The 122,727-nt window shown below is 46.4% G+C and overlaps 1 protein-coding gene across 2 annotated transcripts; it reads left to right on the top strand.

Moving 5' to 3' along the window:
- Nucleotides 1–67,836: 67,836 nt before the first annotated feature.
- Nucleotides 67,837–122,399, top strand: TCEA1 (transcription elongation factor A1). 2 transcript variants are annotated; one of them, XM_073583818.1, is made up of 10 exons: nt 67,837–68,368; nt 75,061–75,123; nt 81,096–81,201; nt 83,762–83,849; nt 85,921–86,069; nt 86,148–86,204; nt 100,498–100,652; nt 114,785–114,931; nt 116,073–116,144; nt 121,800–122,399. In XM_073583818.1, the coding sequence occupies exons 1-10, from the start codon at nt 68,294–68,296 to the stop codon at nt 121,806–121,808; spliced, it is 921 nt and encodes a 306-aa protein (XP_073439919.1). In that variant the 5' UTR covers nt 67,837–68,293; the 3' UTR covers nt 121,809–122,399. The 2 variants fall into 2 exon arrangements, with proteins under 2 accessions (XP_073439919.1, XP_073439918.1); XM_073583817.1 differs by having other exon boundaries at nt 67,842–68,368; nt 85,918–86,069.
- Nucleotides 122,400–122,727: the final 328 nt, after the last annotated feature.

Genomic DNA, 122,727 nt, shown 5'->3' with positions numbered 1-122,727 from the left:
CAATAGTAAAAGATAGAATGTTAAAATGCTAAAAAAAATAAAAAAATCGGGGTATATTTACCCTCCGGCGTCCCACGCTGCCATCCCGGGCCACAGCGTTCCCAGTAATTCCTTGCGAGACCTGTGATGACGTAGTCTCGCGTTGCTATAGCGATCTCGCGAGACCACGTCATTACAGGGCCTAGCCGCAAGGCATTACTGGGAACGCTTAGGCCGGGAATGCAGTGCGGGACACCGGAAGGTAAATATACCCCGATTTTTTTTTTTTTATTTTTTTTTTATTTTTTTATTCTTTTTTTTTTTACAGGGGTATGGTACCCAGGGCCTGGAGGACAGTCTCCTCTCCTCCACACCGTGGGTACCAACCGCACATGAGACGCTTAACTTCCCGCATGGTGGGCATAGCCACATGCGGGAAGTCAGCGATTCTCATGCATTCCTATGGGTGCGGAATCGCGGCAATTCTTTGCGATTCCGCACAAAAGAATGAGCATGCTGCGATTTTTTTTTCCGCGATGCGATTCCGCCGCGGAAAAAAGCGCAGCATTAGCACAGCATGTGCAGAATGCCATAGGAATGAATGGGGGGCGTTCTGTACACGATTTTTAAACGTTTTCGCGGCAAAAACGCTTAAAAATCGCTACGTGGGCACACAGCCTTAAAGGGGTTTTCCCACTAACAAATGTAAATTTTAATCAATAGATCTTGGAATTATAATAATTTTCACAATTGGGTGTGTTTAAATAAAATATTCCTGTGCTGAGATAATCTTATAAATGTGCCCCTGCTGTGTACTGTGTAATGGCTGTGTCTGACCGTATAGGAACATGGTCTGATCATACCACATCTCCTGGGGAGGGGGTGGGGGGTCAAAAGAGTATACAGACAGGACAGCACAGGATCAGAGCGGATTCTTTTTTGTGAGGTAAAACATTTCCCTGCCTGTTTTAAAACAACGTTTTTACCCTTCGCCACGACAGCACCCACTGGAGGTATCGGATCCGCCCCATTTGGAACAGTAAACCCTACAAAAAGATAAAAGGGGGCGGTCTGCCTTTCCTCCTCAGTTTTGGTTTCCTGTTCCCAGGGAACCTCAGGATGATCCTTCAGGAAGAACGTACCTGGGCCAGATGCATGCCGTCTGCGCAGTGTCCTTGAGAACGGCAGGGGCTGCGGTCTGGAAGCCACATCGGGGGAGACTCCGTTAGACGGCTCCCCCCTCGTCTGACAACGGGAGGTGATGACCGGGTCCGGGAGGGGCCGCCTGGTCTCACCTAGGAGCGCGCCAGGTGGCACCAAGCGCGCAGGAGCCGCCGCTGGGGGGTGCAGTAAGTGCGCCAGTGACGTGAAGAAAAAAAAAAGCAGCGGTGGCGGCAGCATGGGGAGAGGCGCGGGCCGCATACCAGAGCGGCGGCGCGGTAGCCGGCCGGCGCAGAGGCTCCTAGGCCCCGGAAGTATTGAGTGAACTTCCGGGGCAGGATGGCTGAGCAGTGCGACGGCGCATGCGCGGGAACCCGGGGAGGAGGAGCGACTTCCGGGACAGAAGAAGAAAAAAAAAAGAGGGGAAGATATCTATTTAAACAAGCGCCGCAGTTCAGCAGCAGGAAGCCATGTCGTCCCCAGCGGAAGTGCATGCTCCAGCAGGAGACTCTGCGGGGGGCAGATCCTCCAGGGACCGCGCTACCAGGACAGACGCCGCCCACAGGAGCGAGGTGGGAGAGTCAAGACCTATGACAGGATCTCAGCCATCCGATCCGGTAATAAAATGCTTCACTGGGTGAGTGTGCAATGAGAATACTCTGCCTATTAAGCTGACCTCTCCTCCCCCCCCCCCCTCCTTTCGCCATATCTCCTCTCTTCCAGGTGAAGAAAAAACAGAAATCCAAACACAAGGAATGCGCTTTATGCGCTGAGCCTCTCCCTGACTCCTACCCCAAAAAGCTCTGTAAACAATGCACCAGAGAGACTAGACAAGGTTCGGCAGTATCGTCAAAGGACATTCGGGCCATAATTAGGGAGGAAATACAGGCTATCATCCGTGCCAGTACTCCCTCAGAAACTAGGAGCTAAAAACAAGTGACCCTCAGCTCAGAATCAGAGGAAGAACAAGGGGAAATCTCTGATTCCTCACTCACGTCATCGTCATCATCATCAGACATTGAGGGACGTTCATGTTTTCCCCTAGATAGTGTGGATAACTTGGTCAAATCCGTGAGGAACACTATGGGGTGTGAGGAGACAAGGGGTGTCCAAACCACACAAGAAATAATGTTTGCGGGGTTGGCGGAGAAAGAAAAGGAGAATGTTTCTAGTAATACCGGCAGTTAAGGCCCTAATAGAGAGTGGGAAAAACACGATCAAAGAAGTTTTCTCCCATCGGCCTCAAAGAGGAAATATCCATTTAGTGATGACGAGCTATTGAAATGGACCAAAGTTCCAAAGGTTGATGCTGTAGTAGCCTCTACCTCGAAGCAGTCTACTATTCCGGTAGAGGACGCAGGCTTATTGGCGGACCCGCTAGACCGTAAAGTGGAGTCATCATTAAAAAGGTCTTGGGAGTCTACCACAGTCATTTTTAAGCCAGCAGTAGCCAGCACATGCACCGCCAGGTCTATGCTCGTATGGTTGGACCAATTGGATCAACAAATCGAGCAGAAGGTGTCTAGGGAAAAACTACGGGCCACTATTCCATTAATTAGAGGGGCGACAGCCTTCATGGTCGATGCATCGGCAGACACTCTGCGGCTGGCAGCGAGATCGGCTGGTCTTGTAAACAATGCCAGGCGGGCACTATGGATGAAGAGCTGGAAGGGGGACGCGCAATCAAAATCTAAGATTTGCGCAACCCCATGCGAGGGTGAGTTTCTCTTTGGGAAAGCCCTAGATGATATACTCGCCAAAGCGAAAGAAAGGAAGAAGGCCTTCCCTGATTCTTCTATCCCTTTCTACAGGAGAACCTTTAAAAGGCGACAGTTTTGAAGAAGGAGACAAGCGGATAGATCAAATAGATGGCCCACCAAGGAAGAAAAGCAGAAGGGTAGCATGTTTAGGGGGTTCAACATTCCGAAAGGAGAATAAATACTGAACAATCAGTCCCCCCCAGTAGGGGGTAGATTAAAAAATTTTTCTTCAAAATGGGAACAAATAACTTCGAGTCCATGGATTCTAAGTATAATTAAAGAGGGAATGAAAATAGAATTCCTTCAAATCCCTTATGATTTCTTTATCATAACCCGCCTTAACTCTATAGTTCAACAAGAGGCCCTCGAAGTAGAAATTCTTAGCCTACTATCCAAGGGGGTTTTAGTAGAAGTCCCAGAGGGACAGGAAGGTAGAGGATTCTACTCTCCTTTATTTTAATTTCCAAACCAGATGGTACGTTTAGGACAATTATTAATTTGAGGAAGCTTAATACGTTTATAAAAAATTATAAATTTAAGATGGAATCAATCAGGTCCACCATAAAGCTTCTCTTTCCGAACTGCGGGGATTGACTTGAAGGATGTTTACTATCAACTTCCTATTCATGATAGATACCAAAGGTACCTAAGAGTCACGGTGGTATTCGAAGGCAAGACCCGTCATTTCCAGTATACGGCCATGCCTTTCGGCCTATCTACGGCGCCGAGAATCTTCACCAAAGTGATGGCAGAGGTGATGGCCTATCTCCGTCAGAAAGACACTCTAATCTTACCTTACCTAGATGACTTCCTAATTATCTGGAACTGTCACCCTGTGTACTAGACGTGTGGCTGACGCGATCTCATCTTTGCAGGATCTAGGCTGGATCATCAACTTCCAGAAGTCCAGACTCGTTCCGCATTCCATTCAGATGTTCTTAGGGTTCCAGTTAGACTCCCCAACCCAGAGATGTCTACTCCCTCAGGTAAAGATTACACTCACAGAAGAGAAGGTGGAGGCAGCCATAAGTAGACCACGCAGGTCTCTGAGAGGGACAATGTCACTATTGGGGTCGCTTAATTCTTGTGCCCCGGCAGTCTGGTGGGCCCAGTATCACATCCGCACACTGCAGCATCAGATCCTCCAAGAGAACAGGCGACATGGCGGTCACCTCGAGAGCAAGATAACCTTATCACAAGAAGTCTTGACTTCTCTAGAATGGTGGCGAAATGATAACCTTCTGTCCTCAGGAGTTCCATGGGTTATAGTACCATCCTGTATCCTAACCACCGACGCTAGCCCCCACAGCTGGGCAGCCCATATGGGGAATAGCTTTTGTCAAGGAAGGTGGAATAGAGATGAAAAGGGCTACTCGTCTAATTTAAAGGAATTAACGGCGGTATATTATGCTCTACACCATTTTCTTCCACAGCTCCAACAGAAGCATGTCAGGATCTTGTCGGACAACACCACTACAATGGCCTACATAAACAGACAGGGAGGTACTCGATCAGAGACTCTGATGTCTTCTGCGGCAAGAACCTTAAACTTAGCCGAAAATTATTTGTTGTCTCTCTCGGCCCTTCATATCAGGGGAGAGGACAACCAAGAGGCAGACTTCTTAAGCCGACACACACTTCGGCAAGGGGAGTGGTGCCTCAATCGCCGAGTCTTCAAGTACATAGTAGCTCTATGGGGGTGACCTCAGGTGAACCTCTTTGCCACGAAAGAGAACAGACAGATAAAAGTGTTTGCTTCCCTGTCTCCGTCAGATCATCCAGACATACTGGATGCCCTCCAGGCCTCATGGAAATTCAACCTGGCACGATAATTCTCCTGCCACAGGTCATTCAGAAAATCAGAGAGGACAAGGCGAGCGTAATTTTGATAGCACCATTCTGGCCCAAGAGACCGTGGTTCTCATGGCTACGAATCATGTCGGTGACAGATCCTTGGGTCCTCCCTTCGATTTCCAGACTACTCTCCCAAGGCCCTTTTTTTCACACCCAAGTGGACAGCTTACACTTGACGGCGTGGAATTTGAAAGGCAGCTACTAAGATCAAGAGGGTTTTCTGAAACACTAATTGCTACGCTTCTACAGAGCAGGAAGCAGTCCACTACCCAGATTTATACAAGGATATTGAAAAAATTCCTGCAGTATCATACAGCGCCTCATACTACAGAGGTTCCGATAGTTCCTATCTTGGAATTTCTACAGAAAGGGAAGGAATTGGGCCTGGCAGTAAACACACTGAAAGTCCAAGTGTCCGCATTAGGGGCACTGTACGGCCATAATATAGCAGGAAATAAGTGGATCTCACGATTTATTACGGCTTGCGAACGGATAGCTCCAGTTCACATACCTGCAATCCCTGCATGGGACTTAAATCTGGTCTTAAGGGCATGTCACACTAAGAGATATCAAAACAACTGAACTAGAAGTGGCCGCGCTTAAACGCTGTGTGATGGATTAATGAAACAAACTGAAAGTGAAACTAAACAGTACTCACTATTGTCAAGACCGGCTGAAGCTAATCGTATTGTTCTTTGAATCAGGAAAAAAAACTGTAGACTCAAGCAGAACCAAGGAGCGTCCTCCCGTTTGTAAAAAGACACAGCTCCCCGCAAAGGAGCACGTCCCCCTGAGCGGCAGACAGCCTAAGAGATATCGCTAGCAATATCGCTATAACTAGTGACGTTATAGCGATATTGCTAGCGATATCTCTGTGTCTGATACTTACCAGCGACCGGCTCCCCCGCTGCTTATCGCTGATCGCGCGAGAACGTTCAGGACTGTTTCTCGTCGTCAGCTTCCTGTGGCGCTTCCTGCTGTGAGGACGAGCGACGCGTGGAGCCGGGCGGGAGGACGCAGGATCGCCTGGTGTGACAGGTAAGTAGCGATCCCCGTCCCCAGCGATGTCGCTAGTGAGATCTGCCTATGTGGCAGCTCACTAGCGACCACTTAGCGATGTACCAGCGATCCTGACCGCGTCATATCGCTGGTCGGGATCGCTGGTACATCGCTAAGTGTGACAGTACCTTTAGACACCCTGATCGAAGAACCCTTCGAGCCGATAGACACGATATCCCTGAAGTGTTTCACTCAAGACGGCCCTCTTAGTAGCACTAACATCCGCTAGGAGAGTGAGTGATATCCAAGCGCTATCCATAGACCCACCCTTTTTTCAGATATACCAGGATAGGTTGATATTAAAACCAGACCCCTCTTACCTGCCCAAGGTATCAACAAAGTTCCATAGATCTCAAGAGATACTTCTCCCTACCTTCTTTGGAGATCCCTCCACTGTGGAGGAGCGGAAATTCCACACCTTGGATGTTAGAAGAACTGTCCTAAAATATATTGAAAGGTCCAGGAGCTGGAGGCAGTGTAGGGCTCTGTTCATATCTTTTCAGGGCTGTAAAAAAGGGTACGGAGTCACGAAGAGCACCATTTCCCGATGGATCAGGGATGCCATTCGCTTAGCTTACTCCGCAAAAAATGAAAATCCTCCGGAGAGCATCAGAGCACATTCCACCAGAGCAGTGGCAACCTCCTGGGCCGAGAGGGGAGACGTTCCAATTGAAACAATATGTAAGGCAGCAATTTGGTCATCCCCTTTTACCTTCTATAATCACTATAGACTTGACCGTTCATCAACTTCTGACCTAAGCTTTGGCAGGACTGTCCTTGGCACAGTGGTACCACCCAGGTGATGGTCTCTGGAATCTCTCCAGTGGGTGCTGTCGTGGCGAAGGGTAAAAAGCCGGATTACTTACCGGTAATGCTTTTTTAAGTCCACGACAGCACCCGCTCACTTCCCTCCCTGCTAAGATATCAATAGAAAAGGTGTAACTATTAAAGATGAAAAAGTAAAGTTTAAGAGATGCAAATACATTGCCTAACCCTTGGCGGTCGTCCTGGTACTCTGAAATGCAAAACTGAGGAAAGGCGGACCGCCCCCTTTTATCTTTCTGTAGGGTTTCCTGTTCCAAATGGGTCGGATCCGATACCTCCAGAGGGTGCTGTCGTGGACTCATTAAAAGAGCATTACCGGTAAGTAATCCGGCTTTTACCTCACAGAAAGAATCAGCTGCGATCCCATGCTGTAATGTCTGTTACGCTCTTGCCCCCCCCCCCCCAAATCCCAGGAGCTGGGGTATAATGAGACCATGTTACTGTATGGTCAGATTCATTACACAGTACACAGCGGGGGCATATTTAGAAGATTATCTCAGCACAGGAACATTTTATTTAAACACATTATTTTGGTGAATAAAAAAAACTGCAGAAACCCGACGTGTGAACATACCCTTAAAGTGGAACTCTGAGCGTTTTTTTTTTTTTATTTCTAAAACTGAGCTCTTGGGGTCATGTAACATACCAGACTGCTTTTATTTCTTTCTGGCCATTCACCAAGTGCAAGTTTTACAGGTGTCCAGTCTTCACCCACTTGATAGGAATAAGCAGTTGTTCATGTGTTTCCTGGAGGATCCACAGAGGATCTGCACAATGCAGAGCTCTAGTAATGCGATTCTAGAATTGTTGTTTTACTGATGAAGTGAAGCATTTTACAAAACAGATATATCATGAAAAGCTTACATGTCCTCTTCCCATTCCATGACGTACTATTGCATCATGGAGCTGGTGATGGGGCTGAGCCCGTGTGCTGATGCCACAATTACTGCCATGTAATTACTTAAATGCCGCTATCAATTTCTTGCATCACTGGGTGTCAATGAGTTCCTATAGCAGCAGGGGGTCTGCTTACATCCCCCTTTGCTGCTGTCTTGGTGCAAATGTAATTTTTACATTATGCTCCAAAACTCGTATACTGCTGTGTATATAGTACAATCAAATGATCACAGGTTCAAGATACCACCGGGGTGAGGATTAGAAAATGTAAGCATTTATCACTCCCCATGTTCCCATCCAAAAATGAAAGAAATTCATTAAAGAAAATGTAAGCCTATTCGGTACAACCAGGTCTATAAAATGAGGTACGCCGTTAAGGTCCAAACATAGTTAGGTCCATATATATTTGGACAGAGACAAAATTTTTCTAATTTTGGTTCTAGACATTACCACAATGAATTTTAAACAAAACAATTCAGATGCAGTTGAAGTTCAGACTTTCAGCTTTCATTTGAGGGTATCCACATTAAAATTGGATGAAGGGTTTAGGAGTTTCAGCTCCTTAACATGGGCCACCCTGTTTTTAAAGGGACGAAAAGTAATTGGACAATTGACTCCAAGGCGATTTCATGGACAGGTGTGGGCAATCCCTTTATGTCATTCTAAATTAAGCAGATAAAAGGCATGGAGTTGATTTGAGGTGTGGTGCTTGCATTTGGAAGGTTTTGCTGTGAAGGAAATATGCGGTCAAAGGAGCTCTCCATGCAGGTGAAACAAGCCATCCTTAAGCTGCAAAAACAGAAAAAATCCATCTGAGAAATTGCTACAACATTAGGAGTGGCAAAATCTACAGTTTGGTACATCCTGAGAAAGAAAGAAAGCACTGGTGAACTTATCAATGCAAAAAGACCTGGGCGCCCACGGAAGACAATAGTGGTGGATGATAGCAGAATAGTCTCCATGGTGAAGAGAAACCCCTTCACAACAGCCAACCAAGTGAACAACACTCTCCAGGAGGTAGGCGTATCAATATCCAAATCTACCATAAAGAGAAGACTGCATGAAAGTAAATACAGAGGGTTCACTGCACAGTGCAAGCCACTCATAAGCATCAAGAATCAAAAGGCTAGACTGGACTTTGCTACAAAACATCTAAAAAAGCCAGCACAGTTCTGGAAGAACATTCTTTGGACAGATGAAACCAAGATCAACCTCTACCAGAATGATGGAAAGAGAAAAGTATGGCGAAGGCGTGGTACAGCTCATGATCCAAAGCATACCACATCATCTGTAAAACACGGCGGAGGCAGTGTGATGGCTTGGGCATGCATGGCTGCCAGTGGTACTGGGTCACTAGTGTTTATTGATGATTTGACACAGGACAGAAGCAGCCGAGTGAATTCTGAGGTATTCAGAGAGAGCTATACTGTGTGCTCAGATCCAGCCAAATGCAGCCAAACTGATTGGTCGTCGTTTCATACTACAGATGGACAATGACCCAAAACATAAAGCCAAAGCAACCCAGGAGTTTATTAAAGCAAAGAAGTGGAATATTCTTGAATGGCCAAGTCAGTCACCTGATCTCAACCCAATTGAGCATGCATTTCACTTGTTAAAGACTAAACTTCAGACAGAAAGGGCCACAAACAAACAGCAACTGAAAACCACCGCAGTGAAGGCCTGGCAGAGCATCAAAAAGGAGGAAGCACAGCGTCTGGTGATGTCCATGAGTTCAAGACTTCAGGCAGTCATTGCCAACAAAGGGTTTTCAACCAAGTACTAGAAATGAACATTTTATTTACAATTATTTAATCTGTCCAATTACTCTTGTCCCTTTAAAAACAGGGTGGCCCATGTTAAGGAGCTGAAACTCCTAAACCCTTCATCCAATTTTAATGTGGATACCCTCAAATGAAAGCTGAAAGTCTGAACTTCAACGGCATCTGAATTGTTTTGTTTAAAATTCATTGTGGTAATGTCTAGAACCAAAATTAGAAAATGTTGTCTGTCGAAATATATATGGACCTAACTGTACGAGTTGTTTATTGATTCATAGTGATGATGGTATAACTGTGAGTCAATAAACAACTCATCTGTTTGGGCTTTGGAGTGCTGCCTCAATTTTTCTGGATGATAGATGGCTAGATAGATGCCATTGGAAGTTGCGCAGACCAAAATAGGACATCTCCCACTTTTTTGTAAATTGTTAGTCAGCAAACAAAAAAAACTGACGTGAAAAAAGCCACAGGATGAATTGAGTCAGTGTGCCATCAGAGAAAACACTAACCGCACATTAACGGCAAAAAAAGGGCCAAAAATCAAGTTTTACAGGCGCATAGATGCTAGTATGATTGCTGCTGTAAAGCACCACTCCGTTTTTTTTTTTTTTGTTTTTTTTTGTTTTTTGCAGCGCTGGAGCGGTGCTTTTTACTTAAGATCCCTGCCCCTGCTGCTACTGTCGGTCACCTGCAGTTTTTGACCTGAGGAGGTCACTTTTCAATACAGGTCGATGAGAGTCTCTTTCTGACCTCGTTCTGGCTCTCAGACTTGCTTTGAGCCCTTGTGATGTAACTTCTGAAGATGCCAGAGGGTGCGTATAAGACCAGGGGCAGGAACCTTACATTAGAAGCACCACTTTAGTGCGGAAAAAAACAGCTGGAGTGGAGCTTTAATTGGAGAAGTGGACCTTCTGCTGCAAAACGACAAATTCATCTATTATGTCAAAAAGACACGTGATCACATCAATCATTAGCTTTGACATTTGTCAAACATATAGAGTACTCGGACCCCCCCCAGAGGTGACTCTGACGTCTCTTACAATCCACAATTCCTATTTTTCTTTTTTTTTCTGCAAATTCCAGGTATCTAAATTCCATGCCACAGGGTTTCTGGTTTATGCTACAGAAGTACAGTCCCTTCATTCTGGAAATTAGTGGTCTTATAGATGCCCCCGACTACTTCCATTTTCAGCCATTTATCTTGCATTGCATCAGATAGCTTTATGTAAAGTTCCCATCAGTGTGACTGGTTTTCCTTTGTGCAGTTACTAATGCTGGTTCTCATCTGTTCCCTTTCCAGGCTGCTGCTAATAGTGCCAACAAAGAAGTGTCTGTCCTCCAGTGCCACGGGGAAAGTGACCCGCTAGTTCCTATTATGTTTGGTTCTATGACTTCAGAGAAACTCCGATCTATAATGAGCCCAGCAAATGTCAGTTTCAAGACCTACCCAGGGTTGGCCCACAGCTCATGTAACCAGGTGGATAATCGCTTCACTTTCTAAATGATTAAGCTATAACGTATCATTGATCTATAATTTGGGGGTTGTTTAGCCGATAATATAATAATAATTTTATTATTATTCATTCCAAGTCTTTTTGTAAAAAAACAGAGATGAGCTGAAGTATCAGTTCTTTTACTTATATTTATTTTAATGCCATTCTAACCTCTTTAGAAATATAAAATATCAGATGAACAAGCCCTTTTAAGCCAAGTTTACTCATTTGTATATATGTATGGTTTTTTAGAAGTAGTAATGCAGGGTTACCCATATAAGTAAACTGATAACAGGATTTTGTAAATGGGTAAAATTGCTTGTAAAATAAGCAGCAACTTTGCAAATTACCCCCTAATTTAAAAATTCTCAAGAACAGAAGGATTTTTAATGTTGTAGTGTGGCCTAGTTTACCGGCCACCCTGCAGTCCAAGCCTGACTTTAGTAGGCAAGGATCCCTGGATCTGGCCACCTTCTGGCCCCCTGGGCTTCTCCCATCCTGCATAACCCAAGTTTCTTCTTATAGCAGTCTGAGAGCACAGTTCGGACCAGTGGGGTGACCATGCCACTAGTCTGAACTGTCGATCTTCAGGAGCACACAACCCATGGATAAGAATGAAGCCTTGAGGCAAAGGAGCAGTGAACTTCTGAAGGAAATAAGTTGAGACAACCCCAGCAGTGGAGAAGGAGCTGTGGCCAGCAGAGGACAGGCAGTTTGTCTGAGCTTCTCTACTCTCTCTTCAGTCTGTCCCTACAGAGCAGTGTGGTTCAAGTTGCAACAGCTGACAATAAGCTCCGGCTGTTGCTACTTAAAGCAACAGAGCCAGAAGTTGGGGTGAATGTAGGATCTACAGTTACCTACATGCTGCAAGTTCTTTAATACCCTTTTACTACCTCTACAGATAACCGACTAAAGCAAGTGCTCAGCATGTCACAAAACATACAACACCAATACCTGCCTTTAAGGGAAAAAAAGGCAACATTTTCATGCCTAGATACCTGTGGCATTAAATGAAAAGTAGAGACTTTGAAAAAGTCCAATTTTAGATAGTTATAATGAGAATCTCATGTTATTACCCTCTTTAATGTAAGATGTAAGCGGGTTTATCACCAAATCAAAGGTCATAAATCAATTCTGAGGAGAAGTCGCTTTGGGTATAGGCCTGTCATCTGAGGAACTGACGTCAGTCCCGATAGTGACACTACCTATGTAACAACATCAGTGTCAATAGGAGCAGCCGCGATATCAGACTTTTAATATTCGGCTGATGGTGCTCAGTACCATGTAAGATCTTCAGAGTAGAGTGAATGTATACGACAGAAAATAAAGCCCCACTGCAGTGATTTTTTTTTTTTTTTTTTCTTTCTTCATCTGCACTTTTGTTAGGCATCATGTGTGTAAGGGCCATGAAGGTAGTAACATATTTCTCCTTGGTGTCAGCAGCACTCCAACACCACATCTGTTACCTACTGGATCACTGTGCAAATCAGTTGTAACTCTAAGGCTATGTGCACACGCTGCGGATTCACCAATGGATTTTTCCGTGCGGATCCGCAGGTAAAACCGCAGGTAAATTGACCTGCGGATTGGCCAGTGGTTTTCCCCTGCGGTTTGACACCTGGACAATGGAATAGGTGGCATGTCAATTCTTTCTGCGGATTTAAAACCGCAGCTTTTCCGCAGTGAAAAAACCGCAGCATGTGCACTGCGGATTGTAAATCCCATAGGCCTACATTGTACTGTACACTGTCTGCAGAACTTCTGCGGATCCGCAGAGGCCAAATCCACTGCGGATCTGCAGCAGAATCCGCAGCATGTGCACATACCCTTAAAATGTAAGTGTATGAGACTCAGAACCAGGCTCTCTATCTCATAGACTTACATGTAGGAAATTCAGAAAGTAACCTCCGCTCCACACGGCAAACAGTGATTTGGTGGGTAACAAATAGTCATGTAGTGCCGCAACAGACCGCAGCAAAGCTGATGCCAAGAGAAAACTGCCACCAGTGAGCATGTTACTACCCTCATGGCGCTTACATACATGATACCATATAAAGAGGAAAAATCCCTGGAGTTGAGCTTTAAATTCACTTTACTTGGTGCAAATAGAGAGACAGGTGAAAGCAGGTGAGGAGCAGACAGCCAGTACAGCGTCTCCACACAGTCAAGACTGCATGAAACTGAATCACGTGAATGTAACCTTCCACACACCCTGGGGACCGATGGAAGGTAACTGTCCTTACACCCAGTTGGTGACTGACGGAAGGTAACTGTCCACACTCCCAGCTGGTGACCGACGGAAGATAACTGTCCACACACCCAGCTGGTGACCGACGGAAGATAACTGTCCACACACCCAGCTGGTGACCGACGGAAGATAACTGTCCACACACCCAGCTGGTGACCGACGGAAGGTAACTGTCCACACGCCCAGCTGGTGACCGACGGAAGGTAACTGTCCACACGCCCAGCTGGTGACCGACGGAAGGTAACTGTCCACACGCCCAGCTGGTGACCGACGGAAGGTAACTGTCCACACACCCAGCTGGTGACCGACGGAAGGTAACTGTCCACACACCCAGCTGGTGACCGACGGAAGGTAACTGTCCACACACCCAGCTGGTGACCGACGGAAGGTAACTGTCCACACACCCAGCTGGTGACCGACGGAAGGTAACTGTCCACACACCCAGCTGGTGACCGACGGAAGGTAACTGTCCACACACCCAGCTGGTGACTGACGGAAGGCAACTGTCCACAAGCCAGGTTTGGCTTACTGACTCCGCAGCCTTGCCTTTAATTAACACATGCTCCCAAAGGCGTCCAGACCTTTAAATGGTGGTTGTAAAGAAGCTGAAGTGCTGACTTATTCTTTGAGGGGGTTGTTCGGCATCGCTCTCTTCCACAGTGTCTGGTGAGCGGTTCTGATGACATTGTCTCTTGATATACCTGCTGAGGCATGTGCACAAGTTCCTAAATATCGTGTACCCATCCTATTCATTGGAGTAGGGCGCTTACCCAGGTCCTGGCAGGTGGTGCAGATGGGCAAAGTCATTGAAATGGCTCACCTACTAAATGCAAACCTGAGCGGTAGCGGAAAACCTCACTTCCTATTTGTTGCATTAAGCACGTTCACACGTTGAGTTTTTTACATCAGTATCTGTACGCTAAAACTAGGGGTGGTGCAATCAGAGGAAAAGTATAATAGAAACACGTCACCACTTCTGTATTTATCACCCACTCCTGGTTTTGGCTTACAAATACTGATGTAAAATACTGACTGTGTGAACGTGGCCTTAATCATAGTCTCATGTCATGTTGTCGGGATTACCAAATCTTTAGTGACTTGTTGTTTTGTTTTTTTAAATATGCTACTACATGTAAATAATCGTCTATCTTTCCTTTTGAGGCATTTTGTACTAATACATACATTGTTTTTGTTTTTTCGTCATTAGGAAATGACCGACATCAAGCAATTTATTGAGAAGCAGTTACCTCCCTGTTAACTGAGAATGCCTTCTGGAATAATTCACCAGCAGAAGTCACTATGCTCTTTTTACTATTAAAAGTATATAAAAAAAATTTCCCAAGCTGCACAGTCACAATTGGATCAGCGGAAGCAACCCAATCATTAAAGGGAATCTGTCACCTCATTTTTGGCCTATAAGATGTTGCCACTGCCATCAGGGACTTATCTACAGCATTCTGTAATGCTGTAGATAAGCCCCCGATGTAACCTGAAAGATAAGAAAAACGATTTATATTATACTCACACCGGAGGGGCGCGGTTCGGGGCGGTGGGTGTCGCAGTCCGGCGCCTCCCATCTTCTAGCGATGACGTCCTCCTTCTGCCGCGGCTCCTGCGCAGGGGTACTATTTCTCTAGCAACCTTCCATGACCGCATAGGAGGTTGTCTCCACGCCCTAACGGGGGACAGGAAGTACGAGAGGTTAAAAGGTCCCACCCACCTCCTTCTCACCAGTGTCTTTCCTGTCCCCCAGGGGGCATGGAGAGGTTCGGTATGCTGTGTGGCCGGCTGCTGCAGCGTACCTGGGATCCTAAGCCGGGCAGTGGTGGTCGGTGGCGCTGCCTCCCCTCCTCCAGACTGCTTCCGTCTTCGTTGAATTCGGGACCGTTCCTGGCCCACCCGCGCTCTCCCAGGGGGAGTAAAGCGGGCCAGTGATCCCCGACCGGAGGCCTCCTGCAGTTCTCCGGTCTCTCCTCCTCCTGTTGCGCGCTGTGCGGTGACCCGGAAGTGACATCTCGCGCGGTCACTTCCGGGGTATGTCTGACGACTTCCTATCATGGCGGCCCCCATTCAGCTGCCGGCGCGTGGAGCTCGCCAGCACCAGCTGTGCCTGCTCCAGGGAGGAGGAGGGGGAAAAATGAGAAACTGCGCTGAGGGCGGGGTTAACCCCTTATTAACCCGCCGGAAGACGCTGACAGGTAAGACTAAATCCCCTGTCAGCATGGACGGTTCTTCCTGCCCTGCGTCTGCAGACCCCAGCGCTGCCACAGTGAGTGTTACCTGGGGTGGGTCCTAGTGGTGCGGTCCTGGGATAGAGGTCCTCAAAATGCTTCTCCCCCTTTTTTTTAGGGAGAAAAGTCTGCCCACAAAAGCACCAATACCACCAGCAAGTCAGCCAAATGTGCCATATGCAGTTCAAAACTTCCCTCAAATTGGGTGAAAAAACTGTGTCACGCTTGCACGGACAGGGTGGTCAGGGCTGAGCACCCGTCACTAATTGACGAAATCCGCAGCCTGGTTACTCATCAGGTCCAGACCTCTTTGGCTGCCCTGTCTCACCCACCACCTCCTCCTCCGATTGTAGGCTCCCCATCCCCCAAAAAAACGGAAAATACAGATAGAGGACTCGGAATCCGAATCAGAGAGGTCATATAATTCAGGCTCCGAGAGTTGGGAACAACCGGGAACTTCTAAATCAGCCGGAACTAGGAGATACCTCCTTTCTACGGAATATGTGGAGGAGCTGGTCAGTGCTGTGCGGGCCACCATGGGCCTAGAGGACGAACCAGTTACTCAGTCAGCACAGGATCGCATGTTCGGAGGATTTGAGGGACCCAGGCAAACAGGTTTCCCAGTTCATAAGAGCATAGTAGACATGATCTCTCAAGAATGGGAGTACCCAGAGAAGCGCTACTCAGCCCCGTCGGAGCTCAGGCATAGATTCCCCCTGGAAGGAGAGGAGTTTAATTGGGACATCCAGAAGGTTCATGTCCAGGTGGCGAGAGTGGTGAAAAAAACGGTCCATCCATTTGATGACGTGTCCCAGCTTAGAGACCCGATGGACCGTAAGGCAGAAAGCCTCCTAAGAAAAGCCTGGGAAACTTCTGCCTTCTCCCTAAAATCAGGAATAGCGTCCACATGTGTCTCTAGGTCTCTCTTCCAATGGATAGAGGAACTAGAGTCATATTTCCCGGGGAACCTCAAGAGGTGACCTCCTTAACTCCCTTCCCATACTACAGAGGGCTACAGGCTTCTTGGCCGATGCATCAATGGAGATGATCCTCACCTCTGCCAGAGCCATGGTCCAGTCCAATTCTGCAAGACTGGTCCTTTGGCTTAAAACGTGGAGCGGGGATGTGACTTCTAAGGTTAAACTCTGCTCCTTACCCTTCAAGGGTGAACATGTCTTTGGCCCAGCCTTAGATGAAATTCTTGAAAAGGCCACAGATAAGAAGGTGCTTCCTGAGCAGAGGACCACAAAAAAGCGGCTTTTTCGAGCCCCCCAGAATCAGCCATCCCAGCCGAGAGGCAAAGGAAAGACTGGAAGATGGAGTTATGCTAAGGGGAGAGGCAGGAACATCCTGGTCCCCCAGCAGCAACAGCCACAAGAAAAGCAATGACTCGACCCTGGTGGGGGGAAGGCTTTCGAGGTTTATTCACTCTTGGCAGATGATTTCCAAGAGCCCCTGGGTCCTCAGCGTGATCAGGGAGGGCCTGCTGCTAGAACTCGAATCCTTCCCTCCGCGGGGTATAAGAGTTACCTCCCTACCACCTTGGGAGTCCCCAGTATTAAAACTGGCAACCAGCTTCAATCAAACGCCATCTGTCCGGTCCCTGTGGAGGAACGGGGAAGAGGGCATTATTCCAGACTGTTCCTAGTGAGAAAACCCACAGGAGAGGCAAGAATAATATTAAATCTGAAGGGCCTCAACCGACACATCGTATATCACAGATTCAAGATGGAGTCGGTGAAGACCGCCATTCCTCTGAAAGGGCCGTCTCACTTCATGGCAACCATAGACTTAAAGGATGCTTATTTTCACATCCCCATACATCCTTCTCACAGGAAGTATCTGAGGTTTGTGATCCGCCAGGGTACAGAAGTCAGGCACTATCAGTACAACGTGCTTCCCTTTGGAATATCCTCTGCCCCTCGAGTATTTTCCAAGGTTATGGCAGAAGCTGTGTCCCACATCAGAAGGCAGGGCATATGCATTGTGCCCTACCTGGACGACCTGCTGATAATAGGAGCCTCCTACCAGATCCTGGAAAGATAGGTGACTCAAACCCTGAGTATTCTTCAATCATTGGGGTGGATCCAGAATATAAAAAAGTCACAGATCCAGCCCTCCCAGGAGATAAAATTATTAGGAGTCCTCCTAGATTCAAGACAACAAATGACCTTCCTCCCAGAGGAACATCAGAGGTCCATAATATCAAGGCTCTCAGCTTTCAGGGAACAAAGGTCCCCAACCCTCAGGTCAGCCATATCTATACTAAGGTCAATGACCTCCTGCATCCAGTGAGTGCCTTGGGCACAGGCCCACTCCAGAATACTCCAGTCCCACATCTTGGGGAGCTGGAACGGGGATCATGCCTGAACAAAAGAGTCCAGACCCCAGGAAAGGTGAAAGCTTCACTAGCATGGTGGATGGACCGCAAGAATCTGTGCAAGGGAATCAACTGGTCCTAGATTCCCCTGTTCACGGTAACATCAGATGCCAGCAAAAAAGGCTGGGGAGCTGTGGTGTCCCGACAACCATTCCAGGGGTTGTGGAGCCAGAAAATGAGTGCAAAATCCTCAAACTTCAGGGAGCTGAAGGCTGTGGAGGAAGCTCTTCTGGCAGCAAGACACCTAGTCCAGGGCCATCATATCAGTCTATTCGGACAATGTAGCAACAGTGGCTCATCTCAGACACCAGGGCGGCACGAGATCCAGCAGCCTAGAGGGCCTTTCTGGTCGAATATTTTGCTGGGCCGAAAGACACCTCCGTTCTCTAACGGCAGTCCACCTAAAGGGTACCTCCAACCTTCAAGCATATTTCTTGAGCAGAAAATACATCCAGCCTGGAGAATGGAGCCTAAACCAAAGAGTCTTTCAGAGGCTGGTCAACAGGTGGGGTCTTCCAGAGGTGGATCTACTGGCCTCAAGAGAAAATGCCCGAATGAGAGACTACTTCTCCCTGAACCCCAGAGACAGATCCCTGGGGGTAGATGCCTTCGCCCACAGGTGGAGATGTCGTCTGGCGTATGCATTCCTGCCAGTTCCAATCCTTGCCGCAACCCTGAGGAAAATACGGGAGGATCAGACCCAAACCATCCTAGTAGCCCCGCTATGGCCAGAGAGGAGCTGGTACTCTAATTATGGAGCTACAGGTAGACGGGCCATTCCACCTACGCCTGGAAGATTACCTTCTCTTGCAGGGCCCTCTACATCACCCAAATCTCCGGGGAATGAAGTTAGCGGCCTGGTTACTGAGATCCAGATCCTGAGGGCCAGGGGGCTATCAGAAGCAGTAATAAAGACCATCCAGAAATCTCGGAAACCGGTCACCATTGCTATTTATAACAAAATATGGAAAACATTTTCCTCATGGTGTCTGCCAGATTTGCCTGACCCAGAAAACCCTAACATTTCCTGTATCCTGGATTTCCTACAGAGGGGGCTTGAGCTAGGTCTAAAACCCAGCACGCTTAAAGTTCAGATATCAGCATTAAGCTCCATGTTCGACTGTGACTTGGCCAACCACAGGTGGATAAAAATATTCATCACGTCAGCCACTAGGCTACATCCAAAAAGGCTAGTCGCCATTCCACCTTGGGACTTGAATGTGGTACTTACGGGACTCGCTCAATCACCCTTCTCAGCTGCTCTCCTGTAAAGTGGCCTTCCTTATAGCGATAACCTCGGCAAGGCGAATAGGAGAGCTCCAAGCTCTCTCAATCAGGGATCCCTACCTAACCATTAGGGACGATTCCATAGTTCTTTACCTTGATCCATCGTTCCTACCAAAGGTTGTGTCTGATTTCCATAGATCGCAGGAAATCCTTCTTCCCTCGTTTTGTCAAAACCCAGCGAACCCTAATGAAAGGGTGTTTCATACACTGGACGTGAGGCGCATAATTCTCTACTACTTAGAGTGTACCAAACCCTATAGAATTGATCACAACCTATTTATCCATACTTCTGGTCCAAACAAGGGAAAGAAGGTAGCAAAAAACACCATTGACAATTGGATTAAGAAAGCCATCTCCGAAGCATACCTGGCGCAGAACATCGCTCCCCCTATGGGGATCAAGGCGCATTCAACACTATCTACCTCTACGTCAGGGGCCAAGAGGGCAGGCGCATCTTCGGAGCAGATTTGTAAGGCAGTAACCTGGTCCTCCTTACATACTTTCACTAAACACTACAGGTTGGACCTTGTGTCCAACAGGGATCTAGCCTTTGGCCGGAAAGTTCTTCAGGCCATTGTCCCGTCTCTCCCCCCCCAGTGCAGTATAGGTTATGCCTCCTATGCTGTCGTGGAAGGTTGCTAGAGAAAATAGAATTAGACTTACCGGTAATTCGGTTTCTAGAAACCTTCCACGACACCACTATTTCCCTCCCTGCATTCTTGGACAAAATTCTGAGAATCTTAAGGTAACCGGTGCTATGGTAAATCAGTTATAAGTCACTGGTGAGAGGGAGGTGGGTGGGACCTTTTAACCTCTCGTACTTCCTGTCCCCCATTAGGGCGTGGAGACAACCTCCTATGCTGTCGTGGAAGGTTTCTAGAAACCGAATTACCGGTAAGTCTAATTCTATTATCTGCCCTTTTGAGGGCAGAATAAAGTACTGCAGTGCGCAGGCGTCAGACCTCTCTGACCTTTCCCGGCGCCTGCGCAATGTAGTACTTTACTCTGCCCTCAACAGGGCAGATATAGTAGGCCTGCGCAGGAACCGCGGCAGAAGTAAGAAGGACGTCATCGCTAGAAGATGGGAGGCGTCGGACTGGACCGGATCCCTGGGTGAGTATAATCTAACTCGTTTTTCTTATCTTTCAGGTTACATCGGGGGCTTATCTACAGCATTACAGAATGCTGTAGATAAGCCCATGATGGCGGTGGCTGCATCTCATAGGCCAAAAACGAGGTGACAGATTCCCTTTAAGGGGGTCTGTCAATGGTTTTGACCCCACAAAACTGCTGAAAGTGCTTAAAAGGTTACAGGGAAACCCGAGTTTAGTTCTTTGTAGGAACATGACCAAGAAATCAATTTTTAATTGTCAAGTGTCCAATGAGCAATCATTAATGGTGAAGTGTGCTGGGCCTGCTGCAGAAAAACTTCTCGAATTCCCCCCTCTGCTGCTGAGTGACGGCTGTCGCGCCCATCCATGAGACCGTTATACATGTCTTTGAAAAGCAGTGGGGAAGGAAGAGCTGGCAGCGGTGAACCCAGGACTAGGGATGAGCGGATCCATGGAAGTTCGAGTCTGGTCGAATTTAACTCCAAAGTTCATTTGGGTACCAGAACTGTACCTGAACTTTAACCAGAACCTGAACCCCATAGATGTTAGTAGAGACCCGTGAACTTTGGTGCTGTAAAATGGTGTCTCTCTTGCCCCCAAACTGCAAACACTGTAACAGACTTCCAGGAGAAGTCCATGTTTGGAGTTCATCCCCGAACACTAGGTGTCTGGTACAAAACCCCGAACTTTACAGTTGGGGTTCGCTCATCTCTACCCTGGACATGTCGCTGTTGAGCCCCGCAGACTCTTGGCATTGCTCTGCGGGATAGAAAAACACCACATTGTTTTGGAGAGATGATAACAATGCATTTTTTACCGTTTCATGATTCTTCACCTGTCTTGTGTTTACGTTGGCCCGTTTTGCTTTTAGGTTTAGTTGTTTTGTGTCTTACATGCATTTTCTTTGGAAGCCTTGAAAGGATTGTCCACCTTTTTGGGCTCTTTGTTTCCCTGCACATTCATCTTTGATGTGGTCATTAACCAGCTGAGGGGAGCTCAGACAGGAAAAAAAACAGATAAAAGGATTTCAAATTTTCCCACCAGAAACTGGATCCTCATATAACTTATTTTGCAGCCATCAATAGACCTGAGGCTAGAGAAGACGAACGGTGTGAAAATTAATGAAACCTGTATGGAAATATAAATTTTAGCCCAACATGGATGTAATTAAGGAAAAACTGTCCCCAATAGATGTGTTCAGTGTGAGTCCGAACTACTGTCTGCTTCCATGTAAGGGGGTTGGTTGATTTTTGTTTAAAAAAAAAAAAAAAAAAATCCCCTAGACCCTGCAGTTCCCAGACCCTGTAGGAGGGTGATGGCTATGTTACTATAGCAGTGTAAGGGCTATATAAGTAGTGTAATGTGGTCACATCACACAATCGCCATCTCTACCTGTATACAGTATGCTACTAGCTGTCTCCATTTTATTACATTTACAGTCCAGAACTTTTTATTAGGATTTTTTTTTTTTGCTAGAACAGTCATATGTAGCTGTTGATATCTTAGGACCTGCATCGTAGTTCATCTGTATGACGTGTGCTGGCTCCTTATATTTCATGTAAGGACATGAAGCTATAACTGCGGCGTGAGCTCCAGGACTACGGCGGACTCTGATATAGACCTGGTCCTTCAGATCTTGGCTGCAGAGTTCTCACACAAAGTACCAGAAGGGTTTAGCTGTTAGAGGACCATCATGTCGTATACAGCGTCGGACTGGAGTAGCTGGGGCTCACCATGCATAAGTGGTTCTAACAGCAGAGTTTATCTCCCATCTTGTCGAGCCGATAATCGGGGAATGAGCTCTCATAGAAATGATTGTTCCCAACTATCGACTTGTCCAAAAAATCCAGTAATTGCTTGACAAATCATCAAAACGCTCATTTGTTGGGTGCAATGATTTTATAGCTTACTTTAAAATCCTCATTCTCGGCAGCATATAATTTTGTGTAAACAGTAAGTGAATTGCTGTGAAGCAGTGCCTGCCATGGCCGATCGGAGGATCCTCCGGTCCTCTGGTGGGACAGTCCAATGCTATACACCATTCCAGTTGTCTGTATAGGCTTCACAGTGTGTGGGGTTGGGATTAAATTAGTGCAGATAAAGTACATTGATTTCATGTATTAGACGTCCTCAGCAGTTCTAGACTAAGCCATATGTTTTATCTCTCTGATCGCCAGGATTTTTCTTCCTTTCAGTATTTAATGTGAAAGCATACGGCGTCTATATGTTATCAGACTGCAGTTGTTTATGGTACATGATACGATGGAAATTATTTCTTTGTATGAGACGATTTTTTCTGATGGAAGACTGGGTAATCCTTCATGAATACAATGGACGCAAATGTGGATCGGGTGCGGTGATTCTGATCATGTTAGGAATATGTGATAAATTGCAATCTTGTTTTCTAAAATAAATGTGACCCGAATATTCTAGGGCTTTTATATGATCAACCTAATTGTGAGAATAAATAACTCTTAAATTAAATCTGTCTTCATTTCTGACCTTATCTGCTTAATTGTCTTTTGTCTTCTCAATCCAGTGGATCCAGTATCCAAGAATCCCCAGTGACCCTGTGAATCTGCAGCACCACCCCTCACTGTGCCGCCAGCTCATTTCATTTAACCCCTTAATGACTAGGGTGATTTTTTTTTTTTTTAAATCTGACCAGTAGAGTTGAGCGAAACGGGTCGGTCAAATTCATAAGTCGCCAACTTTCGCTAAAGTCGGGTTTCATGAAACGAAACCCGACCAGAGTGCCAAAGTCGCGTTTCAAATAATGCTTCCAGCGCCCTTTCCGCGAGCCAATGATGGAGGACGCACACTGTGGGCAACACGATGACATGGGCAGCGGTCACCACCATCTTTGAGAAGGGCATGCAAGTGATTGCCTTGCTTTGTGTGGCGTCAAAGGGGCTATAAAAGGGCGTGCACGCCGACCGCCATCTTACTTCTGCCGATCTTAGCATAGGGAGAGGTTGCTGCTGCTGATTCTGAATAAGGGAGAGCGTTAGGCAGGGAAGAAAAAAAAAACTGCTTCTGCTGGTAGCTATTTTCACTGTACAACACAACAGTTTGTGTGCAGTGATAGGGGAGGATATATTTTTGTGCATCAGCTCTGTTGGTTATTAGGCTATGTGCACACGCTGTGGATTCACCTGCGGGTTTTTCTGCGCCAATCCGCAGGTAAAACCGCGGGTAAAGTGACCTGCGGTTTTCCTGCGGATTAGCCTGCGGTTTTGCCCTGCGGTTTCACACATCTATGTTAAAGGTGTGAAACCGCTGCGGAATCCGCCCAAACAATTGACATGCTGTGGTTTGAAAACCGCGTGGAAAAAAACGCAGCGTGAGCACAGCGGTTTTGAAATGCCATAGGATAACATGGTACTGTACCATGTCTGCGGAACTGCTGTGTTTCCGCAGGGCCAAAACCGCTGCGGAAACGCAGCAGAATCCACAATGTGTGCACATAGCCTCAGGCTGCCTTATAAGGCCCCCTGATAACTGCATTGCTGTTTGCACACTGCTGTGCAAACTGCTTTTTTAAAAGCAAAAATACTTTTCTTCCTCTTTTCTGCACAGTTACCAAGCGTTCATTTTTCCACACTTTTGTGTGCAGCAGTCCTGCTTATCAGGCTGCCTGCTGCCATACTGGGACTGAGAACATCATTGTCAGCCTCCTAAAATCTCTAGGGAGATTCAAATTCTCTCCAATGCTATATACACCTTGTACCTTGTCATACACCAGCCTATTTCAGCCTGTTAAATTGAGGTATAATCTATAGTGGGTCTGAGATAATAGTTCAGCCTCCTAAAATCTCTAGGGAGATTCAAATTCTCCCCAATACTATATACACCTTGTACCTTGTTTTACAGTACCATATAGCTGGTGGTATTTTGGGTACATTTTCCCAAAAATTAGGAAGTATGGTGGAAGAGGCCATGGAAGTGGGCAGGGCTTGCCAGCTGGTACTGATGGGGGTGGTGGTGCATCTGCTGGTAGTGGCAAAAGCACAATAGCACCTAAGGAGGTGTTGAGCCTGTGTCATCGTCTGGCTCCCTTTTCTGGGAGTAGGTAAACCGCTTTTAAAGCCGGAGCTTCAGGAACAAGTTTTGGCTTACATTGCTGACACAGCCTCCAGCTCTCTCGTCTCCTCTTCTGATGTTTCAAAAAATAAAAGCACTGAGTCGTCAGTGGAGGCTCCTGGTCAGGAACAACACCTTTCCTTGTGTACACCCCTACCAAAAGTGAAGGATGTGGCAGGCCACACTACAGATTACTCCATGGAGCTCTTTTCCCATACCATGCCTGGGTTATCAAGTCAAATCGTGAATTCCCCAGTCCAAGATGAATCTGACATGGAGTGCACTGATGCACAGCCACTGCTAGATTTTTCTGCTGGTACATTCACTCAGAGCACTACATTGTCCTCGCAGTGTACTGAGCCAGAATCTGACCCTGATAAAACTCAGGTGCCCCTTCCCGCAAACTATACCACCTTACACGGTGACACAGAGGAAGGTGCACATGAAATTGAAGAGGTGATGGATGACCCAATTGTTGACCCAGATTGGCATCCATTGGGGGAAGAGGGTGCCGCTGCCAATAGCTCAGAAGAGGAGGATCTGCAGCAGGCATCGACATCGCAACAGCTGTTATCTGGCATGACAGTAGCAGTCCAAAAACGTGTTGCAGAAACCAAAAGAGTTGCAGGACAGCTAGGCCAGACGGTCAAATTAGCACAGCGTGCAAGGCCTCAAAATGTCTTCCATAGTAGGAAGAGTGCAGTGTGGCACTTTTTTGAACAAAATCCTAATGATCAAGCAAAAGTTATCTGTAAGAAGTGCGCAAAGACCTTTAGCCGAGGGAAAAATCTGAGAAATTTGAATACCAGTTGCATGCTTAGACATTTAACCACCATGCACTTGCAAGCGTGGATGGACTAACAAACCTCACATACCACATGTGCACCTGCTCCGAATGAAGGTACTCAGCAATGCTACATCGTTTCCCCCACTGTAAGCCCACCGGTTAGCACACCACCAGCAGCAAATGTTGAGGTGTCGTCGCAAGGCCAAAGCAGTCAGGGAATCAGAATGTTATTGCTACGAAAGACTGAATCTAGGCCATCAGCAAGACCACCAACACCATCACCAACCCTCAGTCCGCCATGTCCACCGCTAGTTCCACCATATGCAGCTCTCGAGTCCAGCTCGCCTTACCAGAGACTGAGTAGCACAAGAATTACTCATCCTCTCATCTGCGTACACTGTGTTTGAACGCCCACATTGCCAAACTAATCTCGCTAGAGATGATGCCCTACCGGTTGGTTGAAAACGAAGCTTTCCACGAGCTCATGGCCTACGCAGTACCACGCTATGACCTACCCAGTCGGCACTTTTTCTCGAAAAGCCATCCCAGCTCTCCACCTGCATGTGAAAGACCACATTGTCCATGCACTCAAGCAATCAGTGAGTGGGAAGTTGCACCTCACAACAGATGCATGGTCCAGTAGGCATGGTCAGGGCCGTTACGTGTCCATCACTGCACACTGGGTTAATGTGGTGGATGCAGGGTCCACAGGGGACAGCGGTGGTGGGACATTGCTGCCTAGCCCACGGTATAGGAAACAGTTGGCTGTAGGCGTTCAACCCTCCTCCTCCAGAAGCGAAAGCTTGTCCACAGAGCGCAGTCGCACGAGCACTCCATCCGCGGTTTCCAGTGTTGCACACGAGGGTATCCCACTATCGAACAGCTAGTGGTAAGTGGGTCGCCCTCCCAGGGCTGTGGGGTACTCGGGGTCGGGCCCGATGAGCTTCAATGGGAGATGTCATGGCAGCTGGGACCCGGCCCGTGGCCCTGGGCACCCATTGTAAAAGGGGTTGTTGCAGTGTGCTTATGGTGATGAAAGTTTATAAGTGATTCGTGACGCCACCTGTGGTGTTCGGCAATGAAGATGTAAGCCGACGCTGCAGACAGATCCTCTGGGACAGATGGTGTGGTGCAGCAGGGATGTTATAGCCCTCCACAAGCAGGGCTGTAGTCCCAGGGCAGTGTAGTTGAAGTGACACGTAGATGGTGTAGTGTCAGGCGCAAGGGCTGTAGCAGTGCTGGGCAGGTAGGCACAGGAATAAGTGGAGGACACCAGGGCATGTAGCTCCAAAGCTTTACTCAGTCTGTTGCAGATACAGGTGCCCGCATCCGGGCCATGTCCTCCGGGGCAGGAGCTCATCCAACTTCCAGGCAAGATGAAGTACTCCTTTCCAACACTCCGCCAACATATGTGCCTTTTCTGAACGTCTCCTCTTATAGCGCCTTTGAATGAAGTACTCTTAGTACTGAGTTACACTAGAGTTCCTCCTGTCAGATGTTCCTATGAACTCTACTTGAACGGCAGACAGCTGTAGCCTGCTTCGGGGACTCCTTGCTACTAAGTCCCGGCTCACTATTATGTTGCTGTTGTGCCCCCAAGTCTTGTGTGAGAATAAAGTGGTCACTACTTCTATTCCTCCGGTGTCTGCTGCAGGACCATTAGTATCCATACAACCTCGGGGACCGGGCCCCGGCCTTGCACTTAGAACTTGAAAAGGGTTCTCCTCCAACCCTGGTCCTTGTTCTCTTATTCTCCTTACGTTCTGTGCTAATCCTTCCCAATGGAGAATCAAGCTTCCTTTCTCTGTCTCTTTCCTGTGCCAGCAGAACCAGATCACTGTGGCCTGCTGCAGCACTTCCTTCTTCCATCCCTCTCCCGAGGATCTTCTCTGTCTCACACTCTGTCCTTCTACATCCTCACTCACTGACTGAATGAATGACTGACTGACTCAACTCTTCCCACTCTTTTGTGTAAACTAAACTCCACCCACCTCCCAGCACGTTTCGTGTTCCAAGCAGGGAGCCACCAAGGGGAGCTATGCTACACTCCAAGCAGGGAGCCGCCGAAGGTGCTTTGCTACACTACTTTGTGATGTTGGAGCGTGGTCAGGTGTCTCCACCTTACCTGGATGGTGGGGTACCACACCACAGGAGAAGGTGCAGTACCTCTGTGGCGACTGAACCTTCAGGGGCACCACATAAGCGTCAGCAGGCTGTGTTGAAGATGATGTGTTTGGGTGACAACAGACACACCGCGGAGGTACTGGCCGACTACTTGCAGCGACAAACTGAGTCATGGCTGGGCAGTCTACATCTTGAGGCAGGCAAGGTAGTTAATGATAACAGCCGGAATTTTGAGGCAGCCATAGCCCTTTCAAAACTCAGACACATACCTTGCCTGGCTCACACCTTGAACCTGGTGGTGCAGTGCTTCCTCAATAATCATCTGGAGTTAACAGCCCTGCTCCATAAGGTGCGAAGACTGTGCTCACACATCCACCGGTCGCCCGTACACTCCAGTCGTATGCAGAAGCTGCAGCGATTGCTCCACCTTCCCAGGCACCGCCTAATTATCGACGTTGCAACAAGGTGGAACTCCACCCTGCACATGGTTGAGATGCTTTGCGAACAGAGGCAGGCTGTAATGCATTTGTGGGAGGCTACACAGGCAGGCAGTTTTAGGGCAGACATGGAGTTGTCAGGTGTGCAGTGGTCGAAGCTGAAAGACCTCTGTAAAGTCCTTCAGTGTTTTGAGGAATGCGCACGGCTGGTAGGCGCAGACGACGCCATCATAAGCATGAGCATCCCACTTATGCGTCTGCTCATGCAAACTTTGACGCACATTAAGGAGCAGGCGTCTGCAGCCGAGGAGAAAGAGGAGGAGGGAAGCCTTGATGACAGTCAGCCATTGTCTGCTCAGGGAACTCTCCTGGACGAGGTGGAGGAAGAAGAGGAAGAGAAGGAGGAGGATGGGGATGATGATTTAGGGGAGAAGGATGCTTTTCAGGGGGCAAGAGAAAATGTTGGGGTGGCAAGGTCAGGTACCGGGTATGTGCGTGACTGGAGGGATGTGGATTTGCCAGAAAGTGCTCCTCCACCCAGCACTCGCAGTGCATCATTGACACCTGGAACATTGGCCCACATGTGTGATTATGCCTTGCAGATCCTAAAAAGGGACCCCCGCATTGCCAAAATGATGAACGATGACGACTACTGGTTGGCCAGCATCCTGGATCCACGCTATAAAGGAAGATTCCAAAACATCGTGCCACAGAAGAACCTAGAGCTAATATTGGCTAACAAACAAGCAACTCTGGTAAACCATTTGTTTGAGGCATTTCCAGCACACAGCAGCGGTGATGGTTCTCCCACGAGCAGTAGGGGGCAACATGGAAGAGGTGTTCGTGGTGCACACATCCGAAGTGGCGTTGGAGACTGGTTTCATGACCATGTTGTGGACTGATTATTCAAGTACCGCTCACATGACTGGTAATACTGCATCAATTGAAAGTGACAGGAGACAGCAGTTGTCAACTATGGTTACAAACTACTTCTCCTCCCATGTCGATGTTCTCCCTCACAGGTCATTCCCCTTTGACTATTGGGCCTGTAAACTGGACACCTGGCCTGAATTGGCACAATATGCCTTACAGGAGCTCGCTTGCCCTGCTGCTAGTGTGCTATCCGAAAGAGTCTTCAGTGCCGCTGGATCAATCCTGACAGAAAAAAGGACCTGTCTGTAGACCCAAAATGTTGATGATCTAACCTTCATTAAAATGAACCATGCATGGGTTTCAAAGGATTTTGTCTCACCTTCCCCTGATGACACATGGGTTGCCAGAAAATGGCTCGCTTTTGTCCTCGTCTTCCTCGGACTTCTCCCGAGCTCCACTTTGCAGCTGCTGAATGTCCAACATCAATGTATGCCATTTTTTCAACCTCCCTAACTGGGCTGCCTCCCCCCCAGGGCTGGGGTCACCACCTGGCGCACGCACCCGTACGAGTGCCGCTGCCCTGGACAGGTGGGTGGGCCCACTCTTGGGCGACGGCACTAGCACAGGGTCCCTCATAGTACAATCAAGTGTCTCTGACGGTGGGGGTGCACACACGCCATCAGACACACCGGCGTACTATGAGGGGCCCTGTGCCAGTACCGCCGCCCACGAGTGGGCCCCCCCTGCTTGCTCAGGGCCCCAGCACTTGCAATACTTACCTCTCCCTGTTCCACCGCTATGTAGTCTGGGCTGTTAAATCCTTCACTGGGACTGCCACTATAAATTTGGTGAACTGATAGATGATGGTTAAGACATAGCTATGCCCTGTCCTGCTGGGCTCTATCTTCAGATGATCAATGGCTTCTATTTGTTATGGACGTCTATTCACAATGAGATGCAGTGGTGGTTTATCATCAGCCTTCACAGTTTTCCTACTCACAGACGTGTGACATTCCTGCTCACATTTTTAAATGTTTCCTCTCATGCCAATCCAATAGAATCGCCTACGGCCTGTGGCTTCTGTCTTTTGCACTCCAAAGTTACCTGACAGATCATGATAGGCAGTGAGGACCATGTCTACATCTCTCCCTGTGATCACAATTTGATGGAGATGAGTAACGGTGATGGGATCCACGGTACAGCGATACAGCAACCCTTTCTTCACAAAGAACTGTTTTTGCTGTCTCCACAGACAAAGTAACTGAGGGTCAACATCGCCTCTGAGAATTCTCCCGGGAGTTTTTCCCGTGATTAGTCATTCCAAAATTTCTGCAATCACTCGACTTTCCGTCTGTACTTTTATCCATCTCGTTTCCTCTTGCTGAGAGTCTGGACTGTCTTACTGAGACTGAAATATATATGTAGATTTAAAAATACCCCGACAGTGTATACTGGTGTACGCTTCGAATGCATTACCCTTTTTCTACTTGTTAGATTCTTGTGTAATCCATACTCAGGCTGTGAGTGTCTTTGTCGGACTCCGGAAATGTACACGAAGATTTTTAACGTTTAAACTATGCTATATATACCTGTTATCCGGTGATACTGTACCCTTTCTCAACTTTCTACAATCTTGTCGAATCCATACTGGGCCTGAGACCATCTGAATCTGCCTCCTGATATACAGACATAGATTTTTAATGTATAAACTATGCTATATATACCTGTTATCCGGTGATACTGTACCCTTTCTCAACTTTCTACAATCTTGTCGAATCCATACTGGGCCTGAGACCATCTGAGTCTGCCTCCTGATTAGAGATGAGTGTTATTCGAGTCGAACTGTTCGTCAAGTTCAAATTCGAGCTGTTTTGGGTGGTGTTCGAGCCGTTCGTCGATCTCGAACTTTGCTTAAAATTCGGCTGTTTGAGGTTCCGTTCGAGAACGGTTCGTTCTCCAAAAGCGTAACTTTATTTTCACATTAATAATGGTTTTCAATGTTAATAGACAGTTTCATGGCATAGTAGCGGTGTCTGGTAGCCAGCGGTGTAGTACACCTGTCAAGGAGCTACACCATGTGTGTTTCTAATAATTTTTTACCGCATCTTGTCCAGAAAATCCTTTTGGGCCTTGTAGCACTGTCTGCTACTCAGCAGAGGAGCCCACCCGTGAACCTAGCTATGCCGCCTGTTTATGAAAGAACCAGTTTTTGACTGCATTTAGCCCAGTTAATACTTTGGGCCTAGTAACTGTGTCTGCTACTCAGCAGAGGAGCCCACCCGTGAACCAAACTGTGCCGCCTGTTTATGTAAGAACCATTTTTTAACTCCATTTAGCCCAGTGAATACTTTGGGCCTAGTACCTATGTGTACAGCTCAGCAGAGGAGCCCACCCGTGAACCTAGCTATGCCGCCTGTTTATGTAAGCACTGTCTGCTACTCAGCAGAGTTGCCCACCCGTGAACCAAGCTATGCCGCCTGTTTATGTAAGAACTGTGTGCTACTCAGCAGAGGAGCCCAGCTGTTAAGCAAGCTACAGCACCTGTGGTTTGGACACTTAATTTTTTCACCTTCTTTCTGGAATGGCGGTTAGGCCTAATTCCGGAATTCCGATTGACCTGCACTTAGTGGGAAATCCTCGTTCGCGGGGAAGAATTGGAATCCCAGATCCCCATCACTAACGGGGTTCAGCGGGTTATCCGCCCCTGTAAGCAACACACACTGGTCCTTTCAGTGTAGCGCGCGTGCAGCCCCGGACATGTAAGGGCATGACAGACCTGTTATTGCCCGATCTCGCGTGCCAGAGCCTCGTGTGTCCCTCTAGTAAGCATGACGCGGACCGCGGGGGCATGCCGGAGTCTCGTTCGTTGACGGAATTAAGCTGACAAATCGCTCGCACAACTAAAAACGGCCATGCACCACCACCCACAGAATCGAGAAAGCTTGCAATCTGTCCATCCTTCCCGTGGCTGACATGGTTGAGGTTGCCCGTGTGGAGTCCAATTAAGCCGCAGGCTCCACTCCTGGTGGTGCCCTTCTGAACATTCCTTTAAGGTTCAGCTTTGCAACCATACTGCCCCCGGAAACCAAACCACTTTGCCTTCATGGATGCTGTTCGGAGGGTCGTGGGAATAACGCCGCCCGATCGGCAGTTGGCATAATTTATGGTGGGAAGTCCGACGGAATATGATCGTCTTCGATTTTAGAATTTTTTTTATTTCAGATTTTTATTCCAGCCTTTCTTGACTTTATAAGGGCAAGACATGCCTATATCTGTGTCTCCTCCTCCTCCTCCTCTTACTCCTTTCCTATATGTAGTTTCCCTTTTCCATGTTATTTGCGTCTTCTGAGCATTTTGTCTGCTTTGGGACACCTTTTAAGGTGTTTTGAATGTGTTTTCTATGTGTTTGCATGTTTGTCTTTGCCTGCTATTGTTTTCATTGGGGTTCGACGGTGTTCGTTGAACGTTCGATGAACATTCGACGAACTTGCCTTCTGTTCGATGAACCGAACCGAACTCGAACACTAGCGGGGTGGCTCAACACTACTCCTGATATATAGACGTACATTTTTAATGTTTAAACTATGCTATATATACCTGGTATCTGGTGATACTGTACCCTTTCTGCCAGAAAGTCCTCCTCCACCCACCACTCTAAGTGTATCATTGACACCTGGAACATTGGCCCACATGTGATTATTTCTTGCGGATCTTCTTTTTATATTGTGGTGTGATCCATCCTGAGCGTGTGAGAGTCTGTGGGTTACTCCTGCAATTTATATGTAGATTTAAAAATTACCCCAACACTGTATACAGCTCTACGCTTGTGATACATTACCCATTTACTGCTTATATATTCTGGTCTAATCCAAACTGACCAAGTGAGAGTCTGTTTCTGACTCTGGAAATAAATACTGAGATTGCCAATGACCCCTACACTATATACAGCTGTACGCTTCAGATCCATTACCGTTTTACGGCTTTTTATATTGTGTTGTAATTCATACTGAGCCTGAGCGGGTCTGTGTCTACATCATGAAATATATAAGGAGATTTAGAATGTTTAAACTATACTATATATACCTGCTATCTGATGATACTGTACCCTTTTTCTGCTTTTTATATTCTTGTCTAATCCATACTGAGCCTGTGAGCGTCTCTGTGTGACTCATGAAATATATACGGAGATTTACAATTATCCTTTGACTGTATACAGCTGTACGCTTCTGATACAGTACCATATATCTGATGTTATTTTGGGTACATTTTCTCCAAAATTTGGAAGTATGGTGGAAGAGGCCGCGGACGTGGGCGTGGGGGGGCCAGCTGGTACTGATGGTGGTGGTGCATCTGCTGGTAGTGGCAAAAAGCACAATAGCAGCTAAGGCAGGAGGTGTTGAGCCTGCGTCATCGTCTGGCTCCGGAAGGCTACCTTTTCTGGGAGTAGGTTAACCGCTTTTAAAGCCGGAGCATCAGGAACTGGTTTTGGCTTACATTGCCGAAACAGACTCCAGCTAATATGCCCTCCTCTTCTGAAGTTTCAAAAAATGCAAGCACTGAGTCATCAAGTGCTGGCTCCTGGTCAGGAAGAACCCCTTTCCTTGTGTCCTTCACCCCCACCAAAAGTGAATGATGCAGCAGGCCACACTTCACATTAGTCCATGTACCTCTTTCTCACATACCATGCCTGGATTATCAAGTCAAATCGTGAATTCCCCAGTCCAAGATGAATCTGACATGGAGTGTGGGTCGCTAGCCAGGGCAGTGGGGTTAATCGGTACCGGGCCGGTGTCTCAGAGGGATGTGTCACGGTGGTGGTGACCCGGTCCGTGGCCCTGGGCGTCCATGCAAAGGGTTGAATAACGTTTATAGGTGAATGATACGTGACGCCACCTGTGGTTTCTGATCAGATTGACCAGCGCTGCAGTGTAGCTTCTCTGGGACAGATGTTGTGGTGCAGCTAAAATGTAGAAGCCCTGCACAGGTAGGGCCGTAGTCGCAGGGCAGATGAAAGAGTTGGTAGGTGGTGTGCAGTGCAGGATGTAGCAGAGCCGTGCGCCAGGCGCAGGAGAAAGATGACAGACCTAGTTGTGCAGTTCCTTTACCTGTACTTGGTAAGTGCCGTCCAGGACCCAGCGTACAGATTGAGGAGTTGGTCAGCCTGGAAGCAAATTAGGAATTCTCTCTCTGCAGAAAGTAGGTAGTGTGGCCTCCGTTCTAGCGCTTATCTGAGGTACTCGCAGTACTGAGTTCACTAAAGTTCCCCCTGTTGACTCTCTTTTGGAACTTTCTCATATGGCAGGCAGCCGTAGCCTTTTACTTCTGGCTCACACACATCGTTGCTGTGGCCTCCGAGCCTTAGTTGGGAACAGAGCATTTACAGCTGCTACTTCCTCAGGTTTCTGCTGCAGGACCGTCAGTGTCCCTACAAACTCGAAGACCGGAATCCGGACTATGCGCGCCAGCTAGGAGTAGCCTTAACTCTGCTCATCCTCCAGCTCCCCTTCTCACGTCCACACACTTCTCCTTCCCTTCACAGACTGCCCTAACTTCCCTCCTCCCGACCACAGAGAGCAGCTCCTCGGCAGTCAGGTTTAGAGCTCTCCCTGCTGGCCTGGAGTGGGAACTGTGTTGTATGTTGATTTAACTGCTAGAGAGATCCTTCCTTGCTCCCAAGCATGACATCACACTCCCTAGGAGGAAGGTAATGCCACTGTGGCGACCGTACTCCTGGGGGCACCACAAGTGCACTGATGCCCAGCCACTGCTAGATGATTCTGTTGGTACATTGACCCAGACCACTACATTCCCCTCGAACTCTACACAGCCAGAATCTGACCCTGATGAAACTCAGGTTCCCCTTCCCGCATACTATACCACCTTACACGGTGACAAAGAGGAAGGTGCAGATGAAAGTGCAGGTTCCTTGGGCAGGTGGGGGGGCATACTCATGGGCGACGACACTGGCACAGGGCCACTCATAGTACGTAAAAGTGTCTCTGCCGGTGGGAGGGCCCACTCGTCATCAGACACACCACCGTGCTATGAGGGGCCCTGCGCCAGTGCCAGCGCCAATGAGTGGGCCCCCCTGCTTGCTCAGGATCACAGCACTTGCAAAGTTGAAATACTTACCTCTCCCTGCTCCACCGCCGTGACGTCTTCCGTGTTTCCTGACAGTGACATTCTGGTCAGATAGCGCGATGACATCACGTCTGTACGCCCTCTGCCTAAACAATCCAAGTGCAGAGAGATGGAAGATGGGGACGACAAGGAGTCCAGAGTACAGGGATTCCCTAGCGAGGAGACTTATTTAATTGTTTTAAAGGTTGGTAGCAATGTTTGGGGAGCACTATACTCTGGAGAATGATATATGGGGCCCACCATACACTGGAGCATTCCAAAGGTGGACATCAGACACTGGAGCAGCATTTTCAGGGCCCATTATACACTGGAGCATTAGAAATGGGGCCCATTATATATGGAGCATTATTTGGGCCCATAAGACACTGGAGCATCATCCATGGGGCCCATCATATACTGGAGCATTGTGAATGGGGCAGATTATATATGGAGTATTATTTGGACCAATCGTACACTAGAGCATCATCCGTGAGGCCCATCATATGCTGGAGCTTTCCAAATGGGGGACATCAGTCACTGGAGCAGCATTTACAGGGCCCATTATACACTGGAGCATTAGAAATGGGGCCCATTATATATGGAGCATTATTTGGGCCTATAAGACAGTGGAGCTTCATCCATGGGGACCAACATAGTGGGGAAAAAAAGTATTTAGTCAGTCAGCAATAGTGCAAGTTCCACCACTTAAAAAGATGAGAGGCGTCTGTAATTTACATCATAGGTAGACCTCAACTATGGGAGACAAACTGAGAAAAAAAAATCCAGAAAATCACATTGTCTGTTTTTTTTTCATTTTATTTGCATATTATGGTGGAAAATAAGTATTTGGTCAGAAACAAAATTTCATCTCAATACTTTGTGATATATCCTTTGTTGGCAATGACAGAGGTCAAACGTTTTCTGTAAGTCTTCCCAAGGTTGCCACACACTGTTGTTGGTATGTTGGCCCATTCCTCCATGCAGATCTCCTCTAGAGCAGTGATGTTTTTGGCTTTTCGCTTGGCAACACGGACTTTCAACTCCCTCCAAAGGTTTTCTATAGGGTTGAGATCTGGAGACTGGCTAGGCCACTCCAGGACCTTGAAATGCTTCTTACGAAGCCACTCCTTTGTTGCCCTGGCGGTGTGCTTTGGATCATTGTCATGTTGAAAGACCCAGCCACGTTTCATCTTCAATGCCCTTGCTGATGGAAGGAGGTTTGCACTCAAAATCTCACGATACATGGCCCCATTCATTCTTTCATGTACCCGGATCAGTCGTCCTGGCCCCTTTGCAGAGAAACAGCCCCAAAGCATGATGTTTCCACCACCATGCTTTACAGTAGGTATGGTGTTTGATGGATGCAACTCAGTATTCTTTTTCCTCCAAACACGACAAGTTGTGTTTCTACCAAACAGTTCCAGTTTGGTTTCATCAGACCATAGGACATTCTCCCAAAACTCCTCTGGATCATCCAAATGCTCTCTAGCAAACTACAGACGGGCCCGGACATGTACAGGCTTAAGCAGTGGGGCACGTCTGGCACTGCAGGATCTGAGTCCATGGTGGCGTAGTGTGTTACTTATGGTAGGCCTTGTTACATTGGTCCCAGCTCTCTGCAGTTCATTCACTAGGTCCCCCCGCGTGGTTCTGGGATTTTTGCTCACCGTTCTTGTGATCATTCTGACCCCACGGGGTGGGATTTTGCGTGGAGCACCAGATCGAGGGAGATTATCAGTGGTCTTGTATGTCTTCCATTTTCTAATTATTGCTCCCACAGTTGATTTCTTCACTCCAAGCTGGTTGGCTATTGCAGATTCAGTCTTCCCAGCCTGGTGCAGGGCTACAATTTTGTTTCTGGTGTCCTTTGACAGCTCTTTGGTCTTCACCATAGTGGAGTTTGGAGTCAGACTGTTTGAGGATGTGCACAGGTGTCTTTTTATACTGATAACAAGTTTAAACAGGTGCCATTACTACAGGTAATGAGTGGAGGAAAAAGGAGACTCTTAAAGAAGAAGTTACAGGTCTGTGAGAGCCAGAAATCTTGATTGCTTGTTTCTGACCAAATACTTATTTTCCACCATAATATGCAAATAAAATGAAAAAAAAACAGACAATGTGATTTTCTGGATTTTTTTTTCTCAGTTTGTCTCCCATAGTTGAGGTCTACCTATGATGTAAATTACAGACGCCTCTCATCTTTTTAAGTGGTGGAACTTGCACTATTGCTGACTGACTAAATACTTTTTTTCCCCACTGTATACTGTAGCATTATGTGGAGCTCATCATATACTGTATCGAACATTATATGGGACCAATGATTCTGCATGAAGAAATATATGGGCCTCATTACTCTGTATGGCGCACTATGCGGTGGCCATAATACTGTATGGAGTAATATACTTTACGTTTTTGGAGCTATTGGAGAATTTAAAATGGATATCAGTCATGTGATGTAAGAAGTGAAGTATTTTTCATTGTACTATACCGCTATTTCTCTGCCATATCAGAGGATCATGAATTGTGGCATGTGTTAAAGGAGCCCAGTGACACTCTTTGGCCCTGGGCCCACGAAAATCTGGAGCCAGCCCTACCCCCCCACAACTTTAGCCAAATAACCCCAGTTTTCAATGCGTAACTATTATTATAAAGTAAATTAAGGTTGACAAGCTTAAGTAATAAGAATTGATGTTTTTGGCATTAAAATGGGCACTGTAGGTGTGTTTCCTCTCCTCCACTCCCTGCCGACTTTTCTTCCCCATTGACTTGCATTGGGTTTCGTGTTTGAGTCAGCCTTCGACTTTTCACGATAATCGGCCGATTGCGTTCGACCCGACTTTTGCGAAAGTCGGGTTTCATGAAACCTGACTCGACCCGAAAAAAGGCAAAATCGCTCATCTCTACTGACCAGCGTCACTTTGTGACAATAACTCTGGAATGTTTAAATATATTCCAGTGATTTTGAGGTTTTTTTGTTTTTTTTTCATGGCACATATTTTATGATAATTGTAAATTTAGGTCGATAAGTTTTTTTTTTTATTTTATTTTTTGTTATATTCAATTTCTAAAAATACCTAAAACTTGCAATTTTCAAACTTTATTACCGTTGAATGAGCGTGCTCTGATAAGGTGTTATCCGAGCGTGCTTGGGTGCTAATAGAGTATCTTAAGCGTGCTTAAATAATATGTTCGCGAATACTATGAGTCCCCGTGGCTGCATGTCTCATGGCTGTTGTACAGTTGCAACACATGCAGGGATTGTCTGCTAGGCCGCGAGACATGCGGGGATTGCCTGGTTGTTAGGCTGTGAGACATGCGGGGATTGCCTGGTTGTTAGGCCACGAGACATGCGAGGATTGCCTGGTTGTTAGGACGCGAGACATGCAGCTGTGGAGACTCAAACATAAAATTCAAGCATGCCGATGATACTCTTGGCACACAAGCATGCTCGCTCATCACTAATGATTATCCCTTTAATCACACCACAGAAAAACATTAACAACCCTTCCCTCACGTCTGCCTTACATCAGGACCATTTGAGAAATGTTCATTTATTTTGTTACAATTTTAGAAGGTTTAAGTTGTAGCAGTAATCATTTTTTTCAAGGAAATGTTCATTTATTTTTTTATGGACATATTCAGTTTTGAAGTGACTTTGAGGGTCCTACATATTGGAAACCCCCAAAAGTGACACCACAAAAATACAGCACCCCTCAACATATTCAAAACTGCTGTCAGATTATTAACCCTTGAAATGCATTTCAGGAATGAAAACATTTTTACCACCTAACTTCCGAACTGGCCGCTATAACAGGCAGACTCCAAGGCCGTTATTTGGCCATGAATTTCCATGGCAAACATCAGTACCACACAGTCCTAATATCAGGGTTCCCATGGAGTTAGAGGAAGCTGTAGTCCATATCGACAGCAGCATCTAAAGGGTTAAACGGCCATGGTCGGTGCCAACGATTGTGGCTGATGCAGCAGGGTGTCAGCTATACTGGACCGCCGATAGCTGCTGGATTGTCATTTTTCTGCGGATGCTATTCTCTTACATCTCAGGTCAGTAAAAAAAAACTTATTTGTGGTCACTAAGGAGTTAAATGTCACTTTGCAGCAGCTGGTGGCCGAGAATGACCAGAGGGAGAAATTGCTGCCCACAGCAAGCCGGCAGTGACAACCATAGAGGTCTGCTGGAGATCACGTGACGATGGTCACAGGTGAAGTGCTTGCTAAATGCCGCTGTCAACGTTTGACAGCGGTATTTAATGGGTTAATAGTTGCGGGTGGTTCGCGATTCTACCTATAGCTGTTCCGGGCACTTGTCAGCTGTTCAAAACAGCTGACATATGCTGCTGGGAAAGATGTGGGCTCACCGCCAGAGTCCACATCAAAGGGAGGAAGTCTGACATTGGCGTACTATTACGCCCAGTATCAGAAAGGGGTTAATGGAAGAGTAGCAAGAAGAAAGCCATTTTCGAAAGCAAACCATAAGAAGTCCTGTTTGCAATTTACAAAAAGTCATGAAGAAGACACAGCTAGAATGTGTTAGGCGGTGCTCTGCTCAGAAATGAAACCAAAGTAGAACTTTTTAGACTAAATGCAAAATTCTACATGTGGCAGAAAACTTACACTACACATCACCCTAAAAACACCATCCCTACCATCAAACGTGGTGACAGCATCAAGCTGTGTGGCTGTTTTCCATAAACCTTCAATAGAGGAACACTCCCATACAAAATGAAAAATATCTGCATGTAGGGTTTGGAAAATAAATTATGTGAAGGATTTATAGGTATTTGTCTCTCTGGTGTGATATAAGCACTATGAAAGATCATTGAACTCATGGATGTATAGTTACATAGGCTCCCATTCGATTAAAGGGAATCTGTCCCCAGGCTTTTGCTACCTCATCTGAAAGCAATCTAATGTAGGGAAAGAGACAGGGGTGTAATTACTCTGGTCGCAGCTGACATCGGCATGCATGTTTTCCAGGGGAGCATGTCAATGATGTCATTTGCTCTCGTTGCTTGCACGTTGAAGTCTGCTGCCACCTTCAGAAGAGGACGATGCACAACGGAGGAGCAGAGGGAAGGATGTGCGGGGGGGGCTCCAGGCTTTCACAAAATGCCGGTGGAGCCCCCCACACCACAGAGCACCGCAATCATTTTCACCCGCAGCGGAGCACATCGGAACACCTCATCCCAGCCTACGGTCTGCAGCAACGCTCCACTTCTGCCTCCTCCAGCAATGACCCTGTAGCCACCACCCCCGGTAAGCAATAAGACGCATGGATTATAGGAGGCACCACCATTTTATTCCTATTTTTCTCCTTAAAATTTGGGGTGCGTCTTATAATCCGGTGAGTCTTAACCGCAAAAAACGGTATGGGTGTGTATATATATATATATATATATATATATATATATATATATATATACCACCATTAGAAAGAGACCCTGATCTGATTCCAATCATGTATCAGCTTACTGTGTGCAGCAGTTGTTACACAGTCAGAGTTTTTAGATGCAACTTGATGCAGAGTTCAGAAGGGGTAGCTGAGACCCCAGAGAAGAGGATTTGGGTCTGTTTTTACTCACCCCAATGTTGCAGACACTGTTATTAATGGAATAACGGCGACCGCAAAAAAAAGTCAGATTTCCCATTTAATTTCTCTCTCCTCTGTGATCGCACATCAGAGGAGATATGGGGTTCCCCGATTCCCCTCGGTACCTCTGGTGTCCCTTCATCCCCCCGTGAAGTCCTCCTGACGCCGGCATCTTCTTCCGGGAAGAAAGCGGCGGACACATGAACAGTGTGCCCTCCGAGATCTGAAGGCTGCCACCCGGCAACAAATATTTCCTATTGGTTCATTTTGATTTTTTTAGACCCTATCACTGTGATCAAAAAAAAAAAAAAGTAAATCAAACCCTTTTTATCACCCCGTTAGTTAGGTAAAAAAAAAAATATATATATTTCCATTTTTCCATTAGGGTTAAATTTGGGCTAAAGTTAGGGTTCTGGTTATGGTTGGTATTAGGGTTAGGTTTGTGGTTAGGGTTATTGTTAGGGTTGGGATTAAGGTTAGGGGTGTTTTAGGTTTAGGTGTGTGTTGGGGTTAGGGTTGGAGTTAGAATTTGGGGTTTCCACTGTTTAGGTACATCAGGGGATCTCCAAACGCGATATGGTGCCACCATTGATTCTAGGCAATTTTGCATTCAAAAAGTCAAATGGTGCTCCCTCCCTTCTGAGCCCTGCCGTGCAACCAAACAGTGGCTTTCCCCCACATACGGGGTATCGGCGCACTCAGGAGAAATTGCACAACAAATTTCATGGTCCATTTTCTCCTGATACCCTAATGAAAATAAAAAAATTGGTTCCAAAGTAATTTTTTTGTGAAAAAAAGTAAAAATGTTCATTATTTTTCTTCCACATTGCTTTAGTTCTCGTGAACAACCTGAAGGGTTAATAAACTTTCTTCTTGAATGTAGTTTTGTGCTTCTTGAGGGGTGCAGTTGTTAGAATGATGTGACTTTTGGGTATTTTCTGTTATATTGACTCCTCAAACTCACTTCAAATGTGAGGTGGTCCCTAAAAAAAATGGTTTTGTAAATTTTGTTGGAAAAAAGAGAAATCGCTGGTCAACTTTTAACCCTTATAATGTCGTAACAAAAAAAATTATGTTTCCAAAATTGTGCTGATGTAAATTAAACTTGTGGGCAATGTTATTTATTAACTATTTTGTGCGATAAAAACGCTCTGATTTAAGGGCACAAAAATTAAAATTTTAAAAATTGCAAAATTTTCAAAAGTTTTGCCAAATTTCTGGGTTTTTTTCATAAATAAATGCAAGTTATATCGAAGAAATTTTATCACTGACATGAAGTACAATATGTCACGAAAAAACAGTCTCAGAAGCCGTGGGATACGTGAAGTGTTCCAGAGCTGTAACCTCATACAGTGACTGGTCAGAATTGTAAAAATTGGCTTGGTCATTAATTACCAAATTGGATTTGTCACTACAGCGTTAAGATGCACACGCCACTTTACGTATCCAGCATGTCTTAAGTGATGTGCACCATGTTCCCTCGCCACAAATCTATGTACAGTTAGTGACTGGAAGGAACGCCATAGTTTGTCATGACTTAGCCGAGCTGTGGTCATGCCCTCATTCTGCCCCAGATCTGCACATTTTACTGAGCTAAACTGGTGAAAACGTAAAAAGCCACAAAATTCTGTAGTTTGTCATAGTGTTTTTTCACCATTCTGGGGAAAACATTTTAATGAATTGGGGCCTACGTATTTACTAGTCCAGTTGTCCTCTAGGCTGACAGATCTCCAGATACACACATGTAGGAAGAAGCCATCAGTCAAAGCGATTGGGGTGGGGAGAAGCCACCAGAGACCGGTATCCTGGACTAGTCTCCCGAGACTCGTGTGACATTGGTATAGCACGGGATCCCTGCAGCCATCAGCGGTCGCTATTGAGCTACTCAAACTTCCTTTGGATTATCCTCTGGTATCCGGGGACATTATTGGCTGAAGTGCTCAGGTGGCATCACAATGTCTCAGGCGACCAGCACCGACATCGCTGGAACGGCACCGATACTGGAGTATTTAAAGTGCGCGAGAGCGGTAGTCATGACCGAGCTGCTGTCCGGTTACGCTCTGGCACTTTACAGACAAAGTGTCCCAGCCCCAGTATGCTGTCAGGTTTGCGGTGCAGCACACTCACTTATAGGCCACAGGTCTCCGCTATCTCCCGGCCTCCATCTTCTGGAGCGCTGCACACAATTCAGGGGGCACTAAGTTCTTTACAGCAAATATTTCTTACTTCTTTACTACAATTCATCTTCAGCCCTAACACTCTTCGTCCTGGACTGTCCCTAAACCTACTGCCTACATCAGCCTCCGTCCACTTCGGCAGTGCACCCAGAACCGGCCACCTGCCCCCCCCCCACGTAATTCCACATCCACTGACCTCGAGATGTCAGAACACCAGCCCTTGGTACCTGGACTGAGCCCTAGGCTCCAGACATTACAGGAATGTACACAAGAGCTTTCACTACGGCCTCCCACTGCCGTGAATGATTGGTCCTGTCAAGGGAGTTTCAGTCTTCCAATTAGAAATCGTCCAGACCTGAATAAGTAAGATGCTTTTTTATTGGACATGCCGGCATGGAGAGAGAATGATGACCACACCAGGTGTGGGCCGTCCTCTGTCTAACTCAATACATATTCTTAAGAGTTTAACCCCTTAACGACCGCCGATACGCCTTTTAACGGCGGTAATTAAGGGTACTTAAACCACAGCGCCGTTAATTCACGGCGCTGTGATTTAAGTGAATAGCGCCCCCCAGTGTCGGATTTTCTCCGGGGTCTCGGCTGCCAGGGGTAGCCGAGACCCCAGAGAACATGAATCGGTCGGTTTTTACCGACCCCCGCTTTTGCGATCGCCGTTATTAACCCTATAACGGCGACCGCAAAAAAAAAAAAAAAAAGCAGCGATTTTACATTTAATTTCTCTTTCCTCTGATGTGATCGCACATCAGAGGATAGAGAAATAGGGTCCCCGGTCCCCTCCCGGTACCTCTCCCTTGTCCTCCGTCCCCTCCCGGTGGTCCCGCGCCCGCCGGCGTCATCCGATGGGCGCCGCCATCTTGAAAATGGCGGGCGCATGCGCAGTGCGCCTGCCGGGAATCTGCTGGCTCCGGCTGGCAGATTCCATTCATTATTTTGATCACTATGATAAACGATCATAGTGATCAAAATAATAAAAATAGTACATAACCCCCCCGTTTATCACCCCCTTATATAGGCACACATAATGAAATAAAAAAAATATTTTTTTTTTTCAGTTTTCCATAAGGGTTAGGCTAGGGTTAGGCTAGGGTTAGGGCTAGGGTTAAGGGTTAAGGTTTAGGGTTGGGCTAGGGTTAGGGTTGGGCTAGGGTTAAGGGTTAGGGTTGGGCTAGGGTTAAGGGTTAGGGTTGGGCTAGGGTTAGGGCGAACTAGGATTAGAATTAGGATTAGGGTTGGGATTAGGGTTAGGGGTGTGTTGGGGTTAGGGTTGGAGTAAGAATTGAGGGGTTTCCACTATTTACCAACTTTGGGGGTCTAAAAATTGGGGTCTAAAAAATCACTTTTGTGGAAATAAAAAAGACTTTATTTTCATGGCTCTGCGTTTATAAACTTCTGTGACGCGCTTGGGGGTTCAAAGTGCTCACCACACATCTAGATAAGTTCCTTAGGGGGTCTAATTTCCAAAATGGGGTCACTTGTGGGGGGTTTCCACTGTTTAGGCCCATCAGGGGCTCTGCAAACGCAACATGATGCCCGCAGACCATTCCATCAAAGTCTGCATTCCAAAATGGCACTCCTTCCCTTCCAAGCTCTCCCATGCGCCCAAACAGTGGTTCCTCCCCACATATGGGGTATCAGCGTACTCAGAACAAATCGCATAATAACTGTGGGGGTATGATTTCTCCTGTTACCCTTGTAAAAATAAAAATTTGGGGGCGAAAAGATCATTTCTGTGGAAAAAAAAATGGATTTCTTATTTTCACGGCTCTACGTTATAAACTTCTGTGAAGCACTTGAAGGTTCAAAGTGCTCACCACACATCTAGATAAGTTCCTTAATGGGTCTAGTTTCCAAAATGGGGTCACTTGTTGGAGTTTTCCACTGTTTAGGCACATTAAGGGCTCTCCGAACGCAACATGGCATCCGATCTTAATTCTAGCCAATTCTGCGTTGAAAAAGTCAAACGGTGCTCCATCCCTTGCGAGCTCTGCCGTGTGCTGAAAAAGGGGTTTACCCCCACATATGGGATATCGGCGTATTCAGGAGAAATTGTACAACAAATTTTGTTGTTGATTTTCTCTTTTAACACTTGTGAAAATAAAAAAAATTGGTTCTGAAGTAATTTTTTTCCAAAAAAAAGTTAAATGTTAATTTTTTCCATCCACATTGCTTTCGTTCCTGTGAAGCACTTAAAGGGTTAATAAACTTCTTGAATGTGGTTTTGAGCACCTTGAGGGGTCTAGTTTTTAGAATGGTGCCACTTTTGGGTATTTTCTGTCATGTACACCCCTCAAGATGACTTTAAATATGATGTGGTCCCTAAAAAAAATGGCTTTGTAAATTTTGTTGTAAAAATGAGAAATCGCTGGTCAACTTTTAACCCTTATAACTTCCTAACAAAAAAAAATTTTGCTTCCAAAATTGTGCTGATGTAAAGTAGACATGTGGGAAATGTTATTTATTAAGAAATTACTGTGACACATCTCTCTGATTTTAGGGCATAAAAATTTAAAGTTTTAAAATTGCAAAATTTTAAAATTTTTTGCCATATTTCTGTTTTTTTCATAAATAAACACAAGACTTATCGAAGAAATTTTGCCACTAACATGAAGTACAATATGTCACGAAAAAACAATCTCAGAATCAGCAGGATCCATTAAAGCGTTCCAGAGTTATAACCTCTTAAAGGGACAGTGGTCAGAATTGTAAAAATTGGCCTGGTCATTAAGCTGCAAACTGGCTCTGTCGCTAAGGGGTTAAATAGCAAAGCCGAAAGGGTGTAGAAACATATTGCGTTTGCAAAAAAGAGTACATGGAATATGCTTAGCTTGTTAGAAATCCTTATCTACAGTTACCAGAGAAGTCACGCAAGACAAGGAAAGCCAGCTAACGTTCACAAAAAGTAACGCCCAAAAGTAACACCCATGTGTTTACAATACAGTCAGCTGAAAAGAGTTTCAAAGTCTTAAGCAAAAATAAATGGCATATATGCAGTCATGTGCATAGATACATATACATACATATATATATATATATATATATATATATATATATATATATATATATATATATATATACACACATACACACTCATATATACATACACGCATATAAAAGAAAGGACTTTATTACAATTATTATAACATTCCCTCATCTTGTAATAAAATCATCTATCTGTACACATTGGAAACAGATTTCTTTTTGTCAGATTTCACAGAAGATCTTCATATAATCTAGAGGGAGAGTAATATGTTCAGTATATTTATCATTAAGTCCCAAAATTTTCATTCTTCCGTTGGATTCCAAGGTCTCCATTCCTTGATGCATAGTTTTTGTTATGGCAGAGTCAATCAGTCTTTGAACAAGTCCTCTAATGCATGGAATAGCACAGCATCCACAAACAATCAGCACTCCGGCCATGATGGTAATAGATGTCAACGCAGAGATGAATAATCCGGACCATTGGGCAGCACGGTGGCTCAGTGGTTAGCTGCAGCGCTGGGGTCCTGGGTTCGAATCCCACCAAGGACAACATCTGCAAGGAGTTTGTATGTTCTCCCCGTGTTTGCGTGGGTTTCCTCCGGGCACTCCGGTTTCCTCCCACACTCCAAAGACATACTGATAGGGAATTTAGATTGTGAGCCCCATCGGGGACAGTGATGAAAAATGTGTGCTAACTGTAAAGCACTGCGGAATATGTTAGCGCTATACAAAAATAAAGATTATTATTATTATTATTATTTCCCAAACCATCCTTCAGTCCAGGAATATGTCGTCATATCCAGAGTTCTCAGCTAATTCATTAGACAGGGCAGTCAGTCCATCAAGAGCTTTGGAGATACTTCCATCAAAATCTGTATTAAGGATAAACGGTGCAACAAAAAATCCTCCGAACATTTCATATACAGTGGGGAAAAAAAGTATTTAGTCAGTCAGCAATAGTGCAAGTTCCACCACTTAAAAAGATGAGAGGCGTCTGTAATTTACATCATAGGTAGACCTCAACTATGGGAGACAAACTGAGAAAAAAAATCCAGAAAATCACATTGTCTGTTTTTTTTTCATTTTATTTGCATATTATGGTGGAAAATAAGTATTTGGTCAGAAACAAAATTTCATCTCAATACTTTGTGATATATCCTTTGTTGGCAATGACAGAGGTCAAACGTTTTCCGTAAGTCTTCACAAGGTTGCCACACACTGTTGTTGGTATGTTGGCCCATTCCTCCATGCAGATCTCCTCTAGAGCAGTGATGTTTTTGGCTTTTCGCTTGGCAACACGGACTTTCAACTCCCTCCAAAGGTTTTCTATAGGGTTGAGATCTGGAGACTGGCTAGGCCACTCCAGGACCTTGAAATGCTTCTTACGAAGCCACTCCTTCGTTGCCCTGGCGGTGTGCTTTGGATCATTGTCATGTTGAAAGACCCAGCCACGTTTCATCTTCAATGCCCTTGCTGATGGAAGGAGGTTTGTACTCAAAATCTCACGATACATGGCCCCATTCATTCTTTCATGTACCCGGATCAGTTGTCCTGGCCCCTTTGCAGAGAAACAGCCCCAAAGCATGATGTTTCCACCACCATGCTTTACAGTAGGTATGGTGTTTGATGGATGCAACTCAGTATTCTTTTTCCTCCAAACACGACAAGTTGTGTTTCTACCAAACAGTTCCAGTTTGGTTTCATCAGACCATAGGACATTCTCCCAAAACTCCTCTGGATCATCCAAATGCTCTCTAGCAAACTTCAGACGGGCCCGGACATGTACAGGCTTAAGCAGTGGGACACGTCTGGCACTGCAGGATCTGAGTCCATGGTGGCGTAGTGTGTTACTTATGGTAGGCCTTGTTACATTGGTCCCAGCTCTCTGCAGTTCATTCACTAGCTCCCCCCGCGTGGTTCTGGGATTTTTGCTCACCGTTCTTGTGATCATTCTGACCCCACGGGGTGGGATTTTGCGTGGAGCACCAGATCGAGGGAGATTATCAGTGGCCTTGTATGTCTTCCATTTTCTAATTATTGCTCCCACAGTTGATTTCTTCACTCCAAGCTGGTTGGCTATTGCAGATTCAGTCTTCCCAGCCTGGTGCAGGGCTACAATTTTGTTTCTGGTGTCCTTTGACAGCTCTTTGGTCTTCACCATAGTGGAGTTTGGAGTCAGACTGTTTGAGGGTGTGCACAGGTGTCTTTTTATACTGATAACAAGTTTAAACAGGTGCCATTACTACAGGTAATGAGTGGAGGAAAGAGGAGACTCTTAAAGAAGAAGTTACAGGTCTGTGAGAGCCAGAAATCTTGATTGCTTGTTTCTGACCAAATACTTATTTTCCACCATAATATGCAAATAAAATGAAAAAAAAACAGACAATGTGATTTTCTGGATTTTTTTTTCTCAGTTTGTCTCCCATAGTTGAGGTCTACCTATGATGTAAATTACAGACGCCTCTCATCTTTTTAAGTGGTGGAACTTGCACTATTGCTGACTGACTAAATACTTTTTTTCCCCACTGTACACCTCCCTTTTCTGCTAAGAACTTGTCTAATGCCATCTTATTCTACCAAGCCATGGGAGGAGTTGGTCCTAATTGCTCAGCTATCCATTTAACTGCATCTCGGGTATAATTAACAAATCTCTGCTGGTTATAGTATAAGTAATTTATCCAATCTACATTGATTTTTATAATCACCCACCAAAGTATGGATTCCCACCCGGCTGCCACCTGGTTCCTAGCCTTGTACTCGTTGGACACTCCCCTGGGAACTCCAATGTCATCTCTGTAGATACTAGAATGGAAGGATCCTTGCAGAGTTTCACGCTTCTGTCTCTTCCACTACGTACCTTTGGCCATATCCCTGTTGACAACAAGTGGAACGGCATGATTGGCTGGACCACCGCACAATCCCCTCGGGAACCATGTGGTAGTCTGGCTCTTATGCTTTTATCACCGCATAACCACCATATATCCGCTCTCAGGGTAGTGTGGTCTGACCATATGGCTGAGTACTTGGCCCTGTGGGAGACAATGATCCATTCTCTACAAGAGTCGTCTTGGAGCTCTCTGAAGTCGTGCACATGCCCTGGAAGACTAAAACAAGTATAGTTACCAGGATTAGCAATCACCTGAGGTGGGAAATCCGGTTTCTCAAGTGGAGGATATAAAAATGATAACATTTTACATTTTCCTCCCCTTTCTGAGCAGACATAAGTTTTATTATATAACTTAATTTTGTAAGCTTTCTGCAATGTATTTAAGCCATGCTAACCATTCATTCTCCTCACAGCCTCTCTCTAGAGCTAGTTTATCTTCATAAGTTAGGTTAGACAATCCAACTATGAACCCTATAGACTCTGTTATGGTTCTCTCTGGCATACCTTCCTTGGGTCTATGTATGCTATTATTCTGAACTTCTATGTAGAAATGTCCTATTGGGTCTGTTCCTGACATATCAGCTCTTCTAACCTTTGATCCCTCATCTTAGGGTTTTTTAAAAGTTTTCAGTAGCTGATTACAATTATTCTTATTTGTGTAAGGGGATCTCCTCTTTCCTAATGGAGAATCAGGCTTTAAATCTATGTAGTCATAAGGCTAATACCTAGAGTCTCGGGCTACAATTGTCCATGCTGCGCTACTCCAGTCACGCACATCCATCCCCTCTGCTATTAGAGCTCATAACACAGACATACTTATCAGACTCTGCTAGTTTCACAGCTTGTTCCCTGTCTCTGCATCATTTATACAACAGACAGAAATCCACTAACATGGCGGCCTCCTGCCCAATTTCAAAAGTAAGATTGAAAGTCCTAAATCTGAAACCATTCTACCACCCTGGACTTTCCTCTCCTGCTGGGACTATTACCCTCCAATCTCCCATCACTATGGTCAGGAAGAATATACATGTGACTAACCCTGATGTACACATCCTAGATCTGACCGTCTTGTCCGGGTAGGGGGATGAATGGGAGGCTTCACCAGTTTGAGACAAGCTTTCCCTTATGGAAAACCTCCCTTTGTAGCTGGACTTTGACAAGCAAGTCAGATCCTACTCTGTACCTACCTGTCTGACAAGTTTACAGTGTGAGAGGTGGATCCAGGAGGTGCGCTCAGCAATCTTGACCACAGTAGGAGAAGTCTACAGGACTTGGTAAGGACCTTCCCACTTAGGATGGTGCTGGTGTCACTTCTTTATAACTTTCACAAGGACTCAGTCTGCAGGTTTCACGATCTCAGGTTTTGTTAGTGGGTTTCCTGGAACAAAACTATGAGTAGAAACTTCTTTGTGAGTTAATATCTTAGCCATATATTCTGCTAATGTACAATCAACTTCCTCATCTATCCTTCTAAAGGGTTTTAGCTGAGGTAACAGAAAAGATCTCCCGTATATGACTTCAAAGGCTGTCAGCAGTACCGATGTCCGTGTGACATACATATTTAGTACAACCAATAGGAGACAGTACTACCAATTTTTCTGTTTCCTGCATGGTCTTTGTCAACCTATTTTTCAAGATCCCACTGTGTCTTTCAACCAGTCCGGCTGACTGAGGATGACAGGCACAGTGGTTTCCCAACTCAATTGACAATGTTTTTAGGTAATAATAACATTACTTAGTTTACTATATATTTTCTGGAACCCCAAATCTGGGTATGATTTCCTTTAGAAGGGCCTTCGGTACCATTAATGCACCAGGGTGGACAGCTTCAATCCACCTGCTGAAAGCATCCATAATAACAAGGCCGGACTTTTTCCCTCACACTTGTTCAATAAAATCCATACAAATGTGTTGGAATACGTATTCAGGGTGAGGACATTGTCCTCTCTCTGGTCTCAGATTCCCTTAGGAATTATTTTTGCACAAGTAATGCAGATTAAACAAAAATTTTTAATAGTTAGTAAAGCCATACATCATAAATACGTAAGATATGATCTCTACCATCCCTCCTGTTGAGACAAAGCTTATGCCATGGCTCAATACTGTGACATATCTTAGGAGGTTAATGGGCAGTTTATACATATAGGTCATCTTTAAAGATAACCCCTTTGGTTACCAATTTTTTTTTTTTTTTTTTTTTTTTAAGTACCAATAGCATGTTATCCACATATAAGAGCATTTGGCTCCCTTCTGGTGACTCACATTGAGCTAGGTTAGCCAATTTTACCTGGAAAACAATAGTAGGTGATTCACAGTACCCTTGTGGGATTCCGGTGAATGTATACCTGTTCCCCTTATATATGAATACAAACCAAACCTGGCTCTCTGGATGTACCAGGATGCTGAAGAAGACATTACTGATATCACTGTAAAGACCTTATGTTCCGGCCTCCAGTCATTCAGGAGAGTATGGGGGTCTGGCACTGTGGGGGCTCTTGTTATCACAGCCTCGTTTACAGATGGGGGCGTCCTCCCTACTGGAAACAAGGTTGTGTTACAAGGTGAGCTGGACAGGGTATAATCACCCTTATTATCAATCCCACATCTGCAGGTCATGAGGACCACAAAGATTCTGGGTATGTGGTCAATTCTTCCTCTAATTCTAGGAAAGGATCAGCATTTCTCACTCGTTCCCCCGCCTCGCTGCAGGTGGACACTGGGTTTAGAAATGGTGTTCCACTTTAGTACTTGTGAATATGCCTGCAGTCTGGCATTGTAAAATGAGCCATCGCCCAAATCCTCCCATTGTTACTTTCCTTACACTCTTCAACAAAATCACCAAGGAATTTCCATGTTCTACCTTTACATCTGGAGAGGGAAACATGTGGCACGGGGCCTCTAAAAAGCAAAAACAACAATTTAATTTGTTCTGACAGTTTACAACTGACGGCACAGTTCCCTTTATAATTCCAGTATATGGTGTGCAAAGAACAATCTAGAGCATGAAAATTCCCATATTTTACATCAGGACCCCTACAATACCTACAATACATGGTAAAAAAAGAAAAGAAGCCAGCGCTGCTTAAGGTTAGAACGCATAACATAAAGTGCATATGCACATAATATCTAACTGTATTCAAAATGAGATATTTGGCAAAAAAATTGATCAATTCAATTGAGCCACCCCGCCGCGCCAAGGCAATCTCATGTGGGGGGTCCTACTCTACGTTTTTAATAAACACTGTGCCATTACGGCCTCCTAGATACATTAAAAGCAAGACCACTTTAAGTGCAATCCGTACCTGAGCATTTCTGGATCGCTCCCATGAAGCCAGAAAAAGCAAGTGCGGATGAAGGCCAACCAGGTCTGAATGCAGACATGTCAGGTTTAGCCTCCACACATTGCCTGACCAGCAAACATAGATGAAGGGCAATGCAGGTTCAGACACAGGTGCACAATTAAATAAAGCTTGGGGCAGGGCGGGGCTGCTGTGTGTGTGCACAGCAGCCTAGATCCATCACAGTGAACACAGAAAAAATGGCGAACATAACCCAGCGCGCACGGCAAAAGTGGTGGTCAGCCACAAACCAACATGCAAAAAAGAAAAGAAGCCAGCGCTGCTTAAGGTTAGAACGCATAACATAAAGTGCATATGCACATAATATCTAACTGTATTCAAAATGAGATATTTGGCAAAAAAATTGATCAATTCAATTGAGCCACCCCGCCGCGCCAAGGCAATCTCATGTGGGGGGTCCTACTCTACGTTTTTAATAAACACTGTGCCATTACGGCCTCCTAGATACATTAAAAGCAAGACCACTTTAAGTGCAATCCGTACCTGAGCATTTCTGGATCGCTCCCATGAAGCCAGAAAAAGCAAGTGCGGATGAAGGCCAACCAGGTCTGAATGCAGACATGTCAGGTTTAGCCTCCACACATTGCCTGACCAGCAAACATAGATGAAGGGCAATGCAGGTTCAGACACAGGTGCACAATTAAATAAAGCTTGGGGCAGGGCGGGGCTGCTGTGTGTGTGCACAGCAGCCTAGATCCATCACAGTGAACACAGAAAAAATGGCGAACATAACCCAGCGCGCACGGCAAAAGTGGTGGTCAGCCACAAACCAACATGCAAAAAAAGAAAAGAAGCCAGCGCTGCTTAAGGTTAGAACGCATAACATAAAGTGCATATGCACATAATATCTAACTGTATTCAAAATGAGATATTTGGCAAAAAAATTGATCAATTCAATTGAGCCACCCCGCCGCGCCAAGGCAATCTCATGTGGGGGGTCCTACTCTACGTTTTTAATAAACACTGTGCCATTACGGCCTCCTAGATACATTAAAAGCAAGACCACTTTAAGTGCAATCCGTACCTGAGCATTTCTGGATCGCTCCCATGAAGCCAGAAAAAGCAAGTGCGGATGAAGGCCAACCAGGTCTGAATGCAGACATGTCAGGTTTAGCCTCCACACATTGCCTGACCAGCAAACATAGATGAAGGGCAATGCAGGTTCAGACACAGGTGCACAATTAAATAAAGCTTGGGGCAGGGCGGTGCTGCTGTGTGTGTGCACAGCAGCCTAGATCCATCACAGTGAACACAGAAAAAATGGCGAACATAACCCAGCGCGCACGGCAAAAGTGGTGGTCAGCCACAAACCAACATGCAAAAAAAGAAAAGAAGCCAGCGCTGCTTAAGGTTAGAACGCATAACATAAAGTGCATATGCACATAATATCTAACTGTATTCAAAATGAGATATTTGGCAAAAAAATTGATCAATTCAATTGAGCCACCCCGCCGCGCCAAGGCAATCTCATGTGGGGGGTCCTACTCTACGTTTTTAATAAACACTGTGCCATTACGGCCTCCTAGATACATTAAAAGCAAGACCACTTTAAGTGCAATCCGTACCTGAACATTTCTGGATCGCTCCCATGAAGCCAGAAAAAGCAAGTGCGGATGAAGGCCAACCAGGTCTGAATGCAGACATGTCAGGTTTAGCCTCCACACATTGCCTGACCAGCAGACATAGATGAAGGGCAATGCAGGTTCAGACACAGGTGCACAATTAAATAAAGCTTGGGGCAGGGCGGGGCTGCTGTGTGTGTGCACAGCAGCCTAGATCCATCACAGTGAACACAGAAAAAATGGCGAACATAACCCAGCGCGCACGGCAAAAGTGGTTGTCAGCCACAAACCAACATGCAAAAAAAGAAAAGAAGCCAGCGCTGCTTAAGGTTAGAACGCATAACATAAAGTGCATATGCACATAATATCTAACTGTATTCAAAATGAGATATTTGGCAAAAAAATTGATCAATTCAATTGAGCCACCCCGCCGCACCAAGGCAATCTCATGTGGGGGGTCCTACTCTACGTTTTTAATAAACACTGTGCCATTACGGCCTCCTAGATACATTAAAAGCAAGACCACTTTAAGTGCAATCCGTACCTGAGCATTTCTGGATCGCTCCCATGAAGCCAGAAAAAGCAAGTGCGGATGAAGGCCAACCAGGTCTGAATGCAGACATGTCAGGTTTAGCCTCCACACATTGCCTGACCAGCAAACATAGATGAAGGGCAATGCAGGTTCAGACACAGGTGCACAATTAAATAAAGCTTGGGGCAGGGCGGGGCTGCTGTGTGTGTGCACAGCAGCCTAGATCCATCACAGTGAACACAGAAAAAATGGCGAACATAACCCAGCGCGCACGGCAAAAGTGGTGGTCAGCCACAAACCAACATGCAAAAAAAGAAAAGAAGCCAGCGCTGCTTAAGGTTAGAACGCATAACATAAAGTGCATATGCACATAATATCTAACTGTATTCAAAATTAGATATTTGGCAAAAAAATTGATCAATTCAATTGAGCCACCCCGCCGCGCCAAGGCAATCTCATGTGGGGGGTCCTACTCTACGTTTTTAATAAAGTAGTAGTCCTTCAGGTGTGTGAACATCTACATTTGTATATACCTTTATCTATTGCTTCCTTGATGAAGGACTCAGTAATAAAGGATGGTCCTGCAGTTATTAGATCTAGACTGTAATAGTATTTAGATACTCCATACCCCTGGATCACCATTGTCTCAGCCATGGATTTCACCTATAGTCCTGCAGCAGTAGGAATTATTCCCGGGCTCAGGGGTTGCATCATATCTCTCCCACACAGCTGATAATATAATTTGTGCAACTGCACTTTTACCTGTGCCGAGGGCCCGGTGTCTCCACAGGCGTAGACAATGGTTCTCTGTGTCTTACCACTTGCTCCTTTTACCATTATGCAGGCAGCAGACAGTCCAATAGTCGGTATCTCTTCTGGATGTACTAAGGTTCTAGTGGCTCCTGAATCAACAAGAAAAGTGACCTCATGGCTTCCCACAAGGAGAGTTACTTCTGGAAATACAGTGTTTTATAAATGTATTTCTATTTTAGCCAAATTAAATATTTCCTCTCATTACACATTTCTTGTACAAAATTTTCACATTTTATGAAACTAAGTTTATCATCAAATGCAACCCATCTGTCAAAAGACACATTCAGGGTCTCCTGGTGGCCCATTCTTATCTCAAAACCAAAACCACATTCCACAACACATCTCATGCTAACAGCTTATCTCCCACCCTCAGGACTGTTTGCTCTGGGTGGTGCCTTCTCCTAGTGTTCAAGACTAAAAAAGACAATGTCAGCGATATAGAATGTTCACTCTCTATTTGTTATAATATATAAGTTAGGCCTATAAGTTACCAATAAGGACACATTGCACATCTGATCTGAAGACTGTTATCTCTGGGTACCTGATGAAAAAGGACCATATCCAGTCTCATTCCAGGGATACCTTCTTGGTACAATCTTAATAACTTTCCAGCCATCAGATGAAATGGTCAATAACAATCCTGCCTTACAATGAGGACAAGGTCTTAAAAAAAAAAAAATACATATATATATATATATATATATATATATATATATACACACACATATATGGGATAAAGTCCCATAATGATGTTACATAAAATTCTTATACACAAGAAAAAGACAAACAACAAGATGAGGACTATACACAATATAAACCCTGGAGCACAATGGATTTCTACCCACTTTTAAGAAGTTTGACAAATATCAGTGAAATTCATATGTCAACAAGAAGATAAAATAGCAACAGCAACAATTCAATTACTGCTACTAATATCCAGGATCTAAATAATCCTCACTGATTACACTATGTCCTAGATATTTACCAGCTTGTATCTCTATATCTTGCCATCTCCGTCCAATGAAGACCTGTAAGGACGAGTGTGACAACACAGTGTAACAAACATGAAAATCCCCAAGGAGTATGGTCACTGATATGACAGATACATATACTCACAACGTACAACAGCTTCCATAGTTAGAGACTGGACATACACACATACACAGAGACATATAAGACAAGAGATTATTAAAGTTCCCTCGTACTCCTATTCCTGAAGTGCTGAGATAAAGTCCAATGACACCGCCTCTTTATATACAGAGACGTTCCCGTTCTTAATATCAGGTATTCAGAGCACCACAGGTGCAGACTCTCCTCAGTGAAACGAGGAGGGTTCAGTCACTCTGTGTTATTAAAAGAAAAACACATAACAAAACAACATAGAATATTCTCTATGGGGATCAGGTGACATGTACCTAGGTGATTTATACCACTATAATAACCTATGATTTGTCTCCAGTCCACAGATGACTGTTGACCACGCCTACTGGACTCCCTAAGGCTGGTTTCACATTTGCGTTTTTTAGCGCTGGAAAAAAACGCATATGTGCGCATGCGTTTTTTCCCCTATATTTAACATGGGTGCGCATACCTGCGCGCTTGTAAGCGCATGTATGCGATTTTCATGCGCTGCGTTTTTTTGGGGTGTGCGTTTGTATTTTCCAGACGCAGCATGTTGCATTTTTTGGCCCGGCAAAAAAGCGCATGCGCACATATGCGCACGTTTTGCGCTAAAAATGGCCATTATAGCCTATGGATGCGCATATGTGCGCACTGGCATGCTCATGTATGCGTTTTTTTGCATATGCGTTTTTTTTTTTAACCATGGAATTTAGGGGTTTGGGTTAGAGTTAGGGTTAGTTAAGGGGGTTTAGGGTTAGGGTTAGGGTCAGGGTTAGGGTTGGGGTTTGGGTCAGGGTTAGGGTTAAGTATGGTTTGGTTAAGGGTTAGGGTCAGGGTTAGGGTCAGGATTAGGGTTAAGTATGGTTTGGTTAAGGGTTAGGGTCAGGGTTAGGGTTAGGGTCAGGTATGGTTTTGTTAAGGGTTAGGGTCAGGGTTAGGGTCAGGATTAGGGTTAAGTATGGTTTGGTTAAGGGTTAGGGTCAGGGTTAGGGTCAGGGTTAGGGTTAAGTATGGTTTTGTTAAGGGTTAGGGTCAGGGTTAGGGTCAGGATTAGGGTTAAGTATGGTTTGGTTAAGGGTTAGGGTCAGGGTTAGGGTTAGGGTCAGGGTTAGGGTCAGGGTCAGGGTTAGGGTTAGGGTTAGGGTCAAGGTTAGGGTTAGGGTCAGGGTTAGGGTTAGGGTTAGTTAGGGTTTAGGGTTTGGGTTAGGGTTAAGTATGATTTGGTTAAGGGTTAGGGTTAGGGTCAGGGTCAGGGTTAGGGTCAGGGTCAGGGTTAGGGTTAGGGTCAGGGTTAGGGTTAGTAAAGTCATGGTTTGGGTTAGTGTGAGGGGCCACCTAATGTTGGAAAAAAACGCAAACGCGGTAAAAACGCATACAAACGCATAAAAACGCTGCGTTTTTTTCATGCATGCTCATAAAAATGCTTGAAAAAAACGCAGCAGTTGTATGCTTTTGTATGCGTTTTTTCAATGCATTTTTTTGCGGGAAAAACGCGCTGCAAAAAAAAGCAAGTGTGAAACTAGCCTAATACAGTCAGGATTTTATATTTATATTAATCCTCATACATTCACTCAAGATAACATTCAAGGAGTCTCATGTGTAACATAAAACATATATTTATGGCGTTTTAGTTCTTTGTAGTTTTAAAAGACAGACAAAACAGAACACTTAACAGAAAACAACATTCAACAAAGTACAGAAGACAAAACAGAATACCGGCAAAAATTCATCTTATACTGGGTTCTATTTTAGGTTAATCCAGCGGATTCCTTAATCCGACGAGAATCTCCCTCGATTCTCCCATCTAGATCAATTTAACGTGCACACAGAGTTTTTTATTCCACAGTAGCCTTCTCACACTGGCTTTGTACCCATTCAAAAAATAAAAAATAAAGATTATTGTTATTCAGAGGAATATCTTAAAAGAACAAACAAACCCCAAATCTATAGAGCTTCGCAACTTACAGGAGTTATTATAACTCCAATTGCATGTAAACCTCCAACATACAGGAACCTCTCACTAACCCCAATTGGAAAAGTCTACCAGTTCCCTATTCAATTCCTAAAATAACATTCATACTGGATTAACAAGGTTACCGAATATAATGAAAATTATTAAATGTTCTTACCTGTATTCAGATACAGACGATTCCCAGAGATCATTAGACTATACGGAATCCGTCACTTTCCCTCAGACCGGGATAACCGATTAATGCCCCTGGTGACGCCTAATGTTAAGGCGGAGGACTTACTTAAGGAGTTCTAGACTCCCCCGTGCACGGTTTACAGTACTCACCGGTGAGGGAAAGGTGTTGGATTCCCGGCCAACGCACCAAAATGTCAAGGGAGTTTCAGTCTTCCAATTAGAAATCGTCCAGACCTGAATAAGTAAGATGCTTCTTTATTGGACATGAGGGCATGGAGAGAGAATGACGACCACACCAGGTGTGGGCCGTCCTCTGTCTAACTCAATACATATTCTTAAGAGTTTAAATAGCAAAGCCGAAAGGGTGTAGAAACATATTGCGTTTGCAAAAAAGAGTACATGGAATATGCTTAGCTTGTTAGAAATCCTTATCTACAGTTACCAGAGAAGTCACGCAAGACAAGGAAAGCCAGCTAACGTTCACAAAAAGTAACGCCCAAAAGTAACACCCATGTCTTTACAATACAGTCAGCTGAAAAGAGTTTCAAAGTCTTAAGCAAAAATAAATGGCATATATGCAGTCATGTGCATAGATACATATACATACATATATATATATATATATATATATACACATACACACTCATATCTACATACACGCATATAAAAGAAAGGACTTTATTACAATTATTATAACAGGTCCCTGCTGCCCCTAGCAGCCCGCTGCACCTGACGTTGACATTGCACTGCTCTAACCACACACTATCAAGAAGTGCCCCCCTTTTATCAACACTAGCTCCCACCCACTGGGCTAGTTCTATCATTAACGATTTCCTATCTTATAGACTAAACCTATTGTTCTTATCCTGTGTCCTATGCTGCTGCTAAACCACTTACTATATATAGTAAGCATAATACAGGGTGGGCCATTTATATGGATACACCTAAATAAAATGGGAATGGTTGGTGACATCAACTTCCTGTTTGTGGCACATTAGTATATGGGAGGGGGGAAATATTTTAAGATGAGTGGTGACCATGGCGGCCATTTTGAAGTCGTCCATTTTGGATCCAATTTTATTTTTCCAATGGGAAGAGGGTCATGTGACACATCAAACCTATTGAGAATTTCACAAGAAAAAGAATGGTGTGCTTGGTTTTATTCTTTCATTTGTTATTTACAAGTTTATGACCACTTATAAAATGTGTACAAAGTGCTGCCCATTGTGTTGGATTGTCAATGCAACCCTCTTCTCCCACTCTTGACACACTGGTAGCAACACTGCAGATAGAAGTAGCCCAGTGGGTGGGAACTAATGTGCCACAAACAAGAAGCTGATATCACCAACCATTCCCATTTTATTAGGTGTATCCATATAAATGGCTCACCCTGTACTTATGGTATGCTCACCTCGCTCTGTACACCAGTCACATTAATACAACATACATGACCATAACACATTACAGAAGACGCACATCACTATTTCATGTTAAACCGCATGACACTGTTCACACAGCACGATTGTCCACATCCCTACAAGTTTATGGGGCATTTATTTTACAAGGTGGACCATAGTATTAAAGGAATACCTCCCAACCGTCCCGATTCTCACAGAACAGTCCCGTTTTTGACCCCCCACCGGCGTCCCGTCCGGGACTCTATTTTTCCTGCACTGCACTGAGCCGCCACGACCCCATGCACCGACCCCATCCTCGCCCTCCCAGAGACCCACCGCAGCCCCTCACAGCCTGCAATGACGTCGCTAGGCTGTTCTGTGGCTGTGCGCACAGGACCTGTGATGAGGTTACAGGAGAGGAGTCAGGGGTCACATGATCAGGGGCCTCTGTGGCTGCAGGACTCTGCTGTGCTGGTTGTCATTGTGCTGGATGAGATGAAGTTTCTGTGTGGGGTCAGGAGGGGTTTAAGATAAGATAATCCTTTAATCGTCCCACCATGGGGAAATTCAGAGCATTACAGCAGCAACATTACATTGACAGTAGGTAGGTACATATACAAAAAAAAAAAAAAAAAAAAAATGTAACCGGACTGTCACAACTTTGGATCTATCAGTTCTCTGTTTGGGTCATTCTCCGTTTTGGACAGTGCTGGTTATACAGCCTAACTGCAGCAGGAAGGAAGGACTTTCGATAGCGCTCCCTCTCACATTTAGGATGAAGTAGCCGGTCACTGACAGTACTGCACATCTTTGTCACGGTCTCATGCAGGGTGGATGTAGCAGAGCCGTGTGTACGAGGTGTTCAGTGCGGAGCCATGTGTGTACGAGGTGTACAGAGTGGAGCCTTGTATGGGGTGTGCGGAGCAGAGCCCCGTGTGTACGGGGTGTGCGGAGCGGAGCCGCGTGTGTACGACGTGTAGTAGCAGAGCCGTGTGTGTACGGAGCGGAGCCGTGTGTGTACGGGATGTACAGAGCGGAGCCAAGTGTGTACGAGGCATACAAAGCAGAACCGTGTGTGTATGAGGTGTGCGGATCCGTGCGTGTACAAGGTGTATGGTGGGAAGCATTCATACTTCCCAACCGTTGCGATCCTGCGGGACAGTCCAGATTTTGAGAGTCTGCCCTGCTGTCCCGGCCGGGAGCTTACTTTTCCCGCAGACACAGGTGTAAACGGTGGAGCCCCAAGGAGCACTTTAAAACTCGCACATGATGGTCCACCGGAAGTGATGTGCTGGAAGCTGATCGGAAATTTGGTAATTTCATGAGGAGATTGTGACGGAACCATGAAAACACTTCAAGGAATGCTTCAGATCCATCACCGTGTCCTCCTCCGACAGCGCAGACAGCAGCATTGCCTTGGAATCGGGGATGCCGGCCATGTGAGCGGATCATGATATGTCCTGCATCGGGAGGCTCAGGTGGGCATTACAATGGGAGCCGGCTGCTATAGTATCTTTATAGAATCTTTCTCTCTCTCGGTTTCTTTCTTTCTCGTTTTCTTTCTCTCTCTCTGTTTTGTCTTTCCCTCTTTCTTTCTCTCTTGTTATTTCTTTCTCTAATCTTTCTTTTTTCTCTCTCTGTTCTTTCTTTCTCTCTGTTCTTTCCTTCTTTCTTTCCCCTCTTTCTTTATTTCTTTACTTCTTTCTTTCTCTGTCTCTATCTGTTCTTTCTCTCTATCCTTTCTGTCAGGAACACCGCACTGAACTTGCTCACTGAGCCAGTGCGCGTGTCCTGAGTAAAGCGAACAGTGCTCAAAGATACCTGTGGAGTGGGCAGCAGCCGAGTAGATGTGTACCTCAGAGCTGCAGGACCTGAAGCACGTGACTGCTAGGGGCGTGGCCTAAACTCCACAGAGCTAGGAGCTGCAAGATAACTCCTAGCAGGGTAACTGCTAGACAAAGTTACCAGGGGACATAGACAGGGAGAATAGTCAAGACGTAGCCAGTGAGTCACACACAGAGATAGCTGCAAAGGTACAAGAGGGGGAGCAGAGAGTAGTCAGGTCACAGGCAATGAGTCATACACAGAGATAATAACGCAGTACAAAATCAACAGGCAAACTCACAACGGGAAACAGAACCGGGTCAGAACCATATAAACAAGCTATAGCAACAAACAGGCACACAGGGGTCAGCACACTAGGCCAAAGGCAAAAGTATAACTGGCAGGGATTGAAGCTTTCCAGGGGTTTAAGAAGCTCTCCCAGAACCAGAAAGAGGCCACAATCATTAACCCCAGGTGTGCAGCTCAAAAACCTGCACTGGGATCATGACAGTACCTCCCTCTCAACGGGGGGCCTCTGGACCCCCAGGCTTCCCCGGGTACTTGGCATGGAAAGCCAGAAACAGGCGATCTGCATGTACCGAGCGAGCAGGGACCCATGAGCACTCCTCTGGTCCATATCCCTTCCAGTGGACCAGGTACGGCGCACCCGCTGAAAGTCCACAATATGTCCGACCTCATACTCCAATTGACCCTCCACCAGCACTGGAGGAACAACAGACTAAGAGTTCTCTTTGACAGATCCTGCGGGTTTCAACAGAGATTTATGGAACACATTAGATATTTTTAAGGCGGCGGGGAGACGCAACCTATATGCCACTGGGTTGACTATCTCCATAATCTCGTACGGACCAATGAACTTTGGTCCCAACTTAGCTGATGGTACCTTTAAGTTGATGTTACGTGTGGAGAGCCAAACCTTCTCTCCCACCTGAAACATGTCTCCCGAGGCTCTCTTTTTGTCCGCAAAATATTTGTATCTCCCCTGGGCCCGAGAGATATTACGCCGGACTTCAGCCCAGAGGTTTTTTAACCGTTGAACGGACCCCTCTGCCCCTGGACAACCGGAATCTCCCCAAAATGCGGATTAAACCCATAGTTGATCAGGAATGGGGACATGTTGGTGGACTGACTCACCCGGTTGTTAAAAGCGAATTCAGCCAACGGTAACGCATCACACCAATCCTCCTGTCTGGCGGAGGTCAGACACCTGAGAATTTGTTCCAGGGATTGATTGGTGCGGTCTGTCTGACCATTACTCTCCGGGTGATATGCCGACGAGAAGGAGAGTGAGATGCCCAATTTCATACAGAACCCCCTCCAAAATTTGGCCACAAACTGCACACCTCTGTCAGACACAACATTCAGGGGTACCCCATGCAATCGGACCACATGCTGCACATACAACCTTGGCAATGTTTCTGCTGAAGGTAATGCTGCCAAGGGAATGAAATGGGCCTGTTTACAAAACCTATCCACCACCACCCAGATCACGGTATTGCCCCTGGAAGGTGGAAGGCCGGAAATAAAATCCATGGAAAGATGAGTCCATGGCCTATCAGGAACCGGTAAAGGTATGAGTTCCCCAGCCGTTCGGTTATGCGAGCTTTTGGAACGGGCACACATGCCACAAGCAGAAACAAATTCCTTGACATCGGACCTTAATGAAGGCCATCAAAAACCCCTGGCTACTGCCTCTCTAGTGGCCGTGAGACCCGGATGAGCACTCAGCCTAGACTCATGAAACTCCTGCAGAAGTCTAGGCTGCAATGAATCTGGAACAGTTTATCCCCTGGCCTGGTTGCCGGAGCTAGGGCCTGAGCCCTTAGAATTTCTTGTTCCAACTCAGTTGAGACCCCCGCCACTACCACCCCTGGGGGAAGAATGGAGGACGGCGGCTCAGGGGGAGACACTGGATCTAAACTTCTGGACAGGGCATCCGCTTTAACATTTTTGGACCCCGGTCGAAAAGTAATGGAGAACCGAAATCGTGAAAAAAAAGTGACCAACGGGCTTGTCTAGGAGTAAGCCTCTTAGCAGATTCAAGGTATGCCAAATTTTTGTGATCCATGACAACCGTGATAGGGTGAGCCGCCCCTTCCAAAAAGTGCCTCCATTCCTCAAACGCCAGCTTGACCGCAAGAAGTTCCCTATTGCCTACATCAGAGTTTTTCTCAGCTGAAGAGAACTTATTGGAGAAGAAGGCACAGGGTTTGAGATTGGTAAGGGTGGCCGGACCCTGGGACAGCACAGCCCCCACCCCCACTTCAGAAGCATCCACCTCCACAATGAATGGTTTGGACAGGTCAGGTTGTACCAACACCGGGGCAGACATGAAACATTTCTTAATCGCTGAGAAGGATTCCTTAGCGAGTACAGACCAATTTTTTACATCAGCGCCCTTCTGGGTAAGATCCACGAGTGGTTTAACCACTTGTGAGAAACCTTTAATGAATCTCCGGTAATAGTTCACAAATCCTAAGAAGCGCTGGAGCCCCTTGAGATCTCGAGGCTGAACCCAGTCAGCGATCGCTAGCACCTTCTTAGGATCCATACGAAACCCCTCACAGGACACAATCAACCCCAAAAAAGACAGCTCCTGTACAAAAAACGAACATTTTTCCAATTTAGCGAACAATTGGTTCTCCCTGAGTCTCTGGAGAACTGTCTTTAGATGTTGCAAGTGAGATTGACTGTCCGGGGAATACACCAAAATATCATCCAAATAAATAGTAACAAAACGGCCTATCAGATCAGAAAACACAACATTGATGAAATTTTGGAAAATATCGGGTGCATTAGTTAACCCAAACGGCATTACCAGGTTCTCAAAGAGTCCTTCTGATGTGAGGAATGCCGTTTTCCACTCGTCCCCTTCCCGAACCCTTATCAGATTGTAGGCCCCCCACAGATCTAACTTGGAGAACCATTGGGCCCCAGCTAACTGGTTACATAAGTCTGGGATGAGGGGAAGCGGTTAAGAGTTCCTAACCGTTATCTTGTTCAGTTCCCGAAAGTCGAGGCACGGCCGCAAACCACCATCTTTTTTCTTCACAAAGAAGAACCCTGCTGCCACAGGTGACACAGAAGGCCTGATATGCCCTTTGCGGAGGCTCTCAGCTATGTACTCCTTCATGGCTTGGCGCTCAGGCCCAGACAAATTAAACAATCGAGCCTTAGGTAACTTGGCTCTGGGTACTAAATCAATGGCACAATCCTAGGGTCTATGTGGTGGCAGCGCCTCAGCCTCACTTTCGGAAAAAACGTCTTTGAAATCCTTCAGGTACTCAGGAATACCTTCCAGACCGACAGACGACACAGACACAGATTTAACAGTGTTAACAAGATGTCCCAGGTTACCACATTTATTATTGCATCCCCATTGAGTGATTTCCCCTGTAACCCAATCAATGGTAGGATTATGGCGTTGAAGCCAAGGCATCCCCAGTACCAGTCCTGCAGGCAAGTTATCTAGCACAAGACAACTTAGTTTTTCCACAAGTGGAACGCGCTTTTAGAGAAAAAAGTTCAGACCTGCAACGGATACCGTCTTGGGTAAGAGGAGACGAGTCAATTGCCACAAGTTTAACAGGATCGTGAAGCCTGACTGTCCCTATCTTAATAAGAGTCATAACCTTGGTATCAATCAGGTTCACAGCAGAACCGTAAGTCAATAAATGCAGTAGTCTGAACAGGACCATAACCAAGTTCCAGTTCCACCTGCAGCACCATTTTTGCACATGAGGAAAATTGTACCTGAAGGTCTGGGTAGCCTCCTCGACTACTACCTAGACCTAGTCGTTTCCCGCCATCTTGGAGGATGACTGACAGGAGGGGCAGTCCTTCTTCCAATGTCCAGATTTCCCACAATAGAAGCACAACTGCTTTTCCCGGCGGCATCTTCTTTCCTTTCCCTCACAGGTGACAGTGCTCACCTCCATAGCCATAGGAAGAGTCCGGGTCTCATCTCCACTGAAGAATAATGGTGCTTACCGTTGCATAATGCCTCTAGCCCGCAGCCTGCGATCCATGCGAATCGCTTGGATTATGGCATCCTCCAGGGAGTCAGGCGGAGGATGAAGTGCCAAAGCATCCTTCAGATGTTCACACAGGCCTCTGTGGAACAGCCCCCGAAGGGCGGCATCACTCCAGGAAATGTCGGCTGCCCAACGTCTGAATTCAGTACAGAACCATTCGGCCGAGTGCTCCCCCTGACAGACACTCATCACCTTGTCCTCAGCCAACCGCACTCTATCAGGCTCATCATAAATAAGCCCTAAGACTTTGAAAAACACATCCACAGACATTCTCTCAGGGGCAGAAGAGGAAAGCGAAAATGCCCAGGCTTGTGGGGACCCCCTAAGCAGGGACATCACCACCCCCACCCTCTGTTTCTCATCCCCAGAGGAGCGGGGTCTCAAAGAGAAAAAGAGCTTACAGCCCTCCTTAAATGCCCTGAAATCATCCTTGTTACCAGAAAATGTATCTGGCAATTTAACCGGGGATTCAGGTGGGACTAAAATGACATCTCTATTCCCCACCTACTGGAAGCCTGCGGAAAGCACCCCCTGAACTGAGTCCTCCACCCGCCGTTGGGACTGGGCCAGAGCTTGGTGTTCCAAACTAAGCTTCTGCAGTGACTGAGTCAAGCATTTCACCTGCTCAGATAAAGCACACATTGGATCCATGCTGCAGAAGGGAGGAGAAAAAAAAAATTGTAGGCCAGTTATAATGTCAGGAACACCGCACTGAACTTGCTCACTGAGCCAGTGCGCGTGTCCTGAGTAAAGCGAACAGTGCTCAAAGATACCTGTGGAGCGGGCAGCAGCCGAGTAGATGTGTACTTCAGAGCCGCAGGACCTGAAGCACGTGACTGCTAGAGGCGTGGCCTAAACTCCACAGAGCTAGGAGCTGCAAGAGAACTGCTAGCAGGGTAACTGCGAGACAAAGTTACCAAGGGGCATAGACAGGGAGAATAGTCAGGACGTAGCCAATGAGTCACACACAGAGATAGCTGCAAAGTACAAGAGGGGTGAGCAGAGAGTATGTCTTATGAGGAAAGGTTGCAGGATTTGGGAATGTTTAGTTTGCAAAAGAGAAGACTGAGAGGAGACTTAATAGCTGTCTACAAATATCTAAAGGGCTGTCACATTGTAGAAGGATCTTCTTATTCTCATTTGCACAAGGAAAGACTAGAAGCAATGGGATGAAACTGAATGGGAGGAGACACAGATTAGATATTAGAAAAAACTTTTTGACAGTTAGAGTGATCAATGAGTGGAACAAGCTGCCACGAGAAGTGGTGAGTTCTCCTTCAATGGAAGTCTTCAAACAGAGGCTGGACAGACATCTGACTGGGATGATTTAGCGAATCCTGCTTTGAGCAGGGGGTTGGACCAGATGGCCCAGGAGGTCCCTTCCAACTCTACGATTCTACGATTCTATGATTCTAGTCAGGTCACAGGCAATGAGTCATACACAGAGATAATAACGCAGTACAAAATCAACAGGCAAACTCACAACGGGAAACAGAACCGGGTCAGAACCATATAAACAAGCTATAGCAACAAACAAGCACACAGGGGTCAGCACACTAGGCCAAAGGCAAAAGTATAACTGGCAGGGATTGAAGCTTCCCAGGGGTTTAAGAAGCTCTCCCAGAACCAGAAAGAGGCCACAATCATTAACCCCAGGTGTCCAGGTCAAAACCTGAACCGAGCTCCAGACATTAACCCCAGGTGTGCAGCTCAAAAACCTGCACTGGGATCATGACACTTTCTTTCTCTCTCTGTTCTTTCTTTTCCCTCTTTCTTTCTCTCTCTGTTCTTTTTTTCTGTCCCCTCTTTCTTTCTCTGTTCTTTCTTTCTCTCTGTTCTTTCTTTCCCCTTTCTTTCGCTCTCTGTTCTTTCTTTTTCTTTCCCCTTTCTTTCTCTCTCTGTTCTTCCTTTCTTTTTCTTTCTCTGTTCTTTCTTTCCCCTTTCTTTCTCTCTTTCACTTATTTCTTTCTATCTGTTCTCTCTCTGTTCTTTCTTTCCCCTTTCTCTCTCTGATCTTTTTTTTCTGTCCCCTCTTTCTCTCTCTGTTCTTTCTTTCCCCTCTTTTTCTCTATTCTTCCTTGCTCTTCCTCTCTCTGTTCCTTCTTTCTTTCTCTGTTCTTTCTTTCCCCTTTCTTTCTCTCTGTTCTTTGTTTTTTCTTTCCCCTTTCTCTCTCTGTTCTTTCTTTCTGTTTTTTCTTTCCTCTCTTTCTATGTTCTTTCTCTCTCGCTCTCCTTTCTATCTGTTTTCTTTTCTCTCTCTTCCTCAGTACCAGCCACTGTGCCCTCAGTACCAGTCAGTGTGATCAGCAGTGCTAAATGGGTACGGTCGGGGCGTGGACATGGGTGTGACTAGTTGTGAAAAGGGTGTGGTCGGGGCATGGCCTAAAATTTGCCCCTTTGCCCCTCTTTCCCTTCTTCAAAATTTGGGAGGTATGTTAAAGGAGGGATGGCCCCTCTAACAATGCATGCAGCAGCTGGTATATAATCTGGGCCAGTTCCACTATGATTCCCGCTCTGAAGAAATATTTATTTTCTGCAAAATAAAAAAAATTAAAGTGGTTGTCCACTCCTCGGCCCCCTTCTCAATAACTGTTCCCCTGGCCTAGACCCAGTTGTGGTGCTGGTCAGGTTCCAGGAGGGGGCGCCACCGGTTCTCCGTGCAGCCAATAAACGCTGCCGTCTCTCTCTCCACCTTCAGGTGTAACTGACATTTGGAGAGGGCAGCCGCAGCTGTCAATCCCCGGATGTCTGATTGGTCTGGAAGAGGGGAGAGTAAAGCCGTTGCTGATTGGCCGCAGGGGTCACGTGACATTGTTATGTCCCAGGAGAGCGAGCACTGACATCACTGCAGTGCACAGCGGATTAGTCTATAGGTGTTATAGTATTACTGAGGAAAAATATAGTTGTTAAGAAGCGGTTGTCCGAGTAGTGGACAATCCCTTTAATTTTAGAACGGAAGCCCCTCCTCCTTCACACTGCCTGAAAGTTACCTGCACCTCGCACTGGCAGTCTGAAATGCGGTCACCCTGCGCCTCCACCTCCGGCCACGAGGTGGCGCGCTGTCCTTGGAGACTCCTCTAGGAAGGACTACGAGCGCACGATGATCTGGGCGGGGCTGCGGCCCCATCACTAGTAACAGGAAGAGGCAGAGCCCGCGTGTACTGACAACACGGCCGCGGCCTCGCTTTCCAGCAGTGTCGGCAGCAGCTTCCGGCCGGAGTGTGGAGGACGCGCTAAGCGGGAAATTGCCTCTTCCTCCGAGTGTTGGTATCGCGGCTGCGGGCTGTGAGTGACGCCGTTGCTGCTGTGCGGGAAAAGCCAAGATGAGCGAGGCCGGCGGGGAGGAGATCATCCGCATCGCCAAGAAGATGGAGCGGATGGTGCAGAAGAAGAACACGGTCAGTGCTGCTCAGTGTGAGCGCGCCGCCAGCCGGAGAGGCAGAGTACTGTAGTGTTCGTCCCGGGGAGCGGGGGCGGAGCCTAGAGAAGACGGCAGAAGGACTACATGGCCCATAAAGCCCGCACAAGACCCCGGCATCCTCCATCACTGCACTAGGAAAGTTCTAAGCAATCCCCCATAATCCCACTGCTCAGAGGCTCCTGTGTGTGGTCCTGGGGTCTGTACTGAGGGGCTTCATCCCACTGCTCAGAGGCTCCTGTGTGTGATCCTGGGGTCTGTACTGAGGGGCTTCATCACACTGCTCAGAGGCTCCTGTGTGTGATCCTGGGGTCTGTACTGAGGGGCTTCATCCCACTGCTCAGAGGCTCCTGTGTGTGGTCCTGGGGTCTGTACTGAGGGGCTTCATCACACTGCTCAGAGGCTCCTGTGTGTGGTCCTGGGGTCTGTACTGAGGGGCTTCATCCCACTGCTCAGAGGCTCCTGTGTGTGATCCTGGGGTCTGTACTGAGGGGCTTCATCACACTGCTCAGAGGCTCCTGTGTGTGATCCTGGGGTCTGTACTGAGGGGCTTCATCCCACTGCTCAGAGGCTCCTGTGTGTGATCCTGGGGTCTGTACTGAGGGGCTTCATCACACTGCTCAGAGGCTCCTGTGTGTGGTCCTGGGGTCTGTACTGAGAGGCTTCATCCCACTGCTCAGAGGCTCCTGTGTGTGATCCTGGGGTCTGTACTGAGGGGCTTCATCACACTGCTCAGAGGCTCCTGTGTGTGGTCCTGGGGTCTGTACTGAGAGGCTTCATCACACTGCTCAGAGGCTCCTGTGTGTGATCCTGGGGTCTGTACTGAGGGGCTTCATCACACTGCTCAGAGGCTCCTGTGTGTGATCCTGGGGTCTGTACTGAGGGGCTTCATCACACTGCTCAGAGGCTCCTGTGTGTGGTCCTGGGGTCTGTACTGAGGGGCTTCATCACACTGCTCAGAGGCTCCTGTGTGTGGTCCTGGGGTCTGTACTGAGAGGCTTCATCACACTGCTCAGAGGCTCCTGTGTGTGATCCTGGGGTCTGTACTGAGGGGCTTCATCAGACTGCTCAAAGGCTCCTGTGTGTGTTCCTGGGGTCTGTACTGAGGGGCTTCATCACACTGCTCAGAGGCTCCTGTGTGTGGTCCTGGGGTCTGTACTGAGGGGCTTCATCCCACTGCTCAGAGGCTCCTGTGTGTGATCCTGGGGTCTGTACTGAGGGGCTTCATCCCACTGCTCAGAGGCTCCTGTGTGTGGTCCTGGGGTCTGTACTGAGGGGCTTCATCCCACTGCTCAGAGGCTCCTGTGTGTGATCCTGGGGTCTGTACTGAGGGGCTTCATCACACTGCTCAGAGGCTCCTGTGTGTGATCCTGGGGTCTGTACTGAGGGGCTTCATCCCACTGCTCAGAGGCTCCTGTGTGTGTGATCCTGGGGTCTGTACTGAGGGGCTTCATCACACTGCTCAGAGGCTCCTGTGTGTGGTCCTGGGGTCTGTACTGAGAGGCTTCATCACACTGCTCAGAGGCTCCTGTGTGTGATCCTGGGGTCTGTACTGAGGGGCTTCATCACACTGCTCAGAGACTCCTGTGTGTGATCCTGGGGTCTGTACTGAGGGGCTTCATCACACTGCTCAGAGGCTCCTGTGTGTGGTCCTGGGGTCTGTACTGAGGGGCTTCATCACACTGCTCAGAGGCTCCTGTGTGTGGTCCTGGGGTCTGTACTGAGAGGCTTCATCACACTGCTCAGAGGCTCCTGTGTGTGATCCTGGGGTCTGTACTGAGGGGCTTCATCAGACTGCTCAAAGGCTCCTGTGTGTGTTCCTGGGGTCTGTACTGAGGGGCTTCATCACACTGCTCAGAGGCTCCTGTGTGTGTTCCTGGGGTCTGTACTGAGGGGCTTCATCACACTGCTCAGAGGCTCCTGTGTGTGTTCCTGGGGTCTGTACTGAGGGGCTTCATCACACTGCTCAGAGGCTCCTGTGTGTGTTCCTGGGGTCTGTACTGAGGGGCTTCATCACACTGCTCAGAGGCTCCTGTGTGTGTTCCTGGGGTCTGTACTGAGGGGATTCATCACACTGCTCAGAGGCTCCTGTGTGTGTTCCTGGGGTCTGTACTGAGGGGCTTCATCACACTGCTCAGAGGCTCCTGTGTGTGGTCCTGGGGTCTGTAAAGTCATGGCCAAAAGTCTAGAGAATGACACAAATATTATATTTTCACATGATCTGCTGCCCTCTGGTTTTTATGTGTTTGTCAGATGTTTTTATCACATACAGAAATATAACTGCAATCATATTATGAGTAACAAAAGGTTATATTGACAGTTAGAATGAGTTAATGCAGCAAGTCAATATTTGCAGTGTTGACCCTTCTTCTTCAGGACCTCAGCAATTCTCCCTGGCATGCTCTCAATCAACTTCTGGATCAAATCCTGACTGATAGCATTCCATTCTTGCAAAATCAATGCTTTTATTTTGTCTGAATTTGAAGGTTTTTGTTTGTCCACCCGTCTCTTGATGATTGACCACAAGTTCTCAATGGGATTAAGATCTGGGGAGTTTGTTCCCTGAGCCATTTAGTTATCACCTTTGCTTTATGGCAAGGTGCTCCATCATGTTGAAAAAGGCATTGTTGATCGCCAAACTGCTCTTGGAGGACATTCTGGTACCATTCTTTATTCATGGCTGTGTTTTTAGGCAAGACTGAGAGAGAGCCCATTCCCTTGGCTGAGAAGCAACCCCACACATGAATGGTTTCAGGATGCTTGACAGTTGGCATGAAACATGACTGGTGGTAGCGCTCACCTGGTCTTCTCCGAATAAGCCGTTTTCCAGATGTCCCAAACAGTCGAAAAGGGGATTCATCAGAGAAAATGACTTTACCCCAGTCCTCAGCAGTCCACTCCCTGTACCTCTTGCAGAAAATCAGTCTGTCCATGATGTTTTTTTTTCTGGAGAGAAGTGGCTTCTTTGCTGCCCTCCTTGAGACCAGGCCTTGCTCCAAGAGTCTCTGCCTCACAGTGCGTGCAGATGCACTCACACCTGCCTGCTGCCATTCCTGAGCAAGCTCTGCACTGCGGGTAGCCCAATCCCGCAGCTGAAACACTTTTAAGAGACGGTCCTGGCGCTTGCTGGTCTTTCTTGGGCGCCCTGGAGCCTTTTTGGCAACAAGGGAACCTCTCCTTGAAGTTCTTGATGATGCGATAGATTGTTGACTGATGTGCAATCTTTCTAGCTGCGATACTCTTCCCTGTTAGGCCATTTTTGTGCAGTGCAATGATGACTGCACGTGTTTCTTTAGAGATAACCATGGTTAACAGAAGAGAAACAATGATGCCAAGCACCAGCTTCCTTTTAAAATGTCCAGTGGTGTCATTCTTACTTAATCATGACAGATTGATCTCCAGCCCTGTCCTCATCAACACCCACACCTGTGTTAATGGAGCAATCACTGAAACAATGTTAGCTGGTCCTTTTAAGGCAGGGCTGCAATGATGTTGAAATGTGTTTTGGCGGATAAAGTTAATTTTCTAGGCAAATATTGACTTTGCAAGTAATTGCTGTTAAGCTGATCACTCTTTATAACATTCTGGAGTATATGCAAATTGCCATTAGGAAAAAATGAAGCAGTAGACTTTGTAAAAATTAATATTTGTGTCATTCTCTAAACTTTTGGCCATGACTGTACTGAGGGTCTTCATCACACTGCTCAAAGGCTCCTGTGTGTGTGGTCCTGGGGTCTGTACTGAGGGGCTTCATCACACTGCTCAGAGGCTCCTGTGTGTGATCCTGGGGTCTGTACTGAGGGGCTTCATCACACTGCTCAGAGGCTCCTGTGTGTGATCCTGGGGTCTGTACTGAGGGGCTTCATCACACTGCTCAGAGGCTCCTGTGTGTGATCCTGGGGTCTGTACTGAGGGGCTTCATCACACTGCTCAGAGGCTCCTGTGTGTGATCCTGGGGTCTTTACTGAGGGGCTTCATCACACTGCTCAGAGGCTCCTGTGTGTGGTCCTGGGGTCTGTACTGAGGGGCTTCATCACACTGCTCAGAGGCTCCTGGGGTCTGTACTGAGGGGCTTCATCACACTGCTCAGAGGCTCCTGTGTGTGATCCTGGGGTCTGTACTGAGGGGCTTCATCACACTGCTCAGAGGCTCATGTGTGTGGTCCTTGGGTCTGTACTGAGGGGCTTCATCACACTGCTCAGAGGCTCCTGTGTGTGATCCTGGGGTCTGTACTGAGGGGCTTCATCACACTGCTCAGAGGCTCCTGTGTGTGATCCTGGGGTCTGTACTGAGGGGCTTCATCACACTGCTCAGAGGCTCCTGTGTGTGATCCTGGGGTCTGTACTGAGGGGCTTCATCACACTGCTCAGAGGCTCCTGTGTGTGGTCCTGGGGTCTATACTGAGGGGCTTCATCACACTGCTCAGAGGCTCCTGATGATTGCTTGCACCTTGATTTTCTTATACTTGCTTCTGCCTCTGGACGTTCCCCTGAAAGTGTATGACTAGATGGACCCCTAGATGTTACCGCCTCCCTTATTGGGTAGCTGTCTCCACATGATAGCTGATTGGGCAGTAAGTGTTAGACGCTTCTGTTTCCAGGAGGGATAGCAGAGGAACATCACAAATCACAGTGCTCAGAAAACATCCCTGGTAATTATTAGTTTCAGGAGTACATATATTTAGTACAGCAGTCCTGTCTGGAGAGCCTGCATTATGTAGTGGTCTGTCTGTGAGCAGGACTGATCCTGACCGCTGCCGGTTGTTCGCAGCATGACTGGTGCTTCTCCATCACTGACATAAGACGCTGTGCACAGCGTGCCTGCGGCGAGAGCAGGACTGTGTATGGGGGCAGCGTGTATTGGGAGGCTGGTGTGTACTGCAGTGTGGGTGATTGGCTCCACTGTATGCGCTCCTGTCTGAGTACAGGCTGCCGATCACGTGACCATTCTGCTGGCCAATATGGATGGGGCCACCAGTATGGCTCTTTGTGCAGTTCTACATAACACTTCTATAGGTTCCAGAACACTGTCCCCAAGCACCTATAATCACTTAATGTGGCAGCTCTCCCTGGTCCCGTCCCCCCCAATACACATGCCTACTCGGCTCGGCTGAGTGTGCCTGTCTTCCTAATAGGGAGAGGGCAGATTGGCACAGCCGCATACACTTCCGTGGTTCAGGTAACGCCTGTCCATACAGAGTTCGTCACTTCCAGCTGCCGTGTGATATAGTCTTGTGATATACAGTATGTGACCCTGAGGGCCGGTGATCTGTACATAATGCTGGAGGGAAATAATTTATGTATACCCTTTTTTTTTTTTTTTTTTTTTTTTTTTTTCTCGCCCAACCCCCCCTTCCCCATTGCCCACGAGATGTGTCACAAGACAATGTTCCTGTACGGTCAGACAGCCATTACACAGTACACAGCAGGGACACATAAGATTATCTCAGCACAGGAACATTTTATTTAAACACCCCCAATTGTGAAACTTATTGTTATTCCAAGATTTATTGATTAAAATAAACTTTAAAACTAACTTTGTTTATGGGAAAATACCTTTTAAGTCTCCAGTGGTCATTTTTTACTTGATTTACAGTGATGACATGCTGTACATTAACGTGAGCACAACAGCCAATCGCTGGCCTTGGCGATCTCATGCTCTACATGAAGCCACAAGTGTTAGCATCACTGCAAGGAAGTGGAGTGAGACCACTGGGGACCACCAGAGTGTGGTGGCACTGGAGCTGTTCAAACAGATAACTAGCGATGAGCGAACATGCTCGGCTAAGGTGTTATCCCAGCATGCTTGGGTGCTAACAAGTGACTTCGGCGTGCTAGAATAACATGTTAATACTCCCGCAGCTGCAACACATGTAGGGATTGCCTGTTTTAGGAAATCTCTGCATGTGTTTTGCCTGTCAACAGCCGAGAGACATTCAGCCTCAGCGACTCGAATATAGTTCTCGAGCACGCCTTAGATACTGTTGGCACCTGAAGCATGCCGGGATAACGCCTTATCCGAGCACGTTCGCTCAACACTGTAAGTGATAAATCCCTGGAATAAAGGTCTCTCTTGGCAAAATTATGCTGCTCTCAGATGTGGTAGCAAAAACCTATTAACAGATTCCCTTTAAGAGGCTTATGGGGTGCCCATAATTACTATTCTTTTGGGTCCGAAGACACTGTCAGGACAGGAAATGCAGACGAGAAAATATGGCTTCTATTAAGTCATGTTAGATCGAATGCACTGAACGTTCTTATAGACTCTCCTGACCATGGGGGCGGACACCCTTTTGACCATGAGCCCGGAGTCTGACTCCGTGGGGTGGACGGGCACCCTCCTGACCATGGGCCCTGCCTCTGTGGAGGAGGACGGGTGCCACCCTGACCATGGGCCTGGCCCTGCCTCTGTAGGGAGGACACGCGCCAACTGCAGAATCGCCACAGCAATCCAGTCCTGCCCCCTCAGAGTGGCGGGGGTGTCCTCACCATGACATGTCTGAAAGCACACTTACACATTACCATGATTTTTTGCAATAATTTATGCTGCTTTGGAAAGTGCGTCCCTTTTTAACATTTGGCGTGTAAGAAAAGTACTCAAGTGTGAGAATGTCTTGAAGGTGGTTTCCCTGGGAATGTTAATCACTTTTTTTTTCTGTTCTCTTTTCTATAGGTGGGGGCTTTAGATTTACTCAAAGAACTTAAAAACCTTCCAATGACTTTGGAGCTTCTTCAGGTAAGCGTCTGGACAAGATCCTACAAAAACATACACAGATCAATAAGATGGATTAACCCCTTTCCGACATCGGGCGTACATTTATGCTGATTTCAGACTCCCTCACTTTGATGTGGCTTCCGGCGGTGAGCCAATGTCTTTCCCTAAGGCCTCTTTCACACTTCAGTTTTTTACAATCAGTCACAATCCGCCAGGTTTTGAAAAAAAACGGATCCTCAATTTTCTTTTGAGGATCCGTTTTTTTTCCCCATTGACTTCCATTAATGACGGATTGCTGTCCGTTGCATCCGTGTTTTTTTTGAGGATCCGCCAAAAGTTGTTGTCCGTCACCATCCTCAAAGATTTCAAAACGGAGCTTGGCGGATCCTTCAGTCCCTCTCCCTCTCCCTCTCCCTCTCCCTCTCCCTCTCCCCCTTTAAAATTCTTCATTTTGCGGAGGATCCGTCAAAAAAACGGACGGGTGGCATCCGTTGTCATCAGTACTATAACGGATCCGCCATCCGTCCTTTTGGCGGATTTTGACTGATGCAAAAAACTGAAGTGTGAAAGAGGCCTAACATGTCAGCTGTTTTGAACACCTGACAAGTGCCCGAAACAGCCGCGAGTGGAATTGCAATCCACCTGTGCCTACTAACCCGTTAAATAACGCTGACAGCGGCATTTAACATAAGCTTCCAGCAATCGTGCTGGAAATCTGCCCACCATGACCTCCGTCATGTGATCGCAGGTCACCGGTGGGTTGGTATGATGACCAGAGGATTCCTGGAAACTTCTATGGTTTTGTCGGCTTGCTGTGAGCGCCACACAGTGGTGTTGGCACATATACAGGCTCTTCCTAAAAGCCTTTCCCTGTTTTTTTTTTTTTTTTTGCCATGTGTTTTGCTTTTCAGTGTATCTTTCCTCTAATCAGTAATGGGCCATGCTTTTGGGGCTTCCTGCTTCCTTATTACTCGTCACTAAGATGAACATTGGCACAAGATTTAGGCTATGTGCCCACGTTGCAGAAACGCAGCAACCCCCCGCCGCGGGTAAAAACACATGTGGAATTCGTATGCGTTTCCCCGCAAAATACAAGCGTATTGCAAGTGTTTTTAGCTTGCAGAATTCTAGTGCTTTTCCAAGCGATTTGAAGCATCACTTGGAAAAGTGACAGGTTGCTTGACAGGTGTGACCAACTTTTTACTATTGATGCTGCCTATGCAGCATCAATAGCAACAGAATGTTCAAAATAATTAAAAAAAAAAAAAAATAGGGATATACTCACCTCCTGGCGGCCCCCGATCTCCTCTTCGGCGCTGGCGGCAACTTCCATTCCCAGGGATGCATTGCGCGAATGACTTCTGATGACGTAGCGGTCACGCGACCCTGCTACGTCATCAGAGGTCATTCGCGCACTGCATCCCTGGGAACGGAAGTTGCCGCCAGCGCTGATGAGATCGGGGGCCGCCAGGATGTGAGTATATCCCTATGGTTTTAATTCTATTTTTTTACAGTCTCCTCTCCTCCAGACCCTGGGTACCATCCGCATATGAAGTGACTCACTTTACGCATGGTGGGCATAGCCACATGCGTAAAGTGAGCATTTCAATGCAATTCTATGGTGACGGAATGGACATGCTGCGAATTTTACCGCTATGCGATTCCACAGCGGGATAGTCCGCAGCATGGGCACAGCAACTGCTGAAATCTCATCTCTCGAGATCACCATGTGCGCATGCACCGCCCCCGGCAGCAACCATATTGTCGGAGTCCATCACATAGTGAAAGTGCCCCGAGGCTCTGGCCTGTCTCAAAATGTCGTGTACGTGTGTGTATATAAGTGGCGAGTGTAGAGGTTACTGATTGCACAAAGCATTTTATCTTGCTCACATTACATGAGTATAGAGAATTTTTTAATCTGTGATAATGGAGGTACGTGGCTTCATTGAATTCTCCCATTATTTCAAAATGTAAAGAATTAATCTTTCCATCAGACAGTGGCTGGGTAGGAGGGGTATGCAGCTGGAGGTTCTCACTCAGTTTCTCTGTGAAACATAAAAACAGGTGGCAGCCCACGGAATCTTTAGCGGAGGGCCTGGTGTCCGCTGTGAAGCAGGCAGAGGCTGTACTCGGCAGCTTCCGTCATGTTAACGTCTGCATACGATAATGGCAGAGCAAAATACTGACGTTCTTTTTCCGCATGTAGGTGGTCTGTAGTACAGCTCCAAGCCGCTCTCCTGTAATATGCGACTCGACTACGTATTAGACATTTGTGCATTCCTTCTTCTGCGCTTTCTCTTTTCGTAAAGCTGTGGCTAAATGCTTTTTTCCAATGTAACGAGCTATGGTGTATCTAATGCATAGACAATAGCTTGCTGATTATTGGGAATACATTCCTTTTCTTCAGCATTCCCGTACACAATGTCACGGCCATAGCCCTATTCAGACTGGAGACCCCCTCCATCGAACAACAAGTTGTCGTCTGTCCTTTGTACAACAGTGATCTTTATTCTGTAAGTTACATTGCATCAATGCTGCTGACACTGAAGCGCCCCCATCATTTTTGGCATTTTTAAAAAATCTATTTTTTTTTTTTTTTTTTACCCCACAAGCTAGTGTTATAAAATAAGAAAAGAAAAAGACTTGTGTACCTCTCTTCAGTCCCCGGCCTGGATCTCCTCTACTAGACAGCTCCAGCTCTGTCTGTGTCGTTGTTCGTCAGGAGCCCTGCTGTAAATGCTGGGGGGCTGCTACACCTGCTGGTGGCCACATTTCTGCAGGTTGCTTAAACATCGGCACTAATGTACTACAGTGTCCGTCTGATCTCTCACTGGAGGGTTACACTGACCCCCCAAATTGTGAGAATTGACTATGTAATTGGGATACTCAGTGGCCCATAACACATACTGCCCCATCCATCACCTAGGTCAGGAGTGGGGAATCCTTTATTATTTTTTTCCCCTTTGAAGAGCCATTTGGATATTAATACCATCCTTCGGGGACCGTACAAATCATGCTCGATCTCCTTCCACAAAGTACGTCTTGATCCTGGCAGTGGTGTTAGGACGTGATCTTTCATTGCACTCGCCTCCGTGTTCAGTAGTAAGCACTGCATGCTCACACATCAAGAGGATACAATGTCTGGCAGTTGCCAAAATATTTATCTTATTATACATTGCTAATATATCTTATTCCGCAGCGCCTTATAGACATTATCATCGCTGTCCCCAATGGGGCTCACAATCAAAATTCCCTATCAGTATGTCTTTGGAGTGTGGGAGAAAACCTGGAGAACCCAGAGGAAACCCACGCAAACACGGGGAGAACATACAAACTCCTTGCAGATGTTGTCCTTTGTGGGATTTGAACCCAGGACTCCAGCGCTGCAGTGCTAACCACTCAAACAGCTGCCGACCCAAACACTGCAGTCCCCAGGAATCCGCCCGGTGGCCGGATAAAAGGTTGAGGGCAGTAAACGTAGGCCTTAGGTTCCCCACCCCTGATCTAGGTAAATCTGTTATTCACAGCTTTCTCAAGAGAAAATTCTAGTGTTAGCTGCCATACCTTGTGACTGTAGCGCAGACCACTTGATGGTGCTGGTACTAGTGTTCATTTTGGTAGAGTTGGTATAAAATGGACCGACTCCTAAAATATATAATAAATTGGGTACAGTAGTATAATGCAGGATGTGCTGGAAAGGTTTTTATAAGAATTTGGGAAAGTTATGAAGTGTCCTATAAATGTGTGTTCTGTTCCTGATCCAAGGATCTCTGCTTTTAGTCAAGATGAATCTGTGCTGCACTTTATCTACATGCTCAGTAGTGAGGCAGGGCTGTGGGGTTGTAGGTGAGATGAATCTGTGCTGCACTTTATGCACATGCTCAGTAGTGACCAGTGCTGTGGAGCCGTAGGTGAGATGAATCTGTGCTGCACGTTATGTACATGCTCAGTAGTGAGGCAGGGCTGTGGAGTCGTAGCTGAGATGAATCTGTGCTGCTCTTTATGTACATGCTCAGTAGTGACCAGTGCTGTGGAGTTGTAGGTGAGATGAATCTGTGCTGCACGTTATGTACATGCTCAGTAGTGAGGCAGGGCTGTGGAGTCGTAGCTGAGATGAATCTGTGCTGCTCTTTATGTACATGCTCAGTAGTGAGGCAGGGCTGTGGAATTATAGGTGAGATGAATCTGTGCTGCACGTTATGTACATGCTCAGTAGTGAGGCCAGGCTGTGGAGTCGTAGGTGACATGAATCTGTGCTGCACGTTGTGTACATGCTCAGTAGTGAGGCAGGGCTGTGGGGTCATAGATGAGATGAATCTGTGCTGCACATTATGCACATGCTCAGTGTTGACCAGTGCTGTGGAGTCATAGATGAGATGAATCTGTGCTGCACTTTATGCACATGCTCAGTAGTGAGGCAGGGCTGTGGGGTCGTAGGTGAGATGAATCTGTGCTGCACGTTATGTACATGCTCAGTAGTGAGGCAGGGCTGTGGGGTTGTAGGTGAGATGAATCTGTGCTGCACTTTATGTACATGCTCAGTAGTGAGGCAGGGCTGTGGAGTTGTAGGTGAGATGAATCTGTGCTGCACGTTGTGTACATGCTCAGTAGTGAGGCAGGGCTGTGGGGTTGTAGGTGAGATGAATCTGTGCTACACGCTATGTACATGCTCAGTAGTGAGGCAGGGCTGTGGAGTCGTAGGTGAGATGAATCTGTGCTGCACGTTATGTACATGCTCAGTAGTGAGGCAGGGCTGTGGAGTCGTAGGTGAGATGAATCTGTGCTGCACGTTATGTACATGCTCAGTAGTGAGGCAGGGCTGTGGGGTTGTAGGTGAGATGAATCTGTGCTACACGCTATGTACATGCTCAGTAGTGAGGCAGGGCTGTGGAGTCGTAGGTGAGATGAATCTGTGCTGCACGTTATGTACATGCTCAGTAGTGAGGCAGGGCTGTGAAGTCGTAGGTGAGATGAATCTGTGCTGCACGTTATAAGATAAGATAACCCTTTAATCGTCCCACCATGGGGAAATTCAGAGCATTACAGCAGCAAGGCAGGATCAAGTACAGATGCATAAAGGTATTACATTGACAGTAGGTAGGTACATATACGAAACGAAAAGATATAACAGGACTATCACAACTTTGGATCTATCAGTTCACTGTTTGGGTCGTTCTCCGTTTTGGACAGTGCTGGTTATACAGCCTAACTGCAGCAGGAAGGAAGGACTTTCGATAGCGCTCCCTTTCACATTTAGGATGAAGTTGCCGGTCACTGACAGTACTGCACATCTTTGTCACGGTCTCATGCATGGGATGGGAATCATTCTGCACCATGTAGCTCACCTTGGCCAGTATCCTCCTGTCGCCTACTTCCTGAACTGGATCAAGGGGGCATCCCAGGACAGAGCTGGCCCTTCTAATCAGTTTGTCCAGCTTATTCCTGTCCCTGGTTGATATACCACTACCCCAGCACACCACACCAAAGAAGATGACTGATGCCACAACAGAGTTGAAGAAGAGGATGCAAGGAGTGCCCCCCTAACTCCGAAGGCTCTCAGCCTTCTGAGCAGATAAAGCCTACTGTGGCCCTTCCTGTACAGTGCATCCAAGTGATGGCCCAGTCAAGCTTATTATTGAGGATCACACCAAGGTACTTATAGGTGTCGACTATCTCAATGTAATTTCCCTGAATGTTCACCACTACTGGTGGATTTTTTTCCCTTGCGAAAGTCCACCACCAATTCCTTGGTCTTCCCGGAATTAATCATAAGGTGGTTCCTCTTAACAACCTAAGGTGGTTATGTACATGCTCAGTAGTGAGGCAGGGCTGTGGGGTTATAGGTGAGATGAATCTGTGCTGCACTTTATGTACATGCTCAGTAGTGAGGCAGGACTGTGTTTTGTAAATCTTGATGCTTATTTTTAGCGATATTAACTCTTACATGTAATCAAAGTATTTACAAAGCCTTTTCCCATTTTATCTCCCAATAGTCTACCCGAATAGGAATGTCTGTAAACGCTATCCGAAAACAAAGCTCCGATGATGACGTGACCTCACTAGCCAAATCGCTCATCAAGTCCTGGAAAAAACTGCTCGGTAACAGAGTCCTGTTTGTCTCTCTAGCTTATGTCCTAATGTATTTCTGAGGCATTTATTGTGCGGGCATACAGCCACAATAAGGAATGGGGTCTTTAGTTTGGATAACACAAATTCAGGCTTGTCCAGTAATGACCTGCCATGTGGCCCACATTTATCAATGTGTATTTATCCCCAATAGTATCTGGCCTACCGTGTGGTGTTTATTAACCATTTGTGCCAGGTCGGTAGCAGTTAGGTGTTGACAAACATCAAAAATGCCCATGAAGTCATAGATTTCTCTTTACGCAAGAGTGGTTTTCCCTTGCCAACCTGTGGACAATAAATGTCCGCAGATAATCTACATGTTTAGTAGGCTGTGTGCTCAGGCCGACCAAACTTCTGATGCACATAGAACAATCATTGTTCTAGGAAGCTCGTGTCCTGCTTACACAGGATGATGTGCTACTGAGAGTGATGATTTTTAATCAGGCTTAAAACTAATTTTTCCTAATATAAAGGAGCGTTTTTCGCGTTCATCGTGTGATTGGCAGCCAGTTCAGAGAGGTTGCTTATCCCTAAATGAGCGTTCTTGGGACCACTCGTTTCCGCTAATCGTCCAGTGTAAAAGCTTGCTAAGTCAGTACATTGGCAGAGTTTTTATCTGGTTGTCTCATTATAGATAAACAGATAAGAGGGATAAAAGCAGCTGCCAGGATTCTGCTCATCGTCCTGGGCCCTGCTCCCTTCAAGCAGCTGATTTGAGTCAAGGGGCAACTGAGTCCAGACATCTGCCAGGAAAATGTGATCAAAGTATTTGGCAGTCACTCATACAAGGGCAGCGAGAGTCTGACACAATGAGAGCTGTTTGTACAGGACCACTGCGTTCTGCCTGAACGGGCATCCGGAGCAGGGGACCCCACTAAGGTTTTTATAAACGCATAGGACCTATTTGTTTAGATGCTGTCTGTTATCTCCTTTCCAACATCCGGTGTAATAGTACGATGATGTCGGACACCCACCCTCAATTTGATGTGGGCTCCTGCTACGAGCCCACATCTTTCCTGGCACATGTCAGCTGTTTTGAACATGCAGACATGTGCCCGAAACAGCCGCAGGTAGATTCGTGATCCACCTGTGGCTATTAACCCATTAAATGCCGCTGTCAAACGCCTACAGCAGCATTTAACGTGCTTCTGGCAATCATGTCGGATAACCCGCCCACCGGTGACCCTGTCACATGATTGCGGGTCACCGATAGTTCGGCATCACAACCACAGGTCTAGTGTAGACCTCTTATTGTCACTGCTGGATTGCTGTGAGCCCCGCCCAGTGGTCAACGGTCATAGAAAGTGAGTAATTCTACTATACACAGGTGACCTCATCATCGCCTGTATATAGCAGTGCTGATCGAGTTATGGCAGCTTCCTGTCTCCCATGGAGATTATTAAAGCATGCCAAATGTTAAAAAAAAAAAAAAAAAAAAAAAAAGTTTTTAAAAATATGAAAGTTCAAATCACCCCCTCCCCCCTTTGTGCCATTCAAAATAAAACAATTAAAAAAAACAAACATACACATTTGGTATCGCCGCTTTCAGAATCGCCCGATTTGTCAATAAGAAAAGGATTAACTTGATCGATTAATGGCGTAGCGAGAAAAAGTCAAAATGCCAGTTACATTTTTTGACATTGCATTAAAATGCAATAACTGTCAATTAAAAGTTCGTATCTGCACCAAAATGGGATCAATAAAAATGTCAGCTCAGCGCAAAAAAATAAGCCCTCATCCGATCCAAGATCACGAAAAGTGGAGACGCTACAGGTATCGGAAAATGGCGCAATTTTTTTTCTCTTTCAGCACTTAGATAAAAAAGAACCTAGACATGTTTGGTATCTATTAACCTGTAATGACCTGGAGAATCCTAATAGCAGGTCAGTTTCAGCATCTAGTGAACATAGTAAACAAGAAAAGCAAAAAATAAGTGTGGGATTGCATTTTTTTTAATTTTTTTTTTTTTTTTTTTTTTTTTGAAATTTCACCGCACTTGGAATTTTTTTTCCTGTTTTCGAGTACATGATAACAAGCCCTTACATGTCCATTTTGACTAAAAAATAAAAGTTGTGGCTCAGGGAAGAAGGGGAACAGAAAATGAACATGCAAAACCAAAAATACCTCTGGTCGTTAAGGGGTTAAATGGTCCTATGGCTGTTTTTCATGAATGGACTAATAACGATGATTTTTCTATTTGCATCATGTCGTCTTTGTTCCTTTTGCTTAGATCGTTATGCACTCAATATTGATATTGTGGGCATTTCATCTTGGTTTATGGTGACATGTTTGCTTATTTCTCTTTCATGTAAAGAGAAGAGGTCGCACTCATCGAGATGGAAGTTTCACTGATTTATTGACATATCATGAACATGTCAAGTCGGGGGAGTGACATAAGGAGTGCTAGAAAGGCTGACAACGGCCGTTTCGCGCTGCTCGAGCACTTCAACGCTTCAATATTTCTCTTTATTGCCCTCACATAGGTAAAACAGAAAAGACTTTTAAATAACTGTTTTTTTTCCTCTTTATCTAGATGGCCCATCGTCTGAAAAAGAAACGGAGGAAAAGAAAAAAGAGCAGCCCCCTCCTGCCCAAAATAGTCCTGAAGCGAAGGAAGAGAGGTATTCTCCCAGTGTTCTTATGCAGAGTTATGTCCAAGATTAGCATTAACCCCTTCACCCCTGGGCTGTTTTTCGTTTTTATTTTTTGCTTCCCTTTTTTCCAGAGCCATAACTTTTTATTTTTCCGTCATTATGGCCATGTGAGCTCTTGTTTATTGCCGGTGAGTTGTATGTACTGGAAAACCGGAAAAAACTCCAACTGCAGTGAAATTGCCAAAGAAGTGCAATTCGACAATTGCTTTAGGCTGTGTGCCCACGTAGCGATTTTTAAGCGTTTTTGCTGCGATTTTCGGTGCGAAAACGTTTAAAAATCGTGTACAGAACGCCCCCCATGCATTCCTATGGCATTCCGCACATGCTGTGCTAATGCTGCGCTTTTTTCCGCGGCGGAATCGCATTGCGGAAAAAAATCGCAGCATGCTCATTCTTTTGTGCGGAATCGCAAAGAATTGCCGCGATTCTGCACCCATAGGAATGCATGAGAATCGCTGACTTCCCGCATGTGGCTATGCCCACCATGTGGGAAGTTAAGCGTCTCATGTGCGGTTGGTACCCACGGTGTGGAGGAGAGGAGACTGTCCTCCAGGCCCTGGGTACCATACCCCTGTAAAAAAAAAAAAAAAGAATAAAAAATAAAAAATCGGGGTATATTTACCTTCCGGTGTCCCGCGCTGCATTCCCGGCCTAAGCCTTCCCAGTAATGCCTTGCGGCAATGACGTAGTCTCGCGTGACTCTAGCGGTCTCGCGAGATCGCTATAGCAACGCGAGACTACGTCATCACAGGTCTCGCAAGGCATTACTGGGAACGCTGTGGCCCGGGATGGCAGCGCAGGACGCTGGAAGGTAAATATACCCCAATTTTTTTTTTTTTTTTAGCATTTTAACATTCTATCTTTTACTATTGATGCCTCATAGGCGGCCTCAATAGTAAAAACCTGGTCACACTTGTCAAACACTATGTTTGACGAGTGTGACCAACCTGTCAATCACTTTCCAAGCCATGCTTCAAATCGCTTGGAAAGTGCTTGAATATCGCATGTGAAAATCGCAGCAAAATCGCGATCATAATCGCGGCGAAATCGCGCGGAAAAAAACGAGCGATTTCTGGGAAGGAGTCCGGTTTTTAGTGAGCGTTTTAAAACGCTACGTGGGCACATAGCCTTAAAATGCTGATAAATTTTTGCTGATAAAATCAATTGTCATGTACTGGAAAAGAGATGCACGTAGCCCCAGAGCACGCATTAAAGGGGGAGACACGACCTCTATATACGCCATATGTCGTGGAGGGGTTAAAGGAAACCTGTCAGCAGGATTGTGCACAGTAACCTACCATGTCATTAGCTAAAAACTGGAAATAAAGATTAAAGAACAACCACAAGACGGATTTCATCAACCAAGGTATCATTGTAATCAGTATAACAGCGCCAACCTGACACTGTGTGTAGGTTACTGTGCACAATCCAGCTGACAGGTTCCATTTTAAAGGGATTTTTTAGGCAAAACTTTAGTTATTGACTGGGTGTCTTCAGACTTTTCCAGCCAGTAAAATTAATTTTATAAAGGTACTTGTTCTCTCACATCTTTCTTCCTCCTTCTGGATAACTTAAATTTTGTGAGGAGTTGCATAAGATTTAGTATATTGTCAACTCCCTTTCATTTGAGCTGATGTGCAGTACATGGGAGCAGCCCTTACTCGGTGAACAGACCTGGAAGCGCGCAGCTCCGTTTGCCATAGGGAACATGGAAGCGCGCAGCTCCGTTTGTTCGCTGTAGGGGACCTGGATCAGGATTGTAGCACTGGCTCCCCATTATGGGGCAGATACACAGGAGTCTTTTACAGTGATTGGCCACCACATTCACTTCTGAATCGAGGGTGTTTTGAGGCCTCACCGATATCCCAAATACCTTATGTGAGCGTTTCCTGAAGAAAGTGAGTGGCATGGTAAATGCCAGGACATTTTTATGTAGAAATACCTAGTAACATTTTTCAATAGACTCATAAACTGCTCCAAAGTACTAGTAGTAGACATATGGCAGGTGACGCTTTTACGTTACTACTATCCCCAGCAGCAGTTCCAGTAGTAGCTCCAGTGGACGGAAAGAAGATTGCGCAGCCCCATCTGAAACCTTCATTACATCTTTTCCCCGAGCTCCCAGCACCTCGGACACAGTCAGAATCAAATGTAGAGAGTTACTTTCTACTGCTCTCAAAACAGGGGGTGAGTACAGAGTATATTGTGTATGTACTTCGCCATGCACATTGTTCAGATGGTTTTGACTGTGATTCTCTTTCACAGATGACTACATTACTATTGGAGCTGATGATGAAGAGCTCGGTGCTCAGATTGAAGAAGATATCCTTTGTGTCATTGCAGTAATTGGGAATATTAGTGCAGTGTTAGGATGGAGATTTTATTATTTCTCTGACATAAGTTTGATGTACATGAAACAATAGGGGATTATAGGGAGAAAAATGGGAAGCGCAAGCTTCTAAGTGTAGTAGTTAATTATCAAAGGTATATACTCCGTGTGAATACACTCACCAATTTGGTGTCTTGAGATACTGCATGTAGATCCAATCCCTGGATCACTCCATTCCTCTTTCCATTCAGTTTGCTGCAAAGATCTGGGAACTAATGAAAGCACTGGACAGTGCTTTCATAGGTAGTAACACTTGGTGAATGTTTTTCCCAGCAATATGCGCTCCTGAAGGATGATGATGGAACTTGATATTTAGATTCAAGGATGATTTTTATTTTTAATTCAAAATAGAATACAACCGGTTTCGCCTGCTAAGAGTCTTCCTCAGGTATAAGAGTCTTCCTCCGGTATAATGTCAAGAATATAAACGGATCTGTCTGAACACATTTTATAGCAGATCTCCCTGCATGTGGTTTTGGGTGGGGGCTGAAAGGTCTGTTTTTCAGACACACCCAGATACTCAGATATATAGGATTTTGCACTCTGAGGAATCAAACAAAACCCATATACCAAATAAATGTTACACAAAAAGTTTCACACACAAAAAAATTTTCACATAAAAAAACAATTAAAAAGTATATATATAAAAATATTCCAAACTTTTCACACAATTTTTTTTTTTTCCCTTTTTCTAAAAACTATAAATGTGTAAAATTTCTTTAAAATGTTATTAAACATACTGAAGTGTGATTTGATACAAAAATATAAAATCCTACAAACATGTATATTATAGCAAAATTTAAAACTCTTCCTTAAAACTCTTCGTAATTTAAATATCATATGCCCTCTATAACATCATTTAATCCATCCGGGTATAATGTACCCAGACGGAAGATCCAATATGATTCTTTCCGGTTTAGCTTTTGTATCCTATTAGTACAATTCTCAGGTATTTGCTCCAGCGGAGTCACAGAAATATTGAATGTTTTATTATGCTTCAAAGATAAGTGCCGGGATAAACTCTGCTTTAAAAAACCATTTTTAGTATTGTGTCTGTGGCCATTCATACGGGATCGTAAGGACTGAGTGGTCCGACCCACATATTGCAGCCCACAGGCACAGGTGATAACATATATAACAAAATCACTATCACACGTTAATTTTTGCGTGATTGCTATGGTTTCACCCGTACTGTACGACGCAATGCATTGAGCCATATGACTGATAATTTCACAGGTACAACATTTTCGGGAACCACATCGATAGATACCCAGTTTGAAAGCATCAGTTTCATTTATCCTAATTTTTTCTTTGTGTGAAACTTTTTGTGTAATATTTATTTGGTATATGGGTTTTGTTTGATTCCTCAGAGTGCAAAATCCTGTATATCTGAGTATCTGGGTGTGTCTGAAAAACAGACCTTTCAGCCCCCACCCAAAACCACATGCAGGGAGATCTGCTATAAAATGTGTTCAGACAGATCCGTTTATATTCTTGACATTATACCTGAGGAAGACTCTTAGCAGTCGAAACCGGTTGTATTCTATTTTGAATTAAAAGTAAAAATCATCCTTGAATCTAAATATCAAGTTCCATCATCATCCTTCAGGAGCGCATATTGCTGGGAAAAACATTCACCATAAGTTTGATGTAGCGGATCCCCCTGCTTTACAGCCTGTTTATTTCAGAACCTTTATTCCTTTGTTAATGCAACATTTTTTCAGCATTTAATTTTTTTTTTTAATGCAAATTTTCAGCTGCGTTTTATAGTACCAGCAAAGCCTGATATTTCAGAAATATCTTGCACACAGCTTGGTTTCATTGTTGTCAGGATTTTGTGCGTTGCATGGTTTTTTGCACAATGGAGTGGGTCACTCCTTTCCTTGTGTTTTTTTTTTTTTTTTTTTCTTTTTTTCAGCTTTTTTCACCCCTTGAAATCAATGAATGGTGAAAAAAGTGCCAAAATTGTAGGTATCAGGTTTTGCTGCATTTTTGTGCCAAAACCTGATTCTATAGAATAGGCCTTTTTTTCAGCACTAAACTTTATCAGCGTGCACAAGAGACAAATCTAACATGCCAAAATTGCTGCAAAAAACGCAAGTGTGCACTTTTTTTTTTTTTTTTTTTTTTTCTACAGCTTTTTTCCTCCCAAGACATCAGGTTTTGCTGCAGAAAAAAGCTGCAAAAACACCTAGTGTGAACTTGCTTTACTCGACGAATACAAGTGACAGAGGTTATCCGGCTCCTGTTACTGCTGTATCTGTGGGTAAGCGGGACTGGTGAGAGCATGTCTACATATATCTGCCATCTCTCCTGCGCCAATAGCAGGTATCGCACACCTGTCCTGTGTGTGCGCTGATTGCTATACTTCAGTTTTCGGGAGGCATTCGGTCACATATTTGGAAAATTCCTTGTTTTACCCTTCGCCACGACAGCACCCACTTGGACAGAGGGATCCGCCCATAGGAACAGGAAACCTACAGAGATAAAAGAGGGCGGTCCGCCTCTCCTCCTCAGTTGGTTTCCTGTTCCTGTCGGAACTGCAGGATTCTCCTACAGACTCTTACCTGGGCCAGGGAACCGCCTGTGCAGTCTCTGCGGGAACGGCAGGGGTTCCGGTCCGGATGCAGCGACGGGGGAGTGCTGTGAATCGGCTCCCTCCTCGGCTGGGGCCGCAGCAGAAAACGCTGGTACCGGGTGAGGCCGACCGGGGTTCCCCTGCAGATTTACACACCACCGGGATCCGGGGATGATCCATCCCGGTCTGTGTGGGAGCGCGAACCGGAGGGGGAGCGGTATCCTCCAGCGTTCAGGAGAGCTTCAGCGTCCAGAGACGCACAGGCAGGAAATGGTAAGGAGGAACTTCCAGGTTACCGGAGGTTCCTCAGCGCAGAGCGCACGTGCGGCTGCAGGGACATGAAGAGGCACTCCCCTCCCCCTCCTGTGAAAAAAAAAAAAAAAGGGGAAACAGTTTAATTGTCAAAGCGGCCGGCGGCTGTATCCAGGCCAGACGCAGACAAATTAGCAGCGCCCAGGATAAGCAGGCGCACCTGGAGGTGGGGAGGGTACCTGCGTATTGAAGGAGCATATAAGGCTTTGGGGATATGATTACTGCGTGCAAACATGTCTTCACCAAGACAGGACACGCATCCCCAGGCAGATTATACAGCGGCAGCCAAGGATCGCTCTCACCGAGGTTCCTCGGATAGAAGCCACGCTAAGAAGCCTCCTGAGCCGGTACCTACAGCTTCTCTGGGTGAGTGGACGACTCTCTGCCTACAAAGCTGATAAATGTCTCTCTCTCTTTCTCTCTCTCTCCTATGCTACATCTCTGCCTTAGGCTAAGAGAAGGGAAAAAACAAAAAATAAAGAATGTGCCCTCTGTACACGTCCCCTACCGGACTCTTACACGAAAAGGCTGTGCAAAAAATGTATTAATGAAACAGCAAAACAAGCATCAGCCGTGGACATAAGGGCCATAATAAGGGATGAATTACAGGCCCTAACCAAAGCTAGTAGCACACCTATAAGTACGGAGATTAGCAAACCAACCACGGTCAGCGTAGACTCTGAGGACGAAGCAATAGCCTCCGATAGTTCTGATGCATCTATATCATCATCTTCCTCAGATATGGAGGGGCGTTCGTGCTTTCCTTTAGAAAACATGGACAATTTGGTTAAATCCGTGAGGAATACCATGGGCTGCACAGAAACAAAGGAGCCGCAAACAACACAGGAAATTATGTTTGCAGGGCTAACAGATAGGAAAAGGAGAGTTTTTCCTGTTATACCAGCTATTAAAGCTCTGGTTAAGAAAGAATAGGAGAAGCAGGACCAGAGAGGATATCTCCCCTCCGCCTCAAAAAGAAGGTACCCCTTCAGCGACGAGGAGTTAGCAACATGGTCTAAAGTGCCGAAAGTGGACGCAGCGGTCGCTTCCGCCTCAAAACAAACGGCCTTACCAGTGGAGGACGCAGGGGTTCTAAAAGATCCACTTGACCGAAAAGCTGATGCCTCGCTAAAAAGGGCATGGGAGGCAGCTACGGGCATGTTCAAACCGGCAATAGCTAGTACTTGCTCAGCCCGTTCTATGATGGTCTGGATTGATCAGCTAGACCAACAAATAGAGCAAAAAATCTCCAGAGACAAGCTACGGGCTGCTATACCACTGATCCGTGGTGCGGCTGCGTACATAGCAGATGCTTCTGCGGATTCTTTACGTATGGCAGCCAGAACAGCAGGCCTGCTTAATAACACCAGGCGTAGCCTATGGCTTAAAAGCTGGAGAGGTGACGCCCAATCCAAGGTGAAGCTTTGTGCCATACCTTGTGAGGGTGAGTTCTTGTTTGGGGAAAACTTTAGATGAAATCCTTACCAAGGCAAAGGAAAGGAAAAAAGGATTCCCTAACCCCTCTCTCCCGTTTTATAGGAGGGCGTTTAGGAGACGACCATTTGGCAGATGAAGACCAGCGGAAAATCAAAATCGCTGGGCTACAAAGGAGGAAAAGGGCAAAGGTGCCATGTTTAGAGGATCCTCCTTCCGCAGAGACAAAAACTAAGGAGCCAATTCCTCCAGTAGGGGGAAGATTAAAAATTTTTCTGCAAGAATGGGAGAAAATCACGGCCAGCCCCTGGGTTCTGAGCATTGTTAGGGAGGGGTTAAAAATAGAGTTCCACCACGTACCCCATAGCTCAGTTATCATAACATCTCTCAGCTCGCCAATCCAACATCGGGCCCTAGAGCCTGAGATTCTGAGTCTCCTGAATAAAAAAAGTATTGATCCATGTGCCTGAGGGACAGGAAGGAAGGGGGTTTTACTCCCCTCTCTTTTTGGTACCTAAACCAGATGGCTCATTCAGGACTATAATCAACCTGAAAAAACTAAACTCATATATAATAAATCATAAATTTAAAATGGAATCCATCAGATCTACGATTAAGCTCCTCTTCCCCAATTGTATGATGGCAGGCTTGGATCTGAAAGATGCTTATTATCTCCCAATCCATTGCAGATTTCAGAAATACCTCAGAGTGGCGGTCTTCCTCGATGGCACCATACAGCATCTCCAGTTTACAGCCATGCCATTCGACCTTTCCATCGCACCACGAGTTTTCACAAAGGTGATGCTGGAAGTGATGGCCTTCTTACGCCAGAAGGACACATTGATAATACCCTATCTGGATGACTTCTTAATAATAGGAAACTCAACTCAACAATGTAATGGACGAGTTGCTGACGCAATCTTATCTCTGCAGGCTCTAGGTTGGATAATACATTTCAAGAAGTCCAGAGTCGAGCCACAATCAGTCCAGTTCTTCCTGGGTCTTCAGCTAGACTCCATAAAACAAAAATGCCTATTGCCACAGGTAAAAATTGAGACAATTAAAAATAAGGTCAAGTTAGCAATAGACAGGCCGTATATATCTTTAAGAGATGCATTGTCTCTCCTGGGGTCCCTCACTTCCTGCATCCCGGCAGTTCAGTGGGCCCAATTCCATACGTGGGAACTACAACATCAAATTCTCGTAGAAGGAAGCCATGACCGAGGGAATTTGACAAGCAAAATTACTTTATCCCAAACGGTCCTAATCTCCCTTACATGGTGGCTAGAGGAAGATAATCTATCAGGAGGCGTACCATGGGTGATAACACCTTCCCGTATAATTACTACCGACGCCAGCCCCACAGGATGGGGAGCCCATATGGGAGACAACTTTGGCCAAGGCTTGTGGGATATAAGTGAGCATCAGGATTCCTCAAACTTGAAAGAGCTAAAGGCGGTTAGTCATGCATTAAATTATTTCTTTCTGCAGTTACAAGGGGAAAACGTGAGGATCCTGTCAGACAACACTGCGGTGGTCGCATATCTGAACAGACAAGGTGGGACTCGATCAGTCGCCTTAATGTCTTCCGCAAGAAAGATCTTGTCCTTAGCCGAAAAACATTTTTTGTCTCTCTCAGCCCTCCATATAAGGGGAAGAGACAATTTGGAAGCAGATTATCTCAGTCGCCATACACTACGACAAGGAGAGTGGTGCCTGAACCAGCAGATATTCTCACGCATCGTGTCACTATGGGGTCTTCCCCAAATAGATCTCTTCGCCACCAGGGTAAACAGGCAGGTGCGAAGGTTCGCCTCTTTAAACGTGGTAGACAATCCGGAAATTCTGGATGCCATTCAAGCCCCATGGCAGTTCAAACTGGCATATGCATTTCCCCCAATCATACTGCTACCACAGGTGATCAGGAAGATCAAGGCAGAGAAAGCGTGAATAATTTTAATAGCGCCATTCTGGCCCAGGAGGCCTTGGTTTTCATGCCTGCAGGCAATGTCAGTGACAGACCCTTGGGTGCTTCCTTCAACCCCGAAGCTCCTCTCGCAGGGGCCATTCTTCCATCCTCAAGTGGAACAATCTCCACTTGACGGCCTGGAACTTGAAAGGGAAATGTTGAGAGCCAGGGGATTCTCGGAAGGATTAGTCAATACTCTTCTGCAGAGTCGGATATTGGCTACGACAAAAATTTACACCAGGGTATGGAGGAAATTCACACAGCCCCCGATTCTAGAGAAATTCCGATAACACCAATCCTAGAATTTCTACAGAAAGGGAAAGATTTAGGACTATCGGTTAACACACTAAAGGTCCAGGTGTCGGCTCTAGGGGCCCTCTATAGTTACAACGTGGCAGGCAATAGATGGATAGCCAGATTCATCTCGGCCTGTGAGCGAAGCGAACCGGTACACATACCCAGAGTTCCTCCTTGGGACTTGAATCTTGTACTGGAGGCCCTAACAAGTCCTCCCTTTGAACCATTAGATTCAATATCCCTTAAACAGCTATCTCTCAAAACAGTACTACTAGTTGCGCTAACCTCAGCCAGAAGAGTTAGCGACATACAAGCACTTTCAATAGAACCCCCTTTTCTGTTGACATTCCAGGATCAGCTAATATTAAAACCAGACCCCTCATACTTACCAAAAGTAGCAGGGAAGTTTCATAGGTCACAAGAGATCCATCTCCCTTCATTTTTTAGTAACCCTTCTACTCCAGAGGAAGAAAAGTTCCATACACTAGACGTTAGAAGAGCAGTATTACAATACATTGAGAGGTCTAGCAGCTGGAGGAAGAGTAGGGCTCTATTTCCTTTCAGGGCCAAAAGAAGAGATATGAGGTCAAAAAGGGGTACCTTGTCTCGGTGGATTAGAGACGCGATCAGTCTGGCATACTCTGAGAGCAATGAAGAACCTCCGGAGGGTATCAGAGCGCATTCCGCCAGAGCTATGGCTTCCTCTTGGGCAGAAAGGGGAGACGTCGCAATCGAGTCTATATGTAAGGCTGCAACTTGGTCTACACCCTCTACCTTTTATAACCACTATAGGCTTGATTTATCATGCTCATCTGACCTAGCCTTTGGTAGAGCGGTCCTCGGCACGGTGGTCCCTCCCAGGTGAAGGTCTCTGAAAGTCTCCAAGTGGGTGCTGTCGTGGCGAAGGGTAAAAAGCCGGATTACTTACCGGTAATGCTCTTTTAATGAGTCCACGACAGCACCCATTCACTAACCCTCCCTAGAAGTTAACATAATGTATATACACCTTCTTACTTGTAAAAATAGAATGATCATATGGAATAATATAATGGCCTAATAATTGGCGGTCCTCCGGGTACTCTGAAATCCAACTGAGGAGGAGAGGCGGACCGCCCTCTTTTATCTCTGTAGGTTTCCTGTTCCTATGGGCGGATCCCTCTCTCCAAGTGGGTGCTATCGTGGACTCATTAAAAGTAATCCGGCTTTCTCGTTCGCCTTATTGGGGGACACAGAGACCATGGGTGTATGCTGCTGCCACTAGGAGGCTGACACTATGCACAAAAAAAGTTAGCTCCTCCTCCGCAGTGTACACCCCACCGACCGGCAGGAAGTTCCTCAGTTTAGCTTAGTGTCAGTAGGAGGTGGACACGGGTCTTTTATTAGACCCCTATCTACCTCGTCGTGCGTCGTTCCTTTACAGGTTTCGGAGGGATACGGAGTGAACAGTCACATCCGTACTCCCACAAAGAGACTGAGTACGGCGTGTACTGCCACCCCGTATCCTCATAGGTCTCCGCGGCAGGACCAGGAGCCTCGCACAGGTGCGTGCCAGCTATACGGACGGTCCTTGCCCCCCGCCTCCCACCATCTCGCCTACCAGAGCCTGACGGTTGAACGAGGCGTGGATTCCATAAAGACGACAGACAGCGTGGGATTCTCAGGTACCTTTATTGTGGCCCCCGGCCTGGGTGAGTATGCGGTCTAGCGGTCCCCCGGCGTTTTCATCCTAAGGCGGTCGCCAGGGGACCACGGTAGGGCCTGCGCGCCCGCTTCTCCCCACGGTCGCCGCATCCATGAAGTCCCCTTTTCTTTCGGGCCTTGTTCTGCGCCCCCCCCCCGTTTCTTCTTCATCCCGGCAGGGGTATACAGGGGTCGGGCTGTGGGAAGCAGGGACGCGCCCCGGGGTTGCGGCCCGGTGTTGCGGCGCATCTTCCGCGCCGACCCCCTGCTGACAGGCGGCCGGCGCTATTAATTTAGGCTCCGGCTTCATATCGGGCCTACCGCTGCGTCGCGGCCACGCCCCCTGCCCCTTTCTTCTAAGCGGGCTTCTCTCCCGCCCGTCCTAGGCCTTCCCAGCCCCCTTGCCTCACACCAGCCTGCTATTGGACAGCGGGCGGTGCTAAGGGGATCTCTGCGGCGAGCTCCGCCCTTCTCCCTCTGGCAGCGCGCCCTTTCCCTGGTGGTCGCCATCTTCTCAGCCTGCCAGCCGGACCTCATTCCCTGCCGGATTTCGGTCGCTGGGCCTTTTTTCAGCCGGATTGGCCTGGCCTCATCCTGCAGCCAGATCAGAGAGCGTCGCCCTTGGGGACACCGGACCGTGAGTAGCTCTGCACCTGCAGACTGACACCCTTCTCTGCCTTCTGTCCCCCAACCGGCCGGCACTGCCTCTCTTTTCACTATGTCCAACGCTAAGTCTGATCGTACCCGCTCTGCGTCCAGCCCGACGCCGCTCAGGAGCCATCCATAGCCCCAGGGGCGAGTGAGCCCCCCATGCCGGGTTGGGCCTCCTCTTAATCACAGTCAGTGGCAGACCTCACCAAGGTGTCTCAGTCCCTAGTAGCCGTTCTGGACAAGTTGCCCTTGGGAGCTTCGGCGGGACCCAGCACGTCTCAGGACGTCCCATCTGACCCAGCCAGCGGCAGTCGCAAGAGGCCCAGGCAGGACCTCCAGGCGGAGTCCTCCCCTCGTCCTACCTCACCCCATAGTCCCCAGCAGTCTCCCTCTCGGGCCTCCTCCCCCGAGTCAGGCGAAGCGCTTTCGGAATCGGAAGGGGTCTTAGAGCTGGATTCGGACCAGGATGCGAACATGAAGGTTACGGTGCAAAACCTCATTGCCGCGATTCACCATACCTTTGACATCGCTGACGCCCCTGCGAAATCCTCAGATTAGGAGGTTTCGTCCAGACTGGCGGAAACACCATCCAGGGTGTTTCCCTTCCATTCTGAGTTTGGAAAGATTTTTACAAAGGAGAGAGAAGATCCGACCAGACGCTTTCAAAGAGGAAAGCGTCTCGGCGTGCTGTACCCGTTTGCTAAAGAGCTCACGGACAACTGGGCCGCTTCTCCCTCGGTGGACCCTCCCGTGTCCAGACTTTCTAATAATACGGTCCTTCCGCTGTCAGGTGTGGCGTCGCTAAAAGATTCTAATGATAGGATCATAGAATCTCTAGCAAAATCTGCCTTCGAAGCGGCATCAGCAGCGGTATGTCCAGTCTTTGTTTCTTCTTGGGCAGCAAAGGCCATATCCACTTGGGCAGATGACCTTCGGCAGGTCATTCTGGATAAGGCACGACCAGAGGATTTGGCCGATCTCGCCAATCAGATTTCCCATGCGGGGGATTATCTGCTTTCTGCCTCCTTGGATGCCGCATCTTGCGCAGTTCAGGCGTCAAGTAACATCGTGGCAATCCGACGTACAATTTGGCTCAAGGCCTGGCAGGCGGACTTGTCCTCTAAAAAGTCTCTGACCAATCTGCCTTTTCAGGGAGTGCGTCTCTTCGGATCACAATTGGATCAGATTATTAAAGACGCTACTGGAGGTACGAGTTCTCTTCTCCCCTCCAAGCCTCGCAGACCTCCTCCAAGGCGTCAGTTTCGTCCCTGTCGGACTTTCCGCCGTTTCAATACGGCGGAAAACCCTTCCAACCAGCAAAGGCCACAGGCACGTCAGGAAAGAAAGGTTTCCTTCAGGCCCACTCCGTCCTGGCGGTCCCACTCTTCCCAGGGAAGACCGTCCAGATCTAGATCTGGACGGTCTACGTCCGCATGACTACCATCGGTCTCCCGTGGGTCCCTGCCAATTGGGAGGTCGACTTCTCTTCTTCAGCTACGTCTGGCTCGCCTCAGTAGAGGACGCTTGGGTCAGAGAGGTTGTATCAACAGGATACAAAATAGAGTTCATTTCTCTTCCACGGGATCGTTTCTTTCAATCCCGTCCGCCGAGGGATCCGGCCTTGGTCCCGGGGTTCGGTTCGGCCATCGCCTCTCTTCTCAGTTCCGGGGTGATTGTGCCCGTTCCCGAATCGGAACGCTTCACAGGGTTTTATTCAAACCTGTTTGTGGTGCCGAAAAAGGACTGGACAGTTCGACCCATCTTGGATCTCAAGTTACTCAACAAGAGAGTTCGCCTTCGCCACTTCCGGATGGAGTCAGTTCGCTCGGTAATTGCTTCCATGGAGGAGCAGGAATTCATGGGTTCCATAGACATCCAAGATGCCTATCTACATGTGCCCATATTTCCCGGACATCAGAAGTTCCTGCGGTTTGCGATTCTTCACGAACATTACCAGTTCGTCGCGCTTCCTTTCGGGCTCGCCACCGCTCCCAGAGTCTTCACGAAGATTATGGCGGCGTTGATGGCCTTCTTGAGGATCAGAGGTCTCGTTCTTTTTCCGTACCTCGACGATATCCTGATCAAGGCCCCCTCCTTTCAACAGGCCCGCCTAAGTGTGGCGATCGTTCTAAACGCCCTGTCCAGTTTTGGGTGGATCGTCAACCGGGAAAAGTCCTGTCTGGTCCCTACTCAACGCCTTGTGTTTCTGGGCCTTCTGTTCGACACTCGTCGGTCAAGGGTATTTCTCCCACAAGACAAGATTCTTTCCCTGCAGCAGGGCGTGCGATCATTACAGATCACACGATTTCCATCCCTCAGGTCAGCCATGAGGGTCCTGGGGAAGATGGTGGCGGCGATAGAGGCAGTTCCCTTTGCCCAATTTCACGCCAGGCCACTCCAGCAGGCCATTTTGTCCAGGTGGAACAGGTCGGCTCTGTCTCTGGATCGTCCGGTTCGCCTTTCCTGCCGGATCAGGCGGTCTCTCAACTGGTGGTTGACGTCTCCCCTCATTCTCTTGGGGCGGTCTTTTCCCGTTCACTGGCAGATTGTCACTACGGACGCCAGCCTCATCGGCTGGGGTGCAGTGTTCCGCAATCACACTGTTCAGGGTCGATGGTCGACTCAGGAATCAGCTCTGCAGATCAATGTCCTAGAGATAGAGGCGATCCATCTAGCTCTCGTCCACTGGGAAAGGCGCCTCAAGGGCCTGCCTGTCAGGATTCAGACAGACAATGCCACAGCCGTGGCGTATATCAACCGCCAAGGGGGGACACTGAGTGTCTCAGCCCTGGCGGAAGTGTCCAGAATTCTTCAATGGGCAGAGACCTTTGTTCCAACGATTTCCGCGGTTCACATTCCCGGCGTGGACAACTGGGCCGCCGATTTCCTCAGCCGCGAGGGTCTCGCGGCAGGGTAATGGTCCCTACATCCGGAGGTGTTTCATCTGCTCTGCCGTCGGTGGGGAACCCCGGATGTAGACCTCATGGCATCTCGCCTCAACAGGAAAGTACCACAATTCGTGTCCAGGTCTCGGGACCCTCTGGCAGTGGGCGCCGACGCTCTGGCCGTCCCTTGGTCACAGTTCGTGCTCCCCTACCTGTTCCCTCTGCCTCTTCTTCCCAAGTTGTTGAAGAAAATCAAAGCAGAGGGGATTCCAGTCATCCTCATCGCCCCGAATTGGCCCAGAAGGTCTTGATTCGCAGACATTGTCAACCTTCTCGCGGACGCCCCCTGGAAGCTTCCCGACGGGCAGATCTGCTGTCTCAAGGCCCGATTTGCCACCCCAATTCTCGGTCGCTCAATTTAACGGCGTGGCTGTTGAGACCGAGGTTTTGAGACGGGCAGGATTCTCTGATCGGGTAATTCATACCATGATCCGCGCCAGAAAGCCGCCTTCTTCGAAGATCTATTACCGTACTTGGAAAGCCTATTTCTCCTGGTGTGAGGCCAATGACATCGCGCCCTTGGTTTTTTCGCTCCCTTCTATTCTGGCGTTTCTTCAGGCAGGGCTGGATGCGGGGCTTGCTCTCAGTTCCTTGAAGGGTCAAGTTTCGGCACTGTCCATTTTATTTCAGAAAACGCTGGCCTCCCGGCCCCAGGTCAAAACCTTCCTCCAGGGTGTGGCTCACACGGTTCCTCCGTACCGAGCTCCCGTGGATCCTTGGGATCTTAATTTGGTTCTTCAGGTTCTGCAGGGTCCTCCTTTTGAACCTCTCAGGGACGTTTCCCTTTCCCTCCTTTCTTGGAAAGTGGCCTTTCTAGTGGCCATTACCTCCATCCGGCGCGTGTCGGAATTAGCGGTACTTTCTTGCCGCTCTCCTTTTTTGGTCCTTCATCAGGACAAGGTAGTTCTGCGGCCTCCGCCCTCTTTTCTTCCGAAGGTGGTATCTTCGTTTCACCTCAATGAGGACATTGTTCTGCCATCCTTCTGCCCGAGCCCAGCTCACCCTCGGGAGCGGTCTTTGGACAAGCTGGACCTAGTCAGGGCATTGAGAGTCTATCTAGCCCGGACGACTTCCTTGCGGAAGTCAGACTCTCTGTTCATCACCCAGCCTCAAAGGCCACTATTGCGCGCTGGATCAGATCGGCAATTTTGGAGGCATACCGGGTCAAGCATCGAGTGGCCCCTCCAGGGATCAGAGCGCACTCTACCCGGACGGTGGGTGCCTCCTGGGCGGTGCGCCACAGAGCTTCCGCGCTGCAGCTTTGCAATGCTGCAACGTGGTCATCGGTTCACACCTTTGTGAAATTCTACAGGGTCCACACCTACGCTTCGGCGGACGCCAGCCTATGTAGAAGGATTCTGCAGGCTGCGGTGGCGAGTCCACTGGCCTGATGGAAGTTTGTTTCCCACCCCAGGGACTGCTTTGGGACGTCCCATGGTCTCTGTGTCCCCCAATAAGGCGAACGAGAAAACAGGATTTTTTGGGTTGCTTACCGTAAAATCTGTTTCTCGGAGCCTTCATTGGGGGACACAGCACCCTCCCATGTTCTACAACTCCTGTTCTTATGTTTGTCGGTTTGTTACAGTTGAGTTGTTTGTTCTGCTTTCAATCTATTCTGTTACTTCTCCTACTGCTTTCTCACTAACTGAGGAACTTCCTGCCGGTCGGTGGGGTGTACACTGCGGAGGAGGAGCTAACCTTTTTTTGTGCATAGTGTCAGCCTCCTAGTGGCAGCAGCATACACCCATGGTCTCTGTGTCCCCCAATGAAGGCTCCGAGAAACAGATTTTATGGTAAGCAACCCAAAAAATCCTGTTTTTTCCACTGCACTTGCTAAACTTTATAAAAGGGAGGCTGAGAAACCTGACACAATTGGCATAATTTAATCCAATAATTGCCATAAACTTTATGTAATGTACATCCCAACTATGATTTAATATTCTGGCACACGAGGTTATAAATGTTCAAAATCCAGTAAGAAGCATGCACTTAATAAATTAAGTGCATCTTGCACCACTAAGCTTCATGGTATATGGGACACTGGTATAAGAAGGTAATAAATTCCCTGTATTGTGTGTTGATCTTTGCCATGTGTCTGTACTTTCCCAAGGCTTCTTTGTGCCTTCACCCGAACAGAAAAGGCTCCTTGGCATTACCAGGCGTTCTGGGTGGCTTCATGTTTATGTACTGTACTATTTGACATCCATGGTTTTCGTCCCCACAACGAAGCGTAACTTGTCTTCCAAATACACGGGTGAGCAAACTACTTGCCCTTTAGGCCTGATTAGCCCTTGCCAGGCCCCATACAAACTGGCTCAGTAGTTCCTAGGATAACTGATTTTTACTTGACTCCTCTGCACCCGCTTTCCAAGAATTTAAAAACACAGACGCTAAATATAAGAACAGAGTGCGAAGTCGAATTGCCAACTTGAAGGATGCAAAAAATCCCAACTTGAGGCGAAACGTGCTTTGCGGCAACATCGCTCCAGATGTGTTTGCCAGGATGACGGCGGAGGTGAGTAGTATATGGGAAGGAAGACATGCTCGTTATAATCACTTACTGACTCGGGTCAGTTGGGCCTCTTACACAGCACGTTATCTCCAGAGTCTTGTACCACCTTTACTTTGGGGGATTGGTGTAAAGATCACACCAATGTTTGGTGTGGTGGAAACAGTATCCTCGTATTAGGCTGGAGACGCTTTAGCATCCCAAAGTGGATGGGGGTTTGGCTTTGCCTAACCCTGAAAAATACTTTCAGGCAGCCCAGTGCTAGCATCTAAGGGATTGGGCGCATGAGGCAACCTCCAATGTGATACAGCTTATAATGGGGAAATTGGATAGATGTCCTGTGGTGCAATGTTTAGAGGACGGTTCCCTGGGGGCACTTGGGAAAACATACGCTACACTATTTCTGATACATAAATTATGGGGGAGGATCAAACAAATTCGTGGGGTTATCTGTTTGACTAGGTTTTCACAGTTATGGTATAATTTACCGGAGTTTATGGCGTTGGGGTGTTTGTCGGAATGGCAGGCCAAAGGGATACGGTATGTTTTTCAAATACTGGACCAGCAGGATCTGAAGTCCTTTACTCCGCTACAATCAGAATTTGGACTTAGAGCTTCGGGGGGGATTTCAATATGCACAGATTAGGCATGCGTATATAGATCAGAAGAGGGGTGACCACCTTAGTATCCAGGGGGATATTGTGTTGGAATATGTGTGTGGGAATAGGACTAAAAGAGGGGTCATTTCCTCCCAATGTAGGAATTTATTACATACCTTTCTACTTAAATTTCCAATCAATACAAAGGCCAAGTGGGAAAGAGTTGGGTCAATTGGAGGACGAAACGTGGGAATCTGCTCTGGAATGGATACCAAAATTGTCTTTGAGCGAGCTGTATAGGCTGTCTCAGCTTTATATAATACACAGAGCTTATAAATCCCCGGATGTCTTATTTAAGGCTAGGCTACGACCTAACTCTGAATGTCCCCGGTGTAGGAATGAAGGTGCAGGTATATATCTTATGATGTTGACATGTCCAAGATTGGCCTCTTTCTGGATAGTAGTCTTGAGTTGAGTGGAAGGGGCATATGGATGTGTGATTCCAAGGGAAGCTGTAGTATGTTTGCTGGGATATGTGGAGGAGGTAAAAGTTGATAATACCCTAAAAATAGCAATTGCCAGACTACTGTATATGGCTCGGAAGGTGATAGCAAGAAGTTGGATAAATGAAGAGCTGCCGTCTAGAGGAGAATACCTTAAATACGTGAAACATGCCGTTAAATTGGAAGAGGAGGGTTTATAAGAAAAGGGGGAAATTGGTGCTGTATGAAAAATTGTGGACGCCATGACTGGAGTATGGATAGAGATGCTGATTTGGTGGTAACTGCCTCTAGAAACTGTGTGTAGGGTGCTGGAATAATGGAGATGGAATAATGTAATCTCTATTTCTGTGAAAAGGTGAAGTTAAAATTGACAATGTGAGCTGTCTAAATAGGGGAGGGGTAGGTGGGGGCGGGGTGGGTTTATTACTTCAGGGTTGGTTTATTTGAAAATGAGTGTAATCTTGAAATATGTATCCTATTGTGTTGCTCTTAATAAAAATCTATTTGAGTAAAAAAAACTCACACCAACTGGATTAATGAAGAAAGATTTTTTTTTTTTGTCTTTTTATAGTGATTTATTTCTTGTACCCAAAGCACAACACGTGTAATTTACTTTCTAATTGCTCACGCAATAGCAGATTTTACTCCGCAAATATCTGCATTGGTCATCTTCTTTTGATTTCATCCTATACCTTGTGACGTGTCAATTTGCACTGAACCATCTGCAGGAAGAAGTGACAAGATGCAGATTTAAAAATATGTCTTGTAGATGAATTTGCGCCAGGAAAATAACCACAATGTTTAGATCAATTTTTAAATCTCATCTACTTAGATTTTTTTTTTTTGTGCGGATAAGGCCTGTTTCTCTATCGCTTCATTGGGGGACACAGAAACCATGGGTGTATGCTGCTGCCACTAGGAGGCTGACACTAAGCAAATAAAAAAGATAGCTCATCCTCTGCAGTGTACACCTCACCGACAGGAAGTAGGATGTTTAGCTTAGTGTCAGTAGGAGGTGGACATGGGTCTTTCACTAGACCCTTATCTACCTCAATGTGTGTCGCTAACCTTCTGGCAGCGCTTAGTGGGATTGTTCTCATGTCTAAAGGTACTGTCACACTTAGCGATGTACCAGCGATCCCGACCAGCGATATGACGCTGTCAGGATCGCTGGTAAATCGCTAAGTGGTCACTAGTGAGCTGCCACACAGGCAGATCTCACCAGCCACATCGCAGGAGTCGGGGGTCGCTACTTACGTGTCAGACGAGGCGATCCTGACGTCCTCCCACCCGCGTCCACGCGTCGCTCGTCATCACAGCAGGAAGCCCCAGCAGGAAGCTGACGACGAGAAACTGTCCAGGACGTTCTCGCGTGATCAGCGATAACCAGCGGGGGAGCGGTCGAAGGTAAACCAGTGACGTTATAGCGATATTGCTAGCGATATCGCTTAGTGTGACAGGCCCTTAACTCTAGGCCACTTCGTTCTCCTATTCCTCCACTGTGGTCCTCTCCCACCGTCCAGGAGCCCCCAGTTGACCCAGTCGTACAGTCTCTGGAGCCGTACAGTCACTCACGTGATGGTTTTTCTGGAGCCGTACGGTCTCTGAAGTAACTGTACTCTAGAGCTGTACAGTCACTGACGTAATAGTTCTCTAGAGTCGTGTATTTAACTGGCATAATTGTAATCTTCTGCCGCGCAGTCTCTAGTGCATCAGTATGTCTGTCGGAGATCTGATTTTGTCACACGGTTGTTGTTTTTCGGCCATTACGGATAGGTGCCTTGACTTTCAGCAGAGCAAGTCTCAACCATTGCTTCACATAAAGACGTTGGGGCCCTGGCATAGCAACTACTCCCATATCTACGGCTCACAGGCACTCTCCCTTCAATTTTCTGCAGCCCCCTCCGGACGCTGGATTCATACTGCTATAAGCAAAATAAGGTGCTGCTTCTTTCTTTTCACGTCTCCAGTGTTTGGGCCGAACTTCTAGCTGAATAGAAGTCCGTGTTATCTGGCAATTGTCTGCTGTGGCTCATTGGATAGAGAAGCTGACCACAACTCGCTGTTCCAGAAGTTGGAACCATGGCGCACAACAGAGTGGTGTTTAGTCTCTTTCTGATCCCAGGCCTACTGTTCTACCGTCAGAAGAATTGACTGGTCAGAATCTACTTTACTACAGACTTTGTGGCACAGCTTACTACGCGTGAAGCCATTATTCTACCTGATGTCGTCAGGTATCCAGACCTAGACCGCAACACAGAAGCCATTATTCTGCCTAATGCCGTCAGGTATCCTGACCTAGACCACAACACAGAAGCCATTATTTTGCCTAATGCCATCAGGTACCCAGTCCTATACCGCAATACAGAAGCCGTTATTCTGCCTAATGCCATCAGGTACCCAGACCTAGACCGCATCACAAAAGCCGTTATTCTGCTTAATGCCGTCAGGTTTTCAGACCTAGACTGCAGCCAGAAGCCGTTATTCGGCCTAATGCCGTCAGGTATTCAGGCCTAGACCGCAACACACAAGCCGTTATTCTGCCTAATGTCGTCAGGTATCCAGGCCTAGACTGCACCGCAACTCAGAAATGGCGGTCTCCTATACCCTTCTCCGGGTTCTCTCCACGCTAATTTGTACACAGGATACTTGGAGCCGATTGCAGCTGGACTATATCCGCTATCCAGGCTTCAGACGTATCACCTACCAGGTACAGTAGTTCAAACGGCCGTATTACTGTGGAGACGTGTCTGGGGTTGACTGCTTCAGTGTCAGACGCTCTCGCCTTCAGGTTCCTCGCGTTCTATTGCAGCAGTACTCTATCCCTTATCAAGCACTTGAATAGTCCTCTATCAGACATGTTTAGTCAATACATACCGTCTCTCTGGTAACTCAAACGTACCCGAGGCCATCAACTATACCGATCCGGCTATACTGTCCCGTTTTCTGGTGAGTCAGAAGCGTCCTCTCTCACGTTCCTCACGGTCTTTTGCACCTTTTGCCTAAGCTGTCTAATCGCCACTCGAGGTGAGGTGCCAGCATTTATTGCTCATAGCGGGCTACAGCTGCGGTTACAAGCCGCTTTCAGGTGAGTCAGACACCTCTCGGCTACATATTTCATTGTCAATAACTTCTGTGGTTTGTTAACAGTTAAACGTAACCACTACCATGTCCAAACAGAACGGATCTCTGTCCCACAGTGTGGATCTTAGTAGCAACATATCTGGTTACTCCACCTTCAGGTGGTTCAGACTCTCTCGTGTCAGGTACTGATGGTCGCGGTTTTACTGCTGCATGTTCTGTACCCTAAGTGTGAGTTGCTCCACAGGAGTTTTTGCCATCTTCTGATCAGTTTACTGTACTGTCCAGAAGCTATCTTTACTGCCGGTGTGTTCCGCCTATCTTTAATGTTTGGCAAATAGTAGTTTATAAGTTCTATCCTGCTTTAAGGGCCTTCGAGCTACCACACTACCACAAGCTCCTTATCTGTCGGAACTTACCTATTCTTTCTTACAGGCGCCGAGTAAAACCTTCAGCAGCTCAGACATGTGACTTCTGACCGTGACCGGGAAAAAGTATCCCACCTCAGACAGGAGTGGGATCTAACTCTGCGCAAGCATCGACCGGGGTAGAAAGCTGTTCCAGTCCTGGATCCAAGAATGAGTCTAGTGATAACGCGTTTCTTCCTTCGGCTAGTATTGTATCTTTTCACTGTTATCCTCGGGCGCGTTTTGTCTTAGACTTAGGCTAGCGGGTCTACACACAGTAATCCCCTCCCTGCTCCAGAGGGTCCAGGATGGATTCGGTCGTTTACATCGTCATACAAATTGACCTGCCTTTCATCAGCCTAGTTGTCTTCTGGTGTCTATTTGATCTACCTAGAGCCAACTTTTCTTACAGTTATCATACTCCATGTTTTGCATGAACTTTCCTTGCTCGACTAATCACTTTTCTGAGTCCAGCTACACTATTTTTGTCCATATCCACACTCATCCCGGGATGCTGGGTTTATCTTCCTTTGGATCTCAGTCATCCAGTAGTCTCCGTTCTACCTCCTTAGTGGAGCAATCAGTTGTCTCTTCATAGCCATCCTGAGTCTACATCGCGGCGATGAGATCCAGATTATCCCCTAGTTCCATTCAGTACGTTTTCAGTGTTTGGCTCTTTTGCAGGTTCTCAGTGGCCTGTTCTCAGGCCTTGTCATTTTCTCACAGAACGGCCTTTAGCCGTTTCCAAACAATAGGGCGCCTTAGTATAGCTCTACTTCTGCGACTACGAACACTCCGGTTTCAAGTCTTCCACTACTACGGTCCTTCCTGTCCCAGAAGTGCATCCCTCAGAGATTCCACGGCAAATTCACATAGTAGTTGGCAAGGTCAACCTTGAATCCATCCGCCGCTTTATCGTGTCCTGCCTTAGTCTCCACTCGTGTTACAAAGTTCTATAGACACGTGGCCTAGCTTGCTCATCAGAGCATTCTTGCTGGGGACTCGTCGGAAGATTTGATAGTCTTCACTGTCCAAAAAATGTTCTCTTGCATGGAAACATGGGTTTTCGCCTCATCGTTCCCATCTAGGGGTTCATTTGGCTTTTGGTTTCATGAGCGAAATTATCTCCAAAAAAGTCCCTCACCAGCTTCCCGTTTCTTCTGGGTAGCTCCAATCGCTTAATTATTGAGGAGGTCACCGGAAGGACAAGCACTCTCCTTCCTCAGGCTGAACCTCGTCGTTCTTCAGCGCATTTTCCTCAGCGGCCTTTTCGGGATCTAGGATTGAGTCCATCCTTTTTCTCACGAAGAAATTTTTCTTCGTTCAGCATTTGCCTCCGGCGAATCGCATGATTTTTCCATGAAGCTCTTATCCAGGTCCTGATTTCTTCAGGGCTTTGGCGATATCTGCTTTCGCAACGTACGGGTTCATTATCCTTTTCAGTTGGTAGCCTTCCCTTTCAGGCTCTCCACCACTCCTAGGGCCTCACAGACTCTATAGCAGCTGTGGTACACTTCCTGTGGGTCAAGGGTCCAGTCTACATCTCTCTAAATTCTCTTCTTTCGCCCGCCTCGAACTTTTCCTTAGTGGCGCTCTCTCATCAGGCTACCTGGCCACAGCAATGGTACAAGCTCGGGCTTGAGGTATAGAGGTCCTCTGGCCTCCAGGTCAGCGTCTGCTCGCGGAATCTGGTCGACATTAGGGTTGCCGGCCCAGGAAGGACTGCGTTCTTTTTTTTGTTGCTTACCATAAAATCTGTTTCTCTGAGCCTTCATTGGGGGACACAGGACCCTCCCAAGTTGAACAGCACAGTTTACTGTATAATATTGTTACAGTATAGATTTGTGGTTTTTATCTTGTTACAGATTGTTTCTCCTACTGCTTTCTCACTAACTGAACATCCTACTTCCTGTCGGTGGGGTGTACACTGCGGAGGAGGAGCTAACTTTTTTATTTGCATCGTGTCAACCTCCTAGTGGCAGCAGCATACACCCATGGTTTGTGTCCCCCCAATGAAGGCTCAGAAACAGATTTTTTTGTAAGCAACAAAAAATCCTGTTTTCACACATCCGTTTTCCCCCATCAGTAAAAATCCGCCGTTTTGCCAAAAAAAACAAAAACAAACGGATCCGCCATTTTTCTTGGCGGATCTGTTTTTTTTTCACCATTGACTTCTATTAACGGCGGATCTTGACGGATGGTCATCCGTTCGATCCGTTTTTTTATGGATCCGCCAAGATTTTGCCGTCCGCTGAGCGGACAGGACGGACAATGAAACTTTTTTTTTTTTTTTCCCGGCCGGATCAGCATTTTCTATTGCGCATGCCCGGGAGAAATGCCTGTGTCGGAGATTTAACCCTAAACTCAGTTCTGGCGAGTGAAACAAAATTCTCTTTCTCTTTCTTCTCCGGATTTGCCTACTCACAACCTCTGCTTTTGTGGTCAACACTAGTGTTGAGCATTCCGATACTGCAAATATTGGGTATTGTTAGCCATGTTAACTAATGGCATGGCTGTGATTGGCTGCTGAAATGATGTCGTCATGATGCGCGGACTGTACGGGCCTGCCGGGGGTCTGTACGGGCCTCCTGGGGGTTGTGTGCGTGTGTGCAGGCATCGTCGATGGGACTACAAGTCCCATCGGGCTATGCCTGCTACAATGACAGTGATTTACACATTAGCCAATGATGGGACAGTAGTAGTCCCATCATCCGGCTAATGTGTTGAATGTAAAAGTAAAAAAACATACATACTTCATACATACATACATACATACTTCATACATACATACTTCATACATACAGTGCCTACTAGTATTCAACCCCCTGCAGATTTAGCAGGTTTGATAAGATGCAAATAAGTTAGAGCCTTCAAACTTCACACAAGAGCAGGATTTATTAACAGATGCATAAATCTTACAAACTAAAAAGTTATGTTGCTCAGTTAAATTTTAATAAATTTTAAACATACAAGTGTGGGTCAATTATTATTCAACCCCTAGGTTTAATATTTTGTGCAATAACCCTTGTTTGCAATTACAGCTAATAATCGTCTTTTATAAGACCTGATCAGGCCGGCACAGGTCTCTGGAGTTATCTTGGCCCACTCCTCCATGCAGATCTTCTCCAAGTTATCTAGGTTCTTTGGGTGTCTCATGTGGACTTTAATCTTGAGCTCCTTCCACACGTTTTCAATTGGGTTAAGGTCAGAAGACTGACTAGGCCACTCCAACACCTTGATTTTTTGCCTCTTGAACCAGGCCTTGGTTTTCTTGGCTGTGTGCTTTGGGTCGTTGTCTTGTTGGAAGATGAAATGACGACCCATCTTAAGATCCTTGATGGAGGAGAGGAGGTTCTTGGCCAAAATATCCAGGTAGGCCGTGCTATCCATCTTCCCATGGATGCGGACCAGATGGCCAGGCCCCTTGGCTGAGAAACAGCCCCACAGCATGATGCTGCCACCACCATGCTTGACTGTAGGGATGGTATTCTTGGGGTCGTATGCAGTGCCATCCAGTCTCCAAACGTGACGTGTGTGATTGGCACCAAAGATCTCGATCTTGGTCTCATCAGACCAGAGAACCTTGAACCAGTCTGTCTCAGAGTCCTCCAAGTGATCATGAGCAAACTGTAGACGAGCCTTGACATGATGCTTTGAAAGTAAAGGTACCTTACGCGCTCGTCTGGAATGGAGACCATTGCGGTGGAGTACGTTACTTATGGTATTGACTGAAACCAATGTCCCCACTGCCATGAGATCTTCCCGGAGCTCCTTCCTTGTTGTCCTTGGGTTAGCCTTGACTCTTCGGACAAGCCTGGCCTCGGCACGGGAGGAAACTTTCAAAGGCTGTCCAGGCCGTGGAAGGCTAACAGTAGTTCCATAAGCCTTCCACTTCCGGATGATGCTCCCAACAGTGGAGACAGGTAGGCCCAACTCCTTGGAAAGGGTTTTGTACCCCTTGCCAGCCTTGTGACCCTCCACGATCTTGTCTCTGATGGCCTTGGAATGCTCCTTTGTCTTTCCCATGTTGACCATGTATGAGTGCTGTTCACAAGTTTGGGGAGGGTCTTAAATAGTCAGAAAAGGCTGGAAAAAGAGATAATTAATCCAACATGTGAAGCTCATTGTTCTTGGTGTCTGAAATACTTCTTAATACTTTAGGGGAACCAAACAGAATTCTGGTGGTTTGAGGGGTTGAATAATAAATGACCCTCTGAATAAACTTTTCACAATTTAAAAAAAAATTAAACAAAGAAATAACATTCTTTTTTGCTGCAGTGCATTTCACACTTCCAGGCTGATCTACAGTCCAAATGTCACAATGCCAAATTAATTCCGAATGTGTAAACCTGCTAAATCTGCAGGGGGTTGAATACTACTTGTAGGCACTGTACATACTTCATACGTACATACTTCATACATACATACATACATACATACTTCATATACAGTCATGGCCAAAAGTTTTGAGTGACACAAATATTAATTTTTACAAAGTCTACTGCTTCATTTTTTTTCTAATGGCAATTTGCATATCCTCCAGAATGTTATAAAGAGTGATCAGCTTAACAGCAATTACTTGCAAAGTCGATATTTGCCTAGAAAATTAACTATCCCCCAAAACACATTTCAACATCATTGCAGCCCTGCATTAAAAGGACCAGCTAACATCGTTTCAGTGATTGATCTCCAGCCCTGTCCTCATCAACACCCACACCTGTGTTAATGGAGCAATCTGTCATGATTAAGTAAGAATGACCCCACTGGACACTTTAAAAGGAGGCTGGTGCTTGGCATCATTGTTTCTCTTCTGTTAACCATGGTTATCTCTAAAGAAACACGTGCAGTCATCATTGCACTGCACAGAAATGGCCTAACAGGGAAGAGTATCGCAGCTAGAAAGATTGCACCTCAGTCAACAATCTATCACATCATCAAGAACCTCAAGGAGAGAGGTTCCCTTGTTGCCAAAAAGGCTCCAGGGCGCCCAAGAAAGACCAGCAAGCGTCAGGAACGTCTCTTAAGTGTTTCAGCTGCGGGATCGGGCTATCAGCAGTGCAGAGCTTGCTCAGGAATGGCAGCAGGCAGGTGTGAGTGCATCTGCACGCACTGTGAGGCGGAGACTCTTGGAGCAAGGCCTGGTCTCAAGGAGGGCAGCAAAGAAGCCACTTCTCTCCAGAAAAAACATCATGGACAAACTGATATTCTGCAAGAGGTACAGGGAGTAGACTGCTGAGGACTGGGGTAAAGTCATTTTCTCTGATGAATCACCTTTTCGATTGTTTGGGACATCTGGCAAACGGCTTATTCGGAGAAGACCAGGTGGGCGCTACCACCAGTCTTGTCTCATGCCAACTGTCAAGCATCCTGAAACCATTCATGTGTGGGGTGGCTTCTCAGCCAAGGGAATGGGCTCTCTCTGTCTTGCCTAAAAACAGCCATGAATAAAGAATGGTACCAGAATGTCCTCCAAGAGCAACTTCTCCCAACCGTCCAAGAGCAGTTTGGCGATCAACAATGCCTTTTTCAACATGATGGAGCACCTTGCCATAAAGCAAAGGTGATAACTAAATGGCTCAGGGAACAAAACATAGAGATTTTGGGACCATGGCCTGGAAACTCCCCAGATCTTAATCCCATTGAGAACTTGTGGTCAATCATCAAGAGACGGGTGGACAAACAAAAACCTTCAAATTCAGACAAAATAAAAGCATTGATTTTGCAAGAATGGACTGCTATCAGTCAGGATTTGATCCAGAAGTTGATTGAGAGCATGCCAGGGAGAATTGCTGAGGTCCTGAAGAAGAAGGGTCAACACTGCAAATATTGACTTGCTGCATTAACTCATTCTAACTGTCAATATAACCTTTTGTTACTCATAATATGATTGCAATTATATTCCTGTATGTGATAAAAACATCTGACAAACACACATAAAAACCAGAGGGCAGCAGATCATGTGAAAATATAATATTTGTGTCATTCTCTAAACTTTTGGCCATGACTGAATACTACATTCATACAGCATACATACTACATAATACATACATACTACATACAATACATTCATACAATACATACATATAGACATACAGTACATATAACAGAGTACATACTCACCATCACTTGTCACTTTGGTCCCCGAAGCCAGTGTCATCTCACTGTAAAAAAATATTAAAATAACAAACAACCAATATACTCCCTGATCCGGAAATCCACGAGTGTCCCACGACGGTCTCCTGCAGTGCATCACTAAGAGGTTACTATAGTTAACTGGTCTCACTTTATGGCAAAAGCTGTGTGGGAACTTTCTCACACAGCAATGCCAAAAGTGAGACTAGGGACTATTTTTTTACAGTGGCGGAGGAATAGAGTGCGGAAGGATACCCACCTCCCGTCATTGTATTCCTAGAGCCCCTAGAGAGCGGTCGCATCAGCTGATGCTGCTGTTCTCCACGGGAGATCGTCGTGGGACACTCGTGGATTTCTGCGGATCAGGGAGTATATTGGTTGTTTGTTTAAATATATTTTTTTTACAGATGACACTGGCTTCGGGGATCAAAGTGACAAGTGATGGTGAGTATGTACTCTGTTATATGTACTGTATGTCTATGTATGTATTGTATGAATGTTGTATGTCTGTAGCATGTCTTATGTATGTAGTATGTACTATGTATGTATGTTGTATGAATGTAGTATATTTGTAGTATGTATGTAGTATATTTGTAGTATGTATGTTGTATGAATGTAGTATGTATGTATGTTGTATATATGTGGTATGTATGTGTTTTGTTTTTTTTTTACATTCAACATATTAGCCGGATGATGGGACTACTACTGTCCCATCATTGGCTAATGTGTCAATCACTGTCATTGTAGCAGGCATCGCCCGATGGGACTTGTAGACCCATCGGACGATGCCTGCACACACACACAACCCCCGGTAGGCCCGCACAGACCCCACACACACGCACAGTCTCCGCCCACACTCCCCTTCCCGAACTGGATGTGCAAAGAAAGAAAGGGTCTATTTTCATTCCGCTATTTGTGCCCCATTGACTTGCATGGGTTTCCGGTATCGGAATCGGCGATGCCCGATATTTTTGGGGTATCGGTTCGATCCGATCCGATATTTCCCGATATCAGAAGGTATCGCTCAACACTAGTCAACACTCGTCCTGTGTTATGTCCATCTCACATGTGACAACGTCAGCCAGTGATTGGTCTCAGCCGGACATGTACAGTATGTGATGGACATGACATCATTACACAAGGACAAACAAGGGCCACAAGAGCGGCAGCAGGGATGGAATGAGTCATTAAATCTTTTTTTCTATTTTTTCGACTGTGCAATTTTTACCACGTTAAATCTCACTAGTATCTAGTGTTCTTTTACATTTGCTTGTAAGACGTTAAAGCATTATAAAGCCATCACCATTAGTAGTGTTTACTTGGAAAACTAGAACAGCCTGTGACTACTAAATCTGGAGCAAAAGTATAATACACCTTGGATGATGCCTACCAGGTGAGCCCACTGCACGTACGTTCACGTTGCAGCTGCAAAATCTGTCAGATTTTAGATTTCACTCTTTTCATCTCAGTAGCTGAAATGTGTCAGAATACAAATTCAGAAATGGGTATTCTCAAGTTATAAAATTGCTTTAATTAGTTATGAAAATAAGCAAGTTTGCTATTGACTAACTTGATCTATCTGCTGTCTTTCTCCTGCAGTGAGACATGGTGTACAGTTGATTGTCAACTAGCTACATTCCAGGAGAGGGATTAACTCCTAACATGCCGGTCAGCTCTTTCCTGCCCATTGATTTCTACAGCTATCTGCTCACTTCCCCCTCCATCTCCGGTCTTGACTACAGTAGCTGCTCTTATCTGTCCAGTAGATCCACATTCCACCCACCCATGCAAAATTTACTGTCCCCAGCTGTATGCTTGTTCAGATTTTATACATACATACAGTGCCTTGCGAAAGTATTCGGCCCCCTGGAACTTTTCAACCTTTTCCCACATATCATGCTTCAAACATAAAGATACCAAATGTAAATTTTTGATGCAGAAAAGTAGGACGATTGTCATGCGATTACAATGCGAGTTTTCTCAACTAGCGTCCGTATGACGTACATGGGCAATGCGGTTTTAACATCATCATTTACATACTGTAAATCGCTATGTAATTTAAAGCTAGTTTTTAAAATATACAGCAATCATATTCATAATCATCGAAAGGTAGAGTTGGAAGGGACCTCCTGGATCGTCGTGTCCAGCTGCCTGCTCAATGCAAGATTCCTTAAATCATCTCACAGATGTCTGTCTAGCCTCTGTTTGAAGACTTCCATTGAAGGAGAACTACCCACGCTATAGTGGTTTTTTTTTTTTGGGGTACCAGCACATTTTTTACAACCAGCCTTGCAAAGCAGACAGCTGGGGGCTGGTAAGGGGCCATGAATATTGCCCCAGCCTAAAATATAGCAGCCCGCAGCTGCCCAGGAATGGCACGACTATTAGGCTAGTTTCACAATAGTGTTAGGAGGCGCAGGGCCGCAGCTAAGCTCTACCCCAAGCCGCGCCTCCTTCGGTCAGCTCCTCCTATGGGCGCATGACGCTGCATGCAACCAGCGTACCCTATATTTAGCGTTGGGTACGCTGGCCGTGCGCTCTTTTTGCGCTGCGCCGACGTGCGCCAATCGCACTGTTGCACTTTTGTGCACCTGTTAATATCAGGCCACAGCTGTTTCCTTGTTATTAAAAGGGGGACCCCCACATTTTTTTCAGGGTCCCCTCTTTTTAAAAACCAGCTAAGGCTAAGCAGACAGCGGTGAGCTGATTAATAGGTTGCAAACTCCATGAATATTGTCCCCAGAGTTTTAAGACCAGCTCACAGCCGTCTGCTTTCCCTTAGCTGGTTATTAAAATAGGGGAGACCCCATGCCATTTTTTTTTTTTTTTACAGTAATTTAAACTACACTTGCAAAGCACTGATTATGTATCACACCAACATGTTTCTGTCTATATATCCTATTCTGATGGTTCGGGCTGTCAATTTACTGTACTTGGCTGATGAAATGTCGGATTTCCTTTCAGATGTGTGCTTAAAAATACAGACGGCACATGCATGGTCTGTATGCTACGCAATTCTTTTTTTTTCCCCTTCGCACCTGTTGACTTGCCTTGGCAAGTGCAATCTGATTCTCGCAGACAGTTGCAGCATGCAAAAATTCACGTTTGACTCATTTACGAACATTGGTTAGAGTGCAATGCAATGTTTTCTCGCATTGCACTCGTCCGATTTATATGCCAGAGTGAGCAAGCCCTTATATTAAAGCTCTGCTACTCACCAGAGCTGTCACTCAATGAGGAGAGCCTGCACTGCCAGATACCAGGAGGTAGTAAGGAGTGTGTAGAGTTGTGAGCTGCTCAAAAGGCAGCTTATGAATAACCCTCAAACCATCTGCATGTTCTTAAAATCTGGGCTTTATTCCCGCTGCCACACATGAATGTTTGTGGTGTTTTTTTGTTTTCTTTTACTGCTCCAGGAAATGGCAAGTGATGAACTTAAAGAAATGAGAAAGAACCTTACAAAAGAGGCCATCCGGGAGCATCAAATGGCCAGAACTGGTGGTACACAGACTGACCTATTCACCTGCGGCAAGTGCAAAAAGAAGAATTGTACTTACACCCAGGTAAGTTAAAGCAAACTGCTACCTTAAGTCCCCAATACTGTACACACTGTTGGCTGAACTTGCAGATATCAGTGGGATCAGCTGACGTTGTGAGGCCCCCTTACGCAAACCAGGTGATTTTGGGGAAGATGGTGATCTGGTTTGTCTGATTTTTGACTGCCTATCCTATTGTTCGGTGACCTAACCTTCCTCTAGTGTGGTCTGGCCGCAGGTTTTTCATAGAGACCACGGGAGCACTAAGCCGAGCCAAATGTTCCTGTGTAGGGGAGTCAGAAGAGATTGTTAACCAACCGATCGTATGGCCTGCTATCTATTGTATATGGGGGCTTGGGACTTTTATTTTTTTTTACTTTATTCTTGTGTACTATTTAAGGTGATATATGCCAGACAACACCATTCAAATAAAACGAATGTGTAACCATGAATATGCTAAATAAAAGCAATGTAGTAGTAACTTTAAAATCTTTGTTGCATTGTATAATTTTATAAAAGGGGTTGTTATTGTTCTACCCCCTACTAATGCGTCATGTTGTAAGCTAGGAGCACTTTTTTTTTATATACTTTTATTTACTTATTTATTTTTTTTATTACCAAGGGGGCCAAGACTATTGAGGTCATTGTTGAAATACCAGCGTATTTCTGACTCAATGCTTTTAGGTTGTTTTTAGTGATGAGCGAACGTGCTTGGATATGGTGTTGTCTGAGCATGCGCTTGTGATACCGTAGGAGTGTCTTCGCGTTCCCTAAAAATGTTTGAGTCCCCACTGCTGCATGTCTCACGACTGTTCGTCAGCCGCAACACATGCAGAGATTGCCTGTTTGTTAATCTATCCCTGCATGTGTTGCAACTGTCGAACAGTCATGAGACACATGCAGCAGTGGGGACTTGAACATATTTTTTGAGCACAATGAAGACACTCGGTTAGCACACACGTATGCTCGGATGATGGTGGTTTTACCCCCACAATAGATTAGCTGTTATAAGAAGCCCCTATAGTGAGACCTCTTACTTGAAGTAGCTGTATATTTGTAAATAAAGTAATGCTTGTTATTGTAGCAAGTTTTACCAATATGAACAATATTCTTTCAGTGCAGAAGTGTTGTATTCTTTCCAAATTAACACCTTATTTGCATTATTTAGGTTCAGACCCGCAGCGCTGATGAACCTATGACAACATTTGTGTTTTGTAATGAATGTGGAAATCGGTGGAAGGTAAGCCCTCTACGAGTATAGTGTGTGACTACAGGATGTCTTTGAAATATATTATGGCTAGTCATGAGTATAGTAGGGCTCAAAGTCAAAAAATGTTTCTTCTGATCCCATCGTGTGGTGGAGAAGAATTGAGTGTGTGTTGTCCCTCCTAGACTTATAAAATGCAAAGTGCAGATAATCCACCCCTGCGAGTGTGTGTATATGTTTGGCACATTGCACTGTTTGTAGTCAAATCAGTGTAAAATCTTAGTTATGTCCTAAACACCTTACTGCTACACTACTATGTCTGGGGGAAGGGGAGCGTGAGCTTTGGTAGACACTTTCTAGAATTCTCTTAATTCATTAGGAGGCACAGAATTATGGGCTATTGCAGGGATACCCAACCTTTAACTCGTTAGAGAGCCACATATGGCTAGCGGGCCCATGATGTGTGTCTCGCAGCAGTCTGACAACTTGGTGCATTAGCACCAGGTGTAGCAGATGGCTGTTAAGAGCAGATCTCTAGATGGTGGCTCTTGTGTGTAGATCTGAATGGATCTGGAAATGGATAGGAAACTGGAGCTTGCAAAGTCAGAAAGGACGGTCTAGATGGAGCGCCATGCAGGCGGCCAATTGAGGGAGATCCACTGCAGCTCCAGCCGGGTACCTCGAGAGAGGAGTAGACGGAGTGATGAATGAAAAACCCAGTCACAGGGGAGCGCGAAGGACACAGATGAGGAGGTTATTGAAAACTTAATTTATTGTTATCCGCAATGCGTTTCGACGGTGTATATCAGTCTTCATCAGGTGACATTCGTCTTCATCAGGAAACTGGAGCTTGGCATTCTGCCTTGGTGTGATTTCAGTGTAAAATCTTTGGCTTTCATTATACCGGTATTACGGGGCTCTGTGTTTCACTATTGTGAGTGGACCAGGACCTGAATTTGTCTCGTGTCTCTCTCTGGGCTGAACGTGGCTCGCGCGCTGGGCTGAGCGTGGCTCGCGTGAATGGCGTGAGAGCAGGGAGCGATCATTTATGCTCTCTTCCCTGCTCCCACGCCATTCACGCAGGATCTATCACCATCGGAGAATTATCGGACGTTTGCCAGCACCTGGAGCCTGTTACCGGCCGGAACAGAGCTCGGTGTTTTATTTGTTTTTTTTTTTTCTACTGATTGAGAGACTTCCTAAACAATTAGCAAGTATATGCAGCTGGCTTCTACCACTCAAAAGCAAAAGTCCGCTCACAGCGGTGAATCTACTGTGTAAAAGTCATTTCACATTAGTGAACCATCGGGCGTTTCCCACTGCACTCCTACTCAGAGTTTGATCCATCAATAGTCAGTATCCTCTAACATCTAATGCTTATGAGTTTGTTGCCTTGATCCTACAGGTAAATATATATATATATATATATATATATATATATATATATATATTCTCCATTGATTCATAGCGCGAGTATCATTTTGTTTAAATTGTTTATTTTCACCCCTGGTGGTGTGGGGGTTCCTTACTCGCTGCTGAATCAACCCTGCACACTAGCGCCGTTGGTATATTGTATATAAAACTGCTTTTTACCTACAATATTGTGCCCGCTATGTATCAGTGAGTTGGATAATGGTAGTACATGAAAGAAACTAAATCCCAGAAAATACTGTTATAAAATCTTTCTTTATTCAAAATTACTATTCAAATATTGTCAATGCAAACCCACAAATCCATGTGTTAAAAATATGGAAAAGTATAGGCTAATCTAACCAACTCATAAGTTCATTGTTCTATAAATTTGTGATTGAGGATAATGTCACATTTGCATGTAGCTGAAAAGTTGAGTTGGCTACTGGTGATGTGGGAAGCAACTAAGGACCTATAACTACGCATAAGGGATGATACTGCTGTGTAAATTAGTAACCGATCTATAATCCACTATTGTAGGTGGTTTGCATATGCCACTTAGTACTATGGCTTGGTTGTGCTTGTGGTTTGGACAATAGTCATGATCCCTATATCACTATAGACAGCAATATTTTGTTTTCTTTACCTAAACTCCCCCCTTTTTTATTTCCTTATAGAATAGGGCCTACAGGCCACAAGGACGGGGAGAGCCAATATTGAGCGGGGGCGCCAATTGTACATTAGGGTTCGAACCTCTGCTGTCAGAATATTTTTTTCCTTGAGGGTTTTTAGGGGATAATAGGGATATACCAGCTGATCAACAGAAAGCTTCTAACCCCTTTGTGTAATAAAAATAAGTATATACTCGTGTATAAGCCGAGGTTTTCAGCACTTTTTTTTTTTTTTGTGCTGCAAACACACGCACCACCACCCCCCAAACCCCCGCCGCCACCGGCTTATACACGAGTCACGGTTCCAGAAAGCCGGCAGGGGAGGGGGAGCAGCGAGTAAGAGACAGGAGCCGGAGGGGGAGCGGCAGAGCTGTGGGCCACAGAGCCAGGAGCTGGCTGCTGTGGCTAAAGCCTGAGCCGCTGCGGTAATAGCGCACAGTGCCAGCCGCCGACTTCCAGCACACATACTCACCTGCCTGCGCGCAGGTGCCGGCGCCAGCAGCGGTCTTCCAGTCGGGCGGTCACGTGGTAACACTCATTAAGGTAATGAATATGCACGCATCTCCACTCCCATAAGCGTGGAGCGCATATTCATTACCATAATGAGCGGTGCCACGTGACCAATCTGCTGGAAGAGAGCTGCTGGAAGCTGGAACAAGATACAGAGCCAACGAGGGAGCGCAGGCAGGTAATACATAACATAAAAATTATCAAGGTTAAATCAAAATGAATATCCCATGGAGGTCTGGATTTGGAATGATACTCAAAATCAAAGTGGAAAATCAAATTACAGGCTGATCCAACTTCAGTGGAAATGCCTCATGACAGGGAAAAGATGCTCAGTAGTGTGTGTGGCCTCCACGTTCCTGTATGACCTCCCTACAATGCCTGGGCATGCTCCTGATGAGCCGGCGGATGATCTACTGAGGGATCTCCTCCCAGACCTGGACTAAAGCATCCGCCAACTCCTGGACAGCCTGTGGTGTAACGTGATGTTGGTGGATGGGAGCGAGACATGATGTCCCAGATGTGCTGAATCGGATTCAGGTCTGGGGAACAGGCGGGCCAGTCAATAGCTTCAATGCCTTCATCTTGCAAGAACTGCTGACACACTCCAGCCACATGAGGTCTGGCATTGTCCTGCATTAGGAGGAACTCAGGGCCAACCGCACCAGCATATGGTCTCACAAGGGGTCTGTGGATCTCATCTCGGTACCTAATGGCAATCTGGCTACCTCTGGTGAGTACATGGAGGGCTGTGCGGCCCTCCAAAGAAATGCCACTCCTCACCATTACTGATCCACTGCCAAACCGGCCATGCTGAAGGATGTTGCAGGCAGCAGATCGCTCTCCATGGCATCTCCAGACTCTGTCACGTCTGTCACATGTGCTCTGTATGAACCTGCTTTCATCCGTGAAGAAGACAAGGGTTCCAGTGGTGAATTTGGCAATCCTGGTGTTCTGTGACAAATGCCAAGCATCCTGCACGGTGCTGGGCTGTGAGCACAACCCCTATCTGTGGACGTCGGGCACTCAGACCATCCTCATGGAGTCGGTTTCTAATCGTTTGTGCAGACACATGCACATTTGTGGCCTGCTGGAGGTCATTTTACAGGGCTCTGGCAGCGCTCCTCCTGTTCCTCCTTGCATAAATGCAGAGATAGCGGCCCTGCTGCTGGGTTGTTGCCCTCCTACGGCCCCTTCCACGTTTCCTGGTGTACTGGCCGGTGTACTGGCCTGTCTCCTGTTAGCGCCTCCAGCCTCTGGACACTATGCTGACAGACACTGCAAACCTTCTTGCCACAGCTCGCATTGATGTGCCATCCTGGATGAGCTGCACTATCTGAGCCACTTGTGTGGGTTGTAGAGTCCGTCTCATGCTACCACGAGTGTGAAAGCACATCCAACATTTGAAAGTGACCAAAACATCAGCCAGAAAGCATTGGTACTGAGATGTGGTCCCCACCTGCAGAACCACTCCTTTATTGAGGGTGTCTTGATAATTGCCAATAATTTCCATCGGTTGTCTATTCCATTTGCACAACCGAATGTGAAATTGATTGTCAATCAGTGTTGCTTCCTAAGTGGACAGTTTGATTTCACATAAGTTTGATTTACTTGGAGTTATATTCTGTTTAAGTGTTCCCTTTATTTTTTTGAGCAGTGTACATAGGGATAAGGGGATAAGGAGCTATGCATACTAGGAGAGGGAGGACTGGAGAGCCATGCATACCAGGAGAGGGACTTGGGGAGCCATGCATACCAGGAGAGGGTCTTGGCGGAGCCATGCATACCAGGAGAGGGACTGGGGGGAGCCGTGCATACCAGGAGAGGGACTGGGGGGAGCCGTGCATACCAGGAGAGGGACTGGGGGGAGCCGTGCATACCAGGAGAGGGACTGGGGGGAGCCGTGCATACCAGGAGAGGGACTGGGGGGAGCCGTGCATACCAGGAGAGGGACTGGGGGGAGCCGTGCATACCAGGAGAGGGACTGGGGGGAGCCGTGCATACCAGGAGAGGGACTGGGGGGGGAGCCGTGCATACCAGGAGAGGGACTGGGGGGGGAGCCGTGCATACCAGGAGAGGGACTGGGGGGGGAGCCGTGCATACCAGGAGAGGGACTGGGGGGGGAGCCGTGCATACCAGGAGAGGGACTGGGGGGGGAGCCGTGCATACCAGGAGAGGGACTGGGGGGGGAGCCGTGCATACCAGGAGAGGGACTGGGGGGGGAGCCGTGCATACCAGGAGAGGGACTGGGGGGGGAGCCGTGCATACCAGGAGAGGGACTGGGGGGGGAGCCGTGCATACCAGGAGAGGGACTGGGGGGGAGCCGTGCATACCAGGAGAGGGACTGGGGGGGAGTCGTGCATGCCAGGAGAGGGACTGGGGGGAGCCGTGCATACCAGGAGAGGGAGTGGGGAGCCGTGCATGCCCAGCTTATACTCGAGTCAATAAGCTGACCCAGTTTTTCATGGCAAAAGTAGGTGCCTCGGCTTATACTCGGGTCGGCTTATACTCGCGTATATACGGTAGATATTACTCATTTTTTAGCCATGTTAGATTAACCTATACTTTTCCTGATTTTTATCACATGTATTTGTGAGTTTGCATTGACAATTTTTTTTTTTTAATTATTTTTCAATAAAGGAATGTTTTTATAGTAGTAGTATTTTCTGTCATTTAATATTGTGCCTGCTGCTTGTGTTTGGACTCTAAGGGATGTGGCCTGCACAGAGGGGGGGGGGGGGAAGAAGCATGCTTTGTGGCCCTGGCTAAAAAAAAAAAAATAAAAAAAAAATGCTCCCCTGTATATTCTGTTGAAAACTCCAATAAATGACATTTTTTGTTATAATTGTGAACATTTATTGTTTAGTCTGGTTTCACCCATCGGAGTAGTACCATGGTCTATGGACCCGATCTCTACACCCTCATGTGTACCTATTGGACTGATAGGTTTGGGGGTCAGGAGATCAGTGGCACGTCCGTACATCATAGTTCATGCTCGGTGTCGATATATGGATATTTGAAACAGGCCATAGAAGTGTTTTAACTTAACACTAGTGAAAAATATGCTAATATTTTTTTCTTCTTTTCTTTCTCTTTACAGTTTTGCTAAGATTTATCATTCTGACACCAAAACCAGGAAGAGGCAGTTCTGTAATTGAGAAGACAAAGTTCTCTTCCAGATTTTTTTTTCCTTCATTTTTAATTGAAGCTGGGTTCAACTTGTGGGATCTTTTGAAATTTTAAGACCGAAACACTTTAAAACAATTTTCTTTCGAAAAGTTTAGGAAGCCACAGTTTTATGGTGCAAGTTTAGAAAAAATAAAATCTTTTTATAACAGAGTCCTATTGCATTTTATGGCTACAGCTGAGACATCTGGTGTGAACGTTACTGAATCCGTTTTGACTTTAGGTCGCATCTCGATTTGTATTGTATGCTTCATAGTCTTGCACCCTCGCAGTCCCCTGAGCTGTAATGAATGTGTATATAGTTTGCAATGCGTTTGTGGAAAACGAATATTCTCACAGAAATGTAATGTTAGAAACGCTCTAATCATGAAATAAGAAGTGTAAACCATGAGGCACCAAATTAAGTTATTTTGTTAACTCATGGTTAGATTAATCTTCATTCCCGTTAATAATTGTCATGCTTTAATTTTTGTTTTATATAGCTTTTCATTAAAACCGAGACTGTTTGTAATTACCGGATTGTTATTTCTTTGTTGTGATTTTCCTTTCTTTTTGGTAAACTTTGGTTGGTGGAAAAAAATTATCAGAAATTAGCTGTTTTCTAAATTTTAAGTTACAATAAGACACAAATCCCCAAATGACTTCATTTTTAAACTACATCCCCAGGGATTTCACCTAGGGATGTAGTGGGCATTTACACTTCCCAGACCCTTATGTTCAGCTTATCTGTCCCACAGTGGATTATCCACTAAGAGCTGTGTGCTGATGATTTTTTTTTATATGGTTTATTTTTCCACAATTTAATTAATTTCTCTTGAGTATGGCAATACCCCATTCATGGA

This window comes from Dendrobates tinctorius, unplaced genomic scaffold, assembly GCF_039654945.1.
Source record: "Dendrobates tinctorius isolate UK_male_01 unplaced genomic scaffold, ASM3965494v1 ptg000081l, whole genome shotgun sequence".
Classification (NCBI taxonomy): domain Eukaryota; kingdom Metazoa; phylum Chordata; class Amphibia; order Anura; family Dendrobatidae; genus Dendrobates; species Dendrobates tinctorius.
Note: the sequence above shows the minus strand (reverse complement) of the source record. Positions and strands in the feature narration are given on the sequence as shown.

What these genes read in the sequence shown, in the direction of transcription:
- TCEA1 (XM_073583817.1), top strand. Translation starts at nt 68,294, where the DNA reads ATGAGCGAGGCCGGCGGGGAGGAGATCATCCGCATCGCCAAGAAGATG. An exon ending in TGACTTTGGAGCTTCTTCAG is followed by an intron (nt 75,124 to 81,095) that starts GTAAGCGTCTGG and finishes ATCTCCCAATAG; the next exon opens with TCTACCCGAATAGGAATGTC. An exon ending in CGGTGCTCAGATTGAAGAAG is followed by an intron (nt 86,205 to 100,497) that starts ATATCCTTTGTG and finishes ACTCCTCTGCAC; the next exon opens with CCGCTTTCCAAGAATTTAAA.